Here is a 108,917-nt window from a genome sequence, read left to right as displayed (position 1 = left end):
TAAAAAAGAGTGGATATATGTATAAGTGATTCACTTTTCTGTACACCTGAAAGTACCACAACATTGTAAATCAACTATATTCCAATAAAAATTAAAAAATGAAAAAAGACTTGCGGGTAATTCTGAGGCCAAGAAGGTGGCAGATCACACTTTGAAAACAATTATTTGGAACTTAAAATTTAGACTAGTGGGTAAGAGTGTGGGCTCTGTGTAGATATCAATGCCCAGCTCTGTCACGTCCCACAGTCTCCCAGAAGGTCAATGTATACCTCAGTTTTCTCAGCTGTAAAAGGAGGTGATGATACCCACCTGACTGTGAGGTAGCAGAGGTTGGACAAGTTAGGAAATGTAAAGTAAACAGCCTGGCACAGTTTAAATACTTAATGTTAGCAATTAACTGCAAACTCATGCAAATAGTGCTTGAGAAAATGTTACATGTGAAATTCCAAGCCTCATGGATTTTTTCAGGGCTAAAGATTTATGGTAGAAGAAAAAAGAATAAAATTTACATCAAAATCCATTTCTGTCTCAGCTGATCTGTCAAATACTTTATTTCTTTCTGCCTATCCTGAAACTCTTAAACTCAGTATAATTATTGGAAAATGTTAAAAATGGGAGGAAGTTAGAAACAATATTGGAAACACTGGTATAAATATGATGATTGTCATTTGTGTGACATGCTTCTTGCCTGTCCGCATTCAAAGGGTGGTGTGCGTGATGAGCTCTGATTGGGCTCCCTCTGTCCACCCTACCACCCATCATGCTGGTCAGTGTGTGATACCACGCACTCGCCAAACTCGCTCGGCACTGATACTTAGATATCAGATAAGATAACTCGGCCCTGACCTCTGATTCGCTACAAGGAAGACAAGATTGATGGCAACTTCCACCTCTGTAATTCTCAGCCATTCCCTCTGTAGGGATATAAGGCAAGTCATATTGTCCCCATTTTTATGAATGAGGAAGCTGGAGCCCAAAAAGTATACGTGGCTAATAAAAAAGAAAATCAGTATTCAAACCCAGGCCTTCAAATGCAGTCTAGCCTTTAAAAATATATATATATATTTAATAAAATGTTCTTTATATATATAAGATATATATGTATCTTACTATGCTGTTCTTTTATATAATAAAAAGAATGACCATTAAAAATAACATTCTACCTACCATTAAAAATAACATTCTACCTAGGACTCAAAAAAGAGAGAGAGAGAGAAGGAAAGCAATACACTAACTGTGCCCATGAGGAACAGTAAGCTAGTGATATCACAGTCTAAATGTTTAGGTACCCTCACTTGAGCGGCCTCAAGTATGACACCTTTGTATGACACATGTAAGAACTATACATATAAAACCTGTACATATAAAATGATTTTGAGCTATACAGATATGCAGAAATAAACGTCATGGCAGTTGTTGAAATAAGAGTAATATGATACAAGGGGTGTTGTTTGATGGTTGTATGGAGATTCTGATAAAGAGTATTTTCACACCTGCTCTTGAGAGCATGTAGGAGAACCATACTCAGTACTAGTTATTGCGCACCTACTCTGTACTAGGAATTTTGAAGAGGTGATCTCATGTAGTCTGAACACAACCAGAAGAGCTGGGAGTTGGCGTCCACATTTAGCAGAAGAGTAGCTGAGACTCAGAGTGGCTCGTCCAGTGGGCCGGGGCTTGTAATGATGGAGAGAGTTGCTATTTGAAGTCTGGTCTGTCTGACTCCAGTCCACAGGGTCTTGCTCCTACACCAGCTGCTGCAAATTAACGGAACCTAAAGAATTCTCATTTCTTTCTCTTCCGATTCCTTGATGCTGAGTCTGCTAAAAACCCGTTCTCGTTAATTGACGTTTCTCCCAAATCTGCTTCTCCTCCTGTGTTTTCTCTCTGTGACTCCCCCGGCATTCATCCCAATTAGTCAGGCTTGAAGCCTTTCTTTCATTCATCCCCCATCCAATCTGTGGACCAGTTCTGGCAGTTCTAATCCTGTCTTCATTTTCACACCACTCCCCTATCTCTGCCCGACAGAAACCACCTACAGTAGTGCCTCACTACCTCTAGCCTACTAGATGGAAATAACCTCTAAAGTGGTCCCTGATGATCCCTGCTTGTTGATATTTACACTTTTGAGTAAACTCCTCTCCTTGCGTGTGGCCTGCGCTTGGCAACTCGCTTTGTATGAATAGAATAAGGCACCATAAGTAGAATATGGCACATGTGGTGGGAAATCACTTCTGAGACGAGACTACAAAAAGACTGGTTTCCACCTTGCTTGCCCTTTTTTGCTCTCTGCCACACTGACTTTGATGGACGCTGGCTGCCATGCTATGAGCTGCCCCTTGGAAAGGCTCACGGTGGCAAGGAAGTGAGGGAGACCTCTGACCTACGGCATCGAGGAACTGAGGTTCCCAGTCCAAAAGCCTATGAAGAGTTGAATCCTGCCTATAACTACACCCAGATTTCTGACTTACAGAAACTATAAGAAAATGAATGTTTGCTGTTTTAAGCTGCTGAATTTTGGGATAATTTATCATGCAGCAATAGATAACTAGTATATTTCCTAATGGGTATGCCCCAATCCAGGAATAGCACTGTTCATTTATCTGCTGCCAAATTAAACTTTTAGAAATACAGTTCTGATTCCATCATTCCCATGTTCAAAACTTTTCAATGAGTCCTCATTTGCCTGCAGAAAATATCTAAGCCTCTCAGCTTGGCAATGATGATGCTTTATCACCAAGCCCCAGAGCACCAGTTAATAATTAATTAGGGATTCTTTGAGTGCAATAGTGTATAATTCAGATATCAGCTGAGGCTGCTCTGTCCCTTAAGGGCTAAATAAGATTGACTCAAACCACTGCTACACATTTTTGTGGAAGATCCAACATCCTTCCCAAGATTCCTACCAATTCCTGGTGGGTTTATGTTCTCACAGTCACCTCTGTCTTCATTTTGCTTCTGCTGAATTAACTCAGGGTATGGATTACCTCTCCATCCCACACCTGTTACGGTTCCACATCATGTCAACCCAGATATGGAACTCTGTCCCTTCCCTTGACACACACACACACACACACACACACACACACGTACACACACACACAACACACATAAATACTTCATACAACACTGTTGTGTGAAACAGACTTTACCAAATTTCAAGAATTTGCCTCACAGCTCAAATAACTTAAGTTGAATACTAGACATCACTATTAAAATATTTTTGGAAGGAAGGCAGAAAATAAAATATAAATTACTTTTGGTTTGTATTTGCACAAATACTGGAAAGAAGCACTAGAAAGTAAAAAGGCAATTACCTGGTGGGGATGGTAGGGGTGAGGGGGAGGGTGTCATGGAGTGAATGGGACAGAAGTTGAACCACAACATTTCACTGTGTCCTCAGTGTTGTTTGGATTTATGAATTATGTAAATGGTTTTATTTTTCAGGCAATTAAAATTTAAAAATTAAATTAAATTAAGAAATCATTTAGATGCTCTCCACTGGGAATTTCTCAGCGGCTGGACTCTGAATGGCCCTCTCTCCTCCCATTTCTTCTCCTTTTACACTCCCTGCAGGGTTGAGTCCTTTATGGCTCTAACCTAGATTTTTCTTACTCTTAATTCAACCAAACACTCTTTTGTTCCTACTCTCCAGCTCAGCTCCAGGCCCACTTTTCCACATTAAAAAACTCATAAAAGTGCTCATATGAGCAAAGTACAAAGGGAGACCTAGGGGCGGTACTTTTAAATGCAATTCCTGTCCCACCCTTCCATTAGGATACAGAGTAAGTGAGGGGAGTGGGAAGGAGCTATGATTGGGACTCTTGATATCACAGAGAAATTGGAAGTGAGGAAACCCTAATAGATGAGGCTTTTGAAAGGATATCAAGGGCAAATTGTGCTTAGTAAACAACTTTGCTTGGGACCAAGCTGACTGTATTCTCTAGCCTTCTCATGGCATCATTGTGGGGCATGTGTGTCCTGGATAAGTGAATAAAACTTAAATTGTCTCTGATGACATAAGTTGTCTAAGTGACTTCCAATTCTATAGTGTAACTTTAAAACATCAGGATTTTTAAAAATTGAGCAAAAAATTGAACTGGCACTTCATGAAAGAGGATATGTAAAGGGCCAATAAACATATGAAAAGGTGCTAAATTTCATTGGTCATCAGGGAAATGCTGATTAAAACCATAACGAGACACTCTACACACTTATCAGAATGGCTAAAATGTAGCGTTGATGACATAAAGTGTTGACAAGGTTGTAGAGACTAGAGACTAGTGGAAGTGTAGATTGTAGAACCACTTTGGAAAACTGGCAGCATCTACTGAAGCTGAACTTCTGCATCACATGACTACCTTTGACCCAGCTATTTCATTCTTAGCTATATTCCAAACAGCTATGTGTACATATGTCCCCAAACCTGAAACTTCTCAAAATGTCCATCAGTAGTAGAATAGATACATTGTAGATAATTCACACAATAGAATATTATATGACAACAGGAATGAATAAACATAATATTAAGCACAAGAAGCCATACACAAAGGAGCACACACCCCATGATTCCATTTCCATGAAACTGAAAAGCAGCAAAGCTAATCTAAGATTTGTGAAATCAAGATAGTGGTTGCTTTATGGTAGTAGATTGTGACTGGGAAGAGGAGTAAAAGGAGACTTCTGGAATCTTTGTTGTGGTAACTTTCTTGACCTGGGTGCAGTTTTCACACTGTAAAGATTTTATCAAACTATACCCTTATGATTTATGTATTTTATCCATACATGTGTTACATAAACAGTAAGTTCTACCCCAATAAAGGGTTTTTTAAAGATCTTATGGGCAAGCTTACTTTTTGTATTATTTATCCATAGTTTTAGAACTACTCATCCCAACTGAAAATTCCACGGAGACAGAGATTTTTGTTTGTTTTGTGCATAAATATCTGTTGAATAAGTTAATGAAGGAATTAAGCTCAGGTATTGATACCAAGAGATAATCAATGACTGTCTTTAGGTATTAAGAATATACTCCATCTAAAAAATACAACAAACTAGTGAATATAACAACAAAAAGAAGCAGACTCACAGATATAGAGGACAAACTAATAGTTACCAGTGGAAGGGGAGGGGCAGGAGAGGGGTATGGGAGTGGGAGGCACACACTATTGGGTGAAAGATAGGCTACAAGGATGTATTGTACAACAGGGGGCATATAGTCAATATTTTGTAACAACTGTAAATGGAGTGTAACCTTTAAAAATTGTATAAAAATTTTTTAAAAATTAAGAACTTAAAAAACAGTACATAAATAAAAACAAAACAACTGGTTGTAAATAAAGGCTTTATCGTCCTGAAAAAAAAAAAGGATTCTAGTCTAGATATTTGAAATTTTAGGTATTAAGAAATCACCTGGACACAGTGACGAACTTTTCATAATATGTGGAATATCTGGGGAGACAGAATAGCTTAACATTGAAAAGCATGTGGTTAGGGAACTAATTCAAATCCCAGCCCTGCCACTCACTAGCTGTGTGACTTGTGAACCTCTCCCAGCCTCAGCGTCTTCCTTAGATAAATGGAAATAATAACACTAACGACTCCATAGAGTTAACGGGAAGAGTAAGTCAGCGTACGTTTCTGAAACCAGCACATTGCCTGACTTATATTGGAAGTGTTCCGTAAATGTTTTGTTATTGCTTCCAGTCATAGATAATTTATGTACAATTTCTATGCCATGGTGAACATATTTAAAATTTTTACCTTATGTTAAATTCAACTACACTTTTGTAAACAATTGAAACATTTAAGCCCTCAATTCCACTGATTATTTTTATTCTGCTCCTTAGCCAGCTGTGTGACCTCAGGAGGTCACTCCACCTTTCTGAACCTCATTTTCCTCAGACATCAAATAAGCAAACAGAAACGAGCAATCCCAGATTAAAGGCCCTGGCAATGTTGACATTCTATGTATACATGTTTGGCTTCTATACCTTCCTAACTGTATCCCACCACATCCCCACACTTCTTCACACATTCCATGTGTTAATCAAAAACACAGCCCACAGTTCCAAGGTTCGCTCATTCCCTGCCACCTGCATGCCTTTGCTTTTATCTCAACAGGCCCATGCACATTCAGAATGCCTCTTCCTTCAGCAAGCTCTCCTCTATTTCATCCTGTTGGATACCATCACCCTCTCCTCTGACATCCTGGGATACTTAAAGTATATGTCTCCTGTGACAACATCATTCTCTACCTTATATTTTAATTATTTGTTTACATTTTGTCTATTTCAGACTCTGAGTTCTTTTGAGAGAAAGATATTTGCATTGCTTAAATGTACTCTGCCCATCAGAGATGTTTATCAAGAATTTGTTGAACTACTTAATTCCTTTAAGACAGTTAATACCGTCAAGGCACAACTTACATCACAAAAGAAATCTTTTAATATTAGAAATTTAATATTAGAATCTAATATTAAAACATCTGAATCAAGTGATCAAGAAGTCATCATTATTTTAGAGTACAATATGTTTCTGCATCAAGGTTTGTCATGAGACATCTAAATCAGTTGCGTCTGGTAATTGCTATCTCATAGGCCTTTAATCTGGAGACAAGGACCATAAATGTCTGTCTGAGAAAGCGTGTGTTCATTTCTGAGACTGAATGGCACTACCTTCCTAAGTAGGGCAGCAGGGAGACAGCGGAAGAGCTGACTCTCTTTGTCTCATGTTGGTCTTTCTCTCTCTGGCCTCCTGGGTGTAACAGATGCAAAAGAAAGGCTTTGCACAGTTATAGCTAAGCCAGGAGAACCAACCCCAGGGAGGGTTCAGTTAAGCTTCATTAGTTGCTAAATATCTTTTGCGGGTTGTTGCTAAATTAAGTTCTGTAGATTAGTGACTTTCAGTCTTTCCATGCACGAAGCCGACTGTTCTTGCTCCTGTGAGTACTCCCTAAGGAAGTCATAGCCATGATGATCAATGTGGGCTTGAGAGCTAAACTCAAGACCAGAGGGGTTATCAGGGTAATAGTTTGTTTTTTTTTTAAGTCAGAATATAACATAATGATGTAGAATGCTAGCAGGTATTAAAACACAGGTATCTTTCAAACAAGAACCTTTACAAAACGATTTACAGAGAAAAGACAGGTGTGTCTGTTGCATCTGCAAGGAAATGATGACACCTGGCAATCAAAGACCAGGGGTAACTGAGAACCTCCTTCCCTGCTTCTCTCAGATTTCACTCTGGAAAGATGTGTCAGACTTCTTGTTCCAGGGAGAGTTTCTAAGATTCACAGCAGAACTGTATCTTGCCTTGAATCATAGTTACATTGTCAAGGAAGAAGAATGATACATACTCAGACATGTTTTGGTGAATTTGTTAAAAAGCATCTCAATTTTGAGTTCAGCGCTTACTGGAAAGCAATATGAAAATATGTACTTTTTTTTTTTTTTTTTTTTTTTGCGGTACACAGTCCTCTCACTGTTGTGGCCTCTCCCGTTGCGGAGTACAGGCTCCGGACGCGCAGGCTCAGCGACCATGGCTCATGGGCCCAGCCGCTCCGCGGCATGTGGGATCCTCCCAGACCGGGGCACGAACCCGTGTCCCCTGCATCGGCAGGTGGACTCTCAACCACTGTGCCACCAGGGAAGCCCAATGTGCCTGTACTTTAACCAAGAAATTGCACTTCTGGAAATTTAACCTAAAGAAACAGTCCAAGATTTGCTCCAAATACGTACTTCTAAGAATATTTGCATGAGAGCTGTTTGTAAGAGTGAAGAGTCAGAAATAACCTCAATGCCCAACAATAGAGGATTGGTTCCATCAATTATAGCCCAGCCATATGCTTGGGTATTATGCAACTCTTTAGAGGGATGTTATAGAAAAAGTATCATTGCAATTAAAAGATATTCACTATACATTCTTAACTTGAAAAATAATATGTAAGTTACACACTGTTAAAAAAACTCAACAGCTAAAATAACAGTTCAATATTTACTATGTACTAGCATTTCGGTACATCTTCATATTTAACTCTAAAACAGTTCTATGAAGTAGATATTACTATTACCTTCATTTTACAAATGATGAGTGTCCTCAAGGTCTTATGATAGTGAACAGCAGAGCCACAGGAAAAAAGAGTGAGAGAGAGAGAGAAAACTCAGAAGGGAGAGATAAATGAGGATACGACATTGAAAATGACCTGCTGCAAGATGTTAAAAGCTGATCTCTCTGATTGTATGGGATTGTGTGAATTTTGTTGTTTTCTTCTTTTTGTGCATATATTCTGTGATTTTTTTCCTCTAAGGGGCCTGAGTTGATTTCATAATTAGAATTGCTTCATCTCTCAAGTGTCTTTTCTTCTCCTTGGTCCTTTTCAGGATGGCCTCACGTTTACAGGAAGGAGCTCTGGCTCACGTGACCTCATGGTTGGGGGAATGGTGGGTAAGACAAGAATCCACACAGAGTCCTCTAGATCTTGCCACGCTCTGCTACAGAGTGGCTGGTCTCAGGTGCTCCTTGGACCAGTGAACACTGAGGTGCAATGAGTCTTAACTGACTTTTTGGATAAAGTCTTCCATTGCCACATGGTCTTTGGCCACTGGGATCCTCATTCTCAGTGACCGCTTCTTCCCAACCCCAGGCTCTACAGATCAATGATGTTCTAAGAACAACTGTGCTCCTATAAGTCAGCACCTGGGCACATCTGCACCCCATGAATAATCTGTGTAAACTGAAGTATTACCTCTTTTTTAATTGTGTTGAGAACAGATAACATGAGATCTACCCTCTTAGCAAAATTTTGAGTGCACTTAAAGACAATGTTGTACGGCAGATCCCTAAAACTTACTCATCTTGCATTACTGAAACTTTATATCCATTTCCCCCGCTCCCTAAGCCCTGGCAACCATCACTCTATTTTCTGCTTCTATAAGTTTGACCATTTTAGATAAGAGGTTTTATCTCTTAAGCTCACTCCTGCTGGTACCCTTCCACTATCTCTCCAAATCTTGTTGGAAGTGGTCCCAAGGTTGGCTTCTCTTAGAGCCTTGTAGCTTTTCTCCAGCACACTCAAGGATATAGGACTCCTCTGGGTTGTTCTTTCTCCGTCACCCTCTGAAAGCTCCTTTCTTCCCCCTCAGTCCATCCCCCTTAGAAGGAGGAAGGCTTTCCTCCCTTCTTCATTCTATCAGATCGGGACTTTCCTTAAAGCCATCTTTATGAACAAGTGCAGCAAGCCTGGTTCTTGATATGCTAAAGGTGAGTATAAAGGAATTTTATAATTTTCTTTCTCCAAAATGCCTAGCTTTCAAAATTATCATTACAAAATCATATTTTGGATGCCAGAATAGGAATATTAATTCTTTCTTTCTCTTGATATTCCTGATGCTACAATTCGAAACCTTCCTAAGTGAATCAGTCAGAGGTAGCAAATGGATTCCTTTGGAGGATACAGGGGAGCTCGGTTCAGGAAAATTCAAACACATAATATTTGTATTTCCCTAGTACATTGCTATAGAAAAGATTGAAACTTGACATAAAGATTGTGTAATTAGGGAACAGGACAAATTATGAGGACTTTCAAAGTTATAGAAAAAAATCTAAATTAGTGGAGGCTTAAGAAAAATGATCAGATATTTTGTCTTCCTATAAAGCTCTGGGAACAATATTCTGAGAACATCCTCTGAGAGTGCTAGGTAGTGGTATACTCTGAATGTGAGTTAGGACAGAAAGGCAAATTTGGAAATGGCCACACAAAAGTACTAGTGAAATAAGTAGGATACTTTGAAACAAAAGTCCGCGAAGCCAACTCAGAAGTAAGAGGAACTAAAAGAGATGACAGTGGAGAACCACATGTAACCACCTGTCACGAAAGCTGTCAAGAAGGAGGAGCCTGAGCTTTGAGGTCACACAGAACACAAATTAAATGCAGCTTTGCTAGTTACTGATGATATGACAACTGGAAGTGACCAAACTTCTCCCTCACCCTCAGTTACCTCATCTGAAAGATGGAGAGGGTAATACCTAATTCAGTGAGATGTACAGAGAATAAAAATTAGATAATGAGTAAATAAGAGTAAATAATGTATGTAAATTTCTCACAGCAGTGCGTGGCATAGAATAGATGTTCAGTAAACAGTGGCTAAACAAAACGCACCATCACCATCACCACCACCATCATTAGAAAAGGTATCGTATGAAGAACTAGAAAAAGGCTCCTGGTCCAGGCCTAGAGGAAGCTGTTAGAGGTCATGACACAGATGCTGAGTGAGAGCCACAAAAGAAAATGGGAGATAAACCAGACACTTAAGGAACTCTGAGGGAAGGTAAAAGGAGAATGGGGGTGCATGTGGGATCCTTATGGATATGCAAACAGGCGTGGTAGTAAAATCAGACTCCATGCAGCTGAATTCAGAAAGGTCATCTTGCTTCCTCTGCTTTGAGCCACACAACTCTGAGGGAAGAGGGAAGAAGCTGGGAGGAAGAAGAGGAGAAAAAAATAGCACCCGCTATATTTAGATTTTCCCAATTGCGGTAAGAGCCATGAATCCTATAAGCATCCTCCACAAAGATAGCTTCAATATCCAGGCATAAAGCCCCTTCTGAGCACAGGATATGTTGCAGCCTGGGTGTTATCATGCTGCTTCTGCACAGGGCCTGCTTTTCCCCTTCTTCTCTTCATTTCCTCATCTTCCTGCACAAGGCAGTTTTAACTACTGAAAAATCTTTACTAATTGCTATGGCTGGTGCTGTGCTGGGGACAAGGCTCCTGACACACGTGGGTGGGCACAATGGCTTACCACTCGGGATGGGTGTTTAAAGGAAAGGAGAGATGCCACAGTGGGGCTTCCTCTGGGAAAGCCTTCCGTCTGGCACAGGATCTAGGGGAGGTGTTTCAATACTTGCCCCCTGTTTAAGCCTGCGATTTGTTGTTGTTTCACTGCGGTTCTTCGAGTCTGTGGAGCCTGTTTCTAGCCTACAGAGTGGCAGGCCCGGCCCCCGTGATGAGTGTGTGGGTGGATGGCTGCCTCCCTCTTTGTGTCTCTGTGCTCTCCTCTCCAGGAGCCCCACACAACTACGCGACCGAAGAGCAGACGTGTCTGCAGGCTGCTTTGTGGTCTACTTCTCTGCCAGGCAGGACAACTCTATGTGGGAACATTCTATCCTGGCGTGAGTAAAAGCTTGCTTACCTCTCCCAGCAGACCAATGTATATGTCTGTTCCCACACCACATACAGTTTCACAGCTGGGTGGCTCTAATGATAACAGAGAATTATTTTTGATCTACATTAATATTATTCTTTGCCTACAATCTCTTCTTAGAAGGATATTGTTAGGAAAGGGGGGCTGAATTATCTCATCTTCATCTATGCATTTCTGTATGTACAGAGGTTCAGGAAAAAGCAATTTTGCACATTCAGAGAACTTGGAAATGAATGTTTGCATTATTTATACTATAAAAATGCTTTTTTCCCATAATACGACTCCAGAAATCCTTTACTCAAATCATTTACTATGATATAAATATTGTGGCTAAAAGTACTAGCCTTTGGCTTATTCTGTCCTCCAAGTCTCAAAAGCATCTCTTCATTTAATTAATGCCTCAGTCTCAAATCACATTTATTAGCATACGAAAATACTGGCCAGGTTCAGATCCCCAAAGTCTTCTGAAACTCAAACACAGCATTAAAATCCAAAGTCAGCTTAATTGATTAGCGATCCTTATTTGTTAAGGGCCTGCTAGTTTTGTTCCATTCCACTCAGTTCAACAAATGGAATGTGCCTTGCCAGGCAGAGGGGAGACAAAGATGCCCTCAGACACCTGATGGTCTCCTGGGGACAGCTGGAGCACAAACACATCATTTCAACCCGATGCCTGAGTGCTCTGGCTAGTCCTCCCACTGGTTGCTATGGGAACACAGAGAGGGAACAATTTAGCAGTCTGCAGTTTGGAGAGATCTGGAGGAATTCTCCACCAGACCTAAGATGTGAAAGATGTGTAGAAATTGATCAGGCCAGGGGAGAGGATGGACACCTGCATTCCAGCAAAGGAATTTACCCCCTCATGTGACGTATGAGTGAGGAAATGACAGTAGATGAGGCCAGAGAATTTTTAGGTTACCCATAAAACATTGCTAGAGTCAAGCATTTTGACCTACAGAAATGACAATTTCATATGGTTCCACCACCTATCAGAGGGAGGCAGTCACAGACAACTTTGTATTAATTCCAGGTTGAAGAATTTGCACTGTATCTTGCTTGGGGTGGGAAAGTAATGAAGAATTGTAACTAGATGAGTTTCAAACTTTACTCTTTTTTGTTTCTACAGTGCCCCTTCTCTCCTGAGCAAGCACCTTGTTGCCTCACTTAGAATATTTCTGTGAGAAAAAGAGTCCCATGCCTAAAGGCTGCTCAGCTGGCAAGGGCACCTCATCTCCCTAAGGAGCGCTCACATTAATGATAGGTCTTTCTTGCTGCTCGAAATTAAAAGAAAAAAATTGCTGACATCTCTATAATGCTTTTTAGGTTATTTTATGTACATCATTACACAGCTTTAAATATGTAACATGTATTTAAATTTACATTGTATTCAAATTTACATTAAATTACATTGTAATTACATATTTAAATATGTAAATTATAATACAAAAAATTATTTAATTACAATATCTGTACATTTCCCAATTACCAAGAACTTTCCATAGGTGTATAATAACCACTTCCTATAACTGCAGTATCAAGTTTTCACTATTTTCCTTTCCTTCTTATTTCATCTGGAATGTGTCCTGTCCTTCCAATTGGCTCTTCTGAACCTTTAAAAATCTCTGACTTAGGCACTTCCACTAGATCAATAACCCCATTCATGCAAATGTGATTCTGTGTGTTTCTTTTCCTCCTTCAATTTGCTCACACCTGACCAATTTGTATTCAAAGAATTCAGAGACCCTGCATTGTTCTTTCCTCCAGCCTTCTCCATCTTTCGGTCAGAGTATGCTGTAGGCCCTGAATGCTTCACTGCCTGTAGCCAGCAGAGGGCTATGTGAGTTTTCCATGTATTTCTGCCGTCTAAGCCCCTCTGTTTCCTGAGCTCATGCCTCATCCTCAAGTCCACTCCTTCCTAAGGCTCTTCTTTGTATAGTATAAAGCAGTTGTTTGGAGCTCCTTTTATCCATTCATCTGACAAATACTGTTTGTTGAGCTTATATTATGTGCCAGGCACAGGTGCGTTATCTCTACGTATCCAATGATGAACAAAATAGACATCATCCCAGGTCTCAAGGAGCAATAAGGAAATAAATGTTGTTTCAATTGGGTTAAGTGCCAGGAAGGAAATAACCAAGGATCACTGAGGAGAATAAAAGGGGAGACCTACTTAGAATGGTCAAGAAAGACTTCTTAATGAAATGTCATTATAGCTGGGATCCTAACAATTTTTCTATGATACATTTCCCTGATTTTCTCTTTGGGGGCTTTTACCCTTGTCCTTCATTCTTCTCCTAGGATTCTTTCATAGAGATGCCTATCTCTGTTAGCAAATCCCCTAGATTAACACACCCTTGCCCACACCTTTTTGCAGAACTGGAAAAACTTGCTTTCCTTGTTGTCATCTCTTGCCTTAGAAATAAAAGAGTGCTATCCTCTGGTGGCCTACACATGGGTACACGAGCCACCAACCATGCTCTACTATGTTGTCAAAATAAGATCCCCTCTATAGATTGCCCCACCACCCAGACAAACTTGGCCATTGGGAGAGAGATTTGGCACCAGGCACCACGTGACCAATTTTATCCTGTTTTTTGAAAACTTTTCTGATCCAGTCCTAAGATCTTTTTTCCACATTTTGATTTTGATTTCCGAATTTCTTCTGCTGCCTCATCCCCTCTGAATGGCATATCAAGATTCCCTTTAACCATCCTCCACTTGTATAATACATCTTTAATGGCTTGAAGCTCCTTTATTCCCTGGACTCTTAGCTTTGGGAAGCAGAAGAGCACGGTGGTTAAGCACACAGCCATGCACTTGAACCCACACTTTACCACTTCTTCCTAAATGACATCTTTGGTGATATTATTAACTTCATCCTCCCCTTTCCACAGTTTACAGCACACTGTAATGTAAAACTTTTCCTGATAGTTTTACTGGTGCTCTTGGGTTAGCCAAAAAGTTCATTTGGGGTTTTCCAGAAGATGTTACAGAAAAACCCGAATGAACTTTTTGGCCAGCCCAATATTAACTTATCACACCAGATTTAACCACAGCATAATACCATTTAAAACCCCAATCAGTTCTGAAAGAGGATGAGAAGTTTTTTTTTTTTTCCCCTAACTGCCAATGGCTCTTTTTATCATCCCCTTTCCTTGATAAAATAAAGTTAATAAATGTAAAACAAATCTAATTTCTTTGCTGTTCCAATGGGTGTGAGTTCCCCTCACACCCATTCACAAGATTTGTTCCAGCAATAGAATTCTATTCTTCCACACATCTCTTCTTCCTTCACAGAATTTGAAGTGCTACAACCATTCCTTTGGTTTTATCTCAATGGAATTAATAATCAAAGTACTCAGTGCCTTGCTGTGGCCAATGTATGTTGTCTGCTTTCCTAGTAAATCCAGAGAGTCATGCTTTCTACATAAAAATGAAATTCCAAACAATACTAAAACCGTTATACTTTAGTAGGATGCTAAGGATAAATAGTAATAGATTTCTTAATCTCCAAAGGTTGAACCATATTCTAAACTTGATGAGAGACAGTTAGAAATTCTGTATTTTAAAACATATGTCCTGGAAAAGTTTCAGAAATGATTTTAAGCATCCAGCCTCTTCTGGTTCAAGATGTCCCCAAAAGCCCCTGAGCTCATCCTGCCCCTTTTGAAGGACTTCTCTGGCGGCTACTTTCCTCTCCATCATGTGACTCACAAGAGTAAAAACTGTGCCTTCCTTAAAGTCTCTCCCATTGAGATTCTATGAATGTTACTCATGCTGGGTAAGGAACCATCCACAAATTATTTAAGCTGTCATTGGTGTGAGAGTTGTTGTTGGAATATTTTTGGTCTTTAAGCAAATATATTTTTAAGCAACAATTCAGTTCTATTTTTGGTTTCTAAAGGATTTTTAGGAATCAGGGTGATCAAGAGACTGTTCTAGCAGTTGAAGCTTCCGACTTGATTTCAATGACTTCCGAGATGTATTTGCCAAGTGAGACCATGGCGGGAGACAAAAGAGATACATAACCTCAGCCCTAAAAATGCCTGCCTTCTGGCAGCGAAGATCAAGCTGACTAGCATCTTTAAAACAGTGAGCGGCCAAGAAATGCAAATAGGGTGGCACTGATGAGAAGCGTAAGAGCAGTTCAGAGAAAAGACAGAAGTGTGGTCCGCAAAATCAGGGAAGGCCTCAGGGAAAGAAACAGTATCTTAGACTGAACTTTAGGAGTGCGTGGGATTAGGGTTGATAGGGTAGGCGGGAAGGCACTGTAGTCAAGAGAAATAGCATAGGCAAAAGCATGGACATCTTTCCTGGAATTCTCAATGGAGGAGAAAAATGTTCAGCCTCCAGCCTTTTCCTCCAAGATGCGTGGGTGCCTGGCCCTCACAGGACTCTGAAAGCACCCCAACACTGAAGCCCATGTGTGTCAAGTGAGAGAAGACATTGACATCTATCTCCAGAATAGTTGTGAGCAGTCTCTTGATTTTTTTCCATTAGATTTTGAAAAAAATAAATGAGCGAATGTCAGATTCAAATAGATTCCCCCAAGAAGGATAATTTTAATTGACTGTTTGGGACTGGAAGCCTGTCTGGGCACGTATAAGCACACAGATATCAGGTACCTTTGCTTACTGAGGAGGAGAACGTGTCTAAACAAAGCTTCTGCTAGCCAAACTGATTTAAAATGACACGGTCTTCCTCCGCAGCCTCAGGGATTAGCGAGTGCGGCAGCCCCAAGATCACCTTCTCTACAGATGGCTTCTGAGGACACCTGTACTTAATTTACTGTCACAGTCGATGGCTACATCTGAACCTGATATTCTGTCCCAAAAGAAACACGAAGTTATAATAGTACAACGCCGTTGAGCTCAGGACCTGGAGAAAGTGACTCCAGGCTATCTGTCCCGGGTTCAATGACTTTTGGAACGATGCTGGGTCTCTCTGAGCTCCTGTGTAACTCTAAGTAAGTCAGGCAAGGGTACAACTTATTATACTTTCTTATTGCTGTGTTATTCCTTTTTCAATTTGTCAAGCATGTTTACTGAGCATTTATTTAGTCTGTGCAAGGCTCTCTGCAAATGTTTGAGGGAAAAAAGGGAAACACAAAGGTGAACGAGGCAACTGATGTCTTCAAACAGTGTAAAATCTTCTCTGGTATCTCAGTAGGACAGAGTAAGTCTGAGGCCATGAGACAGGTACAGAATATGCCAAGGGAAGCAGGGAGTCGAGTGATTAATTCTGAGGGAAAGTATCAGGGATGACTCCTCATAAGTATCTTTTGACTTGTATTTGGCAGAACAGACAATATTCTGACTGGGAAGAGAAACATTCTACCATACTGGAAGTGTGTTAACAGAAGTACCAGAATATGCAAATGCAAGGTGTATTTGGAAAGGATCGGGAGCCCGGTGTGGTTGGAGGGGATATAATGTAAAATATGTTTTCCAAGGTAGGTTGAAGTTAGACGACGGGGAAGTCGAATGCCTGGCTAAAGAGATGTAACTTTTTTTTATATACAAGTAATAAAGAGTGACTCAAAGTTTTGAGGAGGATATAGCGTGTAAACATAGTGTGTAAATATTAGTATGTGAAGGATGGCAGACTACGCCACCCCAAAATAGGCCACTTGGGCATGTGGATTATTTTGAGCTGAAGGCAATTGAGAAAAAGCAGACACGAGAAAAGCTCCCCACTCTCCTCTTATTTGTCAGTCTAACTTACCGGGCCCCATTCAATAAACCTAAGATGGGTGGAAAGAAAATAACTTTTCCCTCCCCTACATATGCTATCAGGAATGGGAATGCTGGACGGGAGATTTAAAAAAAGGCCAGTTCGGACTAGCATTCACCTTATTCCTAGAGTGAGATGATGGAGGCCTGATCTGGTCCAGAGAGGTTGAGAAGGGCTAAAAAAGAGGCTGATTCAGTACAAGGTACAGAGAAGAAGAGAGCATGGTCCCGAATCTAGCTGGAGTTGATGTTTGAATGCCATCTTCCACCACACTTTTCACAAACATCCCATCTCATGGATGGGACCTCAACCCTATTCACAAGTAAAGAAACTTAAATTTACAGACCTTCTAGAACTTTCCAGACCACAACTAGCTATGAGTAGACTAAGGCTGGCCAAGGATCTGACTTCAAATCCAGTAACTGGGAAAATAAAAATAGCTGCAAATGAGGAGGAGGGAAATAACAAGAACCAGGTCATGAAGGGAGACACTGAGAGACACACTTGATCTTCAGCTGCCTGGTGACCATCAGGGTAGCGGTCACGCAGGGGTGATGAGAGATGCTCCCTCGTTCTCTCACAGCATTTGACAGAGGCGATGGCTGCTAGAGCAGGTATTTGGGAACATTTAGGGTGACCTTTTGTTTGTTTTCTGTTCCTCTGTTTGGAAAGTTAACAATTGGGGAAATATAAGTTTCAGTTCTGGTGAACCTTCCAAACTAAAGACAAGAAGAAGGAAAATATTCTGAGATCAAATTTCTTCTAGAAAACTTCAGCAGAGTGTAGAGGCAAACGTTATGGGAAATGTCGTAACAGAGCTACAAAGGCCACGAGCATTTGTCTTTTAAGCAGGGAGACCAGGCCTTTGGCCTGATGGCAGGGGATGAGGTTCATTTATTTTAATTCCGTCTACTAAGACCCTTATCTACATAAGCAATTGCTTTTGGCCAATTAGAAAGGGTTATGCCTTCCTTGAATGCCATCTTGAAACATGCTCTTTCCCAAAGATTCTGAGGAGGGGGACTTGTGATCTTGGGGAGCTCCAAAGAGGTGGTCCCCCAAGAACACACCTCTGCTCTGAGAAGCCTGTAGGTCTTGCCTCAGGAACAAGACAGGCAGCAGCGCTTTGACCAAAGAGCTCATGCAGGAATGGCGGAAGTAAAGCAATTCAGTAGAATTCGTGCTGAAGAGTTTCAAATTCCTCTGAGAGTAAAGCTAATGCGCTCGTGTATTTCCAGAGCAATTATTAAAGTTTTTATTGGTTGAAAACTTTTAAAAGATTCAGATTACTGGAATTAATACTTTTAAGTGATCTTGCCCAGCATCTAGATAATCAACTTGAACAACTTCGGTGATAACATTTGCTTTTACTCCTTCAAAAAAACATTTGTAAAACACGATTTGGAAAATACATTCTTGAATGACAAACACAGAAATATAAAGCAAATTTGGTACCCAGATGTGGGCATTTTGATATGTTTATTCATAGTTATAATTGAGCAGTGTGTTGATCCAATTGACAATTACGATCATTGTTACCTGCAAAGGAGTATTTACAGCGTAGGATTTCAGAGTAATTGTGTGTGTGTATACGTGAGTTTGTGCGTGTTTGAGGTTTGCCTCAACTTACAGAAGAAGACTTGCATAAATTTGCCTCGTAGGAAACTGTCTTTGTCCAAAAAGAGTTCTTGATTCCTGTACTATATCATTACCTTACAGTTTGAGGACGATGAAAACGTCATCTGAAAGGAAACACGTGCTTAGGAAATTCGCTACGCCTCTTTTTGATTTTTTAGGTAGTTTCCACAAAGCTGACATGAGGTTTTTTCTTTGTGACTGTTTCTCTTACAAAAGAAATGAACAAATATATAACTGAGAAGATGTTTTTAACAAGAGTGAGTTTTACCGCTGTATATGATCCTAAAACCAAACATTCTCAAGACACGAACTTCCCAAGCAAGGGGAAACAAACAATAACATTCTTTGTAAAAATGCCGTCTTGCCACTAATAAGAATGAGTTTTGGTGATTACAGCTAGCCGTGATGCACATGTCCGTGACACAGGGGCAGTGTGACATTAGGCATGGAAAGTACAGACCCTTTCTCAGAGCCTTGGACACCCTCTCCGGTCAAGTCTTCTCTGCCCCAGGCCTCTTTCTGGCTCATTCCCAGCCCATGGCCTCTCATGTGGAACCTTGTTTACGTCTGCCAGCTCCACCGGGTCTTACACTCGGTGGAAACTTATCACCGGCACATGCTACTTCCCATCCTCCATGCTGGAAGACGCTGCTGACATGTAATACTCCAGACTTCCAGAGTCACTGCCAGAAATTCACTATGTTTCATGGCAGGCATCCATGAACCACTCTACTCTATAGATGGTCAGGCTGAGTCCCAAGGAGTGAATGACTTGCCCTTTGAAAACAGAGCAGTGGCAGAGCCAAGTTCAGAAGGTAGGAGGGCCCCCCCAAAAAATGGGTCACCCCACATGCAAACTCAGGAAGTGAAAATGTGGCCTCAAGCTCTACGGCAGGGGAGAACTTTTAGTCCGGCTAAATATAGTGACCCGAACTGGAGGACAGCCAGTGCGCAGGGTGCCAGCCTCACGGGAGCATTCTAGGATCCTTAATTGCCACAGGTGGGCTGCATAGTTCTTTTAAAGCTCGCCTAAAAATAAACCTTCAATGAGTCTAACTCCAAGGGTTGATTGTATTATCATTATAAAAATCAGGATGAAAAGAGGTAGTGGTGAGGAAGAGAAAGAAGAAGTAGGTTATTGTTTGGAAATTGGAGGAGGTACCTTCCACGAGTTGCTGCGGAATGATGTTGAAAATCGATATTTTTTTCATCTCCTTTTAAAAAATGTCTTACAGACAACTATTGTATTTGCTGTTTACAGTATTCTCTTTGTTGTGTAGAAGCCTGAGAAATGTACCTGTCAATCTGTGATTCCTCACTGCCAGAGGTCTGAGGATGACCTCCGGAGGTGTCTATTTGCAGCCTGGGGCACCAGCCCCAAGCAGGGAAAAGTGAGCCCACCGATAGGCCGGCAAGGTGCCTTCTCCACTCCCTGGGGAGCCCTAGCCTCCTTGGGTGCAACAGGAGAACAGGGTGGGAATGAACAAGAGCTTTGGAGCCAGGTAGACCCAGAGTTTGAAGCAGGGTTTCACTCTCACTGCCGTTTCTAGATGCAAAGCCTTGGGTTTTTGTTTCTACCTCAGAAATAATAAAATACCCAACCTTCAAACAGAGGTCACGAGATCAGATGAGGGAATGGTACAGGGTGGCTTTCAAAGGGCCTGACACGTGATACCGTCAGCCCACTTTTAGGGGTCCTTGCTTAGCATCTAAATAATCATCTTGAACAATTTAGGTAATCGCAATTACTTTTAGTGCGACTAAAACACTTTTGTTAAACAAGGTTTGGTGCTGGGAATAGAGTACTGGGGACAGCATTAGTTTTGCAGTGGCAGTGCTTCCATGGGATAACTTGCAGAGAATAACTTATTTTATGACTATCAGAAATACAGAGGGAAGACCTCTTCTCTTTTTAAAATTTTTTTTATTTCTCTTTTTTTTTTTTTTTTTTTGCGGTACGCGGGCCTCTCACTGTTGTGGCCTCTCCCGTTGCGGAGCACAGGCTCCGGACGCGGAGGCTCAGCGGCCATGGCTCACAGGCCCAGCCGCTCCGCGGCATGTGGGATCTTCCCGGACCGGGGCACGAACCTGTGTCCCCTGCATCGGCAGGCGGACTCTCAACCACTGCGCCACCAGGGAAGCCCCTATTTCTCTTTTTTTTGGCCGTGGTGTGGCATGCGGGATCTTAGTTCCCCACCAGGGATCAAGCCTGTACCGCCTGCAGTGGAAGCACAGTGAAGTCCTAACCACTGGACCACCAGGGAAGTCCCAAGACCTCTTCTTAATTGGTATTTCAAATGTCCTCTGATTTTTTTTATTTGACTACCAACTTAAAGTCAAATGAATTTCCTTCCTGGATAGAAGGTGAGTGAATTACCGGGGCCCAACTATGCCAACCTGGCTCCTTGTTACACGTTTGCTATCCGGCGTCCTCCATACTGTCATGTGCCTTTTCCCTTCCTGAAAAGCAGAAGCCTTCATAGCCACATCTGTTGTTCTCTTCTTCCCCAAGCTAGTGACTCTCTAGTGTTCTGTGAATTCTTCATCCAGTAACATTGGACTCACGTGGGACCATTTTCTGCTGAGGGATTTCTCCAGACACACAACCTGCAAGCTGAGTTTCCCGGTCCCTGAAAGCCACTTTCTCCTCTCAAACTTGTGCATTTAAATATAATCCTCAATAAACAAACAGTTTTTGCCACTACCAGTTGGCCCCTTTTTTCAGTTTGACTGTTTTTATTTCCACCCAAGTCTACTCCTTTGTTTTCTTCCTGTAAAATCTTTTTAAAAACGAGGTTTTACTTGGACACTTTTAGCTTTCCTGAGGCTGGGGTGGTGAATTTCTATTGGTTGAATTTTGTTGATGTGATTGAAAAATTCTAATTAGAACCCTCTGGGGAGCTTCTCTGCACACAGCTGCATAAAAGAAGAGCTGGAAGGATGACCTGACACACCAGCGAGGATTAAACAGACATGTCACTTTGCGGCTGGCACAGCTGCCGCAGGTCGTGCCCCAGCCAGTAACCCTGGGACAAAGGTTTGCTGTGATACATTGTTATATTTTCCTGGGGGCTTAGAAGGAGACCTCTTCAAGGAAGGATTTTGTAGCACTGTTGATTCAGGTGAAGTTGGCTGCCTCTCCCAGCTGATTTAGGGGCACCAAGGAGTCCCCGGAAATAATCCCCCTACCTTGTTCTCTGAAAATGGTCCAAGCTTTTCATCTTATAATTAAAAGGTCAAGTGTGGAATCTAAACACCCCTGCTAAAGTCACAGTGTGCCACTTTATAAGAGAGTCACCAACTGGTCAGGGAACGGTCACAGGAGACGCCATGACGTCTTAGAAGTCCCCTTAGAAGGAAAAGCTTTGGAGAAGGGAATTTATGAATATGTGCTGTCCCTGGGCCAGTCCAATGAGAGGAAATAGATTTTCTCATTAAGGACATCCAATGAGGAGTCTCAGGACAGCCACTGCCCCGACCCCCCGATTCTCACGGCCCTTGCTTTACCTTAGAGCCTACAATCCACCATGAACGTCTGGCCCTTTGGGCTAAGAATTGTCTTTCTCCCTGAGTGCCTATTTTTGGTTGCTGTTTGCAGATGTAGGGGCTGGGGGTGCCGGCAAGGAGAACACCAGGTTGCTTACACTTTTGCTTCTCAAAGTTTGGCCCATGGCCCATCACCTGGGTTGATGTTGATGAGAAATGAAATATTAATGAATTGGAATTAAAGTCTGTATTTTAACAAGGTCCATGGATGACAAATACGCATATTAAAGTTTAGGAAGCACTGACTCGCAGCTTAATGTATACTTATTTTTGTTTTTGTTTTTGCAGTACGCGGGCCTCTCACTGTTGTGGCCTCTCCCGTTGTGGAGCACAGGCTCCGGACGCACAGGCCCAGCAGCCATGGCTCATGGGCCCAGCCGCTCCGCGGCATGTGGGATCTTCCCGGACCGGGGCATGAACCCATGTCCCCTGCATCGGCAGGCAGACTCTCAACAACTGCGCCACCAGGGAAGCCCCTAATGTATACTTATTTATTTGGGGTTTGCATGTTGGAAAGACAATGGACCATTTCTGGATGTTGAAAGAGGATATGAGGACACAAGAAGGTGGACCTCATTCTATTCCCTGGTAGATTTACTTGAATGTCTCCAAGGCCCATCAGCTCGGCTGTCCTAGGTAAAGCCCCTTTACCAGTTTATCCCCGTGCTGACTCGACCCACACCCTCCACCCGCCAGTGGCTCGGTCCAAGTCACTCCCCATTCTTGTGTCTGTCTCGAGGGTCCTGGAAGGGGAAGGAGTGTCTCACAGACACTCAGGCCTCTACCTACTGCTCCAGCTGCCGCTCAATTCTTGGGCAGCCTCTGTTTCCAGTCTCTGAAGTCTAATGCTGCTGCAGGCACAGGTCTCCAACCGCACATGGAAAAAGTGGACACGTTCCAGACCTCCAAGCCCAGAGCAGCTGTTCGCTCTTCTACTGTCACCTGGAGCGCATTGCCATCTGCTTCATGGTCTCTGATACTCACCTCTTTTTCAGGTAAGAACATCTCCATCCACGTGGCCACCTCTTTTCTGGAGAGGAGGCCAGGGACAGAGAAGTTTGGGAGAAGAAAGGAGCCTCATGCAAGATGGTGGAGAACGTGATCAGACGGCGAAACTGATCCCCAAGTAATGCTCTGGGGAGGTGCTGAAGAAGACATTCAGCAGAGAGAGACTAGTATTCAACGTGAAGATTTTCTCTGAGCTGTGCTACAGTATGAGTCTCTCTCCATCTCTCCAAGCAAACCTTCAGTAAAGCTTGCTGTCTCCAGCTCTTTGGCAGGAGAACTGAAGTTCGAAGGACCACGTGTGGCCAGAGGTCGGGGGTGCAGTGAGGGGAAGCATCACCTGACCTAAGAAGGCAGCCGGCTGGCAAAGTGACCTAGATTTCAGTGGAAGCCAGAGCGGAGGAGGGCAGTAACTACGAAAGTGTAATCTTGGGGAGATCATCAGATTGGCCACAGGATATGGGATGGGGAAGGCTGGAACAAGCACTTTTTAAATTAAAGGAGTGGAAAAGTATAGATACATGTACATGTATAACTGAATCACTTTTCTGTCCACCTGAAACTAGCACAACATTGTTAATCAACTGTACTCCAATATAAAATAAAAAGTTAAATAAATAAATTAATTAATTAAAGGAATGAATGCCCCCAAAACGGATGTGGATCACCTAGGAAACAGTTACACTACTGAGTGTCATCGGGCCCTTTCCTTCCAGGACACGAAGCGCAAGAGGGTGAGAGAGATTAGGTTGAGCTGAGGTCAGGAAAAGCCACTGCTACCTGCCTGCATCGAGCCCTGAGGACCCCCTTCGTCACTCCCCGAAATCCAGCTTCTGCCCCTGTCTGTCAGGCATGTGTGTGTCTGAACACTAAGTCTGGATAAAGTTCAAATTCCCTTTCATGGGACTCCAGGGCACAAAAATTACCAGTGATATTGAAAAATCCCTGACCCCTAAGAAGGCTTGGAACACACAGGGAGGATCCTCACGGGGAGCCACCACATCCTGACGCCTGCAGAGAGCTGAGTCTCAGCTGAGCTGCAGCCGAGAGACACGGGCACAAGAGAACTTGGGATCACTTAGCTGCCACCGTGCAAGCAGGAAGAGATCCTGGCCTTTCCTGTTTTTAGAAGTTCTCCTTTCTCCCCAGCCCCAGCCCACTGCCAGCCAGCACACACAGATGTTTCAAGGGAATGACTGAGCCTACCTTGGTGAAGAATGTTGACAGGTGCAAACGTGGACAGCGGGTTAGGTCACGCCATGCCCAGCTTCCTCGGCCCAGGCTTACAGCTCATCCTTTACCCGCAAGCCCCCAAATCTGTCACCATACCACTCTTGGTCTGCAGGCTCTTCCCTAGTCTCCAAGAGTCCTCAGCCTTTGGAGGGTATAAGAATTACCTGGGGCGATGGTCAAGGATGCAGATTCCGGGCCCTGGGCACGGCTAGGGTTTTGAGGCTGTGGATGCCGTGGGAGAAGCCCAGCTCCAGTACTTGGTCTTGGTTATCCTCCAAGCTCCCCGCCCTCCAGGGCCTTCTGGAGCCATTCATTTTTCCTTCTACATGGCCTTTGGATCCTTAAATTCCCTTCAGCTTCATCCTTTCTACTGCTGGTATATTATTGTTTTAATCGTCACCTATTTCATCAATTTAGCCAAGGGCCCTCATTTTTAGTTTTCCTGATCCCTTCATTTTTCTTTTCTAATACCCTCTTCTAGTTCCTCATAATTCTGCCCTTCCTCCTGCTTCCTCGCTCCACTTAACCTTCTAGAAAAAAAAATCACCTTTGTAATAGTCCCCTTAATATAGACCAAAAAGACCAAAACAAAACACAATTACATTTTAAGGGAAACTTCTCTTTATTATCATTAGAATGTTTAAAATACCAAAGACCTCACATTTATATAGTTAACCAGAGACCTATAGGCCAGAAAGGAGCAGTGACAAACAATCTACTTCAAAATTCTTGCTGTGGCCAAATCATGTTCTCTGTCAATGAGCGCCACTCTCAATTTCTTGCTGCGTGCGAGCTTCCTCTAGTTGTGGCGAGCAGCAGTTACTCTTCATTGCAGTGCGCGGGCTTCTCATTGCAGTGGCCTCTCTTTGTTGCAGAGCATGGGCTCCAGGCGCGCAGGCTTCAGTAGTTGTGGCACGTGGGCTCAGTAGTTGTGGCTCGCCGGCTCTAGGGCGCAGGTTCAGTAGTTGTGGCGCATGGGCTTTAGTTGCTCCGCGGCATGTGGGATCTTCCCGGACCAGGGCTTGAACCCGTGTCCCCTGCATTGGCAGGCGGATTCGTAACCACTGTGCCACTAGGGAAGTCCCTGAAATGAAACTTCATTCAGTGGAAGGATTCTGCTCTAGCCGTTCAATAGTTAACAGTTAATAATAAAAGGCTTCTACTTTAGCAGTTTGATAGTCAACCACATGCTTTATTTCACATGAAAAATGAGATGCTTTGAAGATTTATATTTACTAACTGGGTGTGTGGGGGGGAAGTAAGTGCTTAAAATATATTGTAATTGCAGGAACAAAAATCATTTCTAGGTATACAATTGAAGTTTTAGGTTCAAATCTCTTTTTACTCATTCAAATCCTTTTGGTAAGTGTCGGAAAGCTTTAAAGGCAAGGAGAGCAGAATAATGAACGGAACCATTTAAAGCCCGATGAGACAGGTAATGAATGATACTTGAATCATTTAATGGTTTGGTTTTCAGTATATCTTCTACAAATGAGGTGTTGGGTAGTAGTGCTTAAATTCGGCTTCTTTAATAAAGAGCTATGCATACTCTTATAGATAAGAGGAAAAAGCAATGGATCTAATCTCCACTCTGGATAAAGCAGCCGCCGCAGAACCCCCTAACCGGTGCGGTATGACTGCCACCTAGTGGCGGCATATCCTCACCACAGGAGTCCGGCCCAGTGGAGGTGAAGGAGAGGGGGGGCCCCGACAGCTCCCCAATGGCAGGGCTGATCTGCAAGTTAAAGCACCCGGTAACTAGAATAAAGTTATATTTTCTAACATGTCAACTCTTACAGCTTCTATCTTAAGGTCTATTTTAAGAAATATACTTTTATTGATTCAGTTTCAAAAAGAGTTATATAAGGACATGAAACCTTGGTTTTCACTTGAGAGTTTATCTTTATTCCATGCAGGCTCCAAATGGACAAATAATATATATCATATATGTGTGTGTGTGTGTTTGCATATCATATATAAAATATAAATTTGTATGAATTTAATTCTAGCCCAGAAAGCATTTTGTGACTTAAAAACACTGAAGTTTGCTGGCTTTTGAATCACTGGAATCAGTAAGGAAAGAACCGTGAGCTAAGTCAGATTCACTCAGCTCCACCACTGACCAGCTGCCGGACCTCAGACAAGTACTTTATTATGTTCCAACCCATTTGCCCAACGTGTTAAACAGGGGAGTTGAAATAGATTCTCTCTAAGATGCTCTCCATGAAAAGTTCTAAGACCTCTCCTGTTGATTAATTTCCACCCTAAGGGGGACCAAACATTTTGAAATTATAGCTGAGCTACTCCATTCCCTCTGCACTCCCCATTGCCACTCCCACAGTATTATGGGTGATTTCAAGGCTGACCCATTTTCATAACCTGGTTCTGCCCTGGAGCCTCCAGAGGAGCTAGAATATCTCAGAAATATCTCAGCTGGCCAGCTGGTCAAATAATTTTTGCTCTTTGCTATTTGCCCCTATTAGTACAGCAATCTTTTCAAATGAACTCAGACCAAGACAAAAAGTATTAAAATAAGGCCCACAAGATCTAAAGGTGTGTAACCTGACATAGTTTCACTTTGTTGAGGTAGCAGCTAATTTTTGCAAGCTGGAAAACAAAAGCTGGTGTGTTTGAGGTTTCACTTCAGTCCGTGCTTTCACTATTCAGCAATCAGTGCAAAGACAGTTAAGCATGACCTTTCCATACAGACGGTGCCACCCTTCACCAGCTCAAAGAGCACCTGTCCCGTTAACCCTCGAAGGCAGATGTTTGCTTATTTTTGAGACCTAGTCTGTTAAAATGGCAGAGAGCGCTGAAGTAAGGACTTTGCAGAAGGGAACATAATATCACTTAATCTGCTTGCACTACTTGAGAACAAAGTCATACTGCCGTTCTAGGAAATTAGTAGGAGACACATAAAACAAAGCACTCTTCTTAAACCACATGTACACGAGCTTTCTTAAAATTATTACAAACACCGCTCTATTTGAAGGCATATTGATCACAGCGATAAGAGGTGTTCTGTTGAATGCAATGGTCCCCAGCTTCAACACAAAGCATAATGCGTACTGCTTGTGGGCAGGAGAGCTTCGGCAACCCTGCAGGATTGTTCCAGAAAGTCCGAATATCTCAAAGTTTAAAGGAATCTTAAAAGCGATTTCCTCCAAATACAAGAATCCTTGTATCAGTAGCTACAAAGGCAGGGTAAATGAGGGGGTGAGAGCAGTCCAACCCCAAGGATAGCCAGTAAGAAATGAGAAACAATGATAAACCCCATGAGAAGTCAGCCTGCTTTTGTTATCACAAGACACCAGCAATTCCGAACGACCTCAGTGATAAGATGCTCCTTTGGGCAGGGGTAGGCCATCCCCACTCCCCAGACCCACCCTACCCCATCCCCTGCTTTCTACCCTATCTGGCCTCTGATTTAATGTTAGGTGACTAAGAGCACACTCCTTTCTAATTTTTAAAAAAGAGGTTTTCTACTTCATATCTCCTAATTATCAAAGTGATATTTTATATCTTAGAAGATACACCAACAATAATAAGAAGGATTTAAGAAATTGTCGGGCTTCCCTGGTGGTGCAGTTGTTGAGAGTCTGCCTGCCGATGCAGGGGACATGGGTTCGTGCCCCGGTCTGGGAAGATCCCACATGCCGCGGAGCGGCTGGGCCCGTGAACCATGGCCGCTGAGCCTGCGCGTCTGGAGCCTGTGCGCCACAGCGGGAGAGGCCACAGCAGTGAGAGGTCCCAGTACCAGAAAAAAAAAAAAAAAAAAAAAGTCATGCAGTGTCACCTCTACCCCAGGCCTAGCTGACACCTCCACTGGGCTGCTTGGTATTTTTCAATGACTAAAATTTACCTTTATGAACTATTTCCTGAGCGTCTGAGAGCCCATACCTTGGGTCTGCTGATGCTGTTTTTTCAGAATTTTAAATCACCGAGGAAACCATATTATCTGTAGGAATGCTTAGGAAAGTAAAATCCAACGTGTTTATATCCTTCCTTTCCCCTTCAGAGAAAATCCTTTCATTTGTTTCTGGTTTTCTGCTCTCCTGAGAGAGGAAGGGGTTAGAGTGAAGTTTATACCTGGAAGTTGGCGAGTTATAGCCACATACAGACAGCTTTATCCAATAAAGAAGCTAGGACTGGTTATCTAGACGAGAGAAGAAAACGAAATAGGGTCCCGGTTAATTCAAGACAACCAATTGCCTTGACCTTTGATACTGTAGTAAGTGATCACATAATTGTGGCAGAGAGCACAGAAGTGGCAGCTTGAAATAAAACTCCAGCTGACATACTTTTAAAAGCAATATGGCAGCTGTGAGCTTGCCACACAATTAGGAGGAGAGCTGGAAGACTTCCCTTTGGAAAGCCGGCCTGCAGCTGAAAAACAATGGTGAGTTCTTTCTTCCTCTGCTGTTCCTCTGTTCCAATTTAATATGAAATGATAATTTCTTCTTTTTCATGGGTGGGGAGAACAGCCAGTGGGAAACAGAGTAAGGGTCCCTCAACCCCAAGCTATGGTAACCTCAGTCCATGGTAATCCCAAGCCATGGTTTCCCTTTACAGAATGTATCCTTTCTTTCCCACCAATATCAATGATGGAGAAGAGATCATGCTTATGTAACAGTTAACAGTTAACCAACCAAAGGAGCTAAAGGACCATCCCTTCTGTGCTGTGAAGAGCATGAGTAGAGTTGCCATTGCCAGGTAAGCAGGTGTGAAGCAACGCTGTGATATTTGAGCTTTCTGTAGAGACGAATAAATTAGGAAAAGATTTAAAAGGGTCTTCAACCCGGAGGAATGGATAAGGAAGATGAGGTACGTATATACAATGGAGTATTAGCCATAAAAAAGAACAAAATAATGCCATTTGCAGTGACATAGGTGGACCTAGAGTTTGTCATACTGAGTAAAGTAAGTCAGACAGAGAAAGACAACATGTAATATCGTTTATATGTAGAATCTAAAAAAAGGGTACAAATGAACCTATTTACAAAACAGAAACAGAGTCACAGATGTAGAAAACAAACTTATGGTTACCAAGGGAGAAAGAAGGAAAGGGATAAACTGGGACATCGGGATTGACATATATACATTACTATACATAAAATAGATAACTAATAAGGACCTACTGTATAGCACAGGGAACTCTACTCAATACTCTGTAATGGCCTATATGGGAAAAGAATCTTAAAAAGAGTGGATATATGTATATATATAACTGATTCACTTTGCTGCACACCTGAAACTAGCACAACATTGTAAATCAACTATACTCCAATAAAAATTAATTTTAAAAAATTTTAAGAAGAAAAACTTTCTTGAACAATTATAAGAAAAAAAACCACATGGAACTATTTCTTTTGAAAAAGTTCTTCTTAGAGTAGTCACAAATGTTAGAAATTCAAATCTGGGGAATTCCCTGGCAGTCCAGTGCTTAGTACTTGGTGCTTTCACTGCTGGGGCCCAGGTTCAATCCCTGGTCAGGGAACTAAGATCCTGAAAGCTGCGTGGTATGGCCAAAAAAAGAAAAAAAGAAAAAGAAAAGAAAATTCAAATCTGAACAAAATAGCTCTCCCTGAATCCTCTTTATGAGAAAATTGATGATTTGAGTGTGATAGTCATCCCGACGATGATTATCTTGATAACATTTATAACATTTCTTGAAAAAAAAATATTTTTCCAACAAAAAATAAGATGTTCCAAAATTGTTAAAACGCTCGATTGTTTGTGCCCATTTCTATGTGCAATACAGTGTGGAAAGAATTCAGTTCCATGAACAAGCATCATTGAAAAGAGAATAATGAAATAAATAAGAAGTGAACTATGTGCTTTTAAAAAATATTCTTTGTGCTTGTTTGCAAAGTGTTTGAAAGCAAAAGTAGCAGTTTCTTTAATTAAAAGAAATTATGCAGCATGTGACCAATCTAATATAAAAAATATTACCAAATATTTTATGACTGTCCAGCATTTTATTGAAACCATCTAGTAATTCTGCGGCAACTGGTTCCCCTATGATGCTGAAAGCATGCAGACTTAGTGGAGCAGAGGGATGGGAGGGGTCCTGGGGAACACAGAATAAGTGACAAAAAGAAAGAATGACATCAAAGGAAAGGACAACAGATGGGATAGCAAAATGAGAAAGGGAGGGGACAGGAAGATTGAAAAGGGGATGAGGGTCATACAGAGTGAAGTAAGTCAGAAAGAGAAAAACAAATACCGTATGCTGACACATATATATGGAATCTAAAAAAAAAAAAAAAAGAAGATTCTGAAGAACCTAGGGGCAGGACAGGAATAAAGATGCAGATGTAGAGAATGGACTTGAGGACAGGGGGAGGGGGAAGGGTAAGCTGGGACGAAGTGAGATAGCGGCATGGACATATATACACTACCAAATGTCAAATAGATAGCTAGTGGGAAGCAGCCACATAGAACAGAGAGGTCAGCTCGGTGCTTTGTGACCACCTAGAGGGGTGGGATAGGGAGGGTGGGAGGGAGACGCAAAGAGGGAGGAGATATGGGGATATATGTATGCATATGGCTGATTCACTTTGTTAAACAGCAGGAACTAACACAACATTGTAAAGCAGTTTAAAAAAGTAAAAAATAAAAATATGTTTTAAAAAGAAAGAAAAGGGGATGAGGGTTGTCTTAGTAAATTCTGCTACTTTCCTAAAAAAAAAAGTTAAGCAGAAGAACAACCCGAATTTGCTTAAAGAGGAACGGAATAGATACTAAAACCCTGAACAAAGAGCTGTAGAAAGGGAACAAGAACTCTGCCCGGCTCTCCCCCATCTCTGCTGTGTTCCCATTCAGCACCTCCCTGGCCAGGACTGGCCTCTGCTGCAAGTGGACACTGTGCTTCTCTCCGAACAAACTGTAGCCAAGAGAATTTAAGTGTTGATGTACCATAACGAGAGCCCAGTCTCCACTCAGGAATCTCTCCCTGGCAGTCAGAGTAAGCCAGGGTCTCACACATCACTGGCAAACAGATCATAGGGAAGGGCTGTAAGAAAAGCTGGAATAATGCCAGGTGCTGACCAGCCTCTCCTCTTGGAAGAGCTCTGCTATCTTGGTTTCCTATAAAGCAGTCTCCTCAAACTTTAACTCGCACAGGAGTCAACTTGGGGATCTTGTTTAAATGCAAATACTGGTTCAGAGGTGCTGGGATGAACCCAAATTCTGCATTCTAACAAGCTCCTGGGGACCCTGCTGGTCCTCAAGACGCACTGGGAGAAGTGAGTTATAGAGCACCCAGGTGAACCCTGAGTGAGTCAGGTGTGACAAGAGGATGGCAGGTTACATACCCAGAGAACACAGGAAGCAACATATGTTCTTTGTTCATTCATTACGGTACTTTGTCCAATTCCCCAGCATTCAGAGTGATGACAGTTTCCCTTCTGGACTTTTTGGCAGCTGGCATTCTCTACACATGAGTCTGGACCCACAGCAATACCAGCTGTGAATAAGCCCAGGGAAGGAAGTAGAACTCGAAGACTCCAGGAGTTCTAACCTGCCCTGTTAGCTGGGCACCCGGCTGGGCCCCCTGCAGCTTTTCCTACCTTCTTCTCACCCAATCTTTCTTCCACGGAGGAACGATAATTGTCTCTGAATCGTGCCAACCTGAATGTCAAGGGTATGCTGGAAAGCTTAGGTGATTGAAGCAGAACTATTGAGAAAGTGCTAAAAACCAGACTTCCTGATGGAAGCTAGTGGCTTGAGTCTGATTTCTTTACCCCTTTGAAAGATGTTCCAGATCCAGAAGCTTCCTCGACGTTCCTTATGTTTGTGTGTGAGACGGAAGGTGTAGGTGATGGAGTGCATCCTGGACAAACCGGAGGCAAATAGCACTAAGGAAAAACTAAGCTTTGGCCTCACGAAGAGAGTTGGAATTAAGAGTCACTCTCAGTTGGAGCAGTTTGATCTTTATTTCCTTTGCCAGAAACTGCGTGCGGCATGATGCAGTGTGGGTGTCCTCAGAGGTGCTACCTAGCTTTGCATGTTTCCTGACGGAGGCAGCACTCCTGCCAGCACCTAAGTGGGGTGTGTCGGTGGGAGGAGTAAGCAGGTTTCACTTCCTTGATGGTTGGAGACTCAGCTACAGCTGGCTTCTCTCTCAGCGGGGAGGGGAGGGCGTGAGGGGCAGCAAAACGTGTCTCTCTCTGCCTCTCACCCAGAGCGCCTCGCAGGGGCTTAGCGGACGCGAGGGGTGCGAATGGGCAGAGCAGAATCTCCAGAAGGGAAAATGAGCATCCAGGATCCTTCAGATCTGTGGAGCAGGTCGGACGGAGAAGCTGAGCTGCTCCAGGACTTGGGGTAAGTGGGCAGGTCCCCTTTTCCAGGTGCTTATTGGGTGAACCTTAACTCCTCACCCCTACGCAAATGCTCATCTTGATGAATGATTCTCTTTAGCACTCTTTCTCTCTGACACCCCAATCTTCTGTCCTTTCCACTTTACTCATCTGTGTCTGTGGGGGCCCAATTCCATTGTGAAAGTATGGACTACCTTTCCACATGTGAAAACAAGTAGGTGGAGAAAATGGGACAAAAAAATCAAATGCTGGACGTTCTTTGAGATTTTAGGGACAGAATTGGGCTGTCGTCGCGGTTGTTGCTGGGTTTCCTTGTTATTGATCTGGTCTATGAATAAATGTGCTATAAAAAGTTCTGAGCTCCAAGCTACTGACAGTAAGAGGGCTGCGCTGCTGGTGAGATAAACAGAAAGCCTAGACCCTACAGTAAGGGAGAGGGACTTTTTCAAAAGAGAACGAACGAGGAAGTGTCTGCAGCAGTGTCCCATGTGTGTTTCTTTCTCCTGACACTGCATTTGTGAGCTCTTGTATGCATGTATGTCTTTTAGGGCAACTTTGAGCCTTTTAAGTACTAACAAGTCAGGAAGAATATAAGCACTCTGCCCCAGACAGGTTACACATTTAGGTAGGAAGAGGCACTTCTTTAAGAAGGGACCAGATGAGACAACTCATCAGGATACTTAATAAAAGAAGCAAATGTTACACAAGAGAGGCGTAGGGGCTTTCCTACAGAAACTGCTCCTTTCCCCTGAAGCACCGGGAATAGCCTGGTGAGGCTGATTTTGACACCTGTGATTCCTAAGAGGCGAGACCTGCACCTGCTGTCTCACTAAATAGCTCTAATCTTCACAAACACTCAAGAGCTGTGATCATCTCCATCTCACAAAGGAAGAAAACAAGCACCAAAGGGATTGAATAACTTGCCTGCGGTCACACATCAGTTACAAATCAGGATTCCAATCTGCCAAGTCTATGTCCTTATCCAGAGAAAAGCTAAAGTAGGGATGAAATCTCTCTGTGTCAAGATTGCAGAGATTGTATTTTGGGGTGTTGTAAGCGTTCTCAATAAGTCCTGTCTTTAGATTTTAAACTTGAGGTCTCAGAATTGAACTTTACCTTCATAAGGTAAATCAAACGCAACAGCTAGACTTTTCATTAAAGTAAACTCCCCTTATGGGGAGTCAGAGCTCCAGGACACCTCTAGCCTTCTAGACCAAATCCCCAAACTGCAGAGGTAAAATGTTCCCTGAGCATCCAAAACGGGTGTCACAGAGTCCAGGCACTAAAGCTGGACCCTGGGCTCTCACTTAGATCCGTATGAAGTTATTAAACTATCATTCTTTATGTGTTTGGTTATGTGGATTCCCAGCCCACGATCAGTAGGAAGCCACAGAGGAGAAGAGAGACAAAGGAAATATTCAGCTCTGGTCCTTTAATTCAACAATCTTTGAGCCTACGCTCTGTGCTTGAGTACCCTTGGCACTCACTTGGATGACAAAGATGAGCTAAACACTGTCTCTTCTCCCCACCTTAGTGCCCGTAGCAGGAAGCAACCTTAGATAAAACCCACTAGGAAACAGAACTGTATCTTCCCTGCATGTGCAGAGATGGACATTCAATTCAACCCAGAAACACCCCAAAAAGGTGCTTTTATGTCCATACTTCACTATTTCAGAAAGTCTGGAAACGTCTTAAACATTGGAAGATGGTTTCTGTAACAGGCAAGCTACAGTGGTCTAGGGAAATTGCTCTACGGTTGTGGTTCTTAACCTTGGCTGTGCACTAGAATTACCCAAGGAGTTTTTTTAAATTCCTGCCCAGGCCACACACCAGACAAATGACATCAGTATCTTGGGGGTGAGCGTTTTCTTTTTAAACTTTCCAAGTGATTTCAGAGCAAGACCAAGGTTGAGAATCACTGCATAGAATAGAAATCCAACAGAAGCACTGAGTAAATGTGCCCTTATTTGTTGGAAATGTACCTGAATCTTAAAGCCGTTAATAGACGTTGACATTTCGTCTGTGGGTTTGGGAGCATTTTGTTTAACAATTTTATTGAGGTATATTTTATAGATCATAGAGCTCACTCATTTCCAGTGTACAATTCAGTAACCTGAGTGCCTTTAAAGAGTGGTACAACCATCACCATAAATCAATTTTAGAACATTTTCATCTCCCCAATAAGAAACCTCAGAAGCATTTTTTAAAATATACTCAGTGGTGTGTTAGTTAATAAACCACCTGGGTGAGGGATAGCCCTGATTCAAGGGTCTGCCTGTTTCCCCGGTATAAATACTCCAATCACAGGCATTTTCAAGCTGCCAAGGGTTTAACAACAAGATTACAAAATTCCTGAGAATTTAATAATGGACTTGAGTTAGTATTTGTGCCTCTAGGACAATCCTGATATACCTCTCATAGGTCATAAGATCTGAGCAAACTTGAAAATGACCTGTTGCCTCTGGCAGAATTCTGAATAAAATGAAACTTCTTCTTTGAACCTCTAGGCTACTGGTTAGGTATAATCTACCCCCAAACTTCTAATTAATTCAGTTTTTAAAACGCTCCTTAAAAACAAAATGATTTAAAGCAGTTGATAGATAAAAAGTGGCTGGTTTTAATGCCTTCATTTTGAAATCATTTTTAATAGTTATCTGAGTAGTTAGGTAGGTTCTTACCTTTGTATTTTTGATAGATACAGACAGACAAGGTGGTGGTTAAATTAAAGAGATGGCATCTTTGTTCTTTGGTCCCATTTTTCTTCAGGTTCTGGCGTCTGTAAGCTCTGCAAATTAAACCCTGCATTGCAGCAAATCCATCCCCTGCCTTTCTAGGACACACACGACTTGCTCAGAAGACATTCTTTCTAAAGTACCTAAATCAAGCAACTCAGATGCATTTCTGTGTCTCACATGCAGAGTATCAGTCTAAAGACACTTAGTTTCCTTCATCCTAAACATATTAATGCTTCCAGAAACAAAGGGGAAATAACACAATTTGCAATGGTTGCTCAGCTTCACGTACACGTTGGCCGAATGGGATGGGGGAGGGAGGGGCAAAGGCTGTGGAGAACGGTCGGTGAGAAGCAGGAGGTGTACTGGGAACAGAAGGCAGGCTGTGTGTGGCCTCCAAAATGAAGCGACGGGGCTGTGAAACAAATAGTGAATATTTGAGGCACCACCTAAGGAACAAACTAGGATAGAATTGCTAATCAGTTAGTAATTGATGATTCCAGCAATTCTTTGATTATAACAAAGGTTCCTACAAAACCATGTCGTTTTGTATGTAACTACAAACTATATAACTACAGACACAAAAGGGATACTGTGAAATAAAAATATCTTAGCATATCTTTAAATATTCAAATTATCTACTCAGACATATTCCTTCAAGCAAGAAATATAATAAATGTTCCCTTTTTTATATATTTTCCCGTCTCAAATTTTATAAGGAAGTGTCTGTGTTTGGCTGTGCTGTCAGAGTCAAGAAAGTAGATTCGAAGCTGTGGATATTTAAGTAAATTAATTAAAAACTAATTTCTCTGCTGCTTCCCATGTAAGAGAAGGTTGGAGCAGATCAGGGATCAGCAAACTTTTTTTGTCAGAAGCCAGGTAATAAATATTTTAGGCTTTGCAGGCTTTATGATTTCTGCTTCAGCTACTCACATCTGTCATTGTCATGCAAAAACAGCCATAGATAACACAGAAACAGATGACCGTGACGGTGTTCAAACAAAATATTATTTAAGGATGCTGAAATTTGAATTTCATACAATTGTCAAGAGTCATAAAATATTCTTCTTCTTTTTTTCCCCTAACCACTTAAAAACGTAAAACCATGCTCGGCTCACAGTCTACACCAAAACGTGTACCCTGGTAGGAACTGGCCCTCACATGGTGGTTTGCTGACAACCCAGGGAATAAGTAACAATCACCAAGGCGAGGTCTTATGAAGAGGCAGACATTTTGCATACAGGAGCTCTGGCCTTCAAAATGTATCTACGTTCCAGCTTTACACATGAGGAGACTCATTAGCAGAGAAATCAAGCTGCTTGGAGTCCCAGAGAATCTGGGTCCCAAGGCCATGCTTATTCCACCAAACCAGGTTGACCTCCTGTTGTGAGGGTCATTGGCCGGCACCAGGTCGTTCACAGAGTTTGGCCTTCACAATAACACCATCAATACAGTAGGATTATACTCATCTTATAGATGCAGAAGGCGACTTCAGATCAGTCAAGTGAACTGTCCAGGTCACAGACCTCATAGGTGGTGCCCTGAGAGTGCCTAGGCGCGTACTCCAGAGCTGACTCTCTCTCCACTGATGGAAGAAGGTACACCTTCTAAGAACGGCAATTTAGTAAGGGTTGGATGCTCACCATGCCCCAGGCACTATTTTAAGCCTTTTGCTTGTATGACTTATTAAATTCACACATCACTGCCAGGGAGTTACTACCACTAGTGACATTTCTGCTCACAAATGAGAAAAATGAAGGACAGAGCTTTTATCACATGCTCAAGATGACACTTTCATAAACCTTCAAATCCAGGAGTTTGGCCCCAGAGCCCACATGCTTCTCCACTAACACAACTTCCTGCTTATTATACCAGCACTGTTAGTGCTAGTGAGAACTGAGAGAAAAAGTAGTTCTGTGATTGCTACCACCAACACATTTTTTTACTAAAAGACATTATTCTTTCACATTCTTCACATAACAGACATGCATATACAAAGCCAGATCAATATCCTAATTCATCAGAACTTTTTTGAATTGTGTGTAGATTCCTTTCTTCGGGGCTAGGCAAATCGAATAGGCTAAGAAGAGCATAGTAAATTCAAGGCTTTAAAGGAAGCTGTTTACAGAGCTGATACCAAGTAGAGCAAAAAAGCTTGTTCCTCTTCTGGGCACAATTCCGTAATCTTGGACTCTAAAAATGGAAGGTGATTCTCTTGTGGCCGAGCGAGAGTATGTAACTAGTGTACAGTTTGATCTTGCTTGGACTCAAGCGAATTTCCTCTTCAGTTGTTGTGTTTCTGTTCCTCTATGGGTAACCGTGACTTCCTTCTACTTACATGTGGAGATCTGGCCACACACCTTCTCCACATCGAGTGGGGTCACTTTGTTTCATTCATTCTCTTTTCCATTTATTCAGACCTATCTGTTGAGTGATGACATTATGCAAGGCGGTGTGGGAGTTACAGTAAGAAGAAGTGGTTGTCCCCTCAAGGAGTTTACAGTGCAGAGGACAGAGAATGCACGAGTGGGTGGAGTTAGAACGCAGGATAGAGGGACTGAGGGTCATTGCAGTGTCTACATAAAGAACACAGCAGATGGCAAGAAAGGAGGAGATCATTGGATGTGGAGAAGATGGCCTTGGAACCCGTAGGATTTTTGTCAGTTGAAGGCAGAGAAGAAGACATTTTCTAAAGAGAAAATGGCATGAATAAAGCAGTAAAAGTGGCAAAACATATGAATATTCAGAAAATAAAAAGTGTCCACATGGACTCAGACCCTCCCAGTCCCTGGGACCCAGCAGTAACTCATCGTTCAGTCTTGCTCTGGTCTTTACCTCTCAGAGTGCCCACCTTCAGCTACATTCTATGAGAAAGCTTCCACCTGGCTTTCCTCTTCTAGTTTCTAGTGTCATAACCATACACTTAGCCTGTTTTTTTTGTTTTTTTTTTTAAGCCTGGGTTAATTTCTTGCTCCCACCAACTCCTCTCAATGATCCTGTCAACTAGGATAAATTCCTAGTCTGAGCCCCCATGCTCTGGCTACTCCTCCCTGAGGTGGACCTGTCTGAACCCAACCACAGTTCACATAGCCAAGTCTTGGCTGTCACTCGGTCACCTACAGATTCCCTGTGGTCTTGCTTCCCCAACTACTAGTGCCTGCTCCTGTTATCTGTTGTTAGACTTTCTTTGCTCAAAAATATTTAAGTTTTGGGCTTCCCTGGTGGCACAGTGGTTGAGAGTCCACCTGCCGATGCAGGGGACACGGGTTTGTGCCCCGGTCTGGGAAGATCCCACATGCCGCGGAGCGGCTGGGCCCGTGAGCCATGGTCGCTGAGCCTGCGCATCCGGAGCCTGTGCTCCGCAACGGGAGAGGCCACAACAGTGAGAGGCCCGCGTACCGCAAAAAAAAAAAAAAAAAAAAAAATTTAAAAAGCCTAAAGGCAACAACTTAATTTGTTTTGATAAAAGTATAGCTATGTAAGAGAATGTTGCTTTTTAGAGACACATGCTGAATTACTTAAGATTAAAGTGCTATGATATCTGTAACTTACTTTTAAAACATTCATCCAAAAATATATGAAGGAAATCTGGCAAAAAGTTAAAAATTATTCCACCTAAAATATGGGTATTATTTAAATGTGGGTATTATTTATACTCAGTTTTCTACTTTCTTGTATATTTGGAATTATTTATAATAAACACTTTAATAATAAAACGTATTAATTATTGAAAATTTGGTGAATAAAGAAAAGCACCAAAAATGTCAGCCCTGTACCACCACCCAAAATGACATATTGCTCAACTTCTCTCCAGTCTTTAAAAAATATTTTTCTGTAAACACATACACACACACACACACACACATGCACGTGCACATAGATTGAATTGCGCTCGTACCATGCATATAATTTTGCTCTCACTTTCTGGTAGCATATATTTTCATCATCTACTTCTTGTTCGTTCTCAAAGCAGGTTCCGGGTCTGGTCTTTCCCAGGCCATCCTGTTTCCCTGTATTAAAATTTGAATATTTAGATTGATCCAAATTCCGGAAGGCCTTAAATAGATTGAGTTTGGACTTTGGTCAAACATCATTTGACAATATATAATCATTGAATGTTTATAGGAACGTGGAACTACATGGTCATCGTGGGTTTTTTTTAAGGTAGATTAATCTGGTAGTTGAGCATGATCAATAGTAATGAGTCCAGAGACAATAAAGCTAATGAGTGAGAGAGTTTACAGATTGGTGTATAAGAAGCTAGAGCGAGGACCTGGGAATAGTAAGGAAGGAACAGGGGTGGAAGCCAGTAATTCTACTGAGCTAAAAACATAAGTGATTCACAATCAAATAAGAATGAGTTCTGCTTTTGTATAGTTTTTCAAAATGGCATCAAAGCAGTTTTGAAAATCTTAATGGCACGAAATTCTTCTAATTCATCCATGGTTTGCTTTCTCATTGTAAATATCTAAAGTTGCCTGGGTCTCATGTGATTGCTCATACGATTCTGACTCCCCACCAGCTGAGTCTGTACTTTGGGTTAATTCTCTACATAATCTTAGAATCATTTTCTAGATGTCAATCCTAAAGCCCTAAGAGGTTTGGCCACCTGATCTAGGCTGAGCACAGTGCACTCTTTTTGACAGTGATCTCCTTAGGGGCAGGGCAGTAGGTTACACGTATTTGTCTATTCCATCCAAGCTCAGCACTTGACAAAGAGCAGATGTCTAAATATATGAATTGTCCCAAGTTGGGTCAAAGCCAAGACCAGAACTCAAGGTCGCTGACTTCAGCCCACCACACCAACACTGGTGACGTACTTGTATTTATTACCCTCAGACTCACTCAGTCCTCTTAACAAAAGTTTTTACTGCTGGGACAAATTGACATTGGTTAGAGGCAGCATCTGAGCAATGGAATAGACAGGAGATAACTAATGAAACAAAGATCTTTTTTTTACATCCCCCAAAGTTTGGGACTTTTTCCTAGAGTTATAGCTTCCTGAAAGTGACCTTCTCTGTCTCCTGTCCCAACCCACAATGGTAGGTTGTCAATGGCAACTACAGTCCAAAGACAATTACCCTGAAGCAGCATTTTATGATGTATATAGGATGCAAGAGTAACCACAGTAAGTGCAGAGTCAAGCTTGATTCCACTCCGAGATGAGCCCTCCTGAGAGAGCCTCTGGTTTGGAATCTCTGCCCAGGCGTTCAAGTCCCCCTCAAGCTCTTATCCATGAAATAGTTTTTCTAGTCAGTCTCTGAGCTTTGGTTCCCAGTCCAAACCAAACATTCCCTGAGCCCCAACCACTGGAGGAGCAATGATGCTCTTTCGGTTTTACAGCCATTTGTGTGCTGTGCAGGCTGACCTGGGGACTGGACAGGACCTCTGCTGGAATGAGACGCAATTTGCCTCCCAGCCCCCATCTCCCCATCCGTGACTCTGCCCTCGGGTCTCTCACGTCTCTGACAGCCCTGGGTGCATTGACCCATGTCATGCTCTGTGGGTCTGTATCTTTCTCCCACTTTGGTTTCTCTGCCTCTGTCTCTGGACCACTCTGATTGGGTCTCTATTTGTGTTCCCTAGGTCACTGTCCCTAGGTGCCTCTGGCTATCTACATGAGCCGCTGTGCCTTTCTCTTGTCTCTAGGTCTGTATATCTCTCTTTCTACAGATTTTGACTTATGTATCTCTCACTCTTTGTGCCCATCTGTGTCTCTGGATCTCTGAGTCTCTCTCTTTCTGTGTTTCCATCTCTCAGAACTCCTTGCCTCATTCATCAGGCTCCTTCAAGAACAAGTTTATCCTGGTTTCCAACTCCCACAGAATTATCATACCCCTTCAGTCTTGTTTCCCTGTAGCTGAACCTTGACTCCCACAAAAAACACTTGGGGCCCCACCTTTAGTTCATTGTTTGACCAAATACATACTCTGCCTCTGTCATCACTCAGGTATGCTTCCTAAAGCCTGGGGCAGCTGGCCTCACCATTTAGCTCTGCTATTAGCATTTGTAAATGTGGACATTTAGAATGGTAATGTGGAAAGCCTCAGACAAGCTGGTTCCATCACAGAAACCTCCTGACTGGAAAGACTGATCTTTCTTCAGCCTCCCCTATGTATCACACTACGATACATAGAACTTTCAAACTTTTTGCAAAGCCTCTCCTTGGTTCTCTCCTTGGTCAGGGTCCATTTGCTATGATCAATGGAAAGGTAAGCCCACATCTGTGAACAGGGGACTTAACATGTTTATGTGGTCAACACCACGTTGTCACATAATATACGCCACGGCCTGACTATAATACAAATTGCCGCACTGATAGTTTTTGAGCTAAATAAGACATTTCCTTTTCCTTAATCCATGATTTCTGATGGCGTAAAGAGTCAAGGGCTTCATGTTTTCATGAAGTCAAAGTGTCTAGCACCAACACTGTGAACAAATGTACACAAAGGCGAGCAGCAGTCAGGCAAATCCCATGGAGTGACCCAAGTGCTGAGGACACATGAGCCCAAGTTAAAATTGCTTAGATTGACATTGCCTAATAGATTCATTTTTTATTCTATCATCATTGTGTTAGCAGGATTCTGAGGCCAAGCACAGACCTAGCAAGCAAGAAGACAGATCAATGAGCTATGTTACCCATGGCCTTAAGAAAAGCTCTGTTATCCATGGCAACATAGGTTATGCATTTGCCATCTTTGGTCTAGAGAGTTCAGAAAGTGTGTCAGCATCATTCAAAAGTGAGAATAAGTTTGAAAGTGAAAAAAAAAGTGAAAATTCTCCAAAGAAGAGCGCTTTCGTTGGCTGTTCAACTCCAACGCCTGTTAGCTCTTTTTACACAATTAGGAATTTCTATTATTGCTTTGGGTTGAAATGTATGTCCTCTTTATAAGCCTGAAGGGACAGAATCTAGGTTCTATGTCACTTCTCTTTGCCAGGAAGGGGAAAAATATGTCATTAAATATATGAATAATCTGTAAACATGGGTTACTAAGAAATTTTCTCCCCAAGATGTATGTAATGTAAACGGATGTATGGCTCATGTTTTAACATGCAAGACTGATTTCTGTGCCCACTTGTTCTTCCAGTCTTGTTTTGCATTACTCCTCAACATAGACCCTCTGTTCCAAGTAGGCATTGTGTTTCCTGTATACACCATGCATATGTCAACCTCAGTGCCTTTGCTTATGCTACTGCTCTGGTTGGGATGCTTTTATCTCTCACACTTGATGAATTCTATATCTATGCTTCAAGTTCCAACTCATGGTATTCTTCCTCCATGAAGTTTTCCCTGATCATTTCATCCCCTCACGGGCTCCTCCTTCTATACCATTTACTGCCCCCATCACTAAGATGGCAGCTATTGGGGGATTTTTTGATGAAATTTGCCACAGATCCTTCTCTTTTTCCCTAAGTACTTATTTCCTAAGTACTGTAAAGCTCCTTAGTACATTCTTTGCTCTCTCTGTCCCGCTTTTAGATACCAAACCATCAAGGTTATTGAAATGAGTTAAAGTTTTTAGGACCAAGAGTTCTTCAGCTCCATGCTTCTCAAATGCTAAACTGCATAGCAATCATGTGGGGCTCTTGATAAAAACAGATTATAATTCAACAGGTCTAGGAAGCCTGCAAATGTGAATTCCTAACAAAATCTCAGGGTATGGAGTGGAAAGGCTTCGCATTGTTTTTCAAACACCAGGTACAACCCAAGAGTGTTCTTAAAGTTAATTTAGTGGGTCACAATCAATATTTGTTAAAAAAAAAATAGAAAAGAATATAGTAAATAGTGTTTAGAAGAATAGTGTTGTTTCCTATAACACTTTTTGGGTTTTTTTGTACGTTTATAACGTAAGTGTGTGTGTGTATGTGTGTGTGTGTGTGTAGAGAGAGAGGCAAAAGAGAGGGAGGCAAAATGCATTTTATACTGCGGGCTAATTCGAAAAGTTTGAGAGCCTCTCCTTTAAAGGACAGAGCAGAATGAGATATAAACTTGTATCAGCAAATTAAGACAACGAAACCGATTGGGATAAGAAACTGTGAAGGCTCCAATAGGCAGGGGCAATTTCCCAGAAGGTTCTAACACAAAGGGCACGGGAATGAGAGAAGAGGCAGAACTGAGGACCAGCTTTCTGGATCAAGCCCAACTGCCTTCTCTGTGGTTGATCTTATTTCCTGTATCTTACTGAGAGGCAGCTATGAAAATTCTTTAGTGAGTGGGTGTTTCCTGATTTGTTACTGTATCATGGGAGGGATAAGGCCACTGTTTCCTTCAAGGCCAGCTGTGGGTTTGATAATCTCATAAACCCAGTACAAATATTCTTTGGAAGCTTGATGAGCCTCTGCTCACTATTAGCCTTGAGACTTATTTATGACGATGTGTGGACCTTGGGGGAAAAGGAAAATACAACATTGCTTCGAAAGTGCTGTTATAAAGAGTAATTTCTTGCTCTTTTTTACTTCTTCAGAGAAAATGAGACAAAAAGGCTTTTTTTTTTTTTTTTTTAAGTTTCAGGAGAATGAACCCTATCCCAAATAGCAGAGAAGTCGTATTCCCAGCACGCAGCACAGTGCCCAGCATATCCATAATATGTTGTATAAATAGCAAAGTGTTTACCTTGTTCTCTTCTGCAAAAGTTAAAGACTCATATAAGAAGTTTATTAAAGAAGTCAGTGTTCCAACATGAAAATAAGAGAGCTTTCCTACCAGGTGTTATTATTAGTCACATTGGCAGATGAGAAGGACAGAGGTTGCTACTCGTGTGGTGTCACATAACGAACGCGTCAGAAGTCATTGGAGCAGAAGGACTCATTGCTAAGGAAAAGAGTGGAGACAAAGGCCAGCTCTCATCTCACAAAATTTTCACTGATACTACATGGGTGTTTGTGACCCAGGTTAGCTGCTTATTAGCATTCCTTTTCACTTGGCAGTTCCCAGGAGCAAAAAGGTTTCTTATTGCACTTAATTCTAAAAACGTCATCTTTCTAATGCAGCTGTGGGAGAAGTGGCAGAGCCACAGAGGAAGATGACTTGCTTGGGGGTTTTAATCAACAGCAGGTCTAGCGTGAATCAGCAGCATGATGCAACTGTCAAGAAACGAATGCAATCTTGGGTTGCCTTACAGTGTACCTGGCAGCCAGAATGGGGATATCCTGTGGGGCTTTGTTTTGCACGTCAGGTCTTACCTTGAAGATAGATTTTGAAAATCTAGAAGGTATTCAGAGGAGATAAGTTCTCTGGGTGATCAAGGGACTGAAAATCTATTGTGAAATGAGAAGTTGAAGACGATGGAAGCAAAAGAGAGAACATTCTAAATGCTTCTAACTATTTGCATAAGTATCATCTATATAACTCCAAGAAGTAGCTCTGAGACCATCTGTTGAAAGCCGTACAGCAAGAAACGGTAATTTGATATATAGGCAAGAGTTTTCTGGCCATCAGTCATGGAAGTATGGGATGGGCTTGCCTATACAAGTAGTGAGTTCCGCATCATTAGTAATATGTAAACCAAGATTGAATAAGGGTCTTCTTAGGGTTTAGACTTTGTACAAAATTTAGAAATATAAACCAGGCTGCTGGTTGTGATTTTCTCTGCGATGAGGGATTACATATGTGGCTTTCATTTACTAAGTTAAACATTTTTAATTATTTAATTTTAAAAAAAATAAAAAGCAGACATGGCTTCTATAATCTCCAGAAGTGAGAGAGTGAAACCAATGAAGCTTCAGCTTCAGATCCTCTGCCTTGCACAGACCCTAGTGATGTAGTTAAAATAAATGGAGTCAACTCAAAGTCCCTGAACATTACAATTTTAAACACCCTGAAATCTTACAGCTCATTTATGAAAGAAATTTGATAGAGGTTCTCAAATTTTCCAACGGTCCTAAAAACTTCATTAGCAATATCACATCGTGAAGTTGAAAATACCTTTTCTATGCTATCAATAATTTTAAAAAGCATTATAGGTAAAAGACTGGCTTCTTATTCTATCCTCTATAGAGAAAATTGTAGTATACAATTGTTTTTAGATGAAGAAATAACCAGAGATGACATGGCCAAAAGTATAGAGAAAAAAAGGTATAGGGGTATGTAAACACTTAATTAATGAATATAAGTTGTTTTCTCAGTTTTGAAATGTTTGTGGTATTTGTCAGTTTTTTATTTTTATTTTTTAATTTGTGATATAATTGACATATAACATATTCATTTCAGAAGTAAAATAAATATAATGATTTGATAATGTATATATGGCAGAATGATCACTGCAATCAGTCCAGTTAACATCCATCACCACACATGGTTAACAAAACTTTTTTTTTCCTGTGATGAGAGCTTTCAAGACCCACTTTTCTAGCAACTTTCAAATAAGCAATACAGTATTATTAACTGTAGTCACCAAGCTGTACATTACATCCCCATGACTTAGTCATTTTATAACTGGAAATTTGTACCTTTTGGTACCCTTTACCCATCTCACTATCCCTTCCTCCCCCACCTCTGGCAACCAGCAATCTGTTCTCTATATCCATGAACTTGGTTTTTCATTTGTTTTTTGTTGTTTTATTTTTACTTATTTATTATCTTTTCATAGTTAAAGCTCGGTGAATTTTTATTCTTTTTTTAATCAAAATATAGTTGACATACAATATTATGTTAGTTTCAGGTGTACTACCTAGTGACTTGACATTTGTGTACATTAGGAAATGATTGCCATGCTAAGTCTAGTAAACATCTGTGCCCTACAAAGCTATTACAATATTATTGACCATATTCCTTATGCCGTATATTGCATCCCTGTGGCTTATTTATTTTATATCTGGCTGTTAGTACCCCTTAATCTCCTATACATAGTTCACACACAACCCCCTCCCTTACGGCAACTATACATTTGTTTTCTGTATCTCTGAGTCTGTTTTAGTTTAGTTTAGTTTGGTTGGTTGTTTTGTTTTCTGGATTTCTCATATAAGTGAGATCATACGGTATCTATCTTTTCCTGTCTGACATTTCGTTTAGCATAATGCACTCAAGGTCCACCCATGTTGTCAAAAATGGCCAGATTTCACTCTTTTTAAAGCTGAATATATATATATATACATATATATATATATATAAAACATTTTCCTTATCCATTCATCCATCAATGGACATTTAGTTGTTTCCATGTCTTGGCTATCGTAAACAATGCTGCAATGAATATCAGGGTGCATATATCTTTTCTAATTAGTGTTTTAATTTTCCTCAGATAAATACCCAGGAGTGGTATTGCTGGGTCAATATAGTAGCTCTATTTTTAATTTTTTGAGAAACCCCCCTACTGTTTTCTATAGTGGTTGTACCAATTTACATGCCCACCAACATTTTCTCCACATCCACACCAACACTTGCTAGTTCTTGTCTGTTTGACGATGGCCATTCTAACAGGTGCGAGGTGGTAGCTCACTGTGGTTTTCATTTGCATTTCCCCAAAGATTAGTGATGTTGAGCACCTTTTCATATATCTGTTGGCCATCTGTGTGTCTGCTTTGGAAAATGTCCATTCAGATCTTCTGCCCATTTTTAAATCGGATTGCTTTGGATTATTTGTTTTTTTGCTATTGAGCTGTATGAGTTCTTTATCTATTTAGAATATTAACCCATTATCAGATATATGATTTGCAAATATTTATTCCCATTCAGTAGGTTGCCTTTTCATTTTGTTGATGTCAGCTTTTAAAACTTGTAATCTATTGTGATTTCTCATTCTAAATAATTATTCTTTTCTTTTTTTGGTAATTTTATATTAATTTTCATAAAGAGACTTCCAAATTTTATAAGTTTCAAGCCCCTTAAAATTGGACTCTTCCATCTAATAATCAGAAGAACAAAATAAAAAAATGTTAAACACAGTCCCAGTTACAGGAACTTGAGGCCCGTGCAATTAGGACTCTATGTAATGAGCTATTGTGTATGCATATTAATCCATAAAAAGCTCTGTAGACATCAACCAAGGAACTGTCAGCATCCAGGGCCCAGTATAAGACAGCATCAGTCTCCCCCCAGCTTCGTCTCACCATGCCTGACTGCTGCCCTTTGGCACTCACCTGAATTACTCACCCCACCCCACCATGCAGGGCTCTGACCCCGTACATACCTGGCATTCTCTTGCTTCTTGGCCTTTGTTCCTGTTATTCCCTTTGCACAGAATAGCTCCCTGAACGATTGTCACTCCGTATCCCACCAGACTTTAAATAGAGAAAAAGTCTCTCTCTCCCTCCCCGCAAATGCTAGGTCATTTCCGGTGTTCAATAAACAATAGTTGAATAAGTAAATTAAGTAAAATAATTAAATAAAGCCAACATTAACAGGGCCCTGGAGGTTGGATCAAGGTAGACATACAATTTTCTCTTTTTCAAATTTTAGTTACCCAATTAATATATACATGTATTTTATTTTATTTTTCATTAGAACAAGCTAAATTAGGAAAATTTGATTGAGCTAAAGTCCCCTTTAACAACACCCTCAATCCTGGTTCCTTCTTTTAAGGACCAAACTTATGAGTTTGGTGTGTATTTTATCAGACTTCTATTTTGTGCTTTTATATATTATTGTATGTGTTGTATTGTTTGGAGGGAAGGAGAGAGATTTTTCAAAATGAAGTGGTTTCAGACTATACCTGCCACCAGTTCCTCTAACTTAACAATATGTTTTGGGATCTGTCAACTTTGATGTGCGCGGACACAAATATTCACTCCGTGTTTCTCCGTGGGGGAGTGATTAGCATTCTGAGCGGGACAATTCTCAGTTGTTCAGGACTGCATCGGCCATCAGAGGGTGGTAATCATTCCTGGTGCCCCCTCACAATGTGTTGGTAGCACCCAACCCCCTGCCTTTAGCATTTGGCAACCAACAACGCTCTTAGCTTTTCAAACTCTTTCGGTTGACTTTTAACGTATTCTCATCCTATGAGCACTCACTGCCCTGCACTTATCTGTCGTCTCACTGTTGGTAGATATTTAGGATGGCTCCTAAATTTTATTCTCACAAACGCTCTGCAGTAGACACCTTAATTCACACTTCCTTCTGTGTATGTGTGAGTGTTTCACTAATAAGCCACCAGAAGTGGAGTCGCTGGTCATGTGTGCATGTCCAGTTACACTAGATGTGCTAAGTTCCCCTCCAACTTAAACACCTGCCAACAGTAGATGATAATATCCAGGGCCCCCAAATTCTCCAGTACTTAATGCTAATCCTTCAATTTTAGCAGATCTGGTGGATTACAAAAGTACTGCGTTGTTGTTTTAATTTGCATTTTTCTGATTAATAGTGAGACTTTTTATTTGAAATACATATTTCCTCTTCTGTGAAAGACTTTCATTTTCTCTTCTGTATGTGTACATATTTTAACTTTTACTACATATGCTTTATAATCAGAAAAAAATAATACACACTTTAAAAAATAACTTACATATTCTTCAAGGCCTACTTAGATGTTGGGTCATTCAAAAAATGGCCTTGATCTTTCTTCCTATAACCCCCGCTGGATACTTTACTCTCTCTTGGATGTAGTTTGCAAAGTACTTGTCTTACCCTCCTGAATAGATTAATGGTTTCTTGAGGCTCGGCCTGGGTTTGTGTTTCCTTTGACCTGCCTAATACAATGCCTTGCACAGATTTGAGCTTAATAGATAAAGATTTATAAAGTTAAATGATAGAAGGTAGAGAAGGTTAACTGTGGGAAAACTACCAGCTGAATAAGACTGTATTTTCAACCTTTCACTCTTTATGTACACAGTCTTGAACCATCCTTACCAAAGATGGACATATTCCTGCAAAGGGTATGTAATGTTATTTGGCTTTATAGTCACATCCCTGGAAGATATGCTAATCGGAAGTTCCTAGGAAAGGATGCTTAACTCAATTAACACAGGGAGTTTAGGTATTTGTGGAAGAGTTGTTTGGGGAATGAGGGTCCTCATTGCCCTGCAGACATCATGAAGAGTAGGTGGCTGCCTGGCAGCCTCTGTCTTAGGTTTGCCCAGGCCCAGGACTCCACGAAAACTGTGACAGTGATGCTGACTCAACCAAGTGATGTTTCTCACCCAGAAATTAACACTCCCTGAGATGTTCCAAATTAGAACACAGTGTGATCCTTCTTGCTTTATATTCAAGGATTTCTTATGTGTTTATGATATATAGCTACTGTTTCAAAGATTACCATAAAAAAGTTCTCAGTAAAAACTGCCACCAAGCTGGAATGATCAGAATTCCGTAAATGGTTTAGATAGACATCAGATCTTGTTGAAAAGAATCCCAAGGAATGTTCAAATTCTTTACATTTTAGAATTTTGTTGATCAAATTTTGTTGCTTCAAGGGACTTCCCTGGTGGTCCAGTGGTTAAGACTCTGTGCTTCCAATGCAGGGGGCGCGGGTTTGATCCCTGGTTGGGGAACTAAGATCCCACACACTGCGCGACCAAAATAAATAAATAAATAAAAAATTTTTGTTGCTTCAAATAAGTAATCTATTGGCTCAAACTAAATGGTTTGCTGAAATGTTCATTCAAAAAATAATTACAGGCAAAATGTATTTAAGAACTTGTGACCTCGTAGAGATTTCACTTATCAAAAGGAATTAGAATTTTGTCTGTAAACAAACCTGACGTTTTTGATAGCCTCACTTTTAGCTCCTCCAATTGTCCTTTTTAAAAAAAAAAAAAAAGAGGTATAATCGACATACAACATACTAGTTTTAGGTTCCAATTGTCTTTTATAGTAATTTCATTCCGTGAAGATTTGAGCATGTCTGGGAATTAGTCGAATGAATGGGTAAATAAGTCAATGGGATTTCTTATAAAATGCTTCACCTTGCCATTGCTTTCAGCTAGCAAGCACATTTCTAACACAGGATGGAGGCGTCTCTGCCCCAAAGAGGAAATGTGCTAAAGAAGCAGATATTAGCAAATGCAGATTTAGAAAACAGGTAGCTCGGAGACCTATGTAGAAACTTCCTTCTACATTTAGTCTTACGTTTAATTTTTATTATCAGGTGAAAATATCGTGCCACAGGGACATCCCAGTAGGATCCCTCCCCCCCAGAGCAGGGGTCTTCCTTGTACACCATGCACATTTCTTTAACAGTACTTAGTTCACTGACATTACCGATATTTGTGTAATTGCTTGTGTCCCCTTCCCCTCCACTGCCCTGGACTGTGGGTCCCTAGCAGCAGCTACTGTCCCCAGGACCTAGCTTTCTGTTATCTGCAGTAAGTTGAAAGTAATAAACAATTATATTTGAGCAACAAGAAAATCACGTCCCAGAAGATACATTGCAAGTTATGGCTTTGTGGATCTCAATGGCTTCATGACAACTCCTAATGTGTTGTGAGCCCTGCTGTTTGCCAAGCCTGTTCTGACCATTTCATATGTGTTAATGTGAACAGAACTTACAACTGGCCCACAAGGTCCAATGTTACTAATTCTATTTTAGAGGTGAGAAAACGGAGACTCGGATTGGTTAGGTAACTTGCCCACAGTGGTACAGCTAATAAGAGATGCCACCCAGATCGGGACTCAGGCAGATTGACTGCAGAGCCCACAATCCTCATCACCACACTGAACTCTCTCTACCAGCTCATTAAAAAGAGCGGGAAAAAACTGTCATTAGGAAAAAGGAGTGAGGTGCACAACAGTGCGCCTGGAATGCTCTTATTTCCATAGAACTGCGGTAGCGGACAGGCCTAAATGCGTCTAAATGCATAGGATACCTCTCAGGAGGAAGCACAAAAAATGGTTAACGTCGGGGTCCTCTGGGGAAAGGAATAGGGGGACTGAGGATTAAGGGAGAGAAAAAAGCTTTATGTTCATTATGTTTTCTTTTGAACTACGTAGATTTTTTTTTTCTACTGTGGATATATGTTACCTTTTCTGATGTGCTTCTGTTTTCTGGTTTTTAGTTTTATTTAAAAAAATTTTTTTTGGCTACATTGGGTCTTCATTGCTGCACATGGGCTTTCTCTAGTTGTGGCAAGTGGGGGCTTCTCTTGCTGCAGAGCATGGGTTCTAGGCGTGCGGGCTTCAGTAGTTGTGGCACCAGGCTCAGTAGTTGTGGCTCATGGGCTTAGTTGCTCCGTGGCATGTGGGATCTTCCCAGACCAGGGCTCGAACCCGTGTCCCTTGTATTGGCAGGCAGATTTTTAACCGCTGCACCACCAGGGAAGCCCTGTATTTTGTTTTTTAAAACACATACATCAGTTTGAATGTCCTTGGGACTTCCCCAGCTGTGGAGATATTTGTCAGTTTGAAACAACATTGGATGGGGCTTGCATCTCAGTATAAAACATCTGAATTCCTTGTGCCCAACTTCATTTCCCTCATGACAACGGACTCTGGTATAACAGCTCAGTGGTTTTCTACACTGCAAAAAGTGGTACCACACTTTCGAAAGAGAGTGTGAGAGAGGGACCAAAAGAAAGAGAGAAAATTGGCCAAAATCTATTCTTATGGTTATTTTTGACTTGGATTTTTAAAAAACTTTCTGTCTACAAAGTAAAGTGTGTGTTTGTTTGCTAGGACTGCAACAATGAAGTACCACGAAACGGGTGGCTTAAACAGCGGAAACTGATTATCTCACAGTTCTGGAGGCTAGATGTCCGAAATCAAGGTGTCAGTAGGGTGGGTTCCTTTGGAGGGCTGTGAAGGAGGATCTGCTCCAGCCCGCCCTCCTTGACTTGCAGATGGCCTTCTTCATGTTCACATGGCATTCTCCCTGTGTGCAAGTGTGTCTCCAGAAGTCCCCTTTTCACAAGAGGACACCAGTCCTATTGAATTAGGGCCCACCTTAATAACCTCATTATAACTCACTGAAGACCCTATCTCCAAATAAGGCCACATTCTGAGGTACTGGGGCTTAGCACCTCAACAGGATACAATTCAACCCATAACACTGCGATTAGCCAACTCTCTCCTTTCCCCTTCAGCCTCATCCAGCAATTTCCTTTTCTTGATGTTTTGGCTCAGAGTTTGGTCTCGGGCCTCCCAGAGTGGAGAATATTGATGAGAGGAAAACCCAGTGCAGGAAGAGTCCCCCTGTGGTTCACCCTGAGTGAAAGCGCTGCTCTCTTCTCCGCAGGTGGTACCATGGTAACCTCACCCGACATGCAGCCGAGGCTCTTCTCCTCTCCAATGGATGCGACGGGAGCTACCTTCTGCGGAACAGCAATGAAAGGACAGGGCTGTACTCTCTCTCTGTGAGGTAGGATGCCTAAGAACTCTATAAATTCAGTGGGGTCCCACCTCTTATTTATAGGGGCACTGACTCCATGGTCACACTCAGATTGCCAGAGAATCGAATTCTCTTGATTCCTGCTAGACCAGCAGGTCTGAGGACGCCAAGCTCTGAGTGGTGAGCCTGCAAAAAGCATTCTTGCCCCTTCCATTGGCGGAGAAAAAATGTTAGAGCTGAAGGAGATTTTATGAATTGTTTAACCCAGAACTCTTGCTTGACTGATGAAGAAACTGAAACCTGAAGTGGTAAAGTGTCTTCCACCCAATAAATCAGTGATAGAAACAGCACCAGAATCACATCCCTGAAACCTGGCCTGGTGCCCCTTTCACTATTCCTTGCTTCCTCTGGAAAATCAGAATGACTTGTGGCTGTGCAGTTTTCATGATCACAAACTCAAGCAGGCAGTATGCAACTTTTAGTTTTTTTCTATAAATGGACTGACCTTCTTTCTTGAATTTCCATTTCACCTATTAAGAAAGTTAATCTAGGGCTTCCCTGGTGGCACAGCGGTTGAGAGTCCGCCTGCCGATGCAGGGGACACGGGTTCGTGCCCCGGTCCGGGAAGATCCCGCATGCCGCGGAGCAGCTGGGCCCGTGAGCCATGGCCGCTGAGCCTGGACGTCCGGAGCCTGTGCTCCACAACGGGAGAGGCCACAACAGTGAGAGGCCCGCGTACCGCAAAAAAAAAAAAAAAAAGAAAGTTAATCTAGTCCCCACCAGGTACGCCCTGCTCAAAACAGTGATTGTCCAGTCCTTCCAGGGTTTCTCTCCCATCCTGGTTGGCCTCCCTTTCAGAGAAGGTGACCTAGTCACGTGATAATCAGCTGGAGTCATCGGTTATCTGTCAGCATCTGTCACCTTGGCGTCCACTGACATGTAGCAAGTCTTTCTGGGTTCACAGGGAGTTGCCCCTGGGTCAGAATGGTGATGTGAGGACTCCATGTAATTGCTCTCGGCCACCCAGCCAATAACCTCAAACCATTATTGTTTTATTTTATTTACAAATTTTCTAAAAAACATTTTTGGGAAAAATATTCACCAAAAATAGAATTCTGCTTTGGGGGAAACAGGAATTGTGCTTTCTCAAATCAACAGCAAATGTTAAAATTACATTAAAGTGGTTAGATTGTTGATCCTTTATTGCATGGATCTCCCCCAGATCTCAACCAAATCTGTGGAATTGTTGGCTAAAAGAATGTTAACTTTTCACTTTTGTATGTCTCGCCTGAACAATTATAAGCTCCTTACAAAGAGATGATATATATATTACATCTATATACAAAGTTAAAATATAAAATATTAATTTCCATTACAAGCACTTGGAAATGCTTTAAAAAATAATAACCACCAGCAAAAGTAAGAGAAATCACAGACCAGATCAGGAGAATGATTGTTTTTATTCATTTGGTCATTCGCTTCCTTAATAATAAATATTTCAAAGCATCCGCTCTGTGCCTACCACTTTGATAAGTGCTGTAGAAGATTCAAAGACCTTGACATCAGGAAGTATAGCCTCACAGGGGCAATAAGACCATATCCAAATACCTTACTACAAAGTAGAGCGCTGTAAATGCCATGAAAGAAAACAAGGTAAGTGCTTGGGTTGTTGAGAAGAGAAAAGGCAAGTAACTCAAGCCGGAAGTAGCAAGCAATATTTGATAGAGTAAGTGGCATTTGAACTGAAACTTGACCAGGAACAAAGTGGAAGAAGTCATAGGTGAAGGGAGCTGTACGAGCTAAGGGACAAAGGCAGAAACTCCTAGGAGAACAGTAGGCGTGGCGGCACTGCAGCAGTTCCCAAGGTGTGGTCCCCAGACCGGTAGCATCACCAGAGAGCAGGTTAGGAATACAGATCTCAGGCCCCACCCCAGACCTACTGAATCAGGAACTCGGGGGGTACGGTCCAGAAACCTGGGCGCTGCAGGTGATTCTGATTTCTGATGCTTGCTAAAGTTGCAGCATGCCCTGCAAGAGAGGAATAGTGGAAGTGAGGCTTGAAAGATAGGATTGGGTCAAATCAAGTATATATATATAAATTTTTAAAAATTTAATTCTCTGCCTTATTCCAAAAATGAAGTGGAGAATGACAATGTACGAAATCTGATATTTTATTCAGCAGGCAGTGGACTAGGCATGGGAGGCAAAGGGCTGGGCTCACATAACTGATTAAGTGACAGAAGCAGAATTTGGATTGACTCCCAAACAAGTAAGGGAGGAGGGCCAGGCACAGAGAAGAATACGGGGAGGGAGTGACTTGCCATTTCTATCATCTCTCTTCCTGCCCTTCTTAAACTCATGCCCCTTAAGAGGTTAATGTTCAAAGACTCATTCGGCAAGTCAGAGAATTCACAGGGAGCACCGAATCCACAGGGAGCACCGGCTCTTGTCTTCCATTAGAATGAAAAATTGAGAGCACGCTCTGCCCGAAGAAACCAGCGCTGTTCTTTAAGTGCCAGTGGTTTCAGTGATGGTATCATAACTCTCAGCTTTTAGAAGGGTTTAACGGTAATGCTAATGCCTAAGGTTACATCCCCTTCAAAAAAGATACTCGTTTCTTAAATAACGTTAAACATTTTTTTCCCTTTTAGAGCCAAAGACTCCGTCAAACACTTTCACGTTGAATATACTGGATATTCATTTAAATTTGGCTTTAATGAATTCTCATCTTTGAAAGATTTTGTCAAGCATTTTGCAAATCAGCCTTTGATTGGAAGTGAGACAGGTAAGCTATGAACAGATACTTGACCTGTGAGATATCGTTTCAGGATGGAGGCGGGACAAAGTGGATTTCAATTAAATAGTTGTCACTTCTATTGAATTATGTGCATACTATATGCAACTGGATATGTTTAGAAACATTTTTTCCAATTACAGTGCCATATGCTACATTAAAAAAAATATATATATATTTCAGTATATAATATACTTCAGTATATTATATATTATATACAGTATATATATATTCAGTATATTATATACTTCAGTATATTATATTTCAGTATATATATACTTCAGTGTATATATATATATATATATATATGTCAGTATGTTGGTATTATTTTTAGGAGAAAACAATGTGCCTTGTGCAAAATAGGTATTTTTCTCAGAATGTGTTATTTAATGGATTGATTAAAAGCACACATTTCTTTAAAATGACCTATTTGTTTTATAATGATATATACAGTAAACAAAGAAAGAACAAAGGAAAGAACAACTTTTTGATTCCTCAGAAGTTTAGGTATGAGAAGTTTGCATACTGGGGAGACCCAAAAATGATCATTTTGAGCAGTTTTTGAGCATTTTAAAATGAAATGCAATTTCTCAAAGATCATTGGATATTAAAAATACTGACTAGAAATTACTCTCCTGAACAATTTCTTAATTTCATCATAAAATTCTGTTTCTCTTGTCTTGGTTTCTGATAAGTTTTTACATGGCACTTAAGTATGGCTGGAAATAGTTTAAAATTTCCTTTCTGGGTGGTTAGAGTCAAACCAGAAAATTCAAGTTAAAAAACAAACACACTCGCTTGGTATTTAAATTATCTAACTCATTTGTCTATACTATTTAAATAAAGTAAAAGATTTCCTCTGTATTTGTGACATAGAATCACAATTTTATATGTCCTAAATGTTGATGATTCTCAGTTAATCAAAAGTTGGACAGTTCCAAGAACCAAGCACAAGAGGAATCCAAGCCTTAATAGCAGAGTCAGTTGCTGCGAATTTGTACACACTCATTTTCATGGTAAACTTGGTTAGTGGGCTTTTTGTTGATCACACTGGGAGAGATGCCACCAGTGCCTTTTCCTTTTCTGCTATTTCTGTGGCCTGAATAGACCCTGATATGACTCACACAGAGTCAAGGAAAGACAAAAAGCACAGTGGAAACCACAAAACAGTTGACTTACTTTATACTGACCATACAAGGTCTTTGATAGATTATTTCAAACCATAAAATTGAAGCAATCATCTTTTTTTTTCTGGTGGAAATTCTCCTAATCAACCCTGAAAATTACTTTATCATTTAACCAGCAGTAATTCTCATAAACAAAGGGCAAGTGGTAATGATTTTATTTCCTTTGCTACTTTGGTCTTGGCAAGCATTTCAATTTCAAATTCCTTCCCTTCAGACTTATTTCTTACTTGCGTCCCAATCTACACTCATTTTCGTTCAATTCTTGGTCACTGGCAATGGAGAGGAGATGTTGAAGCCAAGGACTCTGTTTTGTCTACTTCAATTTTTGTCCTCTGTGTCTCCCAGGTCCCGGTACAGTGCGTGGTGCTTTGGGTGAGTGAATGAATAAATGAATGAATGATGACTGTAAGTTGCAACTCTTTGTATCCTTCAAAGCCATTACCATTGTAACTTTCCAGCCTCCTCTTCTCTTGCCAAACAAAATCAGCTCCCTTCTTTTAAACTCTCCCTCTAGACTCTAGTTTCAGTACCTTTGGTCATTCTCCATACTCCTTTCCAGACTTTCTCCAAGTTAGGAAAAAGTACATATTCTGCCTATTAGCAGGTTTCAAACCCCCCCCTTTTTTTAAGTTTTTTTGTTTTATTTTAAATTCTTTTTAATTGAAGCATAGTTGAAGTACAATACTATATGTTACAGGTGTACAATCTAGTGATTCACAATTTAAAAAATTTTTACTCCACTTATAGTCATTATAAAATATTGGCTATATTCCCTGTGCTATAGAATATATCCATGTAGCTTCTTTTAAGCACAATAGTTTGTACCTCTTAACCCCCTACCCCTATACTGTCCCTCCCCTCTTCCCTCACCCCCCTGGTAACTGTTAGTTTGTTCTCTATGTCTGTGAGTCTGCTACTTTTTTATTATATTCACTAGTTTGTTGTATTTTTTAGATTCCACATATAAGTGATATACAGTATTTCTCTTTCTCTGTCTGACTTATTTCACTTAGTATAATGCCCTCCAAATCCATCCATGTTGCTGCAAATGGCAAAATTTCATTTTTTTATGGCTGAGTAGTATTTCATTGTGTGTGTATATGTATATGCCACATGTTTGAGATCAAAGTGAATGCAGTACTTTCCGGTTGAGCTTTTCTGGCACTGATCCAATCACTAGGTGAAAGGATCACCTAAGACTGCACCAAAGTAAAGGCTCCTCAGATTACATTTGGGTCAATATTAAGCTTCCCAGCAAATAGATTAATCTGACTAAAGAAGGTTTGTGATTAATGCAATATGAATTATAAAGATTTGTAATCCAGACACCTATGGGAGTTTTCTTCAAAGTGACAGAGGGCGGGTGTTGGTGGTGTGATGAACTGGGAGATTGGGATTCACATATATACACTAATATGTATAAAATGGATGACTAATAAGAACCTGCTGTACAGAAGAATGAATACAATAAAATTCAAAACTTAAAAAAAAAAGCTGAAACTTGCTGTAGCCCTATCATCACTATAATTGTTATTTTATTTATTGCAAACTTAGGAAACTGAGATTTTTGCTCTCCATTGCCTCTCCTCTGTTCTATTCATTACCCAGTTGGGAATTTGTTGCTATTTAAACCCCTGCTACAGACCCTGGGTGCCGATAGATATGTACTTGACAAACTGGCTTCCAGCTCTTGAGTTAGATCCCAGTAACTCTGAAATATTCCTCTTATCTGTCCCTGCCAGCTGAAGGCAAAGCCACCAAAGTTGGGAACAAGGGGCAAAACCCATGACATAGGAGCTTCCGTTATGCCCCCTGAGAGTAATAGGCCTCAGGAAACAAGATAACCTGCTGAAGCTGTGATGGCTTTTAAGCCCAGATGGTCCTTGGAAGTCATGGAGTCAGCAGTGTGACCTATGAATAACAGTGAATGGAAACTGGGATTCCATCTTCTAGAAACAGATCTCTTCTTGTTCATTTAAGAATTGGTTCCTGGGGACTTCCCTGGTGGCACAGTGGTTAAGAATCCACTTGCCAATGCAGGGGACATGGGTTGGATCCTTGGTCCAGGAAGATCCCACGTGCCGCGGAGCAACTAAGCCCTTGCACCACAACTGCTGAGCCTGCGCTCTAGAGCCCACGAGCCACAACTACTGAAGCCTGTGTGCCTAGAGCCCGTGTTCCGCAACAAGAAAAGCCACCGCAATGAGAAGCTGGTGCACAGCAATGAAGACCCAACGCAGCAAGAAAGAAAGAAAGGAAGGAAGGAAGGAAAAAGAAAGAAAGAAAAAAGAAAGAAAGAATTGAGGAAAAGGGGAACCCTCCTACACTGTTGGTGGGAATATAAACTGGTACGGCCACTATGGAAAACAGTATGGAGATTCCTTAAAAAACTAACATAGAACTACCAAATGATCCAGCAGTCCTACTCCTAGGCATATAGCCAGAAAAAACTATAATTCAAAAAGATACGTGCACTTCTACATTCATAGAAGCACTAGTCACAACAACCAAGACATGGAAACAGCCTAAATATCCATCAACAGACGAATGGATAAAGAAGATGTGGTCCATATATACAATGGAATACTACTCAGACGTAAAAAAGAATGAAATAATGCCATTTTGCAGCAACATGGTTGGACCTAGAGATTATCATACTAAGTGAAGTAAGTCAGAAAGAGAAAGACCAATACCATATGATATCACTTATGTGTGGAATTGAAAATATGGCATAAATGAACCTATCTATGAAATAGAAACAGACTCATAGACATAGAGAAATGACTTGTGGTTGCCAAGAGGAAGGGAGAGGGATGGACTGGGAGTTTGGGGTTGATAGATACAAACTATTACATTTAGAGTGGATAAACAACAAGGTCCTACAGTATAGCACGGGGAACTATATCCAATCTCCTGGGATAAACCATAATGGAAAAGAATATTTTAAAAAAGAGTGTGTATATATACGTATGGCTGAATCACTTTGCTGTGCAACAAAAAGTAACACAACTTTGTAAATCAACTGTACTTCAATTAAAAATTTAAAAATTTAAAAAATTTAAAAAGAATTGGCTTCCAGTGATCAGGAGACCTCCAGGCTGATGATTCCTTCTTCACCATCAGATGAAGTGTAAATTCTTATTAAAAATTTTGGTCGGTTAAGGATCACCAGGGGAAGCATTTTTCTGCACGATGGATGAGGCCCTGCCAGGGTTCTGACCTCCAGATCCCCAGAATGGGAAGGACTAGAAATGGGTATTTCAGGCCACTCTGCAGACCAGCCCAGACCCACTCAGGCCAGCCTCACCCTCCAGGGCCTGGGGAGTGAGTTTATTTAAGAGAGACTTTCTCACACTCATTCACTGGCAGGAATGGCATCACCTTTGAGGGCAGCAGGGAAGATGTCCAAATCAACAACCGTACACTTTTGCCTTACAATTTTATATCTATTTAATGTCTTCAGTAGAGTGAAACCAGAATTCTTGGTCCTGGGTCATAAGAAAATATTTGCTCTCAGGATAGGTAAAAGTGTTAACCTAAAGGGATGAATACTCTTCTAAGATTTCTTTTTCCTATTTTATTCCTATTATTTAAACTCCCAGGATTTCTGCCTCCTAAGCTAAAGAATGAAGATTCTGTAAGCAAGGTCTAACCCTCCTGACAACTTTAAGATTCTATTATTATAATTTTCCCTTTCCCTTGTTGTAATCTACATTTAATCTCTCTAATCTGCATTAAAGTTTCCGTTCACTCTAATTTCTCCTTATGAACACCCACAAACACTCTTAAGATATTTCTCATTCTCAAAACCCAATCATCTCCCAAGTATATCATAGAGATATATACAATGTACCCACTTGCTTTACTCTCTTCAATGGCCCATTTACCTTCTAACATATTTTTAATTCACTTATTTTTTTAAAACCTTCACACTCATATGTAAGCTCTATATGAAGAGGGATTTTTGTCAGTTCTTTTTCCCTGTTATGTCCCAGCACCTAAAAGAATAAACGCTGATCATTATCCACAACATTCTGTGGTGGGTATCCCATTACCAAAGCCCGCGTTGCAGCTTTCATGGCAGCATCGCAACTAGCAAGCTACTGACAATTAATGTTTATTTCCAAAGTGTATACAAAGCATAATTTGAAAATGATGATTTGCGTTGTATGTACGCTCAGTAATGATCAAATTCAGACTCTGCCTTTCATTTGTAATAGTAAGATGTTATGTAAAACTTCTATTCATATTTGTACAAGGCTTCTAAATTCAACTCAGATAGACTTGGAAATTTGAGACTTTTTTAGTATGAATGTGTTTGTTCCATTATTAATTTTTACTGTTTCCTCTTATAACTGACTGAGTGTCATCTTGGAAAATGTAGACACCATTTATCTTTACGCTTAAGTGTCCAAATAGTATTAAAACAAAAATTGCCTTTCCCATTACCTTTTATTTATATTGCAATACTTTTGTACATGAAATTGTCATGTACAATTTATTATAGGAATTACTTTGTTGTTACTCTAATCACCTAACTAGCATGAAAAAATATGGTATAAGTCAAGTGTGCTGTGTTTGTGCTTTACCCTTTATAGTAATTGGTTCTCAATTTTGAAGATCCTATCTGGTTCTTTCTTAAATGTCAAATTTCCACTTCTCTTTTTGTTTTGATGTGGGGATTCCCAACCTTTTAATAACTGCTACAGTTATTATTTTATTTTGCGACACCAGCCATTTTACCCAGCCAGCATTTTAAAATAATTAATTTAAAATTAATTTGAATTTGAGAATTATGTGACACTTCTGAAAATAATTGGTGACAACTTGGAACATTGCCAAACCACAACCAAGAGTCACTTCTTTAGTTTATGTTTGCCAAAAATATAAATCTCCTTAGTTTGTAGAGGAGGTGTGTTTGAAAAAGGAAAAAACAGACAAGGAAGAGAATGAAACAAATCTTTGTGGAGTTTTACTAAGTTTGAGGTATTTAATCTTCTGGACTACCCACTATAATGTGTAAAGTGGTCCCATTTTCAGATGAGGAAATAAAAACTCAGAGGTTTTAATTTATTTGCCCAAGCTGCACACATAGAAAGCATCAGAGCTGAGACTGGAATCCGGGCTAACTGGTTCTAAAGTGTGTGTGCTTTCCACTCATTTTGCTGTCTCCTGAAACGGGTGTCACAGTGACACCGAAATACAGTATCGTCACATCACAGCATGGCCTTGAACGGATTTGATTGGGAAGAATCCCTGCCACATGATGTAACAGAATGCTTGTAGGATACCGCAGGCCTACAATACATGTTTTAGTCCTCAGTCTCTTTAAAACCTTTAATATTTTTGGTATGTGATATAAAGCCACTGTTCTAAAGAATGTGACTCAATTTGAACTTCTGTCTTCGTGTTTATTGCTCTTCTTAATTTATTTACATAAATTGCCATTGGAGAAACTATACTAGGAAATCATAAAACAAAAGAAGGCTGACTAGGAAACATCCCCCAAATACTTAGCCCCATCTCATTCATGCCTCTCCAGAAAGGATATAAAATAGCCTACATAATTACAGTAAAGTAAAATAAAATTTAAAGTTTGAAGAGAAGGTGGAGGAAAAGAAAAATGAGAGGCAAAAATAAAATGACATCAGGACTAAAGTATATCAAGTGAATATTGTACATTTGCAGAAACAGGATAAACATTTTGTCACTAAGCATCCTAATATTTCTTGCCCTTCAGTTGGGCCTGTGCTTTTAGCTAGATTTACAGAATGTTGGATTTGGAAGGGAGCTCAGAGACCATTTCATTTCTCCTTTACAAATGAAGAAACTGAGGACTGGTGAGAAATGTTGAAGCAAAAACTCTCCTCTTCTTTCCTCAAGCTGCCTCTTAAAGAATCCACTTCTTTGAATTTTGATTTGTACATGTGATCTCTGGCCCACAATAGCCAAGAACAACATTTCACATGCCGTAGAGAGTTTCCATGGTGGTCATTATCACCAAGGCTGAGAAAAATGTATGGCATAATGAGTAAATATGTGAACTCCCAGTTCTAACTCCAGCCTTTGCCATGTATCAGCTAACTGTGTGTCCTCAGGCAAGTTATGTGACCTCTCTGAGCTTCAGTTTCATCATCTTATAAAACTGAGCTGATGGTAATAGTTGATATCTTAATGACTTTCTGTGAAGATTGAATGAGATTAGGCATGTAAGATATTTAGAATCATTCTTAGCATGGCATAAATACGTACTCATTATTACTGTTATTTAATGAAGCCCTTTTATGGTAATTCATTCCAATAATTATATGCGAGAGCTGTATATTCTTTGGCATATCATGAAGAGTTGCTTTAGGGGCAATTGGATTAGTGTTTATCAAATCTTTGTAATGTCCTCTTCAGATTTTAAGCCAGTTCCATAGTGCGTTCATCTGAAAGGTAGAATCAAGTACTCCAAAAAAAGTGACCTGATTTGACTTGCATGTTTAACAGACTCTTCTTTTTCTCTGGCTAACTGGTCTGCTTTTCCTACTTCAGTATATTTCTCTTCTCTTAATATTTTTAATATTAAAACCAATATTAAAACCCTTTCATCTATAAATGAATGTGGTTTTACTAGCCCCCTTTTATGATGAGTTCAAGTTTATTTGCAGAAAAGGTAGCAAAGAGAAAGATCTTAAATATTCTTATAAACCCCCTTAGAAAGTCACTTCCCATTGGTGGGAGGAGATAGATGAACCCACCATGCATACGCCAGTTGGAAAGTTTGCTTTCTGAACCTGAGGGCAATAATAAAACATGGATGGATATAATCTTACTTTAGTTTAATTCATAATTAACAAATACGTATTGAGTGCCAGCTATGAGCTGGACATTGCTGGCCACTGACAGCACAGTGATGAAACAGGTATCATCCTTGCCCTCAAACATCTTACAGTCTAGGTGGGCAACCTGGCTGAGTAAGTATTGAATACTAGCTTTAGTGCATAAAAGAAATATTCTAAACAAAAGGTTTTTTTTTAGGAGGTATATGTGCTCTGCCCTACTCTCTATTTTAGACATCAAACCAACGCCTAAGGCTTGAGACTGCCCTTACTCTTTTTCTGAATTCCTGCTGGGATACAAGATAAGGAGTCCTTCAATGCAATCTCATAGTATTACACACTGAGTAGGTGTCCTATAAGTTACAGTTCAGCCAAAGCAAATTTAAATACGTGCCTCGATCCTGCTGTAATCACTTCAAAAATATACCTCCGCCAAGCATTTCTCATACCAGGTTTCATGTCAAAGGCAGGAAACAGCAGTCTCCTCCTTCATGTAGCTTAGAAACTGAAGTGAAACTTACAGCGAGCATTCCAACCTGTGGTTGCAGATCTGTGTCTCTTCTCCCTCTACCAACCCTTGTCTCCTGTTGCCTTTTATCTGAATCTTCAAACCAAGTCCTGGGGTTAATTTTGTCTGAATATCACTAACCCAGAGTTCTCTCTTATGGAGCCAACATGCTGTCTTGAACCTTGGGTGGAACTTATATAATGAGTCTGTGGTGGCAACATTAGATAAGTTTCATTTGACTGCAAATGACAGAAAGTAACCCTGGCTAGCTGAATTTTAAAAAAAAAAAAGGAAAAGAAGGATACAGGGAGAAAAGTGGAATTTCTTGGAAGGATATTCATATATCCGCTCAGAATTTAAGGGCAAGCTAAACCACAAGAGACAGTAAGTAATCAGCCCAGCGATCATGGCAACTCTGTAGCTTTCAGCAAATTGAAATGCCTGTCTTCCTCCAGCTCTGATCATCTCAAAAACGTGCCTCCACTGAGTGTTTCTGAAACCAGCTTTCATGTCAAAGGCAGGAAACAAGTCTTCTTCATGAACTCAGAAACTGAAGTTAGTGGACCTTTTTCCCAGAGAAGTGACTAAGCAGATCCCTGGGTTGGTCCAATGAGTGTGTCCAGGTTAGGTGTTTGTGGAGGAGGGCCAGGGTCTTTGGGGTCTACTTCTGTGTAAGGGGATGGAACGATATCTACAAAAGGGGAAATCATTGTGAGGCTAGCAGCCATGCCAAGAAGTCCATATATTGGCCCTTCCTTGGGCAGAATAGTTGGCTAAGGAGACCTGTTTCTCAAGAGGCCATATTTTTATCAGTGAAGTTATTTTATTCATTTATTTATTTATTTTTGGCTGCGCCATGTGGCATGCAAAACTTCCCCACCCTGGGATCGAGCCCATGTCCCCTGCATTGGAAGCGCAGAGTCTTAACCACTGGACCACCAGGGAAGTCCTGGAGTTATCATTTTATAAGTAGTTTGTCATTTTCTTCATTCCACCATTCAATCTAGCCTCATTCATGGTCTTAGTAGTTAATATCTATCTATGGTCAATTCTGCTTTCCTGGTTGACTCATAGCATTTACCTTAGCTTAGCTCTTCATTGGTTAAACTTCAGAGGAAGTTTCAAAATGGAATTTGGGTCCCCACAATGGAGATTTGGAGAGCCGAATGTGGAGTTGTTGTCCTGTCCTGTCCTTGCCCCAGACCAGGGTAATCATGGACCTGGAAGAGCCTGGTTCATCTCAGACTCTTCCCTGCCTTAAATGTGAATTACTGTGGCATTCATTCATCCATTCGCTCATCAAACCTTCCCTACGTCAGAAACTCTATCAGGAGGTAGGGCTACAAAGATAAATTTGGCACCGTACCTGCTCTGAAGGGACTCACAGGGCTTGGAAATGCACGTGTTGGAAAGGCAATGGCTTTACAGTACCAAGTGATTACAGCACTGCAGGCTCAGGCAGCAACCCTGGCCCAGAGATCCTTACACTGCAGCACAACGGGCCCCTATGGCTATGCTTACCTCCCAGAAACTGATACCGTGGTAAGCAGGGTAATGACCCCCCCAAAAGCATTCACATCCGTCCCCGGTAATGTGAATGTTACGTTACACGGCAAGAGGGAGTTAAGTTTGCTGATAGAATTAAGGCTACTAATTAGCTGACTTTGAGATGGGGAGATTATCCTGAATAATCAGGAGCAACCACTGTAATCACAAGGGTCCTTATAAGATGGAGGTAGAAGAGGGAGAACTGGAGAGATAGCAGCATCAGGAGGACTTGACCCACTGTTGCTGGCTTTAAAGATGGAGGAATGGGCCACCAGTCAAGGAATGCAGGCAGCCTCCAGATGCTAGAAAAGGCAAGGGAATGGACTGTCCCTTAGAGCCTCCAAGAGGAAAGCAGCCCTGCTGATACTTTCACTTTAGTGAGACCCATTTCAGACTTCTGACCTCCAGAACTGTAGGATAATAAATTTGAGTTATTTTAAGTCGCTACGCTTGTGACGATTTGTTACAGCTGCAGTAGGAAACCTGTATAGGTAGGCATATACCTAGAGTATGCTTGGTTCTATGCAAAAGGACAGAGGATTGACCAGGTGCATCTTTCTTGGGCATCATTTTAAATATTATTTTCATATTAAGCATATGGAAAAGGATGATAATTTAGCATCAACTTTGAAGATGAAGCACAAGATTTCACATTTTTTTCTTATTTGTGAGCTGCTTTGAGCCCTGAGCTCCCGTCCCCTCTCCTCCACTGTCAGATGAAATGTTTAAGAGGCACCTGTTTGTCTTAGTGCTATGTCGTCAGTGCCTACTAAACTACTGCCATTTTTATTCTTAGCACATCGTTACACTTAGATCTTTCTTATTTTAAAATCCGCATTCCCAAAGATGGCACTCATTGGAATTTCACTCAAGGATTTAAAAATACTCTATATCAAAGCATAACAACATCGAACATTGTTATAATCCTTTCACAAACACTTCTTTATTTGGCGCTTAAAGCAGCTTCATGAAGAAAGCGTAATTATGCTCACTTGTCAGAGGAAGAAACAGAAGCTTGTGATAGAATGTCCAAAGTCAACAGGTGCTGAGTGGCCATGGTTGCTCCTTCCATGATGCCTAGGTGGCTGCCAGGAGCTGTTTCTCTGGGGTAGGTCACTTAGAAGCCAGCCCCCAATTCACCAAGCATCTGCCGTGTCACAGGTGCATCCACAATGCCCCTGAGCCTGCATAACGGCTGCTCTTGATTTAGGTGTTGCTGCTTTCATTATGACTGTAAACCTGTAACTGGCCCCTTGTCCTGATATGACTGGATCTGTTCTCATGAAAGAATCACATTGACAAAAGGGAGTACAGACAAGGTGCATGAACAGTACTGGAGCTTCTCATAACTGCAAGAGCCATTTTTCACTGTGTTCCCAGGGTTCCTGAGGTGAATGGGGTACAGAGAGATATCAGAAAGCACGGCTCTGGTTTTGCAGTCAGTACATTGTATGTACTCAAGCCTCATAGAAAGGTTTTGCTTTGTTTGTAGGTTTATCGTTATTATTAAGGGCTTTTTAACTGCAGAGGAGGTATTTTCCTTTCCTCCTTGTCTCTTTCTTGCTGCAATTCAAGGTCTATACTTTCTATGAGCTTTCTGTCACCCTGTCAAAGAAGGCTTCCCTGACCTGATATAAATACCACCCTCACCAAACCCTCTCTTTTCGCTCTCTGTTCCTTTACATTACTCTGTTAGGGTTTTCATAACGATTCTCTCACTTGACATATCCTTTTGTTCAAATATTTTTCTGTCTCCCCTGCCATGAGAGCAGACGCTACATCTCCTTTATCTGTTGCTGTATCTCCAGGGCCTAGACAAGTGCCTGGCACTTAGTAGAGCTCAGTAAATGTCTGTTGAATGAATTACTGAAATCTTTGCATCTCCCCCAGTGTCTGGGCCTGCCCTATAAAAGACCTGAGTGAAATTTAAAAAGCAAGAAGCCATAGCAAAGGGGAGAAAACCCTTAACTTAATCTTTTTGTAATCAGTTTCTAATTTCTGACTGACTGATTGACTGGGGAAAGGGAAGGATGCAGAAGGGGGAAATGTCAATGTTGAGCTGAAAGCGCTCAGCCCTCTGAATGACTCGCCCAAGCCCCCAGTGCCTGGCGCCTGGGGGGACCCTTTTTCTGCCGGGACCCCCCTCCTCCAGATGGAAGTGAAGGTAATCACACAGGAGCCCCAGCCTATTTACTTCATGTTCACTAAAGAAAAGCAAAGATTTCATTTCCTCCAGCTGTGTATTGGGTGGTAGGAGATACTACGGAAAATGCTACGAGTTCATATTTTTCAGGTCCACTGATTTGTTACAAGTTGTTCTGAAACCAGTGAGAAGTAGGGCAATGGAATAAATCCTCCTATACCCAGAGTATTTGATTAGTTTTGTTTGCATGGCTTTTGTAAAGCCCACCTGGAAAACCTCCAGTTACAGCTTTAAGGTCTAGAACGGTGTTGCCTCCCCTAGGAAAGAGTTTCTGAAGCATTCCATAGAAAGGCTCTTCTTACGCATGATCTTTTTGTCTCTGTGGTACTTTTTCTACCCTGCCACCAGTGACATCTCACCTAAAAAGCACAGTTACCACATAGGCTCCCAGCATGCTTGGTTCACGTGGCCAACATTGGTCTCATCACCCCGTTCAGTTAAATGACTATGTTCATTGCTAGCTCTGTCCCAGCACGAGGAGGCCAGATATCGTCTCATCCCACTTTGTATCTCCAGCGACTGGCTTAAGTGCCTGGCATGTAGTTCGTACTCGATGCATGTTGAGAAAATGAGTAAGTGAATCCATGAAAAAACAAGAGACTTTACAATTCAGCCACAGTTATCCAGTTGTTAGCATTTGGACCTTATTTCTGGGGATTCTACTTATGGTTTTTTGTCTTCATTCAGGCACTCTGATTGTTCTGAAACATCCCTATCCAAGAAAAGTGGAAGAACCATCCATTTATGAATCCGTCCGGGTTCACACAGCAATGCAGACGGGAAGAACGGAAAACGACCTCGTGCCCACTGCCCCTTCTGTAAGTGGCCGTCAATCTACCCACAGGGCTCACTGTCTAAAAGCGGTAACAGTTACACACTTTTAAAAATACATTTGTTCACATAAGAGTTCTAACTTGGGATATAAAAGCTGGAAAGGAACATAAGGTTCGAAGCCTATGACTCAGTTCATCCGGTCCGGGGTAAATTGTAAAAAATTGCAATGCGATAGTGATAGGATTTTTTTTTTAAACATCTCTATTGGAGTATAATTGCTTTACAATGGTGTGTTAGTTTCTGCTTTATAACAAAGTGAATCAGCTATACGTATACATATATCCCCATATCCCCTCCCTCTTGCGTCTCCCTCCCACCTTCCCTATCCCACCCCTTTAGGTGGTCACAAAGCACCGAACTGATCTCCCTATGTTATGCAGCTGCTTCCCACTAGCTAACTATTTTACATTTGGTAGTGTATATATGTCCATGCCACTCTCTCACTTCGTACCAGCTTACCCTTCGCCCTCCGCGTGCCCTCAAGACCATTCTCTATGTCTGTGTCTTTATTCCTGTCCTGACCCTAGGTTTTCATAACCACATTTTTTTTTTGGACTCCATATATATGTGTTAGCATACATTATTTGTTTTTCTCTTTCTGACTTACTTCACTCTGTATGACAGACTCTAGGTCCATCCACCTCACTACAAATAACTCAGTTTTGTTTCTTTTATGGCTGAGTAATATTCCATTGTATATATGTGCCACATCTTCTTTATCCATTCATCTGTCAATGAACACTTAGGTTGCTTCCATGTCCTGGCTAATAGTAAATAGTGCTGCAATGAACATTGTGGTACATGACTCTTTTTGAATTACGGTTTTCTCAGGGTACATGCCCAGTAGTGCGATTGCTGGGTCATATGGTAATTCTGTTTTTAGTTTTCTAAGGAACCTCCATACTGTTCTCCATAGTGGCTGTATCAATTTACATTCCCACCAACAATGCAAAAGGGTTCCCTTTTCTCCACACCCTCTCCAGAATTTACTGTTTGTAGATTTTTTGATGATGGCCATTCTGACCGGTGTGAGGTGATACCTCATTGTAGGTTGTTTTTTTGTTTTTTTTCTTTTTGCGGTACGCGGGCCTCTCACTGCTGTGGCCTCTCCCGTTGCGGAGCACAGGCCCAGGACGCGCAGGCTCAGCGGCCATGGCTCACGGGCCCAGCTGCTCCGTGGCATGTGGGATCTTCCCGAACCGGGGCACGAACCCGTGTCCCCCGCATCGGCAGGCGGACTCTCAACCACTGCGCCACAAGGGAAGCCAATAGGTCTTTAATCCATTTTGACTTTATTTTTGTGCATGGTGTTAGGGAGGGTTCTAATTTCATTCTTTTACATGTAGGTGTCCAGTTTTCCCAGCACCACTTATTGAAGAGGCTGTCTTTTCTCCACTGTATATTCTTGCCTCCTTTATCAAAGATAAGGTGACCATATGGGCGTGGGTTTATCTCTGGGCTTTCTATCCTGTTCCATTGATCTATCTTTCTCTTTTTGTGCCAGTACCATACTGTCTTGATTACTGTAGCTTGTAGTAGACTCTGAAGTCAGGGAGCCTGATTCCTGCAGCTCCGTTTTTCTTTCTCAAGGTTGCTTTGGCTATTCAGGGTCTCTTGTGTTTCCATACAAATTGTGAAATTTTTTGTTCTAATTCTGTGAAAAATGCCATTGGTAGTTTGATAGGGATTGAACTGAATCTGTAGATTGCTTTGGGTAGTAGAGTCATTTCCACAATGTTGATTCTTCCAATCCAAGAATATGGTATATCTCTCCATCTGTTTGTATCATCTTTAATTTCTTTCAACAGTGTCTTATAATTTTCTGCATACAGGTCTTTTGTCTCCTTAGCTAGGTTTATTCCTAGGTATTTTATTCTTTTTGTTGCAATGGTAAAAGGGACTGTTTCCTTAATTTCTCTTTCAGATTTTTCATCAGTAGTGTATAGGAGTGCCAGAGATTTCTGTGCATTAATTTTGTATCCTGCTACTTTACTGAATTCATTGATTAGCTCTAGTAGTTGTCTGGTAGCATCTTTAGGATTCTGTATATATAGTATCATGTCATCTGCAAACAGTGACAGCTTTACTTCTTTTCTGATTTGGATTCATTTTATTTCTTTTTCTTCTCTGCTGTGGCTAAAACTTCCAAGACTGTGTTGAATAAGAGTGGTGAGAGTGGGAAACCTTGTCTTGTTCCTGATCTTACTGGAAATGGTTTCAGTTTTTCACCATTGAGAAAGATGTTGGTTGTGGGTTTGTCATATATGGCCTTTATTATGTTGAGGTAAGTGCCCTCTATGCCTACTTTCAGGAGGGTTTTTATCATAAAAGGGTGTTGAATTTTGTCAAAAGCTTTCTCTGCATCTATTGAGATGATCATATGGTTTTGTCCTTCAATTTGTTAATATGGTGTATCACATTGATTGATTTGTGTATATTGAAGAATCCTTGCATTCCTGGGATAAACCCCACTTGATCATGGTGTATGATCCTTTTAATGTGCTGTTGGATTCTGTTTGCTAGTATTTTGTTGAGGATTTTTGCATCTATGTTCATCAGTGATATTGGCCTGAAGTTTTCTTTCTTTCGACATCTTTGTCTGGTTTTGGTATCAGGGTGATGGTGGCCTCGTAGAATGAGTTTAGGAGTGTTCTTCCCTCTGCTGTATTTTGTAAGAGTTTGAGAAGGATAGCTGTTACCTCTTCTCTAAATGTTTGATAGAATTCGCCTGAGAAGCCATCTGGTCCTAGGCTTTTGTTTGTAGGAAGATTTTAAATCACAGTTTCAATTTCAGTACTTGCGATTGGTTTGTTCATATTTGCTATTTCTTCCTGGTTCAGTCTTGGCAGGTTGTGCTTTTCTAAGAATTTGTCCATTTCTTCCAGGTTGTCCATTTTATTGGCATACAGTAGTAATCTCTCATGATCCTTTGTGTTTCTGCAGTTTCAGTTGTTACTTCTCCTTTTTCATTTCTAATTCTATTGATTTGAGTCTTCTCCCTTTTTTTCTTCATGAGTCTGGCTAGTGGTTTATCAATTTTGTTTATCTTCCCAAACAACCAGCTTTTAGTTTTATTGATCTTTGCTGTTGTTTCCTTCATTTCTTTTTCATTTAGTTCTGATCTGATCTTTATGATTTCTTTCTTTCTGCTAATTGTGGGGATTTTTGTTCTTGCTTCTCTAATTGCTTTAGGTGTAAGGTTACATTGTTTATTTGAGATGTTTCTTGTTTCTAGAGGTAGGATTGTATTGCTATAAACTTCCCTCTTAGAACTGCTCTTGCTGCATCCCATAGCTTTTGGGTTGTTGCGTTTTCGCGTTTTCATTGTCATTTGTTTCTAGGTATTTTTTTATTTCCTCTTTGATTTCTTCAGTGATCTCTTGGTTATTAAGCAGTCTACTGTTTAGCCTCCATGTGGTTGTATTTTTACACATTTTTTTCCTGTAACTGATATCTAGTCTCATAGCATTGTGGTTGGAAAAGATACTTGATACGATTTCAATTTTCTTAAATTTACAAAGGCTTGATTTGTAACCCAAAATCTGATGTATCCTGGAGAATGTTCCATGAGCACTTGAGAAGAAAGTGTATTCTGTTGTTTTGGGATAGAATGTCCTATAAATATCAATTAAGTCCATCTTGTTTAATGTATCATATAAAGATTGTGTTTCCTTATTTATTTTCATTTTGGATGATCTGTCCATTGGTGAAAGTGGGGTGTTAAAGTCCCTACTATGATTGTGTTATTGTCGATTTCCCCTCTTATGGCTGTTAACATTAGCCTTAAGTACTGAGGTACTCCTATGTTGGGTGCATAAATATTTACAATGGTTATATCTTCTTCTTGGATTGATCCCTTGATCATTATGTAGTGTCCTTCTTTGTCTCTTTTAATAGTCTTTATTTTAAAGTCTATTTTGTGTGACTTTATGAGAATAGCTACTCCAGCTTTCTTTTGATTTCCATTTGCATGTAATATCTTTTTCCATGCCCTCACTTTCAGTCTATATGAGTCCCTTGGTCTGAAGTGGGTCTCTTGTAGATAGCATATATACGGGTCTTGTTTTTGTATCCATTCAGCCAGTGTATGTCTTTTGGTTGGAGCATTTAATCCATTTACATTTAAGGTAATTATTGATATGTATGTTTCTATTACCATTTTCTTAATTGTTTTGGGTTTGTTAATGTAGGTCCTTTCTTTCTCTTGTGTTTCCTGCCTGGAGAAGTTCCTTTAGCATTTGTTGTAAAGCTAGTTTGGTGGTGCTGAATTCTCTTAGCTTTTGCTTGTCTGTAAAGGTTTTAATTTCTCTGTCGAATTTGAATGAAATCCTTGCTGGGTATAGTAATATTGGTTTTAGGTTTTTCCCTTCCATCCCTTTAAATATGTCCTGCCACTCCCTTCTGGCCTGCAGAGTTTCTGCTGAAAGATCAAGCTGTTAACCTTATGGGGATTCCCTTGTGTGTTATTTGTTGTTTTTCCCTTGCTGCTTTTAATATTTTTTCTTTGTATTTAATTTTTGATAGTTTGACTAATATGTATCTTGGCGTGTTTCTCCTCAGATTTATCCTGTATGGGACTCTGTGCTTCCTAGACTTGATTGACTATTTCCTTCCCCATATTAGGGAAGTTTTCAACTATAATCTCGTCAAATATTTTCTCAGTCCGTTTCTTTTTCTCTTCTTCTTGTGGGACCCCTATAATTCGAATGTTGGTGCATTTAATGTTGTCCCAGAGGTCTCTGAGACTGTCCTCAATTCTTTTCATTCTTTTTTCTTTATTCTTCTCTGCAGTAGTTATTTCCACTATTTTATGTTCCAGGTCACTTATCGTTCCTCTGCCTCAGTTATTCTGCTATTGATTCCTTCTTGAGAATTTTTAATCTCATTTATTGTGTTGTTCATCATTGTTTGGTTGCTCTTTAGTTCTTCTAGGTCCTTGTTAAATGTTTCTTGTATTTTCTCCATTCTATGTCCAAGATTTTGGATCATCTTTACTATCATTATTCTGAATTCTTTTTCAGGTAGACTGCCTATTTCCTCTTCATTTGTTTGGTTTGGTGGGTTTTTATCTTGCTCCTTCATCTGCTGTGTGTTCCTCTGTCTTCTCATTTTGCTTAAGTTACTGTGTTTGGCATGTACTTTTCGCAGGCTGCAGGTTCGTAGCTCCTGTTGTTTTTGGTGTCTGCCCCCAGCGGCTAAGGTTGGTTCAGTTGGTTGTGTAGGCTTCCTGGTAGAGGGGATTGGTGCCTGTGTTCTGGTGGATGAGGCTGGATCTTGTCTTTCTGGTTGGCAGGTCCATGTCCGGTGGTGTGTTTTGGGGTGTCTGTGACGTTTTTATGATTTTAGGCAGCCTCTCTGCTAATGGGTGGGGTTGTGTTCCTGTCTTGCTAGTTGTTTGGCATAGGGTGTCCAGCACTGTAGCTTGCTGGTTGTTGAGTGGAGCTGGGTCTTGGCATTGAGATGGAGATCTCTGGGAGAGCTTTCATCGTTTGATATTATGTGGACCTGGGAGGTCTATGGTGGACCAATGTCCTGAACTCCACTCTCCCACCTCAGAGGCACAGGCCTGACAACCGGCTGGAGCCCCAAGACCCTGTCAGCCACATGGCTCAGAAGAAAAGGGGGGAGAAAAAGAGAGAAAGAAAGAAAAAACAATAAAATATAAAATAATTTTAAAATAGAAAATAATTATTAAAAAGAAAAAAAAAGAAAGAGAGAAGAGAGCAACCAAACAAAAAAATGATAACAATGATAACACCAATGATAACAAGTGCTAAGAACTATACCAAAAAAAAAAAAAACTAAGGAAAAAACAGACAGACAGAACTCTACGACAAATGGTGAAAGCAAAGCTATACAGAAAAAAATCACACACCGAAGCATACACATACACACTCACAAAAAGAGAAAAAAGGAAAAAAATATATATCCTTGCTCCCCAAATCCCCAGCCTCAATTTGGGATGATTCATTGTCTATTCAGGTATTCCACAGCTGCAGGGTACATCAAGTTGATGGTGGAGATTTAATCCACTGCTTCTGAGGCTGCTGGGAGAGATTTCCCTTTCTCTTCTTTGTTCTCACAGCTCCCAGGGGCTCAGCTTTGGATTTGGCCCCGCCTCTGCGTGTAGGTCGGCAGAGTGCGTCTGTTTTTCCGCTCAGACAGGACGGGGTTAAAGGAGCCGCTGATTCGGGGGCTCTGGCTCACTCAGGCCGGGGAGAGGAAGGGGCACGGAGCGCGGGGCGGGCCTGCGGCGGCAGAGGCCGGCATGACGTTGCACCAGCCTGAGGCGCGCCTTGCGTTCTCCCGGGTAAGTTGTCCCTGGATCCCGGGACCCTGGCAGTGCGGGCTGCACAGGCTCCTAGAACGGGGGTGTGGAGAGTGACCTGTGCTCGCACACAGGCTTCTTGGTGGCGGCAGCAGCAGCCTTAGCGTCTCATGCCCGTCTCTAGGGTCCGTGCTTTTAGCCGCGGCTCGCACCCGCCTCTACAGCTTGTTTAGGCGGCGCTCTTAATCCGCTCTCCTCGCGCACCTGAAACAATGGTCTTTTGCCTCTTCAGCAGCTCCAGACCTTTCCCCGGACTCCCTCCCGGCTAGCCGTGGCGCACTAACCCCCTGCAGGCTGTGTTCACGCTGCCAACCCCAGTCCTCTCCCTGCGCTCCGACCGAAGCCCGAGCCTCAGCTCCCAGCCCTGCCCGCCCCAGCGGGTGAGCAGACAAACCTCTCGGGTTGGTGAGTGCTGGTCGGCACCGATCCTCTGTGCGGGAATCTCTCTGCTTTGCCCTCTGCACCCCTGTGGCTGCGCTCTCCTCCGTGGCTTTGAAGCTTCCCCCCCCCCCCACCACCCGCAGTCTCCGCCCGCGAAGGGGCTTCTAGTGCGTGGAAACCTTTCCTCCTTCACAGCTCCCTCCCACTGGTGCAGGTCCCGTCCCTATCCTTTTGTCTCTGTTTATTCTTTTTTCTTTTGCCCTACCCAGGTACGTGGGGAGTTTCTTGCCTTTTGGGAGGTCTGAGGTCTCCTGCCAGCGTTCAGTAGGTGTTCTGTAGGAGTTGTTCCACGTGTAGATGTATTTCTGATGTATTTGTGGGGAGGAAGGTGATCTCCACGTCTTACCTTTTCACCATCTTGAAGGTCTCCCTTCAGTGATAGGATTTTAAAGACTTCGGAAATGGCACTTAAATCCCGGCCTTACTTCACCAAAGAAGTTCGTGGTAGAATGGGCCAGAGATGTTTATGGTCACACAGTTGGCTAAACTGTTATTCTACAAATTTCTTAAATTAAGAATAGAAAAATCTTCTTTTACATTTCAACCTTCTATGGAAGAAAAAGATTCTCCACCTTGGCCGCAATCTCTCAGGATGTTATTTTTTTCCTGGCCTTTTCTTCCTTCACTGAATGAAAGGTATGGACAGAAGACACTTGCATTTCTTTGCAGCGTGTGAGCCACTGTTCAGTTTCAGTGTAACTGGGGCTTTCATTGTTCCTCTCAGTCCGTTTACGTTTGTTCTGGGAGCTGTGACCCTGCAAAGATTCTTCTCCAGCACCCTTTTCCCTTCCTCATGCGCAGTGCTCCCCTATTCTTTCCCTCTTCCTCATTGGCCACACGCTCTGGTATAAGACATCTGGATGTGTGCCGATGATAAGGAGGACAACACCCAAATGAAATCTCAAAAGCTAGTTCTAGACAGCAACCATTATGCTTGAAGATGTTCAGTTACAAATTATGTTAAAACACACGTGACCTTTTTGTCTTTGCGGTACTTTCTCTACCCCGCCAGCAGAGACATCTCTCCTAAGAAGTAGATTTACCATGTGACCTCCCTGCTTAACATCCTTCGGCGGTGCCCACTGTCTTCATCCGCCTGGAACCTGCTCACCCCTCTGGCCTGGCCTCGTGCTCCTCCTACACTCACGCTATGGACCCCACCTCCCTCCACAGCTGTTCTCCTCTTCCCCTCCCTGCACCAGAAATGCTGCCAACACTGCTACCGTCCCCTCATCCTTACAGACTTGCATCCGGGATCAGTCTCTTCCAGGAAGCCTTCTTGGACCCCTCTTAGCTTCCTCTAAAATGCCCCTCCTCTGTGCACCCTTGGCTCACCTTTATCCTGGAATCATCATACTGGGGGCTGACTACCTGCACACTGTCTGCCCTCTCCAGGAGCCTGACACTTCCCGGGACAGGAATCATCGCCTGTCTTCATAGCTTTATAGCCTAGCCAGGTTCACGACATATTACATTGTTACTATGTATGCTACATCTACTCAAAAATAAAAATTCTGGAAATTGGTTGAGAAAGATGTTTTAGCTTTGTTAGAGTTAGAAGGGCAAGTATAAGACCTCAGAACTAGAGAAATTTAGGAAAGCAAGACAATAAATAGTCCCAAGTCAAAACAGACCAAAGAACACATTAAGATCTACCCTCTAACCAATTCTTTGTTTTCCCATCGACGGGACTCTTCCTAACCTTCCTCTTTACGATCCTTACCCCACCACCGATCAATTTAACAGCGTTTTCATTTGTACTCTCAGTTAAACTTTACATTCCCCTAAAGATCTCCACTCAAGGTCAATCGAACCTTGCATCGAAAAATGCATCATTTTTCAACAGCAAAATGCAGATAAGACCTAATTTGTAGAGTTGGTGTAAGCATGAGACACAGCATACTTAGGTAGATACAGCCCTCTTGAGATCAAATTCTGCAAGCCTTATTGCTTACCTTCTTTGCTCGCTCCAGGTATCAGATGGATTCACCTGCCCAAGTATTCAAATATGAATATACACAAAAGGTTCTGTATAATGGAGTTTTTAAAACAGTGATGAGTGGATAGTTGAAAATGTCTGCACTCACACTGTATAATGAGAGGTCCATGAATTTATTGTGTATTGATATAGACAGCAAACTATAAAGGTTTTCTAGTGGATTTTGCAGTCACACTATTCCTCACTAAGGAATGATTGATAACTGGACCAGCCTGCTGGGGAACCAGTTCTAGTCTGATTAGAAGCTCTTGTCCCTTGCTGAGCACAAGAGTTCACAGCCTTGATTGATTACTCCCATGCACATATGATACTGCCCCTCCACCTCAACCTGAGAGCTCTGAGGGCTTCTAGACATCTGCCTTCTCCTTTGGGGATGGGGTTCTTGCACAAGCTCCGGCAGTGGAGGAAGAGGATTAAGTGCTATTTACAGGAAAAAGAACTTGCTTGAAGTGAAAATGAAACTAGGTGTCTTATTGCCCAGAAATGTAGATGTTTCTGCAAAACTGTTTACCATCCTTTGGCAACCACATTTGGGGAAATTACAATTTATATATTTTATACACAACATAGGATCAGGCTTCTGAGATAGGATGAAATTTAACTGATTCATTTATTTAACAAACTTTTTAAAAAGTGCCTACAGTGCACCCAGGACTGTTTTAAGCACTGGAGAGTTGGGAATAAATTAGGCAAAGGTTCTGCCCTCACTGAGCTCACACTGTAGTAGGGGGAATACAGACAATCATCAACAGAATATTATAAACCCAGATACTAATAGGTCATAAAAAGAAAAAGTAGGATAAGGGTAGGAGAGGGAAGCAAGGGAGGCCTCTAGGAGGAGGTGACATTAGAGCAGAGGCTTCACAGAAGGGAAGGAATGACTCAGGTCAGGATGTGGAAGAGCGTTGCAGGCAGAGATCAGGACAAAAGCCTCGAGGTGGGAACTAAATTGAGGCCGTTTAAAGACTAGTAAGAAGATCTAGCAACTGGCATGGAGTGAGCTAGAGGGAAAGTGGTAGGAGATGAGATTATTGGGGTGATGAGGGGTCAGATCATGTAGCCAATGGAGTTCTCAAAGTGCAGTGCCACCCAGCTGAGTGTCTGGAAATTTATGAGCATTTCAGTTGTCACAATGCTCTGGAGCACTGCCAACATTAGTGGGTGTCTGGAACTGTGAAGGGTCTGGGACATTACCCTTCTTGCCAGCTAACAAGTTCGCCTGCCACAGTTTCACAGGTGTTGAAAGACACAAAAGGCTTCTGCATGTCTGTCTTTTCCTCTGAAGGGAGCACTATTTCTACCTTTTCAGGCTGTCTGCTATACAAATATGCTTTAAAAATTGGTGTGGGACAAAGAGCTATTGGTGTCTTGCTCGTAAGACATGGAGAAACACAAGAGACCCCTGGAGAATTGTCCAACAATGGGCAGGGGTCATGGAGGCTAAATATCCCACAACACATGATGAAGAATTACCCAAAATGCTAATTGTCCTTTCCTTACACAACACGAAAGGCCTTGTAGGATAAAGTAGAGAATTAATTTTTTTTCTAAGCGTTGATAAAATAAATCATGGGAGTTTGAGTTACAAAATTTGCTTAAGTTTTAAAATTTTTAAAAAGATAATTTTCACTACTAAGTTGAAAATGGAGTCGGGGAAAAGTTGGAGGCAAGGAGACCAGTTAGGAGGCTGTGACAACCATCCCGGTGAGAGACCGTGGTAGTTGAAACCAGAGAGGGGAATAAGAATAGTAGTTAGAACATGAGGAAGCCATAAGAACTGGTCAGCTTCACGGTGTGTTTCAAATGTAGAAGAAACAAGACTTACTGATGGATTGAATGTAGTGTGTGAAGGAAAGAGCAACGGAGTAAATACTGCTGTTTACTGAGATGGCTGAGATTGCAGAGGAATGGGGGATGGGAAAGAGGTGTAGTTTTGCACCTGGGGACTGCAAACCACCAGTTAGTTTTGTTAGTAGAGTTTAAGGGAGATAACATACGTCGAGTGCTTGACATAGACCAGAGCCTATCTCAAACGTTAGCTCATTAGCTTCCTTAGCTTCCCTTTTGTGGTATTTGACATTTTTAAGAACTCTCTTCCTCTAAAAATTCTGTTTCCTTTGCTCCTGCAACCTCTTTCTGTCTTTATTATGTTATCTTTTCAGCACATTTTACAGTTCCTCTTCTTAGACACCTCCCTTGCATGCTGGCCTTTCCAGTATTCTGTCTTTGAAGCTCTTCTCACAGTTTTGGTGTCTATCCTAGTCTTTTTCTTGAATAAATTTATATATTTTGTTAACTGCACAAAGTCATGTTTGGTTTTGCCCATTTAAACATTATCACACAATCCTATTCTAAAAGACAAATGCTCATTAAAAACAAACAAAAATAAAAACTCACAACCTTAATAACCTAGAAGATTTGTCATTTAAAGAAGGTTTAAAAGGAAAAAAAGGGGGTGGCAGAAGAGAGGTTTTCTTACAAGCTTTTCAGCAAGTGTCACATTTTCTCCTTAAATGGGAAGGATTTCAAAACAAAGGTGAAATGGCTTAAATAGAAGTATTCATAAAAAGGAACTTTACAGAATTGTCAACAATATTAAGACAACATTGACTAACCAGTTTCATTATGGCGTCTTCCCCCACTCTTCATTGTAGAGTTATAATATGCTTGTTTAATTAATTATATATTGTGAACATCTTCCATGTCACTACATAGTCTTCTAAAACATCATTAAAACAAATTCCTTAACATTTCGTTATTTGGATATATCATAATTTATTTTGTTAATTCTCTATTATATTTTTACATGCTATTTTTTATTTTCAATAACTGCAAAGTTATAGAAAAATTGAAAGAACAATACAAAGAAAGTAAATTGCCTGCATGATGCCATCACCCCAGTACTTCAGTGTGTATTCCCTACACACGAAGACATTTGCCTCATGACCACACGGAGCCATTCAAATGAGGAAACTCACATTGATACAGCACCATGGTCCCATCCACAGATCTCATTTAGGTGTCACCAGTTTTCCCAGTAAGGCCCTATAGAGCAAAAGGATCCAATCCAAGATCACAAGTTGCTTTTATTTGTCCTGCCTCTTGAGTATTCTTCACTCTGGAACACTTCCTCAGTTTTTCCTTGATATTGTGACTTTGACACTTCTGAATATTAAAGGCTAATTATTTTGAGAACTGTTCCCCAACTTTAACTTATCGGCTGTAACCTTGTGATTAGATTCGGGTTTTGCATTTTTTGGTAGAAATACCACAAAAGTGATGCTCTGCACGTCTCACTGCATCCTGTCAAGTGGAACACGATCTCAATTTGTCTTATTCCAGTGTGTTTGATGACTTGATTAATCGGTGTCTGCCAGGTTTCTTCACTCTGAAGTCACCTTATTCCCTTTGTCATTAATAAATATTTTGGGGGGAGATTATTTGAGACTAAGTAGGTATCCTGTTCCTCATTAAACTTGCATCCACCAATTTTATCATCCATTGATGTTTCTTGGCTGCTTTAATTATTACTGTGATTGTTGCCAAGTGGTGATTCTGTGGTTGTCTTATTTCTTTTACATTTATTGATTGTCATTCTACTGAAAAGAAAAGCTTTTTATTCTTTGAATTTATCCAATTGCTTTTATATTATGGGTTCTAATCATGACTGTTATTATTTATTTTCATCCCTCAAATTTCCCCAGTTTTGGCCAGTAAGAGCTATTTCCACATGACTTTTTGTATCCATACAACCTCATAATTCTTTGAGAATTTTCTTAATTTCTGGTACAGCGAAGTGTTCCAGGCTTATCTTGTACTTTTCTTGTATCCAGCTCTACAATTAGCTATTTCTGGAGAGTAGTACTTTAGAAATCCAGATCTGGTTGCTACAATTGCATTATTAGCAGAATGTCACTCTCCCAGCCCACTCTGAGAACAGAGCTAGGGAAAATATGTATGTCTATACATATGTACACTTACCTATATTGCTGTCTGTATTTCTTTCTAGTTCTATCTAAATTTCTATCTATCTATCTATCTATTTATCTATCTATCTATCATCTAACCATGGGTTTGCACCCATACCTCCAATCCTACTCCAGTTCCACAAGGCTTTTTTTTTTTTTTTTTTTTTTTTTTGCGGTACGCAGGCCTCTCACCGCTGTGGCCTCCCCCGTTGCGGAGCACAGGCTCCGGACGCGCAGGCTCAGTGGTCATGGCTCACGGGCCCAGCCGCTCTGCGGCATGTGGGATCTTCCCCGACCAGGGCACGAACCCGTGTCCCCTGCATCGGCAGGCGGACTCTCAACCACTGTGCCACCAGGGAAGCCCCACAAGGCTTATTTTAATTTCTTCACTTTTCATAGTTGTAAGTCTCTTTCCCCACAGTGAGGAACATGGATTCCATTATCTTCAATACATTCACTTATTTGTTGATCAGTCAAATGTAATCAATCTCCAATTGCAGCCAGGCAGGAACCCCACTGCATGTCTACTTTCACTCCCTCCCCTACCGCAGATGCCCACATAGCCTGACTTGGCTCTGAAACTGTGCCCTGGCCGGCACCTCCACGCCTCTGGGGTGGAAGCCCTCCTCGCCCTGCCAGGCTTCAACGCCTGGCACCGAGCTGCCACCCCCGCCATTGTCCCCACAGATGTCCTCTGTTCCCTGATTTGACTCCACCCTGTGCTAAGGTGCACCAGTGCCCTGCACACACTCACACTAATGCCTGCCTTGCTTCATCCCACCTGATGGTTTTGGACTAAATTTAAGGCAGGTAGGGAGGCAGGTAGAAAGGAGGGTAGGCAGGCTAATGCTTTATTTTTAAAATATTTAGGTTGTTTCCAATTTGGGGCTATTATAAACATCTTTCTTATTACAGATCATATATTTTTAAAAACATAAATCTGCTGTATAGTTGTTTCCTTTCTTACCTCCTGAGGCCATGAATAAAGTTGGTATTCTCAGCTTCTTTCTCTGCAAACTTCTATTTATCTATCAAAACCTTAGAAAGATACTAGACTTATATTGTTTGGATGGAGGTAAGATGGAGTGAATAGCATATCCCTTAGTAAGATTTTAGTAAATAATTCTATCAGACTCTTCTATGAAACAATTTACCCTTAATTATTTTGCCTCTGCAGACTCAACAATCCAAAATGTTAACTTTTTTCTATTTCCATAATATAATACCCAAACTCAATTCAGTCAGTTCAATTTTGTTTAGTGTCAAAATAAATCAAGCTGATTATTTGATATCAAATTCACCAATATTATTTAGCATTATTTAAATGAACGCCTGGGAAGTTCATCCTTACTTAAATGCCATAGAACTGTAGAGGAAGTGGTCATATATTATTTCTAGTTTTCACTCTCTTTGTTGTTCCTCTTTTTATTTGGTAGGGAGAATTCACCTCAGGGAAACATACTCTAGAAACTCCCAGGAAAAAAACACTGACATCAACAAGTCATTTCCTAGTTTTTATTCATTTTTTCTTACTAATATAAGATATATTATGACATTATATTAGAACATAACATCTTACCAGGAATTTAATTTCTTTGGAAATTTATGAACTTAGAATATTTTTCATCTGAGGGTCCTGGTTTTATGCAAATTTCTATTCACACAGTTCCCCACCATTCCTTACATTTTGTAGGTGCCAGCTAAGTGTGTAATGTTGTTACTCTGGAATTAATGATGAGTGAGTTAAAAGGAATGACTCATTCTCACTTCAAATTCCTTTTGGATGAATCCCGTGTAAATAAGTCTGCACTCATGAAAATCTGTTCCATGGACTATAGGTCTCAAGAGGCTGTCTGCAAAAAAATAAAAGGGGGTTTAAAGGAGAATTACATGATAAAATAAATGTTGAAAATGCTATTTCTAATGTTCCTTCTTTACAATTCATGAAGCACATTAGCATAAAACAGACTCCGGGAAGTACAGAAATCCTTCTTTGAAGGATTAAAATCCTTCTTAATCCAGAGTTTCCCAGATACTGACCCCATGTCAGTGTGTGTGGACATATTTATGTGCATAACACCCCACCAACAATGCAAGCAGCTGGGATGCACACACACACTTTGCCCAATGCCGACTTTTATGAGTGGTATGATGTGGCTGATTGTTTGCAAACTGCGAACTCATGTTAGAGGAGAATCTGTCCATTGTTGCCTGTTGCTACAGAATCACACCAGATGATCTGGTCTGAAAACAGTCTCTCACAACACAGGGAGGATTTTCAAGTGCCTAGATGAAAACTGAGAGGCAATTACTTAAAGATCAAAGGCAAACTTGTGTTTCATTTTAAAATAGGACAGAAATAGAAAAACAAAAATAAAGTTGTGATAGCTCTGGGCTTCACTTGTTTCATTCTTTTTTCAGCTGGGCACCAAAGAAGGTTACCTCACCAAACAGGGGGGGCTCGTCAAGGTAAGGAAGCACGTTGCTGCCAGCCACAAAGAAAGAGAGCACATCATGGGGGCTCAACTCTCATTTTGACTTTTTAAAAAGCAGAACCTACTTATTTTGACCCAGTTATAATATTTACCTCTTTCCAGAGTTCATCTTTATGGCCAATATTAGTCAAAACTCTGGAAAATGACTTGACTATTCTTTGGCAAAGCCAAATGTATGAGAATAGCCTACATTTAATACCCAAGAAAACATATAATCCTTTTGATGCAATGATTGAGGATGAACGTAGCAAGTTAACTCTAGCACATATCTTGGCCTTTTAAGATTTTTTAACAAAAAAGAAGTCAAAATTGGATGAAATGTTTACCTAACAGTAGGCCCCAAAAGACCCATCACCGACATGAATGTAACTATATTATAAAATCCCAAAGAAAACAAAATTTAGGACTTTACTAGTTGGAGGGGTATCCTCTGTTTATGTGATTATACCTTTAAAGTTACTCTATTCCATTTTCACGTGCCAAGAAGACCTTCATGGAATGTGTCTGTTCTTTCCCATTTTAAGAGTCAGGACACTTAACCTCTCTCAAGGATACTGGCCTGCTTGAATTTAACCTAAGTATTTAGTTATTTGTGTCCCTACTGGACTGGATGCTCCCTAAGGAGAGGAAGTATTCATGTTCATAGCATTATGTTTAAATCCAGTTACTTCTTTTAACCGGGAACATTGCCACCCAACATCATTAGTGTTCTGTTAGTACATAAGAAAGAGGCAGTGGGTAACAGCTGTTTTTCCACCAATGTCATGGAGTTCTTAGGCAAGGTTTAGAATAGCATGTGGTTGAGCTTCCTAAATCTCAATCTGCTTATTTGTAAAACAAGAATAATAATATTGGGTTGGCCAAAAAGTTCGTTCGGGCTTTTCCATAGGAGAGTAGAAAACCCCGAACGAACTTTTTGGCCAACCCAATATTTGGCAATGTTTGGGGATTGGCTATAATGTATATAAACCTCTAAGGATAGTATGTAGCCCTCAGTAGGTGCTGAACAATGATATCTATTTTTATTATGGAGTTTTATTAAGATTATTAAGTCTTAATAAGATGGAAATTTCAGCAGTTTGTTATAAATCACCTTGAATGTTTATGATAGGTTATTTCTTTTTACTTGTTTAAAAATGTTGATATCTTTGCCTTCGTTGTGAGCTTAATGCATGGAATCATTTTAATTTTTGAAACTTTAAAATTTTAAGTTTTATTTTGAAAGTTTTTCCCTCAGAAACAACACCGCAAGAATATTTTATTGTATCTAATCTTTTAGGTATTTTTACAACAAAAGGAAATTATCTAGTTCAAATATCGTGGGCCTGTATTCAAAACCTACATGTTTTAATTTTTCTTTTTTCTCAGACCTGGAAAACGAGGTGGTTCACTTTGCACAGAAATGAACTGAAATACTTCAAAGACCAGATGGTAAGAAACATGGTCATATATTTTCCCTTTAAAAATGAACCCTGTACCACTATGGAGAACACTATAGAGGTTCCTTAAAAAACTACAGATAGAACTACCATACAACCCAGCAATCCCACTGCTGGGCATATACCCTGAGAAAACCATAATTCAAAAAGAGTCATGTACCACAATGTTCATTGCAGCTCTATTTACAATAGCCAAGACATGGAAGCAACCTAAGTGTCCATCGACAGATGAATGGATAAAGAAGATGTGGCACGTGTATACAATGGAATATTACTCAGCCATAGAAAGAAATGAAATTCAGTTATTTGTAGTGAGGTGGATGGACCTAGAGTCTGTCATACAGAGTGAAGTAAGTCAGAGAAAAACAAATACCGTATGCTAACACATGTATATGGAATGTAAAAAGAAAAAAGTGGTTCTGAAGAACCTAGGGGCAGGACAGGAATAAAGAGGCAGATGTAGAGAATGGACTTGAGGACACGGGGAGGGGGAAGGGTAAGCTGGGACGAAGTGAGAGAGTGGCATGGACTTATATATACACTACCAAATGTAAAATAGATAGCTAGTGGGAAGCAGCCGCATAGCACAGGGAGATCAGCTCGGTGCTTTGTGTCCACCTAGAGGGCTGTGATAGGGAGGGTGGGAGGGAGACGCAAGAGCAAGGAGAAATGGGGATAAATGTATATGTATAGCTGATTCACTTTGTTATACAGCAGAAAATAACACAACACTGTAAAGCAATTATACTCCAAAAAAGATGTTAAAAAAAAAAAAAGAGCCCTGTAGATGAAATGTCTGCCTTCAAAATCCCTGAAATTTTATGAGCACCTGAAACATCCTATAAACGATTGGAGATGTGAATTTTTGATTCCTGATATGAGCAGTGTTCTTTTGCAAACACGAGATGTGTATCCCAGACACGGCTCTCTCAGGCTGGCTAACCTCTAGCTCACTGAGGACATCATTCCCTCCGTCTAAAGCAATGGAATTGTTCTCTTGCCACAGTATTAACTGTCTCTTGCAGCAGTGTCCCCCTTTATTAAAAATATGTCCATTTCTCATGCCGATTTCATTAAACAAATTAAAAATTATTTCATCTCTTCTCATCTCTCCTACACAAAATTTCTGAGTAAGTGGATGTTTAAAAACATGGGAGACAAATATGACTCCCTTCCACGTGTTAAAAATCCATCTCCACCAAATTTAAATTGACAAAGAAAATCTCTTCCTCATGTCCAGTTTCATGAAAAGCCAATCCCCAGATGAGTATGTGACTTCCCTTAGGAAGGTTTTCTATAATCAGTCCCCATAGCGGAAGGAAAGTTGACAGTCGCTCATAGTGGAGACTTGTTAGGGGAACAAGTGATGTACAGATTTGTATGTGTGTTCTTATGATGACACAGTTTGCCCTTTTATTTTATTTTTTTAAGTCACCAGAACCAATTCGGAGCCTAGATTTAACAGAATGTTCGGCTGTACAATTTGATTATTCACAGGAAAGAGTGAACTGTTTTTGGTAAGTTGTTTTATAAAGTAAATGTTTTTAAAAGTCTTCTTGCCAGACAGTTTAGCAGAAGAATAAAAAATTGTATGTCTTAATGTGTACAAATGTTCTGATCTGAGGCAAGTGGGTTTAACCGTCACACAGGGCATGTATGTCAGAAGTGCTTTCAGCCGAGTGTGACATAATACCTCATTTAAAGTGACTTAAACAAGTAGGAAAATCTCCTGGGTATAATTGTTTAGGTTGTACACTGCACAAGTATGATGCACTGCACAAGTAGGATGCCATTCACATCTTAGACAGCTTTTATTCCTTTGAGGTGTTTTATTCAATTTCAATTACAACCTTGTTGACTCCAACAATGAGTGATTTGTATAATGATGACAATTCTGGCAGATGGCACAAAAGTGTTTTGTTCTGTCACAATCAGTATATCATGACAATTTTATAACTGGGAGAAGTAAAGTATCTTGAGAAAAGAGTGTCTTATTTCTCACCCTGAACTAGTTGAAGGTACGTTGCAGACATCATGGCACTTTATCCCTGAATACTTAAATTTGTATCTCCTAAGAAAAAAAAATCACCTATAGAACTACAATACCATTGTCACACCTAAGAAAATTAACATTAACTACTATTAATTAATGATTGTATAGTATCAACCAATAATGGAAATCTTTTTAAAATTCACATAAAGGTACCATATGAATTAACAAGGGGTTATATTTCTCATATAACAAGCAATTGGGAGATAGGCAGCTACCTTGACAAGGTCAGGTCCAATGTCTCTATAATTCTCTTGGTCTTTTCCTCATGCTTACTACTTCAGGGTCCAAGAGAGCTACTCTAACTGTAGGCCTCACATTTTCATGTAAGCCATAAAGAAAGATGCTGGGATGGTATTAGCCAGGTCTGCCCTTTGTATCAGGAAAGCAGACATTTTCCCAGAAACTCTTCTATCGGATTGTTCCTCATCTCATTGGCCAAGACTGAGTCCCATGGCCATCACTAGCAGCAGAGGAAGCTAGAAAACAGTACAGTACGATCATAAGTGGCTCCGACTAATTATAATTTATCACCTGGGGTTCTGTTAGCGAGAAGAGAGGAAAAATTATCTGTATTAACAGGCAATTAATCATTTCTCTCCCAGGGAGGACCAAACAATGACAATTCCAGCAACTGGTTCTGTACACAATATCACACCTTCCCCCCAGCTCCCCCTCTCTCTACTCACTGCCCAACCGGACCTCACGTCAGGGTTTACCTTTTATACACAGGGACTTCCCTCTTGTCTATTCAACATTAATTACTGGTATAACCAGATGTGCTGCTTTGGTTTTAGGATATAGAAACCCTTCTGATTTCACTTTAAGGCTTTTTTTTTAAATTAATTTTTTATTTTTGTCTGCATTGGGTCTTTGTTGCTGCGCACGGGCTGTTCTCTAGTTGCGTCGAGCGGAGGCTGCTGTTCGTTGCGGTGCGCGGGCTTCTCACTGCGGTGGCTTCTCTTGCGCGGCACAGGCTCTAGGTGCTCGGGCTTCAGTAGCTGTGGCACGTAGGCTCAGTAGTTGTGGCTCGCGGGCTCAGTAGTTATGGCTCACGGGCTCTAGAGCGCAGGTTCAGTAGTTGTGATGCATGGGCTTAGTTGCTCTGCGGCATGTGGGATCTTCCCCCATCAAGGATCAAACCGGTGTCCCCTGCATTGGCAGGCGGATTCTTAACCACTGCGCCACCAGGGAAGTCCAAGGCTTTATTTTTTTCATTTTTCACAAAAAGGACAAAAAGATTTTTAGTGTTTGGCATCTCAACTGTAAGGACAGGAGGTGTGGGCGAGATATAAGTCTGACGATTTTGACTCTATAGCCAAAGAGACAGAGAAGGAGTTAACTCTATTCCTAGAACAGTCTTTCATGCCAGTAGGCAAGTTTGTCTTCCCTTCAGCAAAGATTAACTCATGGCCAGAAGTGGGCAAAATAAATAGTTGAAGAGATTTATTGTCTCTTTTTCCTGCCCTGAAAAGTTAAAACTGTCTTCATCCACAGAGGGCAGTGTCATCCTCGCTGAAGTCAGCTAACACAAATGAGCTCCTTCAATAAACTCTCTTATCTGTCTTGCTTGTTCTTTGAATCATAGCACAAGTTCTGAGTCATTTAACAGATCAGCTGAATAAACACACATGTATTCAGTCTAAGACATGAACAATAAAGTGATCTGGGGGTGACCTGGACCTTTTTTTTTCTTTGGGTTCTCATTAGAAAATACAAATCTGGTCTGTAATATGAATCTGCAGCCTCAACATTTCTGCGTTTGCTGGCAGGACTAGCTTCATATATACCAGCTCCTTAAGTTCTCACCCAGGTTCTTTGTCAATTCTTTTTCCCCTTGGAATACTCTAATTAGTGCTCAACTAATAGATGTTCAACCAACTATCTGGAGTGTCTTACATTCTTTCTTTTGTCTTATCAGCTTAGTATTTCCATTCAGGACATTTTATCTCTGTGCAAAGACAGGAGTAGAAGCTGACGAGTGGATCAAGATATTACGCTGGAAGTTGGTGAGCTATTCATGCCTCTGGATACCTAGTACTCAGAAATCACATGTTGATGATTTCAAACATATTTCTATTGAAAGAGTCAGACAACCCCCGAGAACGGGCGGGAGGTCTACTTGCAGACTTATGGAAGAGTCTGTTCATTCTTCTGGGATGTGGAAGGGATGGAGAAAGGAGTAAAAGAAAAAGAACGAAAATGCACTGGGGTCTCAGCCCCAGAGCCTAGCCTCGCACCCTGGTGTCTATCAGGCTTCCTTTAAGTGTGTGGGCTGGTCCAAGTTTGCCTGGAGGAGGACATGTGGGACCAGAGGCCAGACAGAGGAAAGCAGACATATTTCTATAGTAGAAAATCCTTTTATTTTGTCAGAGAAGGAGGCTTGCCAGAGAGACTTAGCTTAATGTCCAGTGTAAGCGTTACTTTGTGCCAGTCAAGGACCAAAGGTGTGTTAATTTATCTGCTTTCTATGTACCTCCCAGGAGGAAGACAAAGGGCTTATAAGAATTTACTAGTCTCATGCATTTTTTGTGTGTTTGCAAGTTAGTGAGTTGTTAGCCAAGAACTTGTCCTTAAAGCTTTCTCAAATTTCCTATAAATACCATCTTGAAACCCTTCATGTTTTCAACTACAGGCAATTATTCCTAATTTTTTAAATGAAATTAGCTGATATTTACAATCTTATTGAATATTCCTTTCCAAATACTGGGATTTTTGCTTTTGGTTATCTTTTCAGTTTGAGATCCAAAGCAATATACTACTCATTCTGAGACAGTTCCAATGTATTTGATATTCAATGGGGAAATACTCTGCCATATGAAGCTTTTGCTCAAATACGAATCATTTTTTATTTCTTCTGTTTTGTGACTATGCAAGTGACACAATCATTATAGAAAATTTAAAGTAAAAATATATCAAATGCACATCCTTTCAGACTTCTCCCTCTGCAAATAAATATTAGAAACAAAATTTCATCATTCTGCAGTGTTCTTTACTTGCTAACTCCACTTAACAATATATCATGAACATCTTTCCAAATCAATAAATTTAGATCTGTATCTTCATTTTGATTCGTTGAATAGTATTGCATTTTATGGATTACTAAAAGTATTAGGCCAGTTCCCAATTTGTGCATGTTTTAGCAACCACTTTACAGTATAGTCTCCTGAGAAAAATACAGAAAACCAGAATAAAACTTGGGGAGGAGGGGACATGATAATTAATTTGCAGTTGCACGGTTTTCTTACTAGTCAGCATTTCTTATTTAATATTTGTTAAAAGCCAAAGTCTGTTATCTTAAAGTTGCTCAATAATAAATACACGTGGGTGTGCTTTCTTGCAGTCTCAAATAAGAAAACAGCTTGATCAAGGGGAAGGCACAATCCGATCTCGCTCATTCATCTTTAAATAGACAGACCTTCCTCGATGAGGGATGCCCTGACCCAGGAGCAGGGTGGAATGTTCCTGATGTTGTGATCCACAGCAGGTTTCAGATGAAAGCTAAGGATTTTTCTGTAGAAACAAATCAAAAGCAGATGCAGATTTGGACCTCTCAGAAGACACCACATTTGCTGACTCACAGAATACTGCTGCCCTTCAAGATCCTACCATGTCCCTGAGAATACCGAAGGCTCCTCGTTCTGATGGAGACGGATGAACCACTGCGACCAGGTGTGCTCGATCTTAGAACACGCGATGGGAGATGGTTTTTGTTTTCCCTCATTGTTGTCCCCAAGCTGGTTGACATTAGTTACCCAAAGTCCCACTCTGCACCAGGGTCAACTCATCTGACTTCCAAGTTGTGCTATTATCCAGGAAGGAAACAGCTATATATGTAGCCCGAGGTTTAGACTGCTTTTCAGAAAGTGTATTGGGATAGCAAATGTCCAAGACTGGGGCAGAGGAGCAGTGTTGTTTTTACTTTTTTTCCCCTTTATACAAAAAACAAAACAATTTCCAAAACTAAAATGGAAAATGTTTGTAGTATTTATTTTCTCTTTGTAAAAGGCTCAGATATCTACCGGGTCCTTTCTTCCCCTCTAATGATAAACCTGTGAGAACTAAATCTCCTATGGGCTATTGGGTAAGATGATAAGGATAATGGAAGGTACAATCTTAAAAAAGCATCTCTTTTAGTCATTTTGGGGGAAATGCTTTAAAGAGTGAGAAAACATAAATTGAGGAAGAGTGATAAAGTAGTAACTTGTAGTTTAATAATAATTATCACGATAATTATTATAACAGTAATAGAGCACTTGTAAGCACTAAGTTATCTTCATCCAACACTTCTCAAACAGACTGAAAGAAACTTTCCAAGTAGAGTGTGTTATAACAATCCCTTCCCCAGAGTGAGAGGGAGGTATTTGCCCAAGAGAAGAAAGATGTACCTTGCACTGCATGGAGCACCCTACACCTTATTCAAGAGGAACTTCTTTTGTCTATTGAGGGAGTAACACTAAATCCACATGCAAAGGGTAATGCTGTGTTTGTTACACAGCATTTTCAAGCCAGAACAAGGGGATTGAAATAGGGGGATGAGATACTGGCATCCAGAGCTCCTAAATAGATTTTAACCCCTTCTATTATCTTTATTAATACTGCTTTTTTAGACTGAAGTTTGAAGGGAGACAAAAGTGGAGGAAGAGCCCAAACAAAAAGGTTGTGGAGCAAAGCTATGATATGATGCTGCTCTTGCAGTCCAAAGGGCTACTTTGTTGAATACGTTTCTTCTGTTATTTAAACATCTAGGACTCAGAAATTACATTAAATTTTTGTATGTTTCAACAAGGTTTTTAATGTATTTTGTAATGTTTGTATCATACAGAATATAGCAAATGTCAAGTTAAAATGTATTGTGTTGGGCTTCCCTGGTGGCACAGTGGTTGAGAGTCCGCCTGCCGATGCAGGGGACACGGGTTCGTGCCCCAGTCCGGGAAGATCCCACATGCCATGGAGCGGCTGGGCCCGTGAGCCATGGCCGCTGGGCCTGCGCATCCGGAGCCTGTGCTCTGCAGCGGGAGAGGCCACAGCAGTGAGAGCCCCGCGTACCGCAAAAAAAAAAAAAAAAAAAAAAAGTATTGTATCAAGTTTGCAAAGTAAGGAGTTAGACATAAATCTTCACTGAGACGTACAGTTTTGTTTTGTTTTCTTAGATCCAAGTGTGTTGTGTAGGTAACATTGTTTTCATTTTTTGTAAAATATGTCATGTTTATTTACATTCTTTGGTTATGTTTATTAAAAACAGCATGATTTTGCTGTGCCTGTAATATTTTGCTACTAAAGTGTTTTTAATAACTGTAATTTAAAAGAAATATAACCAATTAATATCATAAATAGCAATGAAGAGTCCACTTTGGTTAGACTATGAGCTACAAAGGATTGAAAGATTCAGAGTTGAAGAAATAGTCCCCGTCCTCAAGGAGTTTTCAGTTGAATATGGAAAAGATAAGAAATACATCCATGACGACGTACAGAAGTAAATACGATAAATACTTCAAGTGAGGCACACAAAGCTATATGATGGAGTGGGCTTCAGCTGGGATAAAGCCATTGTTTGGAGGGTTTTGATATGAAAAGGGCGATCTAACATACACCATGCAATTAGTACTACCCCAGATGCTTTACCTGCTCTCTTTACCTGTCTCAGCCCTGAAAAGTGATCATGATCTCACCCCGAGGGATCTCAGGGAAGGGCCCTAGGATGAGGGAGGATGATTCGTGCCAAATCGGAGTGGGGCTGTTTGGGAGAATAGCTATCTGTGTCAAGCTCTGTCGCTAACAGTATGTGCTCATCATAAAGTACCTCAAGACACAGCCGAAGGATTAGCAGTTATTCTCAGAATCCCCCCAACCCCGGGAAAATCTTGCCCCGGAGAAGCACTGCTGCCTCTGGACCAGGAGAGCGCCCCACTCAACGGTAAGATGGCTGTTACTGCCTCGGAGGGAAACCCGTCCCTATTCCTGGGCCACTGGACAGGAGGACACTCAGCAGGCCACAGGCCTCTCTCTCCAGCCCAGGGCACTCGGGAGACTGGGCTCTTTGGTCCTTCCCTCTCACTCACGCACGGGGTGCAGGTCAGGGAGTTACACTGAGTCCCTGTTTCAGGCAGAGAGCAAGAGAATTATTACAGGATGAATATAAACTCTACTTCCCTCCTCTACTGCTACTTCAGGTCAACTGCGGCAAACTTGTAGTTTTGCCAAAGTCTTCCCAGCCACGTTGAGCCTACACTCTGCTCACCACGATTCAGGCTGTCTGGGCATGACGTCGAGCAGAGCTTCTTAAATTATCTGTGGAAAAGGGCCAGATTTATTTTCTTTTAAAATTTATTTTCTATCACAGACTGGGAATTTGTAAAATCCAATTAAGTTATTAGAACACTGAAGTAAAAATACAACTATCACAATCCCAGTTTTTAAATCAAATTCAATAGACATAGTATGTCTGCTGTTTTTTTAAACCCTTAACCCTCAACTTCTGTAACTTATTTTGTACTAACAAACAGAACAGCCCAGTCTGTGGACATTTCAAGTAGGTCTGGCTAGTGGACAGCCACGTAAAATAAAGCAAGAGCCTTCTTGAGAAAGAATTCATCTTGATGCTGCTATGAAGCTGTTTCATAGATGTGCTTAATAACATCTACAATCCCCTGAATTTATATAAAAGAGGTTATGCTCCATAACATGGGTGGGGCTCATTCAAGCAGTTGAAAGGCCTCAAGAGCAAAACTGGGGTTTCCATGGGGAAGAAATTCTCCCTGTAGACTGCAGCCTCAGCTCCTGCCCAAGATTTTCCAGGCTTCTGGCCTGCCCTGCAGATTTTGGGGCTTGCCAATTTCCAAAATCAGGTAACCAGTCCCTTGAATTAAGTCTAATTCATGTTTATATCCTACTGGTTGTTTTTTGGTGAACCCCAAGTGATACAACTTTCTTTCCCAAATACCTCATCACCATTATAAATTTTGTTGTTTGCTGAAATATTTTATTTAGTTAATTTTAATTTTATCACTTTTGGATAGTTAACAATTCAATAAGTAAAGTTTACAGTGAAAAGGGTCACTCCTGGGAACCCTGTCCCCCAATTACCTAGTTCCACTCCACGGAGGCTACCCATGTTACCACATTCTGTGCATCTTCAGAGGTACCTATCATATACGAGCAAATATGAATATACATCTATATTTTTTCTTCCTATACATAAGTTGTAACATAGCACACAGTTTCACACCATGCTTTTTCTTCTGAACGTTATGTTTTGGAGATCATTCCATCTCAGTACCCAAAGTCGTCTTCGTTCTTTTTTCCATTGGGCAAATGTAGAAATTTCTTTAACCAACCCTCTATGATTAGGGTGAACATATAATCTATCTAAAGTGGGACCCTTCAGAGTTGAAAGGAGCACTAATAATTACACCGAGAACAGCAGGTATAAAATGGCATTGTTACAAAAAAAAAAAAAAAACAACAGGTCACTTCATCTATGATGGATACTTGTTTCCAATCCTTTAATGTTACTAAATTGCAATGACTGTAAGTATATACTTTTCACACATCCATATGCATTGGTAACATGAATATCTAGAAGTGGAATTGTGGGCTTTTGTGTCAATTTGACTCAACATGGGGTGCCCAAATTAAATATTTTGTCTCTGTGGGTTCTCTTTCTCTGGAGAATCCTAATACATTGGGTAAAAGGTTATGTGCACTTGAGTTTGGTAGAGATTGCCAAGTTGTCCTATTTAGAAGGATATAACAATTCACACTTCCATCAGTAGGGCATAAAGAATGTCTGTGCTAATTTTTTTTTTTTTTGCAGTACGCGGGCCTCTCACTGTTGTGGCCTCTCGCGTTGTGGAGCACAGGCTCCAGACGCGCAGGCTCAGCAGCCATGGCTCACGGGCCCAGCCACTCCGCGGCATGTGGGATCTTCCCGGACCAGGGCGCGAACCCGTGTCCCCTGCATCGGCAGGCGGACTCTCAACCACTGCGCCACCAGGGAAGCCCTGTGCTGATTTTTTAATAAATCTTTCCCAACTGACTTATGATGTCATCGTCACAATGTTTTAACTCCTCATATGTATGTACTAAAGTCTGTTTCTGGGTTGTTCTGTTCTACTGATCTGTCTAGTTGTGCACCTGATGCAGTTTTACACTATCCTTTAAAAATAATCTAGTTTTATATTACCTTTTCAAAAATTCCTTAGAAAGGTTCAACTTATTTTTCTGGATGAACTAAAGAATAATTTAACTATTATACCCCTTAAAATAGAAATTTTAATAGTAGCAGTGTTCACCATGCAAAGGTTAAACATCTCCATTTATTAGTTCTCTTTCCTGTGGTGGGTATGAATGTATGTAGGTATACATATAAAATTACCAGTAATTACAATTTTGGTCACCTCATTTATAAAAGACTTTCTTGCTTCATGCATCACTGCATTGGCAAAAACTTCCTGGACACTATTAAATAATAATCTGGATAATGGGAATTCTCGATTTTACTGGATGTGTCTAATGCTTCATTAGGTTATAACAATTAACTATTTATAGCATGCTGCAGGTAAAACATATCTCCTGCCTCTATTTCTTTGTAAAGGCTGTTGTTCTTGCCCAATTTAAATGCCCCACTCTGTGTTTTCTATAGCATCCTGTGCACAGCTTCATCACAGCATTTCCTATACCTGTTCCGTTTACTAAGCTGTACATTCTTTAAAGATAGGTACCACAATTTAGTCTCATATTTGTAGAGGATGGGAGAAGAGAGGGAAGGAGGGAGGAAGAAAGGAAGGCAAGAAGGAGGAGGCAGGCACAGTGCCCGGCTGATCTTACTGCACAACTTGAGAGACTGCATTTGTACACGTCATGTAAAATGCACTCCTGGAGCACAGAAATATGATGTACACTGTGCTCCTTAGAATTCTGCAATGTGGTAGCGCTAGTGAATAGCGCACAGCAGGTGCTCAATGCCAGGTACCAGTGACAAACTCTGATCGTCAAAGATCCTAGGAGGAAATTAACAACCTTGAATGATGGACTGCATTCCTGAAAATGAAAAGCACATGCTAGAACTATAATACCAATTTCAGAGATTGAATTAGGCTCATGGATGAGGTTTATTTTCCAACTCACAGTTTATGTTAGGTAAAACGGTCTCCAAACCAGACGTGAAACAGTCACTTATTCGTGTGGTTGAAAGAGTGAATTAAGTTAATTATAGTCTTTAAACGTTTGAAAACAGTCTGGGGGAAAAAAACCTACATAGTGCTCAAACTGTACTTCTAAAAATACTATTTTATTTATACTCATGTATGAAAAAAAAGGGCTATACTACCATGTTTACATACATACCAATATTGGAAACAATTCAATAATGAATCACATCTAAATTTTATAAAGAATACACAAACATTAAAAAACACTGATTGGTTACAGAAAGCAGAGTGGAAGAAAAAAACATTAGCTATCATTTTCATTTCCATTAAAGAGCAGCACCCTCTGAGAAGAATCAAATCAGTTAGTAATACTCACCTATACTGCAAAATAATATATACAAAGGAAAGTTAGTGATTGTACTGATTCTATTACTTTTACTAAGCCATTTTATCTTCCTCTCAATGCAAATAAAATAATATGAAGAAAAATATGTCCTCACTATTCACAATAAAAAGAGTCTGCTTCATTCTGCAGGCCTGGCATATTGTACAATAGGGAGCACTTCATGGCTCAAGTGGATCAAAGTATCATTTTGATTCTGAGCCACCGAATAGAATCTCATGCATATTTGGTGACTGGACTAACTCCATAGGAGCTGTGATAGATTGAACCATTTCTGTGGAATCCCCAGATCTCACAAATAAGAAAAGGCCCTACACAAGAAAAGATAAGAATCAATCTGTCCGTAAATTCTATCTATAGGCTCTTTCTCTAGTGTAAGGTGGAAAAAGGGGCCCTTTCTTGAGTACATGGATACAAGTGTTGTTGTGGTCTAAAGATTGCTGGATTGATATAATGAAGATAAGGTATACACAGAAACCACTGCCAGATTAAGAAACTTCCACAACTTGTCTCAATTCTTCAAATAATGGAGCAAGTTCCTTTTCTAGGCTGACAATTAGTCCTAAAACAAAGGGATTAAGAAAATTTGAACATTAGAAAAATGTTTATCAAAATGTATAATACTAAAAAAGTGAGACATAGTTCATTCTCCATTACTAAAACATACTTAAAACAAAATATTGTAATTCTAAATAATCAAAAACCCATATTCATTATGGTTTATTTTTATCATTAACATAAATAAATGAAAATATTTATATGTATTAGAAGATGTAAAATGAATTACATATGTGCTATAATTTTGTTAGTTTTGAAAGGAAAACTTTAATTTATACCTTATTATTTCAAAATCTGCACTGATTCAGGAATAATACACATGATTTTTACTAAAAAAAGGTATACTTTTTTCCTGAGCCAATTTTAATGAACTTTATCAAGATAGGTAGATAGCAAAGGAATAATCAAATATTTATTATATAAATTCAATAAAGCTAAGATATAAATGGGTATTTCAAATGAAAACAATAATTTTAAAGATGCTTGGTAGGAGTATAAAACATATACTGAAAGAAACAAACTAGTCTAGAAATTAGCTTCTCCTTAGTTTACCAGAGTAGAAGGCTATATATATCTTAAATACTGCTTGTTTTATGCTCAAATAAAGATCTTCCTCTGTCTCACAGAGCATTAAAAGCATCTGGGATTCTCAAGGAAATGTTCTAAGTATCAATACTAAAATACAGTTCTGCACATTATCATAATTTATAACAACTGATGATTTTATCACATGACTGATTTATCAGAACTGAGGTTTAATATACTTAAAATATTGACACCACTACCATCCTATACAATTTATAAAGTGTTTTCACATATGATATTTTATAGCTTCAAAACATTTAGAAATGGAAGAGACCCAATAGATCATCAGATCTAAACCCCTCATTTTAAAGATGAGGAATCTAAATACAGGCTTCAGTGACATAGCTGGAAACAAAGCGGGCTCAAAGAGCTTGGAAAGAGATAAAACAGAAAAGGAATGCATAACAGTTCTAACAGCGGTGAAAGCTGAAGGAGACAGACCTTAAAAAAATTCCACTTTAACCAAAAGAGGAAAAAAATTACAATTCAACTGAATACTGTCATTATTTTACATGAAAATAGACAGTGAAGGCTACTGGATACAATGAGATCTTACTATCCTCTTTAGAAAGTACAGCTTCCCAGTGTTCGTCCTCAAATTCTTCCACCCTAAAGAAGAATGAGTATATTCATCCTAGTCACACTCTTTAAATTCTCAATCACATTCATCTTGCCCACTATTGTTCAACATTTTATAGATTGGTCTATATGGAACTGAACTCATCCTTGATCGTTTTTACGTGTTCTGTTTGGTTATCTTCTCTACTCTTCTTTGTTTTCTTAAACTGTTGTAACGTGAGCAAGATATAGCATTCAAGAGGTGGAGATAACATTTAATTTTCCTTTCTATCTTAAACGATCACTTACCTATACACTGTCTCATTTGAACTAAAAAATAAGCGCACAAGATCGAGAAAGCAGACATTAGCTCCATTACACAGATATGAAAAACACAGTTCAGAGAAGTTACACTTCCAGAGATCAAGGAACAGATGGTAGACTGGACCATGAATTTAGGTTTTCTTACTCTAAATCTGCTATTCCTATCATATTAGACTGCTCAGATATGGTATTATAAAGAATTAAAAGCCGTATTAAAACACACCTGTATTAGCATTGCTGCTGGCTATGAAACTCACCACCAAAGGTAAACGATTGAATTGAACCACCTAAAAAGAGAACAAGATCTAAATAATATGTTACATAGTGAAAAGGTAGTGTAGTTCAGATGAAATATCTTAATCTTCCAAAAAACTTTAAATGGTCAATGTGTAAGATACTAGCCTAACATCATGGTATTACATCATGAAAACATGCAACAGTGAAAGTAAGTATTTCCATAAAACAGGCTTACTGATTATCTCTTAGAGACATTAATACCACTTAGCCTGGAAAGTTTTAAGGTGGGGCTGTGTCTTCTTCATCTTTTTTTATCTTCTAAAGCCCTGCAGAGTGTCAATTACATAATAGGGGCTCAATAAATATTTGATAAGCAAATAGGTCAAGGCAGTATTTCTCAGTCATTCAAGTGGTTATAACTTAATGATCTTCTGCCTCCTCTGAACCACTATAATTTAAATTAATTTAAATTTAAATTAACTTTGAATCAACTATCTTTTTAAAAAATTTAGCTTCAACCTAACCCTTACTGGCTAAATTAAAGGTCAGATGGGCTGGTTATCTCTTGCCTAAAAGACATTAAAATATATAACTTTTAAAATAAAAAATGTCACTTATGTAGCATCAGTAGTACATGATATACTCTGGGAAACATTGTTCTAAAGTAGAAGTGATTAATTTATTCTAAAGAAGAAAATCCAGCTGGAGGTCAAGAGATATGTAGCAACTAATTTCTTTCCCACAAATAATAACCTCACTTATTTTATATATTTCAAACCAAATGAAGGAATTAGTAGTGATAACAAATTTAAATAACTTATCATTTGACTTTCAAGGAAAATTCTGTACCTGTCACCACCACAATTAAAAAAGTGTGTCATTTGAGAAATCACAGTTGTTAAATAAGCTAAGGGCACCATCTACTGGAGGTAATAGTGACCTGATTTACCCTTTTTAGGATAACATATACTTTACTACTAAATCTTTTAATCTAATTTTCTATAGTAATTAATTCCTGAAATGTGAAAAAAATTACTACAGTTTAACATAACCAATTTGAAGGTTAAGATTTTATAATTCCATCCCCTTCGAAACTAAAATTTAGAATTATAAAACAAACTATTTTATACAGAAGACATAATAATAGTTGAAATCATCAGCAAACCATTTGATAATTATGAACTTACCTGGTAGGTGTTATAGTAACAGATGATACTTTTATTTTTTGAAAGTCCAAGTTTGCTCCCTTGGTCTGTTGCAAGGGCAAAAGTAGACAAGAAACCAGGTCTCAAAGCATGCTCTGGAGCATTATCATTGGCCACTGGAAATATAAATGATTTAAGTAAAAATTATGCAGGAAATATGGTAGGGAAAAGATCTAGAGCACTTTTTTTTTAACATAAACCTGTAAAAAATGGATCACAATGGTTATGCTTCACAATACTGAAAATCATATTACTAACTGGGTCTCATCAATTTAGGTGGGAAAAACCACTCAGCCAGAAGTTAAGTGATCATAACTAAGGGGAAGAAATGCTGGTTCTCACAATTTTTTAAAATTTTCAAATGAATACTAATTTCTTCCATTTTCTTAATATCTAACTTAAAACACAGATTATGATTATCAGTACAATTAATAAATTGAATGTTTTGGTTAACTGAGAGCAAAGCTAGAATAGTAAAAAAAAAGCTTCAAAAACCTTTGCTCTTATAAAACCCACAGAAGTATCTTTTGTAGATGATAATAATTCTACAACTGGCCATGTGTTTTAAGTTTCTTTCACTCATTAAAAGGTCTAAGTGGAGTTAGTTGTACCAGCGAGTGCTGAGCTTAAGGCTTTTAACACAGCGATCCTCAGAAAGAACATGAGAACTGGAAAATCTCTGAGATTACTTTCTTCAAAGCCCTCATTACAGAACTGAGAAAAGGTAAGTGACTTGCCCATGGCTACCTATGCTCTATGCTGGGTTAGAAAGCACACTGGATCACACATCAGGAGATGATGGGTTCTTTGCCTATCTTGTCACTGACTCATGTGCAACTTTGGACTGACAATGTATTCTTTGTGCTTGACCATTTTCATTTATAAAATGAAAGAACTAAATTAGCTAATTTCTAAACTTTCTTTCAATTCTAAAGTCTGAAATTATCTGACATATATGATAACCCCAGGTGGAAAATAAATTGTAAACAAAATATGCAGAACATTATTTACTCTTTCTGTGACATATATACTTTAAAAAAAAAGGTAAAACTCAGGCAAAAAGAATTTTTTTTCTTTTTCTTTCTTTTATTTTTTCCTTAGGTTAACCAGTTCTTCTTTAGGCAAAAATTATTGTTAGATTCTGGTAAACTAAAGTAATTGTGAAGTTAAAAGCTTTTCAAAATCTTACTTCCAGTAAGGAAGCAGAACAAGAAAGAGTAAACAAAACAATAAATTTATGTTAATTCAAATGTATGGATGTTTATCCTAAAACTACTAGCAATACTGATAAAAAACATATATTGGGGGAGTCTGTGTGTATAATATATCTAGCTGCATATATGCCCACTCTCATCACTTAGATTTACTAGTCGTTTACATAAAATGTCTTTAATGGGAAACTGGGTTTGTGATAAATCCAAGCTTAAACTCTGGATGATATCGTGATACATTTGATATATAATAAGTTACTTAAGATTCCAACCCAGCCTTCAACACACAAAAGCAAACATTTCCTCCCAAACTAAGACCATCTCCTGAATGTATTGAAATGGGTTATTTTATGCTTGCCTTCTATATTACTCAGATATAAATACATTTTTTTTCAAAAGCAAACAGGACACTGGCATGTAATTGCTCCATTTTACCTTTAATGACAGGCACTCCATCTCTATCTGACACAACAATAGCATGGAGCCCCTCAACACTAGAAAGAAAACAAGAAGTTAAAATATTATAAAACATTTTCTCAAAATATGTACCTTCAAAGTCATAATGGTAATTTTCATGTATTATTTCTGAAAAACCATGGGAACTCAATTATTGATATAAGGTCCTATAACATGTTTGCCAAAACTCTTCCACCATAACAAACAAAAACAGACACAGTTGCCTTCACACAACTTATAATCTAAAAGGAGAGCAGCTATCATTCAGATCACCTCATGCAAATATAAAACTACAACTTGGGAAGTGCCATTAAGAGATATGTGGGGATACGTGAGCCTATAAAAGGGGGGTTGATTCAGACAGGTGGGTCAGGGAAGGCTTCCTTGAGGAAATGGTATCTCAGCTGAGATGCTATGGTACTAAGAAAAGAGGGGCAGAAAGATCATTGTAAGCTGAGGGACCAGGACAGAAAGAATGGAGGTCATACAGCAATCCTTTCAGCCACGCCTACACAAAAAGTAAGCAGAATGGCTAAGTCTACAGCTGTGAAGTTAGAAAGACCTGGTTTCCAGTTCAGAGTCTGGTGCTTACTGTTTAAGCTACCTTGTGTCAGTTACAAAACCTCTATCTAAGTCTCAGTTAATCTGAAAATGGGGATAAGTGTACTTATTTGGCTACTGTGAAATTTTAAAAATAATGCATGTAAAGCAGAGGGTGGTTGGTACATAATTAACATTCAAAAATATTAACATCAATGTTGTCACCTGTGCACACTGAGAATGACATAATTTATCCATGCAGTTTAAATACTAAATTATTAGTGAGAATCCCTAGAGCACAAAAATGTTAAAAATTATAATGGGGAAATATCCTCAAACTTTCATCATTTACAAAGGACCTATAGCCCCTTAACTATAACACAAAGCCTACAGTCCTGTAACTACAGGCACACCTCATTTTACTGGGCTGCACTTTACTGAGCTTTGATAACCCTGCACCGAGCAGGTCTATGGGCACCATTTTCCCAACAGTATGTGCTCACTTTGTGCTTCTGTGTCACATTTTGATAATTCTCACAGTATTTCAAACTTTTTCATTATTACCATATTTGCTACGGTTATCTGTGATAAATGATCTTTGATGTTACTATTGTAATTATTTTGGGGTGCCACAAACCATGTCCATACAAGATGGTGAACTTATCTGATGAATGTTGTGTATTGTGACTGCTCCACTGACTGGCGGCTTCCCCACCTCTCTCCCTATTCCCTGTGACATAACAATATCGAAATTAGGCCAGTTAGTAACCCTACAATAGCCTCTAAGTGTTATAGTGAAAGGAAGAGTCACACATCTCTCATTTAAGTCAAAATCTAGAAATTTGATAATTAAAATTGCTTTGGACAGTTCCAGCTTGGATGGTCATCTTTATGGCCCTGCCCTACTGTGCAAAGCTGAGGCTACTGGTACTGCTGATCATCAGGTTGAGAACAGAATCGGCAGCTTGTCTTTACAGTTGCCAGTACTAGGAGGGAGACAGTAAAAATGAATCTAAGTATCATATTAACATAAAGTCAATGGTAACAAATAACACTTCAGTAGTGATTTCTTTCTGAGTAGAGAAGAATATAGATAAATCAAAACTAGAAGATAATACTAATTTCAACTGCTCTGTAATCAGAGTAAAGGCACAAGCCTAGGCAAACCACACAAACCAATTTAGGCAAAAATCCAAACAAGTGTTTTTCTTTTTCTTTCCCCACCTATGTAAATTGACATCTAAAACCTTTTTAACATCAAACAGATTTGGAGAATAAGAAATAAAAATTAAAAAAAAAAGGATCTCACTACATATTCTGCTATACTAATTCAAAGGTTATTCAATTCTTCTGGAATGTGAGAATGGATGTCTCAATATATTCCTCTCTTTCATGCCCTTAACTCTAAGGTATCATTTTACATTAAACTAAATGTGAATTTTAATTCAACTAAAGTGACAAAGTCCTTTGAATCAGTAAAATACCTAAAAGGAAGTCACTGTCCTCAACACAAGAGCCTAATTTACAAAATGGTGCATCAAATGGACTGTGGGCAGGTAGAAGAAAGCCTTGTGATTTTTCCAAGTATGAGCTGCTAAGTCTAGCATTTTCCGGTTATGTAGACTCAGCAATTAGGTCTTACAAGCAATGTGAAAAATAAAGGCAAATTCTTAGGTTTTTTCCCCTTGAAATTACTCCAACTACGTCAAAGTATAATCCAGTAAATCACTATGAAAGAACTCTAAAGTGGCAAGAAATCTGGGTTCTAGCCCTCTGGCATTCACTAGCTGTTTAACCTCAGACAAGTCATGTAACTTCTCTAAGGGCTCATGTTGTTTATCTGCAAACTCAAGGCACATCACTTGTGCTACATAACATTATGTTAGATATTTGAAAGTGCTGAATAATAGCATAATACACATATATTAGTCTAAGATAAACAGAAACAAAATACTACATAAAATTAACATATGTTAAGCAGAATTTATTTACTAACAAATTAGTAATTTTTTACCTTGGTAATTTTTTGTACAGGAATCGTTTTAGGTCCTGAAAGAGAATATAAAAAATCGTATTATAATAATAATGCCTTGTACTGGTTCTCTAGACACCGTCCTATCCACATCTCAGGTAACTTAAGTATTCATTCATAACCATTCTTGCTTGTGTTCTTTCTCTTTCTGATTTTGATGCTTTAACTAGCTGTGTGATTTCCAACAAGTTAACTAACCTTTTTCTCTAAGCCTCAGTTTCATTATTTGTTGAGTAGGGATAATTATAGAACCTACATCATAAGATTGTTATTGAACTTTATTGATACGATGCATGTAAAGCGATTAGCATATCCAGAAGTGGAAACACAAATACATATTAGCAGTAATATTAGATCATACTTTTCATACTATTGTACATCTTCTTGTTGCTAACTTTGTGTTCACTTGAGAATATATTATGAACATCTTTCCATATGTACAGACTTTCTAACATCACTTTAACAGTCTTGGGTAAGTTGACGAGCTTCTCTGAAACTCAGTTTCCTCGCATGGCTAAAGACAAACCACAATGTGTGTCAAGTGTTTAGCATGGAACACAATTACGACTAAAGAAACAGAAGACTACATTGTCTCATTACACTCTCTCATCTGGGGAGTTTCACTGACAATCCCGGCATCAATCATGAGCTCTACATAGGTAAATCAGACTGTTTTGGCCCTTTAATCCCTACTATTCTCCAAACCTGGACGTTCACTTTATTTCATGTTATCACCATCAGCTTATCTTTGCACACACTATCACAAAGCTCAACTCATCACTTTTCATCCGAAATCCAGATTTCCCCAATTTCTTCTTGTTTCCACTAATGGCACTACCAATCCCTGTTACTTACTCAGCTTTGAAACATAAAGTAATATTTAACCCAAAACTCACATGTATCACTTTAAAAATCACTTGTGAAGCCAAATGTTTTTAAACTGATGTTCTTCTCTCCTTTCCAAATGATGTTACGGTTTAGGTTCAGTTTACTGTTTATGACTTACACTGGCCTCCCAATTGGTATGACGGTCTACCATTTCTACCCCACACATTTCTACACAATGCCAATAATCATATTATTCTCCTTCTCTAAATCTATAGTTGCAGTGATTCTCAACCCTGGCTATGGAAAACACCTGGAGAGCATAAAAATAACTCTGATGCCTGGTTTGGAGGGGCTCCCCACATGATTCCCTGTGCAGCCAAGATCAAGAATCAATGTTTGAATGGCTCTCCACTGTTTACCAAATTATGTACAAATTCTGTAGACATCTGAGGCTCTCTACAATATGGTCTACAACTAATTTTACAGTCCTGCTTCCTACCACTCCCTCATACACTTCCTCAGCCGCAGCTGAAATGGACTATTCACAGCTCCTCCACATACATCTTTTCCTTTCCTATCTCTAACTTTGCTTATGCTATTTGTTCTACTAGTAATACCTTCTTGGCCTTTAAAAAAAAAAAATTGCTACTCATCATTTAGAGCTAATCTCAAACACCAAATACTCCAAACCAGCTTTCCTGATAAAGACAAACCGAGGCAATCCCTCTCTCCTTTGAATTTTTACACAATAATGTATGCACATGTATGATCACTTGCTTACTATACTTTTTTTTTTAACTTTAGAAACCCTTAAGGAAAGAAATCATACCTTAGTCATCTTTATTTCTCTCACAGCCCTTACTACAGCAATCTTTTCAAGGGAGATGCTGAAAAGAATTTAGTGATTTGATTATGCCTGGAGAATAAGGCCTCAAAAATATAATGGAAGACACCCAAAAATGGAGTGATAAAGGCATAAAAAGTTGCTAACTGTTGAAAAACATAATCTTGCAACCTAAACAGAAAAATCCGATTCATATTGATGTTGAATGACCATTTAGTGTGCTGGTTAAGAGCACGGGCTCTGGAGCCAGTCTGCCTGGGTTGCTATCTTGACTCCACAACTTCCTAGTTGTGTAACCTGAGGAAGTCACTTGATCTTTCTGTGCCTTAGCACCCTCATCTATAACACAGGGATAATAATAATAGTGCCTACCTCATAAAAGTTACTGTAAGAATTAAATGAGTGTATGTTCAAGGTTCCAAAGAATGTTTAGCATGTATGTCAGCAAAATAACAGTATGTAAACTATAAACAAACACAGACGTTAACAGTATTAATTACCCGCTGTTTCTAGGAGTGAAGTTCTCTAAGTTTAGAATTTTGCTTGTATTTGCGTGTATTGCTGTGCTAAAGACGTGCTGGTTATAAATCATCTGCAATTGCTACAATAAGCTCAGAGAGACGTAACACTTACTGGAAAAAGATTCAGAGCAACAAACCATCATTTAGAAATCTAAATGGTAGATATGCAGAGCTTCTCTCATGCCCGCAGAACTGGGGCGTGGGAAAAAAAAATCTTCTCAACCTCAGGCACCTTAGAGTCCTCCAAGCCCATTCCAGGCAGAAACTCGGGACCCCGCAAACTACTCAAATTAATCTCTCACTTCGGATCCTAGAGAAAATAATGAAGTGGAGGGAAGCGCTATAACGAAACAAATTTGTACTTGGGAAGCGCTACCTCTCCCCGCCCACTCTCTCCTTCCTCTTGTGTAAACTCACATCCGCCATGATGAACCCCTTCCTCTCGCAGGATCAGTCTCCACGCCTGAAAAAGAAACTCCTGATGACTCTCCTCTCACCACTTCCTCGCCCTCCCCACCTCCAACCCAATACGCGGGGTTAGCTTTCCTCAGGGTCAGACAAGGATCCGCGACTCCAGGGCTCGTGACAGGGAGGCTGAAGGCACTCGGAGTTTCCACATACCCAGACGGGTAACTGAGATGCCTGACCTCAGCCCACTTCACCCTCTCACACCCAAAACTCAGGCCTAAAGGGGAGACGAAAGGGGCGTTCTCTCTTCCGTCTCACCGCCCGCGCTACCTGCGGGCCCAAGCCTAACACCGGGCAAACTGGCCCCAGTTACCTGGGTTTCTGGGCTGCCCGGTTCCCTGAGCTGTCACTTCAGACGACAGCTTCTGACACAGGTTCTTCTAAAAGCCGCTGTCACGTGATTTGTAACCGCCTCCGTGCTCCAGGAAGCACTTCCCAGACCTCCGACCCCGGTGACGCCAGATTTCCGGGGAGGTGCTTCGGCGAAAGGGAGCGCGCATCCGCGCGACGCGCCCAGCCTGACCCCTGCCCCCCAACCCGGGGGCTGCTTCCTGCACCTGCACAGAGACCCGGACGTCGCGACCTCGGCTGTCGGATCGAGATTCCTAAGAGATCGCTGAGCCGTGAAGACCCCCCGGAAAACGCAAGCAAGAAGACGTTTTTGTTTGGAGAAGGTGGAAAAATCTCATTAGTTTTTTTTAGGACCCGTTATCTTAAAACCTCTTCTTGTAGATTGAGAAATTTGAAGGGGTGGTGTTACACGCTGAACAGCAAACACCAGATTGCCCGTGATTAGAAGTCAAAGGTCCATAGGTTTCTGACCCCAATTTACTAGTCTCTTTTGGCTTTCCCATGGGTGCTACCCACGTACTGTGACTCAAGGCCCTGCCTAGATTGAATCGAGGATCCATGAGCTTTCTGGAGATGAGTTATGTGTGTACCTGAAGCCTCTACATATGCAGACATTGAACAACTTTCTTTCATTGGCCCTTGACTTAGAAGGCTATACCTTTAAGGACTGCCTACATTACTTTTTGTTTGGTGCATTGCTTGTGTGCACATTTAAGGAAAACCTACAGTAGGTGGTAGGAAAATGAGGTCTATGGGAACTTGTTTTCGACTGATTGTCAACTCCAATCCCAAAAAGTAGAAGTGCAAAAGGAACCATAGTCCAAGACGTGGTGAAAAGATACTTATTTCCTAGTTATCCTTAGGAGGATGAAATGGTAAACTACAAAGCTCCCAGCTGTTACAAATGACCTCCTTGTCATTACAAGTGAACTTGACAGTTCCATAGCAACTGACGTCATTGAAGAGCACTTCCTTTTCCTTCCTTTCATTTCTTAGCTTCTAGGACACTGCACTTATTTTAGCTCCTCACCCACTCTAGCCTCCTCTTAAATGAAGGCATTTAAAGTTTGTCTTTGATTCCTCTGCTGTTTTTCCCTTTCCACAGTGTCCTGAGAATGTGAGTCCTAAATCTGCACTTTTCATCTGAGTTCTAGGTTCATATTTTCAGCTGCTTGTTGGATGTTGAATATTTCTACACGTGTCTGTCAGTTCTAAGTCAAAGGCTCTAAAAACGCCAGTAAACCTGTTTCCTGATCTATGTCCATGTTGGTTCCAAGATTCCATCACGTATCATCTTTGCTCTCTTTCCTTCCTCATGTTCTTTTCCTCCTTAACAATGCTTTTTTACATCTAGATTTTTTCAGTTCTTCAAACCATTATTCCATTCAGCAAGACTGTATCAATAGCCACTCAACA

General features: G+C 40.4%; 2 protein-coding genes and 1 long non-coding RNA gene across 11 annotated transcripts; 1 reads left to right on the top strand and 2 right to left on the bottom strand.

The window, feature by feature from the left end:
• Nucleotides 1–24,957: 24,957 nt before the first annotated feature.
• On the bottom strand, nucleotides 24,958–39,376 carry LOC149749232 (uncharacterized). Its single transcript, XR_016393408.1, has 2 exons — nucleotides 35,359–39,376; nucleotides 24,958–25,443 (listed from the first exon to the last, which is right to left on the bottom strand). It is a non-coding gene; the product is annotated as an uncharacterized LOC149749232 (long non-coding RNA).
• On the top strand, nucleotides 32,472–92,495 carry DAPP1 (dual adaptor of phosphotyrosine and 3-phosphoinositides 1). 3 transcript variants are annotated; one of them, XM_022582423.3, is made up of 9 exons: nucleotides 32,474–32,684; nucleotides 52,518–52,640; nucleotides 55,262–55,395; nucleotides 68,362–68,492; nucleotides 83,666–83,713; nucleotides 85,108–85,170; nucleotides 86,610–86,695; nucleotides 89,150–89,237; nucleotides 90,572–92,495. In XM_022582423.3, exons 1-9 carry the CDS (start codon nucleotides 32,584–32,586, stop codon nucleotides 90,638–90,640), a joined length of 843 nt encoding a protein of 280 aa, XP_022438131.1. In that variant the 5' UTR covers nucleotides 32,474–32,583; the 3' UTR covers nucleotides 90,641–92,495. The 3 variants fall into 3 exon arrangements, with proteins under 3 accessions (XP_089768575.1, XP_022438132.1, XP_022438131.1); XM_089912449.1 differs by lacking the exon at nucleotides 83,666–83,713 and having other exon boundaries at nucleotides 32,472–32,684; XM_022582424.3 differs by lacking the exon at nucleotides 89,150–89,237 and having other exon boundaries at nucleotides 32,472–32,684.
• Nucleotides 89,149–107,572, bottom strand: LAMTOR3 (late endosomal/lysosomal adaptor, MAPK and MTOR activator 3). Of its 7 annotated transcripts, XM_089912452.1 has the most exons (9): nucleotides 107,464–107,572; nucleotides 107,100–107,145; nucleotides 106,795–106,992; nucleotides 106,147–106,204; nucleotides 104,472–104,506; nucleotides 101,897–101,955; nucleotides 100,233–100,366; nucleotides 99,032–99,095; nucleotides 97,352–98,535 (listed from the first exon to the last, which is right to left on the bottom strand). In XM_089912452.1, the coding sequence occupies exons 4-9, from the start codon at nucleotides 106,153–106,155 to the stop codon at nucleotides 98,459–98,461; spliced, it is 378 nt and encodes a 125-aa protein (XP_089768578.1). In that variant the 5' UTR covers nucleotides 106,156–106,204; nucleotides 106,795–106,992; nucleotides 107,100–107,145; nucleotides 107,464–107,572; the 3' UTR covers nucleotides 97,352–98,458. The 7 variants fall into 7 exon arrangements, 6 of the variants coding, with proteins under 6 accessions (XP_022438135.1, XP_089768579.1, XP_022438133.1 ...); XR_016393407.1 differs by lacking the exons at nucleotides 97,352–98,535; nucleotides 106,147–106,204; nucleotides 106,795–106,992 and adding exons at nucleotides 89,149–93,519; nucleotides 94,315–97,345 and having other exon boundaries at nucleotides 107,464–107,569; XM_022582427.3 differs by lacking the exons at nucleotides 106,147–106,204; nucleotides 106,795–106,992 and adding an exon at nucleotides 89,149–97,345 and having other exon boundaries at nucleotides 98,483–98,535; nucleotides 107,464–107,571.
• Nucleotides 107,573–108,917: the final 1,345 nt, after the last annotated feature.

The sequence above is a fragment of the Delphinapterus leucas genome, chromosome 5, assembly GCF_059928025.1.
Source record: "Delphinapterus leucas isolate spDelLeu-1000000601 "Yukka" chromosome 5, BTC_Dleu_Yukka2, whole genome shotgun sequence".
Lineage (NCBI taxonomy): Eukaryota > Metazoa > Chordata > Mammalia > Artiodactyla > Monodontidae > Delphinapterus > Delphinapterus leucas.
Note: the sequence above shows the minus strand (reverse complement) of the source record. Positions and strands in the feature narration are given on the sequence as shown.

Excerpts from the sequence above, each read along its gene's own strand:
- DAPP1 (XM_022582423.3), top strand. The coding sequence starts at position 32,584 with ATGGGCAGAGCAGAATCTCCAGAAGGGAAAATGAGCATCCAGGATCCT. Across the intron at positions 55,396-68,361 it reads TTTGATTGGAAGTGAGACAG|GCACTCTGATTGTTCTGAAA; the intron begins GTAAGCTATGAA and ends GTCTTCATTCAG. Across the intron at positions 89,238-90,571 it reads AGATATTACGCTGGAAGTTG|TCTCAAATAAGAAAACAGCT; the intron begins GTGAGCTATTCA and ends GCTTTCTTGCAG.
- LAMTOR3 (XM_089912452.1), bottom strand. Across the intron at positions 99,096-100,232 it reads GTTACTATAACACCTACCAG|GTGGTTCAATTCAATCGTTT; the intron begins GTAAGTTCATAA and ends TTCTCTTTTTAG. Across the intron at positions 98,536-99,031 it reads CAGCAGCAATGCTAATACAG|GGTGGAAGAATTTGAGGACG; the intron begins GTGTGTTTTAAT and ends ATTCTTCTTTAG.